The following is a 128708-nucleotide window of genomic DNA, read 5'->3' on the forward strand; positions in this document are numbered from 1 at the left end:
GAAACCTTGCTAGTATAAATTGGAGACTCTTGTAAACTTCAGAAGGAGCCAAATTCTTTATGTCGTGAAGGTCCACATTTCTGGTGCATGACAGAGGTCCGTATTAGTCACATGCCACATTGAAATGAAACCTGCCCTGATCCTGGCCCAGAAGCTTTTGTCAGTCACAATGTCACATACTGAGGATGAAGCATTAACAGTTAAAAGAATATATCTTATAAATTTGCACAATGCATTTTTTTCTTTTCCTTTTGCCATTTTCAAAAACAAACAAACAAAAACCTTTTCAATCTATTCCCACTCAGCATCCCTTGGAATATTTTAGTCATGCACATCAGGGACTCCGTTTTCTCTCCATCTCTGACCTAACCGCAAGGGAAATGAAAGGCCAGATTCATTTTCTGATCCCTCTGCCTCAGTTGTAGGCATGGTGAATCCCCCAGCCCAGAGAGGTTAAATGAGGACTATACTAAACCAGGCAGTAGTCTAATTTAGGGGGTTAATTTTCACCCAGCCCTCCGAAGGCATGAGGAGCTCCCCTCAGGTAATTCCCTGCTGTAACATTAGCTCTTCTAAGCCCTCTCTCCCTCCAGGGCTTACTGCTAGGAGTTCAGGCAGGGTGACAGGAGGGATGAATGTCTCCACAGCTATTAGACTGTGAGGTGCATTTGAACCAGATTCAGCAGAGAGTAAATGTCTGCTAATAGCAAAATCCTAAACCGGCAAAAGAAGAACTCCCCAGAAAAGGCCATAGTGAAGGCTGGCATCTTTTTGTTTTTGTTTTGTCATGGTGGTTTTTTGGGGGGTTGCTTTGGTTGGTTGGTTTTCGGGGGAGGGTGTTGTTTGTTTTGGATTCCATTTAGCTTTTGATCTGTTCTTCACTGTTTAAATTGAAGTGCGTTTTGCTGGTGCCATGGAGCATGAGGCACTGTAAACAGGATGACTTTGTTCTCAATACAGAGATTTAATGTTTTTAGCAATACTCTTGCAGTGGGCCAAATGCAGCATCTTTTTATCTCCTTTCTCATTTGAGGAAAGGGAATACTGGCAGCTGACAGGGTGAGCTTTAAAGGGAGCAGAAATCAGTAGCTGCCTACCAGATGCTCAAGGAGTTAGGATTGATTAGCAAGACAGAAAATGTGAAATACTTATAATCCACTATCAGTACATATTTCCTGTTTCCATTGGCAAAGTCCCAAAACACAGGCCTGCTGATGGGGGACCCCAGGTAGCCTCAACCCCACACCTTTTCCCGTGCACAGCACACATTCCCAGTTGCCCCATACAATGTGGTTATCCAGCTGCAGAGACTGGCAGGGGCCTCTTTCCAGAGCAAGGAATCTTGTTGTCTTGCGATTCCAGTGAGGAGCTCATAAATTTAGGAGAAAGTACTGTGTGAGATTTCACCACCTGTCAGTAAAACATGCTAAAGCTTGTTAGCTGACAGCCATGAGGTTTGCTGTGAACATTTCTTAAGTGTAGTGGACAAAGTACCAACCACAAAGTACTGAGTGCAACTTCAGAGATTTTTTTTTTTCCTGGAAATTATGGTTCAGTAGAATTCACTAAGAGCTACCCTCTGGTGTTTGATGTAGTTACAGGCATTAAAGCCAACCTTGTAAAACACTTATTATAGAGAATAACATACAGCGAAGATATAATTTTCTTAAGCAATAAGAATAAACAGCATTTTTCCTCAATTATTTCCAATGTAAAGAACAGAAACTCCACAGCCATTTCAAAATGTCCAGGAGGTCAAATAAAATGTCAGAAATGCACAGACTTCACTTCAGATTGAGGTGAGCTTTCTGACAGCTCTGTAGCTATAGCTTAGTCTTGTTCTGTACGTTAGGTTTGAACTGTAGAGGTCACATTACAGTACTCCACTGCAAGCATAGATACAGTGGGAAAGTTTTAATTACAGGAAGCGTGCAACCTCTGAGTGCACGCAACTGAAGTGAAGTCATGCAGGTTTGCTGCTATAATAGCATTACCGCAGGAAGGATCCATATACTGATACGGGTCATTCTCCTCACCTTTCTGACCCACATCATTATACTAGTAGAGGCCATCACAGTTGTGCCGAGAGAACAAAATCTTGTTAGCTCGAGGCACAACTTACTCCTAATAATGAATTTTTAGAGGCTGAGAAGTCTTATCCAATTAACACATTCTTGATTTTGCAGAATGCTGTGCTAATTACATGCAACCAGTCATTGCTGGGTTAATTAAACATTCATCCAAAAAAACCTACAGCACTAATCTAATTAGCAATTACTACAGCTGTCATTACCTCTTTTCACCTCCTTTTAAGCTGTGCAAATTCACACTAAGAATTTACTCCTTCAGACTCTTTACATGAATAGCTTTCTTTGACTACAGTAATCTTCAGTACACAGAAGGAGCTTTAAAAATCAGGCTGAATTCTTTACAGTCTAAAATATAACTTCAGTTCTGCCATTCATGTATGCAAAAGTCACAGTTTAGCAGTCAATCATGTCAAAATTAAAAGACTGGATGACTTTTCTTTTTAATTACCTTCTTATTGGAAGCATAGGTCCTATCTTCAAAGTGGTTCTCTGCAAGTATCAAGTCTGAGACATACTTGCGTTAAAAAAAGAAAAAGAGAAAATGCAGACAAAGATTCCTGTATATTCATGCAGCTTTAAATGTCAGTAATAAGAAGCCTCAGAAAATATAGCTTTTTCAGGTTAAATAGTCAAGTTGGTCATAATCTCAGCCCATTTATGCTCCATGCAGCCCAGCATGTGATGGCAGATTTCTGAATCCTTTCACCAGCTGGCATCCTAAGAATATCGATCAGTATTATAAAGCTAGAATATATACTAAAATAAGTTAAAAATAAGTATTTATTGTGTGTAATGCATTCAATACAAGGATGGTAAAAACATAACAGATTGTTATTTGAAATAACATTATATATCACACTGTAACCTACAAACAGCTATATACAGTTTACATATTAGTCTTTAGTGCAAAAGGACAGACAGAAGGCTTTGCTTAGTTTTAATGGGCAATTTTTATTATTTAGAATCAGGTTTATATACAGTGAAATATAACTATATAGTAGTCTTCAGTTCTGTCACTGCATGTAACATGCAAACTGCTACTACAGCCATTCAGACTCAGTACCAGAATATCATTCAGATGCAATTTTCAGTAAAATTAAAAATGGGCATATCACTCTAAATCCACAATGAACTTGGACAAAATATTAAGATACTTCTGGTCACAGCACTATTCATACACAAGGGAATCATTTACCAAACCCTTGAATTTACCAGTTAAACAAATACTGATTTCCAATACCCAAAGAAAGAGCTGTGGATAGTTTAATAAGAGGGGCCCAGTCTGACAGTATGGCAGTAGCACTAGAGCAGATTCCCAGAGGATTACAGGAGCTGGTTAGAAGTAGTATGGTCCAGTTTTTGGAATCTGGGATGCCAGACAAGTCCAGGGAGAAGCAACTGGAGAAAGCAGCAAAGACAGCAATTCATGCTGTCTGTACTGGCTAGGACTGGAATCAGACCTTTTCTAACAGAAGGCCTTCTCTGGTGTTCCTATAAACCTAGACAGGTATCGGCATGCTGATAAGATCCTTTTGCAGATTTTTGATCACACAAATGTGTTTTCTGCTTTAGCTTAGCTGTTGAGAATGCTACTTAAACTTTATCTGGCTGTCACCACCAACACTGAAATTCATCTAACAGGAAAATGTGCATTGCCTTTCCACAGTGAACTTAAATAATAACAACAGTGGAAATACATTAATTTCTGGTGCTTTCTGTGGAAGTCTGTATTTTTCTTTTTTTTTTTCCTCCTTCTACTGTATGAAAGTTTCAAGAAAAATACATGCAGAGGAACTGCAGGTGTGTAAAAAGAGAGCAAGCGGTTTCTATGGCAAACCACTTGCAAACCATTTGCAACTACTAAGCATGTAAGTTGTGAGGTGTGTTAGTTTTTGCTGGAAACTGAACTCCAGCTGGGAGCAATCAGAATGACCCTAACTCATCACAGCTCTCTTTATGCCTTATATCCATTTATATTTTACACTCTCCAGTCACTATCTTAATATAAAAATGGACCTGTTTTTGCAATGAAGAGACTAAAGCCTCCTATGTGTTGTCAGTAGAACAATACTGGCAGTCTCTGCAAGCAAAGGCAATGCAGAACAGCCATTACATTAGGTTTTTGTAGATATAAATCATCATGCTAGTTCTTCAGCTGTTGTTTGCTAGCATCCTAGGATGCTAGTTACAGGAAGGTTGGAAAACTTTAGACGGTTTCCCTTGTTAAAGTAAAAAAATTATGCACAAACCCTGTAATTCCATCTCAATTTCTTCAACAACCGCAAGGAAACATCTGTTAAATTTTAGGTAAAGTTATTGTTGAAGCAAAGAGGCAGTTTATGTAGAAATTTACATCTTTATATTTTGGTGTAACAGTGTGATGAAAGCCTTTGAAGTTCTTTGATTTTTTTTTTTTTTTCCCATTGGCAAATTCTTATGATCAGGGACTTGAGAGGTACCTTAAACAGGTTAGTTGTGCTCATGTGCATTTTCATGCAAATCTGACTGTCGAGATTCAAGCACAGGATCTTTAATCTTTTGAATCTCGCATTTACACTCTTCCACAATCATGACTTCTTTGACCACCGGGACAGAATTGGTGCAGTTGAGATCCAAGCGCTTCATAGAAAACTTGGTGGGCATGCACTGAGAACAGAAGGTATAAAGACGATCTTCTGGACCAGGAACATGAAAGGAACTACACTTTCCAAAGCACAGATTATTCTGTACCATCACCTTCTCACAGCTCTCATGAGCAATACCCTGAAACAGAAAACAGTTTGAAGATCACAGTATTAGCAGTGATACATGAATATAATTTAGTACTAAGTCTATATTTCTGGTACATGAGTGACCAGTGGGATTTACTAGAAAGCATGAAGGCAAAAATAACAAAACAAATCAAAAAGCATAACTCCAAACTACTATGCTATAAGAACCATTTTTTTTTCTCTGAACATTTACTTTAAAAATATTTATTTTCAATGGCAATCAAGCAGTAAAATACAAGACTGGTTTGTGTTTTACAGAACAAAAACAACAAAGACCAAACTTTGGAACTCCTACGGGCACTTTTTAGATTGAACACACAGGAAAAAATTCTGCTCAACTCAGAGCCTTTGTGAGCTGGTGGGAGAAATCCAATAGGTGGATTTACCTTTGGTCTCTGAGTTCTGCATTTCCAACATGGTTAAGCAGTCTTTCCCACTTGCAGGACTTAAAACATCATTTTGTACCAACATTATTGCAGATAAACCACAAGCTAAATTCAGCTGTAATCTTGATGATTTATTTCAATGTGGGAGATGAATATAATGTTATTTAGCAGTTAAAAAATAAATAAATAAAATATTTAAAGTGTAATTCAAGTTCTGTAATTTTCTTGATTTGCAAGAGTAATAATTGCTTGTATCAGGAGAGACTATGTCACATTCCCAAACCAGGAAAAGCTAGACTGAAGTTAGCTCTTTGATATTGGCATAACTGCAGCCATCATGGAGAAAGCTTGCCATATTACACTGACACAAAAAGTAAAACAGTACATGTGCCTAGGCTACATATGTCTGCCAAGGAAATAAATTCAGGGATGTAAAAAAAGAAAAAAAAAAAAAAAAAAAGTGGTCCTTAACTTATAGTCACAGTATTGGTAGAATGCTCAGAATACATACGGCCTTATGAGGAAAACAGCACTGTTGTCTACACTGCTTACTTGCCTTGGTATTACAGCATGACTGAATGGCTTCATCTGGGAATGGGACAATTTACCTGTTCTCCAACATTCTTAGTATGGAATTAGATATATGCATCAGTCTTTCAATTAATACAATAGACAGGAAAATTTGCTTAGCTGTAGGAAATCAACCAGCTTCTCCTGTAAATTGTTGTCCTGGGACACATTTTTTATATATATGTACATATATAGAGAGATGTATAGCAACTCATGTATAGAAACATTATAGATGTATATTTGTTGTATAGACAATTGCTCACCACCTCCCTGCTTGCTCAGGCTAGGTCAGAACATCATTGCAAAAAGAGAATAAATAACTCTGAAAACAATGTGTGGCTTTCCAGCGCTGCGGTTTCACAGTCTGCCTCATCAAAATAAAGCTTCGAGTCTTTCTCAGAGCATATGGAGTGTGTGGCCCTTTGTCTTAGCAAATGAACTAACCCATGCATCTTTACTTGCTGATTATAAGAGGCAGGAAAAAGGACACATTTATTGACCTTGGACACCTGTTCTTACCTGAGAAAAAGGCAGGGTTCTGCAGGTTTCTTGGTGCATTTCATTAGTCTTGATTGGCAGGACAACCTCTTCTGAAGCTGAATTTTTTCTTAACATGAAGTGGTCCCAGAATTTCTTGGCATCTTTTCTATAGGTATGTTCAACCTCCCTCTTGCTGGAATAGTGGGATGGAGAGACGTTTTCCATGGGAGAGACCTCTCTGGGTGCTGTCCAGGTTCTAACATCTTGGTCTGCATAGAGTTCTGCATTAGGAAGGATGAATCTGGACATTTTTTTCTCCCCTTGCTTCTGACTCTCTCCTGCTGTCTGTGGAATTGCTACAAAAAAACTTGGTTGTCCCTGAGTTTCCTCAACAGCTACTGGGTTTTCCCCCACCAGCTCACGAAAACTTTGACTCTCAAGCAGCTTTTTGTCCAGGTAGAAAAGCCGCTGAAATGGCCTTCTGCTTTTCCTTTGCTGTGAGTCTACCTGTGGCTCTGTGGCTCCAAGATGTGAGAGCACTAGCAGCTGAAGGAGAAGCAGTGACATGGTCCTGCTGAGTGTAGCCCTGTAGACCTGCTGCTATTGCAGTGAACAGCGTGCTAGTTTTATACAGGAGCCTGGTGTCAGCTTAAGTTTGTGTGCCAAGAGGAGGGGGGAGCTCAGAGGAGACCCTAGTGTGCTTAATTGTATTCATTTGCTGTAGATTACAATTATGATAGTGGAGTTTGTGCTAATGAAATTCCACTTTCAATCTGTATAATGTGTATTACAAGTTCCTATCTAAAAACTAGTAACTTAGGATGGTGTGGGAGACAGGGGGAGTCAACAGGAGGAAATGTTTGGATAAGCTGTCTAGCTGAGGCCTAGGAATTAAGGAAACATTTGAGGTTGTGTATTAGCATGTTCAATGTGGTCTTCATTGTTTATTTTGACTTTCCATTCCACAAAGCTAGAGACTGTCAAAACAGGGAATGTTATTTCATCACAACAGGAACAGGCAAGCTGATTAATGTTTTCTAAAACATGAAGCTGGATCTGGAGATGTAAAATCAGTCTGTGTTTTCAAAAGTTGCTACTAATTTTGGTCTTTCAGATTTTGAATATGATCCAAGGCCTGCATCAGCACTGCTGCAAACTGGCAGACTTGTGCTCACACACCCAGAGGAACCTGGCAGAGAGCACTAGTTCTAGTTTCATCTCTTTCACAGGAGTTTTGCAGATGTGAGAGTGCAGAAGTTTTACTAGTCCAGAATAAGTTCACAAGGTCAATAAAATCTGCACCCTCAATTCTCAAAGATCCGTACTGAAATTTCCTGTACAGACAGCAAAGACACTACAAATAACCAATAAAACTGGTAAACAAAATGAGGACTTAAGCAAAACACATTTTGTGATGCATTTTGTGATTCTAGAGTTGAATGTCTCAACAGAAGTATCTAAAGACTACCAGAGCTAAGCTGGAGGCTTAGTTTCACAAAGTTATGCTATGCAGCATGTGAGAAGAAACTTCTGGTAGTACAGCATACTTAGGAAAGCACTGAGAAAAGGAAAAAACATATTTTCAATAAATATCTCAAACATTGATTCTAATCCAAAAATATTAAAAGGAAAATCTGCTTCAGATAACTTGCGATGTTAGTACTCTGTCCTCTACACGTACCTGTTTCTACTGGGAAGATTATATCAATAGACTCTTAAGTTTGTAGCTAATTTCTTCATTAATTTTGAAAACCAAGCAGGTCTGTACCAGATGTATAGAATAATATATCTTTCATTTCAGGGGAATTAGTTTACAGAATCACAGAATCACAGAATTTCTAGGTTGGAAGAGACCTCAAGATCATCGAGTCCAACCTCTGACCTAACGCTAACAGTCCCCACTAAACCATATCACATAAACCTTATGTGCACAAGTCGATGGGGCCGGATGGGATCCGCCCAAGGGTACTGAGAGAACTGGCAGAGGAGCTGGCCAAGCCCCTATCCATCATTTATCAGCAGTCCTGGCTATCGGGGGAGGTCCCAGCTGACTGGCGGCTAGCAAACGTGACGCCCATCTACAAGAAGGGCCGGAGGGCAGAACCGGGAAACTACAGGCCTGTCAGTTTGACCTCAGTGCCAGGGAAGCTCATGGAGCAGATCCTCTTGAGAGTCACCATGCGGCACTTGCAGGGCAAGCAGGTGATCAGGCCCAGTCAGCATGGGTTTATGGAAGGCAGGTCCTGCTTGACAAACCTGATCTCCTTCTATGACAAAGTGACACGCTGGGTGGATGAGGGAAAGGCTGTGGATGTGGTCTACCTTGACTTCAGCAAGGCTTTTGACACCGTCTCCCACAGCATTCTCCTCAAGAAACTGGCTGCTCTTGGCTTGGACTGGCGCATGCTTCGTTGGGTTAGAAACTGGCTGGATAGCCGGGCCCAAAGAGTCGTGGTAAATGGAGTCAAGTCCAGTTGGAGGCCGGTCACTAGTGGTGTCCCCCAGGGCTCGGTGCTGGGGCCGGTCCTCTTTAATATCTTCATCAGTGATCTGGACAAGGGCATTGAGTGCACCCTCAGTAAGTTCGCAGATGACACCAAGCTATGCGCATGTGTCGATCTGCTCGAGGGTAGGAAAGCTCTGCAGGAGGATCTGGATAGGCTGCACCGATGGGCTGAGGTCAACTGCATGAAGTTCAACAAGGCCAAGTGCTGGGTCCTGCACCTGGGGCGCAATAACCCCAAGCAGAGCTACAGGCTGGGAGATGAGTGGTTGGAGAGCTGCCAGGCAGAGAAGGACCTGGGAGTGATGGTTGACAGTCAGCTGAATATGAGCCAGCAGTGTGCTCAGGTGGCCAAGAAGGCCAACAGCATCCTGGCTTGCATGAGAAACAGTGTGGCCAGCAGGGCTAGGGAGGTGATCGTCCCCCTGTACTCGGCTCTGGTGAGGCCGCACCTTGAGTACTGTGTTCAGTTTTGGGCCTCTTGCTACAAGAAGGACATCGAGGTGCTTGAGCGGGTCCAGAGAAGGGCGACGAAGCTGGTGAGGGGCCTGGAGAACAAGTCCTACGAGGAGCGGCTGAAGGAGCTGGGCTTGTTCAGCCTGGAGAAGAGGAGGCTCAGGGGTGACCTTATTGCTCTGGACCCGCTCTCCAACCACTCATCTCCCAGCCTGTAGCTCTGCTTGGCGTTATTGCACCCCAGGTGCAGGACCCGGCACTTGGCCTTGTTGAATTTCATGCAGTTGACCTCAGCCCATCGGTGCAGCCTATCCAGATCCTTCTGCAGAGCCTTCCTACCCTCAAGCAGATCGACACACGCGCATAGCTTGGTGTCATCTGCAAACTTACTGAGGGTGCACTCAATGCCCTTGTCCAGATCATCGATGAAGATGAAGTTTAGTTTACTTCGATTAGCAGGCAGTAAGTTCTTGGCAATTTCCTTGCATGGCACTGATGCAACACACAGTGGAGATTTAGAGCTTGTCCTTATTCCATAATTTACTTGAGTTAAAATTTGTTCTTGTCTTGATTTGAACCTTGAGACAGAAGTGCATGGAGCTCCAGCAAGAATGGTATTCACACACCACTATTTGAGTATGTGTGCTTTGACCTCAGTGGGATGAGGATCTTGTTAAGGGAAGCAAAACTGTCAGGCACAAACTTTATTACTCTGTATCTTCAGTCCAGAGAAATTTAATTCTGCTACTGATTTGGTACCTTCCTGAAGTCTCAGAATTGCCAGGGACAGCGACCTCAGTTGTCAGGAATGAAATCACTGGAAATCTTGGCATTTGCATCAAGATCAGCTATGACACATATCCCCCAGAAGTCCTTGCCTCAGATTTACATAAGCATGTGCAGTAATAAGGTGGAGTAGGAAAGAATCAAGAGGAATAATTTGATTGTCAATAGCAAATTAAGTAGTCTAAAAGTACAGTTTGGATCCTGACACCCTGTCTTCATTGGCCACCATGTGTAGCTGAAGTGACTGAGGTTTGGATCTAAAATTCCTTATATCTGGTGCATATTGGTGGTAGCTGTCCAGAATTACTCAAGGAGGATAAGTACATTATATTTGTGTAGAGGTGGTGATTAGGGGCACCGTAAACTTGGTATTGCTAGGTTAATGGTTGGACCTAAAAGATCCTGTCATTTCATGGTTTTATGACTCTTTCTCCTTTTTCCTCATTATTTTAGTTGCTTGGAATGTTACAAGACAAGGATGATACTCAGACCTGTGTATTATGTTGTATTACATTGACATAGAAGGGTCTGACATGTTTGGTAATGACTTTCGAATACTAGATTTGATTGTTTGAAGTAATATATATTTTTGTAGCTCTTTGCTTCAGAATTTACAATTATAAAGCTCATTAAAACAATTTAAAGTCCATTTCTTCTGGATTATAGAAATAAAACAGAAACATTCCTTCTGTTTGCTTTGAAGCTGTTTTTCACTTCCTTTGGGAGAAGTGCCTTTTCACCAAGGTGAAGAACCTAGCAATGTACCAGCATTTTTTATTTAAAAGGTCCAGCTATAGTCTTGATCCTTTAATGCTTGTTTCAACTTTATCCATATAAGCAAAATTATACGGATAAATTAACTCACATGTATGTTTACAGAAATGAAAACTAAGTGCCTGAAGGGCCCAATTTACCCCTTTTCAAAGCCTTCTGAAGAAAAAACAATAATAAATTAAAAAAAATCCCACCACCTTCAAGGTAAAAATGAACAGACTTTTAGTCTTGATTAAATGTTACCCTAATCTGCCCTGAAAGAAGAAGCATACATGCAAGGCCTTTCTTATCTGATGTGTCTGATGTGGTTGAGGCACGGTCTAGTACCCAGACAGCCTTAACTTCTGTTGGAAGCTTCTCCTGTTCATAATATGAATATGAGCAAAATAATTTTATGACTGCCTTCTCCCCCCCTCCCCCTCTTCCTTCCCCCTCCCCCCTTTTTTTTTTCCCAGAGGGGGTTCTTCCTGCATCTTTTCACAAAGAACCAATCAGGCTGCAAGCAGGAAACATTGTGCAAAAAATTTAAGAATATCACACAATAATAAAGAAAATGTTAGTACTGGAATTCTTGTCCTAGACACTTGTATGTAAAGTAAAATGGTGTGGATTATTTGTGCAGTGCAAATGTTAACAAGGAATGCATAAAGATTTATTCTGACATATAGATATAGATGTTAAACTGCTAGTGTGTAATGGCACTGAAAAAAAAACCAACACACTGTTTAAGATCAGGATGGTATTTTCTGTTCTATCCTGTACCACACAGCAAGAAAGAAGGCTGAAGCAAAGCAATACCAACAAATCTCTCTACAACCTAAAGGCAGAAAACTGAGCTCTTATCTCCTCTAGGCTAAGCAAACTCTGGTTCTTGGATTTTCTTGGATAGTTTTACCTAAAGATCTGCTGAGAGCCAAAAGCTGCATGCCAGCTCTGGTTCTGCCAGGCCAGTCTCATCCTGCTTCTTCATGCCTACAATAGTAAGCTGTGGCTGGTTTCCAAGAGACAAATTTGGTAAGAAACGGGGCCTGGTACATCTGGGCACAGTTTGTTCTATATTTATACACAGTCTAAATCTGCTTTGGAGTCAGCTGCATGCATAACTGCACACAGGTAGCAGGACATGTCCTCAGCCTCTCGTTTCAGCCAGGACCCAGCCTGCATTATGGGAAGGCATCCCAGCTTGGACAGTGAATTTGGAGAACCACTACGAAGTTAAAAATAGTAAGTATTTGTACGTCTTTTTGTGGTGACATCAACCGCATAGTCTAATAATTGACAACAGATATTGGACTGAGCACATTATCATTATGTTCCAAATGCAGCTAATCTCAGACTTCTACAAAAAGCAATGATGTATCTTTTATAAAAACTTGTTTTCCTGCCTGATTATCCTTTCATGTAAGCATAGCACATGTTTTCACTGTATTTTGGTTGTTAAATTTTGTGGCTAAATGCAGCAGCGTCTTTCAGGCAGGCTTTGATTTGCCTTCATAGTAGCATTTTTTCAGGACATTCAGCTTTCAGAAATAGTCACCGTGAATGTTTGCCCATCTTTTAAAAACACTATCAGGTCTATAGATGACAAGTGACATGCAAATGCGAAGTGGTATTATTCATTCGTTTCAGAGCTGGAGTTTATTCAGTCATTATGGACATAAACTGAGTAATTAGTTACACTGCCAGTTGATGCCTAAAAATAATTCTTAGGCAGTGCTTGAATTACTTGCCTTCTGTTGAGCTAAATAATTTCATTATAGCATGATTAATGATTAAATCATTAAAATGGATTTTATATTTTACAGTCCACTTCAATATCCTATCATTTTAGAAACACATTCTATGTAGACAAACTTGTATCCACATATATCTTTTACAGAACCCACATGAAGACCTCAGAACTAATGAATTAGCACTATGCAGTTTATTCTCCAATTATTGTACTTATCAAAGAAAGCCATCTGTGGTCTTTGTTTTACTGAGTTTCGGGGAAACAGATCGCATACAGGCCTCACGGGGAAGTTATAATTATGAAACCAAAAGGCTTTTGTGAAGTATGATAGGAAAGAATAGCCAGTAAATAATTTTGTATTTTCAACCCTATGTACTGTACAGCATGAATTTCACCCTTTGTCTATTCAGCTTCTAGTCTTTTGTTGTGTTATTTCTTGCATTGACTCATTAATATACCTTTCCATTCACATTTTTCTCTTTCTTTTCTCTGTTCTGGAGAAACAGAGCTAGAATATAACTTTCAATTACTGCCAAAATGTAGATTCTTGCACTTGAAAACGTTCACTTTTGTGTCTAGCAGAGCTAGGATAAGTTTCTTTTCATATGCGTTGATTCATTGCTCTCACAACACTTGACAGTAAAATGGAATAATCTGCATGGCATTAAGGACATATGATGAAATGGATTGTTTTCTCTCTATTGCAGTTCTCAGGATGGAAGATTTTGGACTGGTAGCCACCTCTGAAGCATTTCCTCCATCATACTGGTACATATGTACCACCTAACTGAGAACATACTCAATTCCAAAGCCATGCTGAGGACCCATGCTGAATATGTTCCTGATTGCTGCAGCTTATTAAACCTTGAGACACTGGAGGAGGAGGAGTCTGCGCAATGGGAAATTTCAGTCTTGAGGAAAACACAACTTTCTCAGAATAATTTGTGTGAATAATAATTGGTTAGCAGTGGTAATTCACCAAGGAGTTCAACAATACCAAGAAAATGTTTCTAACATAATTCAAGAAAGAAGATGCAGATAAGTTTTATTTAATTACAGTAAAAATGTATTAAGACTTGTCTGAAAAATTTGTCTGTATGCATAAAATAGTATCCTTTTACATACTGTGCTTATATCCAATTGTTTAGGTATCATGTTCCTATTCATTAGGACTTTCACTACTTAAAAAATACATTATCTCAGCTCTGTGAAAATAAACTAACAAATCTCTGTTCTTGTCTTCTACCCTTATACTGGTTATATACTGCTAAACAGAATAGTAGTTAAGCAGTGGAGATAGAGTAGCAGCATTGTCCAAATTACAAGTAGCATAGCTTCTTGTAATAAAAAAGTTGAAATCTCAATGAAGCTGACTGAAGATCACTGAGAAACAATGCCTTTTTTTTCTGTTAATTTTAATGATCCTTTAAATGATGAATCTTTTTAAAAATCAATTTTATGGACTGACAATCTTTCTTGAAGTCATTCATTCTCTTATATATCTGCTTGTAGACTTGTAACTTTCTTTAAATTTACTTCTCAAAATAAACATTCCAGCATTTTCTATTAAACATATAGTTTGCTTATGATATATATGTTCTTATAGTACTAATTCAGAAAGGCTCATGCAGAAGCAGAAACAGATTTCAGAAACTGCAAAGAATAAACAGCAGCTATATTACACTTAACTATAAGTACATTACTACTATGCCCAACACTTAGGTTTTTACCACTAGCTAAAAAATAAAAATAAAACTGCCAAAAATAAAACACACACACATAAAAAATGAAAACAACAACAACAAAAAGTACCTTTTGTTCAATTATGGAAGGAAACTGAAGAAACACAGATTCACCAAAATGATATGTTTCAGTTTTGTATTGACACAAAGCTATGCATAACAATATATATAGTGTTCTGAATACAGTAAATAGGTTAGCACCAGTCTTGTGATGTAAATAAAGTAGAATCACAGTATTCGCTGAGTTATATATATATAATTTCCTCAAGCCTATTTTTGTAGTTTTAGAATGAGTGAAAAAAGAATGCCTTCATTACATTTCTGTGTGTACAGAAGAGATCTCGAAAACTTTAGTGATTTTTTCCAAATTAAAACTTGATCTCTAGGACATTAGTAACAACACACTTGCTCACACAAATACAATTTGTTCTTAAGTTATTGAAGCTTGTTTTCCCTGTATTTGGCTGAATCTGGGGAGCGACAAGAGGTAATATTACTAGCATCAGTTACTGGGTTACTTCAAAGGTCTCCACCCATGGCAAGATCTCAACGGTGTAATATCAAAAGAATTCATGTCAGAATTTTCTGCTTTGGAAGAAGTGTTCCTGTGGCAAGTTGCCTACCATTTTTTTACACAGCTGTCATCTGTAAGTCATCTCCTTGGTCAACAAATTAAAAAGATAGCTGACAGGGAGAGGAGGTGGTTAAAAGAAGCAGGCACACAAGCAGCTCACCATTCCCTTTTTAGAAAGCTGGGCTAACAACATGTGTGGTTTTTGTTTGTTTGTTTGTTTTCACTGAGCTGTCACCTGTTGATTCTGTTGCTGTTAAAAGATACATGGGTAGTTCTGGTAAAATAAAACTTGTGCTCATCCAGAACATCCACAGGTAAACATCAGTATTTATATGACTTTCAGCCTCCCAAAATTCCGTGTTGACACTGATCCTTGAATGCTTCTCAGTTTCCCAAGTTTATTCAGAGTCTAAATCAAGCTGTATTGAAGACTGAAAAAGTTCCCAGTAACTTCTGAGGATTTTAGGCTTTTTCTTTACTAAAACTCTTAGAGACAACAACTTCCTATGGCAACAGAAAAAGTGACATATTTTTGCTTTCCCTGTTTTGAATATGTAATATTTTTTGAACATATCCTAATAAAGAGTGCAAAGATCACTGAAAAAAAAATTCATTTTAAAATCATGTAAGAATTTTGGCTTCATTAGTATATTGTATCAGATCTCATGAAAGCAGAAAATGCATATAGTTTGCACAACTAACTATCCATGGTGTACTGAAAATTTCAAACACCTCAATTGCTTTAAGGTACTTCAAGTAAAGTACAGAAAAGGGGTATTTTCCACTCTTCACACACAAGCAAACTTCCGAGATCAGTGCTGTCTCAGTATAGTCACTAGTCATATTTTAGTTATTGGTCCAGTAACAAACTCCATGGCCAAAATTCCCTCTCTGTTAAGGTCATTCATTATGTAAGTAGGAGGGGTACTTAATAATCTTGATAGGTTTTGTAAAGATAGTACCAATAAGCTCAGTAGTTTTTATAACAAGAAGGCCCTAAATAAATAAAATTTTATGTTTATGTTTAACAGCCTCTCTTAATCATTTTTCCCTGCAATTACAGAACATGATATCTGTAGCTATCAAGTGTGCTTTGTTGCACCATGGGTTTTGTTTTTTGTTTGTTTGTTTTTGTTTGTTTTCAGTGAAAAGAAATATATATATATATATATAATTACAAAGAAATAAAAACAGGTCTGGACAGGTACACAGAGGCTACTTGTTTTGGGGGTATTCTTGAAACAATTAGCATATATATCATTTTGGTTTAGGTAACTTCTTAAGCAAAAGTGTTAGTGTCTATAAAAGTGTCTAGAAGCTTGGCATAAAGGTCAAAAAGACAAAAACGAATTATGGAAGTGTGTTTGGTTGTATCTGTTGATACCAACAATATGATATGGTTCTGTCCACAGTATTTTACCTCTAATCTTGTAAGGCACTTGTGCTTATCTGCAAGAGTGCAAGAGTCCCTTCAGAAAGGTACTCTCTTACATGGAAGGACTGCCCTGCTACTCACATGCCTGTTCTAACTCATCATACGCAACAAGGAAGGATAAATAATCCCTGGAACAGTTCCTCCAGCACAGAGAGGAGAGGTGATTCTGCTGCATCTGTTCCTTCACAGGACTGAGAAATTACTTTGAGGAGCCCTAGAAAGAGCAGAGGTGCAAATGGTGCACAAATGTAATTGATCAAGAGTCTGGCCGAATTGATGAGCTTGTAAGGGACGTGGACAGAAACAACTGCTGGCGGCAGGCAGGCAGATGGGAGGGCTGAGAGTTCATATGGTACATGGTAAATTCTTTATACTCGATGCCACACCACCTGTCATACACTCATGTCAGGCGGAGGGAGGGTTTGAAAAAAGCTTTAATTTTTTAGCAAGCTTATGACTTGTTTCTTTTTTTAATTTTAAGGCTGGCAGTAAGGAGGTCCTAAAACAAGATTTTTGTCATGTCAGGAATAACTTTACTATAATGTTACCAAGTGGTAACATGACAATGGCATGTATGTATAATAAGTTAAAATTAAGTTATGGGCAGCTGTTTGGGTTTTGTTGTTTTGTTGTTTTGTTTTGTTGTGTGTTTTTTGTTTGTTTGTTTGTTTTTGTTTTTGCTTTTGGTCTTGTTTTGTTTTGTTTTTTTCCTATTAAATGCTGTTTTTAAGCTATTCTCAGGACTAAATCTGGATTTTTTATAATTATTTTTTAAAACCTCAAATCCCTAATAAGGACTTAGATTAATACTTTTCAAAAGCCATAGCTGCTTTAGTACAAAGTATGTCTCACGATTACATTGGCTTATATACACATATAAATCCTATTCATGTTCATGTATCACTGAATCCCATGATACTATTCTGGAATTAAGCTTCAGAATTAATTTTTTTGTGTGTGTAAATCATCCTTCGAAATAGCATTAGATTTGCAGAGGTCCTGTTAGTTAATTACACTGTAAAAATTATAGCAACATCATGCAATTCTAAAAAACAGTGAATAATTTTAGTCAGAAGTGACAAACAATGTGCAGTTCTATGTGAGCAGATCCATTAGGATCTGAAGCTGTTCTTGGATACTAGAAAAAGAAATACAAGGCTTTTGCTCATGTTGGTACTCTGTCACTAAACCATATCACTGCTATTCTTTTGTAGAACATTGTACTAGGGCATCCACACAAAAAGTACAAAGTACAAAAAGTATCCTGACAAAATGTCTCACCCTTCCTCACACAAGATAACCTGCTTTCAGCCAGCAGAGTCTGCCCTCACTTCCACCCCAAACAGTATTTCTTTCACTGTGACTGCAGGGTAAAACTGCTGTTTTTTTTGCAAATGTATTAAAGCAATAGCCAATCCATAATCACTCCTTAAGACTGAAGCAAATCAACTGATGTGCTACTTTCTTTCTTTTTTCCTTCTTTCTGTGTAAACAAAGGTATGTTTACACAGAAATTTGATGAAAGCGGTTAGGCCTAGCTCTTTGGTGTGAAAATACAAATGAATAAGCGACAGATCAAAGTTTCTGGGGAGAGTTCAAAGCCTTGACCTGGACTTACTGTTTGCAACTGACCTCTATTTCTTGTTTGGAATCCAATGCATCTGCATCTCTGGCAACACAAAATAAAACCTCGGTGATAATTAAGACAGTTTTCTGTCTGAATACCATCACATGCCTGCAGATAAATAGACTGAAACAAAAGGAATATCCACATGCTTTCACAGGGATCCTCCATTCTTTACAGCTTTCTAGAACATACATAGCTGTTCCGTTTGACCTTCCTGCAGTCAGTTGCTTGCCATTTTCCTCTCTTCTGCACTAATACACAATTATTGCCTCTCTTTGGAAAGTGATAGAAGCCTCTTCTCCAGTTAACGTATGTGACAGGTTCTCCTCCATTCCACTCCCAATGTCCAGGATTGACTTGGTCGTTCAAGCCTGCGTGAAATCAGTAAGACCAAATGAGTGATATTGTTCATCCCCAGAGCCTGATGTCAACAGAAGCATGTTGTCCTATCCCTCTTAAAAATATATGCAAATTGTGCAGGCCAAAAATAAATAAATAAATGAACAAATCTGGAGAAATACAAGCAATAATACACTTCAATATTTTGTACAGCATCTACACTTAACTTTTTTCCCCATTACTGGCCTAAAATATTTTCTTTCTCTCCATGTCTATCATACCCCAAGTTTCTCTTTTGATACTTAGGATGCCAAATAGAGTGTCATATTCAAGCCTGGGCAGCTTCAGACTTCATGGATTCCTCCTGAAAATAAAATCCTGCAGATCTCCATAGATCTTGTTTATACTGTTGAAAGGATGATAGTTAGCACAACTTAAAGTATGCATTTTCACTTAGCCTCTGAGTTCCTAAGACCAAAATGGGTCAGATATGACCTTTCATCTTAGCTAGAAGAGATGACAATTAGAAAATCAACACAATGGGCTTCTAGTTTTTATTCTTATCAAAGGACTTTATTTCTCTCAGGGTAATAGAATCATTACACCATTGAACATGAGTACAAACTGAATGTAGTTTTTAAAGCTGATTTAGTTGATTTATTTTACCAGCTAGGTTTAAAACGGGAAAGGTTGCTAGGCAACACAGGTCATGATAAACTCTTCTTTTTGATAAAGACATAAAATTATCCAGGTGCATGACAGCTTTCAGTTTATGCATTAATCTGAAATACCAAACACTGCAGAAAGTTTAGGGCAATGCAGCATTTGGAAACGGTGCTGAAAACTTGTAGCAGTTTAAGGCTTTATCATCAGTCACTTTATTGTCAGCTGATATACTTGCCTATCCAAAAAGGCTTTCTCCCGCTGAAGTCCCACAGCCACTGCATGTGTTGTTCATTAGCCACACTTGCTAGACTCCCCTGGTATCTAGGCTCAACAAGAGAGAAGAGAGTAATTAGAATTCCACAGAGCGACAGACATCTCCCATAGACTTACCAACAAGAAGCATGAAGGATTCTAACATACACCTTATAGCTCACATTTCACAGGAAAATCAGTACGGGCATGAAAGAATAACTACATAAAGATTTAGTCTTACATTTACAATTACTTGTAGAACTTAAGTCCTAGATTGATTTTTCTAATTTTCTAATAGAAAAATTAAAATGTCTGTGCAAATAAAATATGTGTATACTGGACATGTGTAACAAACTCAAAAACTATGTTTTAAATCATGGACATAATTGTTTATCAATACTGCCTTTTTCTCTAAAATAAAAATCCACCACACTAAAAATCCAAGTCACCAAAAGATACAGCTTCACCTATTTGGTAGTGCAGCAGACTGTATGCTTTTTAAACTGTTTTCTGACAAAGCTAAAGCTCTGAGTAACACAGTTTAAAACTTGGGCATATTTCAAAATAGAATGAAGTCTGTGTGTAATTCAGGGGGTTGATTTAGAATGGCAGCATGGTTCTGAGAGGTAATGTTGTGTTGTTCACAATGACTGTTCATTTAGTTCAGATCTGAAAGGAGTTTTGGCTTGTATTAACTAGATTTAGAATGAAACCAATGCACCAGCTCAAATCTGTCTGTGTACTTAAATCACAGTGGAGGGCTTGCAAAACTTAAAATACTGAATGGCCTTGCACTGCAAAGTCCCCCAACTAGTACCAAGCATGCAAACATCAGTAGGCTGCTCTTAAGCCATTTAGAGGTCAGGCCAAATTCAGGCCATTTAGAGGTCAGGCCAAAATCAGGCCATTGAATATCTTCAGCACTGAGCACTGAACACTTGTATCTTTCATATTTGCCAGGAATTGTCAGCTGTCAGCAGCTGACTTTCATGGTTATCCATCTTTTTGCCTGCCCTGATTTAATGATGCCTTTTTTATGTGGCATGCCTACTCTCACCCTTCCTCTCCTACTGAGTCTCTCCCATTTCTCTTTTCCCATACTTATGACTGCTGTTTAGTGTAACAGTGATGTCAACCCCTTCGAACATCCTAGGTGATACTTGATAGGCCCCAAGGAAACAACACTGCTCTTCAAAACATTTTAAGACAGCAAAAAACTTTTCTAGCAGAAGAATAAGTCAATAGTATCATTAGAAGTTATTGAATTTTGTGACTGTTGCCAGATGCACTGGAGATAGAAAACCAGTATTTTTCTGAAGAGAGTAAGGTTGTTCTTAAGAGCTGGGACAAGGGAGGCATGGCAGACAATACTGAGACAGAGAAAAGATCCTGGGGTGGAATTCCACCACCAAGTCTGCCACCCACTTAGAGACCCATGCCTGGAGCTCCATTCCTGTTTGCTGACATACATCTTTTTTAACAGTAATTAATATTAACAGTAATGATCCTGTGGATGCTATATCATAACCCCATGGAAAATAGGGCCGCAGGTAAATTTTTCATCAGGAGGAATTCCTATCAATCCACAGTGTTCTGCGCAGTCCTGTTCACACAAAACTTGGGCCATTCCTTTTTCTGGGCATACAGGAGTATAGTACAGAGCAATGTTGATGGTATGCTTCTGCTGCAAAGGCCTATCCCATTACTCCTATAGTCAACTGAAACAGCACAGGATTCACCCCCTTACTCCTCTTTGCACAGTGGATCCCCCAACACCTACAGGACAGCTGTGTGTTAGCCCTTATGCTGTGTACCTGACGTGCCCTGATGCAAGGCTACCCTAGACCAAGGACCATATAGTAACACAGGCCCCATCAAGGTCCCCTAAGATCTGAGACCACCAAAGAACAAAGTGTAAAGGATCTTACTGACATCTTCCATGTACAATCCACAGATAGAGGTGTGGCAGGGTAGCCTCAGAAGCATTGATCATGACTTTACAAATGGTAGCCTGATCCAGCAGAAAGTGGTTAGAAGCACCCAGACAGGGGCCAGGATTGCACACCTCCTTATGGTACAGAATCCCCAAACTTCACCCACTGATTGCAAAGCTGTGTTACCAGCTCTTGTGTATGTACTCTTTGTCCCCTTATGTCACAAGGGTGACATGCTTCTTCTCTGTGCTCAACCACCAGGCCCATCTACCAAGTCTCCAGTGAACAAATCGGTTACTCTGGCTAATGCTCTTGGAAAGTTTTGGATTCTTCTTCTTCAAACAAAAGGTCCAGGAAAGCAGGGCAGCTCATTCAGGGTGTCCGCCCCAGGTAACTGATTCAACAGCAGAATGCCATTCCCCCTCACAGTGACTGTGGCTGGCCAGTCACCAGACTTGAGTCTGAGAAGAGTTTTGGGCAGTGGTCTCTGTGGTATCACCATTAGTAAGCAAGAACAAAAATAGCCATTTTATCTGGCTGCTGCTTAAAGACAATCAAAGCACCAGAACTTAGTCAGTTACTTTAGAGAGCTGTAATAGTTTTAGGAAAATTAAAAACAAACAAAAGCATCAATTTGTATCAGTAACTGCTATACCATTTACATACAAGGGTGGTCTGAGCAGTAACAGATTCAGACTTTCTTCAACACAAGCACCAGTGAGAGCCTTCAGCATTGTGAAGGGAAAGCAGTGCAATAATTATGTTATCTAATCTTTCCTGCATAAGAGTGCTTTCTAAATACAGCCTGACCAACAAACATGACTGGAGAGAGAACAACTATTCTAATCATTAAACCTGGTCAAGGGTTTTGCGGTATTGTAGGGAAATGAAAACAGTACTGAAATACCACTGCTGTTAATATTTCTAACCTGTATCTCCAGGCAGAGCTCCTGACACAAGAATTGATGAAATAATGTTCATTATGGAGTTATGTAAATCTACCACTTCCTAATTTAAATTACTCCATACAAGAGGTCATACTGCCTTATTTAAACACAAACAACAACAAAACCACAACACTGATTCCTCTGGTAAGTCCATTTGCAAATCATTCCTTTGTGATTTAAAATTTTTGCTTTCAAGTCAAGAGCATTCTTCTAAGAGCAGTTTCCCAAGCTAAGGAAATATTTCAGGTAGCCATTAACCTTGAAGTATTACATGCTATTATTACATTTACATGAAATTAACCAGTACATTTAAAGGAGGTCTGTACCATTCTGATAAACTGAACTTCTGCGAAAGCAGACTTGACTGGCAGTGAAGATCTCTGTAGCACAGGAGGACATGTGATATGAATTACTGCAGTAAATTCATGTCCCATACTGACAGTGAAGGGACAGTGACTGAGAGGCTCTGCTGTAATTATCCCAGGCTTTTGTTTGCTCGCCTAGGAAGTAATCCTGGTGCCTTGAAATAGCTGTCTAGCGTTGCTTATGACACCTCCTGATATTCAAAACAATCAGATGAGATTGACAGACATGATGCTGAGTTTACAGGAGCCCTATATATCCAGAGTGGCTGTTGAAAGTCAAACACCTTGGGCCTTCAAAACTACTCCAGGTAATTACTCTCCTATGCTGGAGTCGCCTGTAACAATAAGTTAAATCAGTCTCTTACAGAACTAGTGCAGCATTAGGAGTGGAGAGCAGTTGGGTCCACCCTGCTTTGCACAAGGCAGTACAGAGCCATCACAAAGGATCTAACCATTGTTTTGGATATGGCTTTGCCTGTGATTCCCAAGGACTGAGGCCACATGTTGCTAAAATACAAACATAGAACAGAAGAACAGCCTGTCTTAAAAAGCTGGCAGCAAATGATCTGCAATCTGATCATATTTAGACTCTCATTAAATATTTAACTTTGGGATGGTGAAGGCATCATTTGACTAACAGCAAATCAAGCAACAGTGGATTCTGTCTTTGCAGGAGCAGCAGTGAAACCATCTTACATGTGAGTGAGCCCTGCTGCATTGACCCTAGGGGAACATGTGTTTCTATGGGATAAACAAAAACTGCAACATAAATGACCAAAATTGCTGCTAAATCAGGCTGCTGTGTGGTCACTGAGCCATAATATCCCTCAGATGCCTCTCTTCATGCTGCCAAGAGTCTCCTCATGCATAAGAAACAAACACAGATAAATGAGTTTTAAAACACCTTTCTCTCCATTGTATTGGAGGAGGTTTAGAAATGGTACAAGATTTTATATGCAATTAGCTGAGATTTTTTTTAACCACACTATCACTATTCAGCAACTTCTGTCAAGACAAGCCCATTTTTATGTTGTCTTCTATCTCTGCATATGGAAACCAAAGAGTGGTATGCCCCTTGTAACAAATGGATGCAACACATATCAAAGCTCACTGCTGCAACATGCAGCGATAGAACCCAAATGGGTTTGCATAAGCCCAAGTACATAGTTATGTCCAGACAGCAGTTGCTTCCATGATAAATTGTTTGTGCTTTTTGTCCTGATCTACATACTAGAAAATGTCAAGCAAGAAAATAGAACAGAAAATAGAAAATAATGCCACTTTTTTGGTAATAAAAAATATTCTTTTTTTGTATTTTTTTTTGTTTAGTAATATATATATATATATATTTTTTTTTTCAGTGAAATTGGCTGGTATCACGAAAGTCAACTCTAATCTTTTTATTCAATATCTGATGTTTCTATGATCTATTAAGTGGCATCCGTGTTGATTTCATTTGCTTATTGGAAAACTTCAGCCAATTAAATGCCAACAGTAGAAGTACTAGAAGTATTAATTACAGAAATACCAGAACCAGCAGTGGTGGATGATGGGGGCACGGGAGGAGGAGGACAAAAGCACAAAATAAGATGTATTAAGTTATCTTATAGTAACACTTTAAAGTGTGTGCCTGGGGTCCTACTTTTGTAAATCAATTCCAGGTGGAGGTCAGGAGTACTCCATTTACCATGATAAAGCTTCATCAGTCTGTGGTAATCTGACATTAATTAAATTGTCACTGCCCTAGGATTCACTTGCTTGTGGATTGTGATATGCCTTGACTCTTTGTGTAGCTGTTTCACGCTGTCACTAACTTACTGTTACTCAGTTTAAATTCTGTATTACACACTATAGCCTTCAGCAGGAAGTTATCTTCCACAGACAGTATGGGTCCCTGGGAACACACTCTTCTAGGAAATGGGAACACCTCCCAGCATACAGACATGTGATTAATTCAGTGAGAATTCCTCAGAAATCAACTGAATGCTGAGTCCTTTGGGAAGAAATACTAGAATATTCACAACTGACGGCTTTGCTGGGATAACCCAACACTTTAGGAAAAACTATCAACAATGTGAGATTTGTGGTGAGTTTTCATAAAGAGTATTGTCCATTATCTGGATGGAACATATTTGGAACTAAGACTTTCCTTTCGCCTGTTACCAAGACAAAATAAACCGCTATAACTGACTGGAATAAATCAAGGTTTGTCATGCACGCTTGTACATGTTTCATGTTGCCTATATATTCTTCAACCACTTCCTGAATATATTCTGTTTCTTTCATCTCCAACCCATCTGTGTGTTTCAATTTTCATTTCATGGAGCAATAGAAAGAGGCAATTAAAGCCCATCCTTTTGTTCAGCCTGGTGCTCAGGATTCAACACAAGGTACTGAACATTCATGATCCCAGGCAAGCTCAATGTTACCAAGGCTAGCATTTCTTCCAGTCCTAAACTGTTGCTCCTAAAACAAAAATCACAAAGCAGGCCTCAAAAGTTCAAGGCTGGCTTGTATGGTGGATTTTGTATTTGCCTCCTACTCTGTTACAATTATTATTATAATTTACTAACTTTCATTTTTCCTTAGAAGTCAAAATCTTATCGTAAAATTGGATGACAAAGTTTTTGAGTAGTTACAGATCCTGAATCAGCTTCTTCATAAGAATACCATGTAGCACAAAGGAGCTGGTATCATTGTGCTGTTGCTAATATTAACTGAAGACAGAGTCAAAGAAGCGGTGGATCAGAGAAGGCTGAAGAAAGGCATTCATATAACGAATATAGTATGATAACTATGGCACTAATGATATGTGAATTTTCCACTGGGTCAGAATCCCAGGGCTTGTTCAATCATGTTGTAGCTGTGCAGCACAACAAAAGCAGGGCTTATCCAAGTGAGCTTATTCTCAGGATCAACATTCAGTTCAGGGCAACAGTCAGTGCACATCAAATACATTTGTTTTGAGAAGTGGCTTACTGTTCTCTGCAAGCCCGAGCAGCAGTATTCCAGGTGACCTTGTGATTTACTACCAGTAAATAGCAGTTCCCATCATGATGACTCCATCCGGAGGTACATTTTTTTGGGCTCACCTCCTGAAATAAAAGATGAAAAGGCAGAACAGACTCTTACTCACAGTAGTCTAGCTCTGCCCTAATAATCAGGCTTGAAGCTGAAGGTGCTGCTGATCGCCTCTCCAGAATTCGACTGAACATGAAAATTGGTGTATGTCAATAAAGCTAAAGCATCACTTAGAAGATGTAAAGAATTACATGCCTGCCAGAGGACTCCATGGTTTATAACCAGTAGCATAAAGCTGACACAAAGTCTTGGATCCAGAAATCCTCTTAAGAGAGGACATTGCTTTGGATAACATTTCCTGGCTCCTACAGTTTGCGTAGGGAATGAGGTATAACAAAAATTCAGTATGAGATCATGAGTGGCAAGGGAGGATGTTTGCTTACAGAATACCTAAGTCAGTTGATTTTACTAAATCCTGTCAACAAGCATCAAGACAACTGTGTCCATGCAGTTTGTCTAGAAGCACCTGTGGGTGGCAGAAACAAAAGGTAGCCACAGCAATCAAGCTCTCATCTTGCCTCTGGGAATTTTCACTTCTGTTGACAGTAAACCTGACTCTGGACAACTTTTTTATCCCCTGCAAGCACAACTCAGTAGTTGTTACAAGCTGAACCTTTGCTTCAGAGTCTTAAGCTTTGCAGACTCCATGCTCTGCTTCAGATGCATAGTAATGGTGACATTTTTACCTTGCTTTGGGAACTCCAGAATGTCCATATTATCCCATCACACTGAAATAACTTCTGAGTGCTTTCTTCATAATGCAAAAGCCCCTTCAAATCTGGTGTACAAGCCTTTGGAAAGGAATTGAAGTCCTGGAAAAGGGAATGGCAGTTGAACATTTGAAGGGAAATAATTACAAAAAACAAACAAGCTACATGAAACAGATGCAACAGCTCTTATATTAAACTTCATGACATAAAAACTGCAAGGATTAAGTTGTTAATTTATCTGCGTATTGTTCAAACTCAGTTTTGGAACAGGGGGAGTTATGCTTCTGATCTCAGAGGCATTAACTAATTTTGGAAAAGAGCACGACTGAAAGCAGATGGTAAAAATTCCTATGAAAGAAAAGGTTTCATACTTCATGGCTTGAGCGTGGTTCAGATGCCAGTTCTGCCTTATCAGCTTGTGGGATTTCTGTCTTCCTAGAGGAGACGACATTTATCTGCGTTTGTGCTTGATTAATTACTGACACTTCAGCCTTCTTGTTTGCTTTAGCTGATGAGGTATCATCCTCCATTTTGAGTGATACCATCCCATGATACTTGGATTTACAGTACCACAAACAAGCAAAACAGGAGAGGAAAAACTGTGAGTTAGCTCTTACAAGCAGCTTTAAAATACTGCCTCCCCTCCCCTACCTCCTCACCCCCACCCCCAGCACAGTACAAACTGTTGGAAATTAAAGGGGAATTATACCAATGAAAAAGGAAGATACACAGAAAAATAAAGCATTGGTCACAATGAACAATGAACTTGGTTAGCAAGTTGTTCTGCATAAAGTCCGGAAAGAGCAGAATCAGAAAAAAATCACAGAAATGTATGAGCAATATTCACAAGATTCTTACTTTGAAAAATACATCCGTTCCATTTCTAAATACAGATGAAGGATGAACCTGAAAAAAAAAAAAAAAAAAAAACAAAGTACAATAGCAGAATGAGATGGACATATTCATACATTAAAGAAACAAAAATTTTAGTAAGATGTGCTACATGGTCTAAATTACAAATTATGCAGAACAATTTTTAGCTCTTTCTCTCTGAAAATGCAGACTAATGACTTTTGAAAACAGCCGTCAAAAATCACATGTTAAAAGTGTTTTTATAGACAGATTGCATTAACTTTTAAGCAGAACATGACAAAACCAACATAGCTTAAATAGGAAAACTCAATGGGCAGGCGCTGTTCACTGTTTAAACTAACAGTATTTTTACCCTTACGGCTTCAGGACCAGTTTTACAGTTTCCATGCATTGGCATGACTCGAGTGTCTTTAGTGAAACCTTGCATCTTTCTTCAAGCTGACCCATAACTTAGACAAGATTAAAAGCTTCATGATTACTGTTGTTGCTTGTTGAACTTTTCCTTGTCCCAGCTGCTTTCATTCCTCTCCCTCATACATGGATCTTCAAAATCAGGAAATGTTCCTGTGCCTCCTCACTCCCCAGCCTCCTTCACAGTATTTTTAGTCCTGTAACACTTAGGTCTGACTCAGGACAAATGCAAATAGGTAGTACCTATTGCACAGTCAGGTAGAATCACTTCAGAAATAGGACAATTAAATGAAGATATCAAACCCCAATGAATATATAAATCAGTCCATCACCACACAACAGAAGTGTCTTACTATTCTGCGATTTCCTATCACTCTCAGCCTGGTCCTTGACTGATTCACCAAGCTGTGCTCCTGGAGTGTGTCCCCTCTGTGCTCTCTCATCCCTTTGGAAGGAGGTGGTGGGATCCCTTCCAAGTGAACACTGCCAGGCCTGGAAGGTGATGAGGAGCCTGAGGAAACTGCAAACAGCGTGCCTCTCCTCCAGAAGTCATGCTTGCTTTGGCCAGAAGAATGAAAAGAGCTGCACTGACCTGAAAGCATTAAAAATGGCAGATGGTCAGTTCTAGCTGCACGATCAGATAACTGGTCATGTTGACATGGCCACATAAACAGCTTGTCCTTAAAAGTTGGATGATTCTTTCACTTGATGTGGCTGATTTGCTGTTTGTTCAATCATCCCTGTTTGTGGGGTTTTCATAATTATAACTGTCTATGACTGCAGCTATCTGTATATACACATTTTTTTGCATAATGCATCTACATAATCATAGATCAGAATTCCTACCAAGTGTCTGCAGAAGATACCTGTTTTCATGCATAGATTAGGGTTTGGAGAGCTGGATTTTTGGGCAGGGATAGGTATCTTTAACTAGTATTGGTGATACGTCCAGCATGACCAGTCAATTTCCTCTTCAGAAACCCAGGACACTATTGTTCCTTCAAATTAGTTGTGACAATTAACTCCTGACGTATGTTATGAATGTTAAAGAGAAACTAGATCTCAAATTTTAAATGGAATTTTGGTAAAATTAAGCCTCATTCATTACAACACATGTATTTAAAATACTGTTTCACTAAGTACCAGACGGGAGAATATTATTCACCTTTTACAGGCCTCAGCTGCTTTGCTAATCATTTGTATTTTTCTTCAGTTGTTACTTTTTGGTGTGCTTTTAGGCACACCACATTTGGCTACTGAAAAACACAATAATAATAAAGAAATAAAGGCCTAAAGTCTGTAATAATCACTGCTGTGCACTGTAATGTTGTGGCCTGTGTTTGCTATGCATTAGAAAATGTATTTCTAAGAGCTGTGTCTCGTTATGGTTCTTTTTAGAGAAGAAAATCAATCTTTTTCAGAGGTGTGTAACCACTGTTGTACAATCACTGAAAAACAATTCTAATGGACTCAACAATCTTTTTTTTTTCCACTTTAATAAATAAGAACTGAACTCATGTTGTTATGAAAAGTGGTTTGTTTCCCCCCACTCTTCTCATTTTGTACTTGTTGCTTTCTCCATGCTGTGTTTCCTAAGAGGATGAATATGATTGTGTGAGAGAATAAATGGTCTGCAACTGCCAAGCCTGTTTTCTCTGAAAAGAAAGTAAGCATTTTGATGTGAAGGTAAGTGTTAGGAACAACTTGTGGTTGGCAATAAGTAGCTACCTAGCCAAGATTGTCCCACAGTTTAAAGATGAAGATCAAAAGAGAATACCTCCTTTTGAGTCCAAAATTTTCACTACAGCTTTTGTCCTGGTGCCAAGAACAGCATTCACAGGGGAGTTCAGAACTACTTCAAAGACTTCATCATCTTCCTCTAATCCATCATGGGTAATTGCAATATTCCACATCTTGGTTGACATTCCTAACAGAAATAAACATTTTAATTACTCTTTAATTGCTATTTCAATCAATTGGAGCGTCAAAGAAATATATTAATTAACATGTCTGTAGCTAGAATGGAGTAGCTTATGTATGTTATTGTACTCCCACCAACTGACTGGACTCCTGCTGTTCTCCCAGATAACTTTAGGTTTGAATTTGCTCTTGAACAAAGATGATTCATTTCAAGTGCATACACTGTAACAAAAAGCTGCTTTAGACACTGCAAATGGCAATACAATACATAAATTTAGGACTTCCATTGGGATTTTCAGGAGGAAATGTAGCATATGATTTTTATGCTGAAAACTTGGAGATGGAACAGCTATTCAAAATACCTGCAAATGGATCAAAGAGTACATCCAAAGAGGACATTGAGTACAACCTTTCAGAAGGCACAACGTACACCTGGTTACAAAATTTGGCTTAGTTGCTTAAATTAAATTCTAAATTAATATTAGGCTTGCATTAGTGAAAATGAGAAAAGATTATTCCAAGATAAAGGACTAGACTAGTTATTAGCCAAAAATCTTCAGAATTTGTCTGTGAAAGGTCAGAGGTATTATGGCAGAAGCCAATCTGTGTACACATTGTTGTAACATACATTTTTCAGGAACTGTTTCTGCATTACAAATTCAATGCTAAGGTCCAGAATTAGTATCAAAGACACAAGGTCAGCATGGAAAAATAGAATCTCTACAACCTTATGACACCTTCTGTTGCTTCCAAGTTGCTTCTTTCCAGTTTGTATTCTTTGGCCGAGAGCAGCTCAGTTAGTACCTACAGATCCATAAGCTTCAATAGGGCTGCCTTTGTTCTAACTTTCATTTAGAATTTATTGATATAAGTCTAATGTGTCAAGTGGTTCCATCAACTGGCATGGTTGAAGTTTGCTTTTAAAACAAACCTGTCAGACTTACGATTAATAAATACAACTAATGAAAAAATATCAAACCTCTTGAATTGAGAACTGAGAAATTGATGCCCTTGATGTACCATTCTAGAAGGTCCTTCCAGGTAAACATAAGCAAAAGACTTTGAGAGACAGCCACCCAAAAAGACCGTGTGAGGGAGCTCATCTGTTTGAAAGAGAAGCTGGCCAGAAAAGGGGAACAGTGTGCACCTCTCCTGTCCATGCTCACAGTCAACTTTCATGTGGCTCACCATCATAATCAGGAAGCCCCATGCTTGGAGAATCTGCTGCTACCAACAGAAAAGGAAAATTCAGTAAGGGGACTTACACAGAAAATCTCTTTGCAATGATTTCTAGCCATTTTCATCCAAAGTTGGGTAAGTTTGATTGCACAATACATTACAGGAAGGAGAGCTGGAGTGATGTGTAAGCACAGTGTGAAAGATTTTTTCACACTGATCTCTAATCTTTCTTCCATCTTCTAATTTAACGTGAAAAAAAAAACAAAATCTAATACTAAATATAGGGCATTAAGAAGTGGCTCACTGGTTTCAGAGATTTCATGTGTGCTTCAGAGTATTGAAAATTAGGGCAGAGTTCCACCTTCCCCCCTCCCAACCCCTTTTTTTTTAAATTGTTGTCTGCTGAGGTACATTTATGATTTCATCCATGGAATACAGTGCTACATAATCTCCAAAGGATGTGATGCTCTTTTTTAATTAACATAAAAGCTGAGGTGATAAAGTAAAAATCTCCAGGCTGGAACTGACTTGCTGTATTCCCAGTATCTGTTTTCCAAATGAAGATCAGCACTTGGACTAATTTTTACCACCAAATATGTGCTATTTATTTCAGCCTTTTACCCATTCTATATTTTTTCTCCTCTGTAGCCACAGTGACTTTCTGCCATTGAAATCTTACTCCTGTCAGCAGTGGCATAACCTCCACTATCATTGCAGGGCACACCCAAGGGGCCCTTTGTGGACTCCGTTTTCTAAACCCTAATAAATCTTAGTCTATGCCTACAGAATGCATTCCAACAATCTCCAAAAGGCTAGCATATGCAAAGGGACTGATTGTGATAGCATATGGGTTTTCATACCTAGATAATCTATTTATATGGGCAAAAACTTTCTTTTTTCTTTTATTTCCTTTGCTTTGTTTTGCTTTGCTTTGCTTTGCTTTGTTTTTTTTTTTTTTCCTTTCTTTTCTTTTTGGGGTGAAGCTGAATCTCTGAATGGTAAATTGTGAAACTCAGTCCCAGAGTATTTTTTCCCCAGAGACACCCAAAGCATGACAATAATGAAGCCCACAGCACTGCTGGAAAATGAACCCAAATATCTTTAATCATATGTTGCTCCTCTAGCTATGAAAACATAACACATTGCACTCACCAAAATGAGACTTTACACCTTCAAAATCAGTGAATTTGTTTTAAAATTAGTCAGTGCACTTGTTTGTACCTGGATCAAACTGAACAAGTTTGGAGGGTGTCACTGTGAAGTCCTTTCCCAGCACTGCAGATATTTCATTGACCTGCAAAGAAACCAAGCAGTACGTAGCATGCTGCAACCTGTTTCACCAAACCAGTGTGCTGTGCTGTGTGCTGAAGGTACAGCATTTCCCCACAGGGTCCCAACAAGACATGCTTAGCTGAATGTGTGCATAGGCTGAAAAACAAGATGAAGGCCTAAAGAATAAATGTTGTGATATGGAGCTGTCATTCAATGCCAGTCCAAGGAAGAAATTAACAGACTCCAGTGCTTATTATTAGTTTCCAGTTAAAACTTTTGGTTTTAGCTTTACCTTCACCGCGATGAAGGCAGAGTCGGCAGAGTGTCCTGCCCTGGTGATTTTCAGGGACAGCATCCCCACATTCTCGCACACCTCATACTCTGTCTGCTGCATTTCAATCCGAGACCACTGCAGCTCCAGCCTGTAGGTAGAGGAAGGAAAGCCTGCATAGAACAAAGCCACCTTTCCCTGATGCCCCCACCCCCTGCTGTCCGCAGGGTCAGTAAGGTGGCGCTTCTCTCTCTCGACTGTCAGTCTAGCCAATACACATACTCAGTCTTTCCTTCCAAGTCAAAACATTTGTGTGTGATTTGGCTGATTACAAAGTGAGAAGCGGTTAATAAATCTTCCAGTTGAGCCCTTGTCTGACTCAAGCCAAGCTTAAACTTTTTTTTTTTTCTTTTCTTTTTTTTTTTTTTTTTCAGAACCAGAGAGGTTCTGCAGTGGGTTTGGAAAGAGCATGGTTTGTCCATACCATCAGACAGGCCAAGCAATACAGGCTATTGTGGTTCCCACCATCCCTGTAAGTTGTTTTTATTGTCACTCCACAGTATTTACTCTGCAACACCCTCCTTTCCTCCCACTTCATTTCTCCTCCAACTCACCTCCTAGTGTATGGGCACATTCCAGGACTTCACTGCTTCTACATGTGTGTTCACCCCACAACCCTTCATTTCATACTCTGTGTGCTTTTCTCCTCAGCCATAGAAGTAGCTGAATCCAAACTTCTCATATAATCAATTTTAGAATGGCCTATAGGGAATGTGACTGAACCTTAGAGAATCCCATGCTGCACAGGGTAACCAATAAAGATCTCACCTTTTGAAAAGCTGTAATAAAAATTAGTGAGAGTCAGAGATGAATGAGACAGAGCAGAATGAAGGAAAATGAGCTGCACTACTTACAAATCAACCTCAACTTTTCCAAAACAAACTTCTAGAACTTTTGGGGTTGAATAGCTCTAACACTAGTGGAATTTTCTTCCTGTCCTCCTAATATCTGCTGATACCCAAAAGTAGACAACCTACTTAGAAACTGATTTTCTTAAGAATACTAATGACCTGATGTGGTGCAGCAGTCAGACAAAAGGTGGGATTCAATTTTGATAGTATCAACATACACATCAACTTTTCTTTTGACCCATTGACAATTAAGTGATGAACTATTAAAAAAAAAAAAAAAAAAGTCACAAGCTTATAAATAACATAATGAAAACATTATTTTTCCTTAAAAGACAAATTCCTCTTTGTTTTGGGGTCCAGTGCAGCTATCAAGTATTTTCTACTTCTCTGAAATTCCTTTTTCCCATAAGAATAGTGTTTACTGTTTTCGCTTTTCCTAAAAACTATATTATGCATTGCTATTTATATGCAAGAACCCATGCCTTCCCATGAAGAGTGACTGCATATTAATATTGTGTTTAATATCAGAACATCTCTGAGCAAGCACAGGGCAGCTGGGAAGCGCTCAGGTTAACTTCGTTCAGATGTGTTTGGATATAGGGACATCTTTTGGCTTAGTGTGTAACTGCGGAAACACTGGCTCCAGCTCTGCTCAGCCTCAATCCTCTCTGTCGTTCAAGTGCTTTGCAGAGGGGCCTGGAGCCTGAAGCCATCTGTCTGCTCCTTCCCCTTTTTCCTCTCCAGGGAAGTTTCCTTCACTGTGATTCCTGGTTTGTGGGAACCAGTTCATCACAGGGAAATAGTGTCAGTTATTTTTCTCAGTTACTTCAGATTAAATAAATTGGACATTCAGTCCTATTTGCAGAAATAAGAAAAACATTGTCCCCTTTGGAAGAGTTACTCCCACTTTCAGTCTTTATCTTCAAAGTACAGTTCAGATGATAACCCAGTGTGCAATTTTTGTACAAAAGGTTTATCATATGTCAAAAGGAAGATTGGATAATATGCCTAGTTGAAACTGTAGAATTACATGACAAAGAGAATGATGTGTGCCCTCCACCTTCTTTCATTGCTCTTTTGAAAAATTATGACTCCCTTAGCTTTTACAGCTAAAGAGCATCTCCACCATCGTGATCTTAGGCCTGTGGCACAAAGTGTGCCCCAGTCTGACTTGAAACTAACCCTTTGTATTTTGCTACCCCGAGGGGAAGAAAACTTCTCTATTTTTTAGCAAAAGAAATGGTGGTTTGAGTCTTTGAAACCATAGCTACATTCAGTCCTGCTCAGCATCCAGGCCAGCACTGATTCATTTGACCTTAGCCACCCCAGAGCCCTGAGAGATGATGTGCACAGTGCATTGCAGCGCTCAAAACCGACAATCAAACTTACATTTGGGGAACTGCTGAATTTCCACTGGGATCTGTGACCTGAAACTCCAAGTTGTCTGAATTCATCTCCCACAGTGGATTGATGACATAAAGTATAATCTTGCTATTTACATCCTTTTGGCTAAACCCTTCATGGATAAATCCACCTGGGAAAGAAAGGAAAAGTCAAAGTAAGTTAAAAGTCTTTTAAGTCTATATGAACCATGTAGCTCATACAGACTGTTTTCAATATTTCTCTTTGTTAAACACTTAGAAAACTTTGAAATTCCAGAAAGCCGTTTTTATAACTACACAGCAACAGTTTATTATCCCAGTTTATTGTAAGCCCCAGTCAATTAGCTCCTGTGTAACATGTTGATCAAGTGACATAGTTTGATATTCATTATTACTCTCCTTGTCATAAAGTTCAGAGTACATATGCTTTATTCTAGTTTGCTACCTCCTATACCAATCTTTCAAGCTTCCTTTCCTAAAAGTAGTTTCTGAACTGCAACTACTAACAATCTTCTCAAACTTTGTAAGGATTAATGATGAACATGACACTCAGGTCTTGGTGCAAAAGCTTTGCTACTACAATCAAACCTTACCCAAAGTTTGCTAAAAATTTTTGCTTTCCTCTGCCAAGCAACTATTAAGAGGATAGGTTTTGAAATCTGGTCTGATTATGTCCCAAAAGACAGAGATAGAGATTACAGAATACAGTACCCGATGTTACATTTTCCAGGTAGCCATAACGAGGACCTCGTAAAATCTTAAAAATTATTTTGTCATCTTCTGTATTGGGATCGGATGCCTTCAGGGACCTGGCAGTAATATAGATCCCATAATTACCATTCTTCAGCAGTTCCACATCAGTACAGCAGTGGAGGTGAATAATTTTTGGCGCCATTTTGTCTGTATGATCCACCTAAATCAAAGTTAGATAAATGTATATTTATTTTACAGTATCAGGATATTCTTTATCCATTCTTCTTTTGCTACAAGCACAATAACCTGCTTAGGAGAGCAACTATCATTTTGATTAGCTGTCTGCTCCAGAAGAAATCTGACTTCCAGTTAAGTGCTATTTTCCATGTGAGGTTTCCAGGCTCTGTTTGCACAATTGCTTTCTTCATGCAGTGAGATACAGCACATACTTGAGAGAGCAACACAGGTTCTGTGTATCTCTTTCCTATATCTATCTATCTATATATAGAGATATATATAAATATTTCTCTGAGTAATGTATTGTGGTAATTACTTAGAACATGGAAAGCAAGCCTTTTAGCTTATAAATATCTCTGTTAAATAATAGGCTGCAGCAAGTAGCAATTCTAAGCTTAGTCAAAATCAGTGCATTTCCCATCTTATCATGCTATATATCTCTTTTAAGTAGGCCTGTGTTCACACTTGCCTGAATGGTGAATGCCACTGGCTCGATCTGCACCCTCCCATTCACGATGAAGCCTTGATTAGTCCTATCTGTTGCAACAAATGTAAATCTGTCAATCTGGGAATTCCCACCTCGGTGCTTGTATGCAACATCCATGTTGTCCACATCTCTCTGAGTGAAATTGTACTGTAGCAGCACAACCCCTCGATAATAGAGATGACCATATTGGGGGAGCTGAGCCAAGAGGAAGGTAAGGTCTTCATTAGCTGTGTCTGGATCTGAAAGCTGCAGGACATCAGGAGAAAGGAGTACCATAGCACCTTCCACTAATCTTAACCCTGTGTTCCTAGATAGTGTCGGCAAAGCTTGGTCGACTGTCTCCAAGGAGATCATGAATGTCCCATGCTTAGTCCTCAATCCATTGCTGATGATGAATCTGGCAAAAAGAGGCAAGGTAGTCTTCAACATGTGTCTTGATTCACCATCTATTGAAATGAAATGATAATACACACCTTTACTACAGGACTTGCCTGTGGTGATACTGCAAAACACATGAAGACTAGAGCTGATTTGAGATCAAACCCAGACTGTGGGGCAGATGTATAACTTAAAAACATGAAATAATATAGCCAGGTATATTGTCTCTGCAGGACTATGACAAAATGCCAAAGGAGTGGCTTTGAGAATACACCTGTCAGTCTCAGCAGCCCTAACAGAGTTGATCTGATCTTCTAGCTCAGGTAGAGATGGAGCATGTCTAAAATGAAGGGATGGTACAGATACAGATGTTTTCTTTAACTATATCTTCATCTGGTTACCTGCCAGTGGTAAAGTGAATATGCTGGCTTTGCCTACAAATTGCAGAAAGAGGTGTGTAAAGTACATAGTCTGCCTGGACAATGGTTTTGTTCTGTTCACTGCTGCAAACCTGTTATACCTAGTAGTCCCCAAACTGCCTAAAGAAGACAAAGTGGGAAAAGAAATGTAGAGATCCCTCCTCATCTTGCTTTATAGCCTAGATTGGGCACTAGCTGTAACTATACATTTCTGTATATTCAGAGGAACTGAATTATATTTCTTTACAAAACACCAGTGCAATTTCACTGAAATATTAAGAATATGATGAATATATTGGGCAGAACTGTACAAGTTGCTAGGGTAATTTAAAAAAATATAGATGTCCATACCAGATTTTTATCAAAGAGTCACATCTGCAGGATTATTACTCTATGTTGGGAATTTCTATTAATAGCAGCATAGTTTCTTATACTTCTCTCCCAAGCTCTTCAGATATACTAAAGACATGATTATGCTTTATAGTTATTTTTCCTTTCCTGAACTTGAAAAAGATAAAGATACCCATGTATGGAGAGAAAATCTGTTGGAAGTCTACCAGCTGGATATGGGCTTTTCAGTATAAGTGACAGCATGCTCTGCAGACATTTATTATCAATTTTTTTTGGCAGATAAAAATAAAGAGACAATCAGTCTTTTAACCTTCAATATTCATTCTAGGTTTCACTGCCAATATTACTACTTAAATATTTTTGTCTGAAAGCAGTAACATTGCACATTGTCATGCCTGTAACAAACCCCATTGATAGTATAGAAAAAATAAAAATTGTCTTGGAAGCATCTCATCAATCTTAATGTCACATCATCATAAAATAAATGAGACTTACCTTTCTCTCTACAGAGCTTTCTCTGGTTGTGGCACATAGTACTTACTAAAGCTTCTTGGAGATTGGTTTTCATGCAAGTTTGTTCTGTCTGAGTGAGAACAGAGTACCAAAAGGCCTTGTTTGGACCAAGGCTGCCTTGCAAAGAAATGCTGTTCACATTACCTGTTTTTTTTTTTTTAGTTAGTTAGTTTGGTTTGGTTTGGTTTGGTTTGGTTTGTTTTTTTTGCACAATCCTTTGAGTACACATACAGCACCATTTAGACTGTTGATCTTGTGAGGGACATCACTGCATGCCAAAGAAAATATGTGGGCCAACCTAGCTGTCTGCTTTCCATCTATACCATATATATATATACCATCTATCTTCTACCATATATAAGTGGAATGAGGACTAGTTGAGGTTTAGATTTTTCCCCTATTCTTGCTTTCTTGCCTACAGATTTCAGAGGAGTATTAAAAGAATCACAGTGTCAGAACCTGGTCTGCTGTTGTGCGCTTGGAATATTTGACCTTCAGTAGGTCATGATGTACCTTACTGTGTCACACAGGCTGTCCATCTAAAACTCCTCACTGACTTCACCAATGCTGGATGATTAGGGCTTGATCAACTTGTAAGCAGGCAAAATGCCATGAAGCAGATGGGAATGAGCATAGGCAGAGCAGGGACAATATAGCAGTTAGAAATATGTTTACTGAGGATGGTTTTCCCAGCTGGGAACCTAGAGACATCTGTCTGCACTGACCTAATGCTATTGTGCCAATGGTAAAAGCGTTGTGCTATTAGTAATCTAGCTAAAATCAAATACAGAATTAGAATAATGATGATTAATAGTATGCTAAAGGGGAAGAAAAAAAAAAAAGAAAAAAGAAAAAAAAAAGGGGGCAAAATATATTCAGTGAAGACCTTATCTATATCTCAAAAAATCTGGGAGATTGCAGCTGAAGTGAGTTTTGTCTGGTTTCTTTGAAGGCTGTACAATCATTTGGATAATATCTGAAACCATATGCAAGTGAAAGACTTAAAGAGGGTAATTCAGTTTGTCAAAGTGAAGATTCATCCGGAATCTTCTACAGAATACCAGACAGGAGCATACCTCTTGATTATACATCAGATTAAACGTTGCAATGTAAATGTTGTATGCCAATTGATTTTACAGGTGATGAAGCTATCTGTGTCCAAGTCCTTTTTTTTTCTGTACTTGGGGAGACTTTGTTTTTTATTTCTGGTTTATGGCTGCTTCATCTTTCCCCGGGGAATGGAGAACAGCCAATATTCTCCTCACTCTGATGAAATTTAGGGTAAAACTCCCAGGCACAGTTAGGAGGACATGTTGCATGGTTTGATTTCACCATTACCAACATTTCATGCTTTCTGCAGTTCGATGGCAATAGAGTTGGCTGTAGGACCTACCATCTGTCATGGCATTTAAAAGATAAAAATGGAATCATAAATAGTGCCAGCTCATTACAAAATTGAGCCAGCGTGTCAAAATGGAGGACATTAGCATGTTCTTTTAGCATCCTGCTGCCAGCATCTGATGTCAGGTTGCTAATCACTTGAAGTCATCTGTCCAAACAAGCACTGCCAAATCTTTCTTCCAGGCCAGCAGCACCAAACAATACAGGCAAATTTATGACCAAAGAAAGTATTTCAGTGGAAGGTAAAAATCTGATCTGTTCATTTCCCAAACCCCTACCCACCCACCCTCCATAATTACCCATATAATTAACATAACCATTCCTAGTTTAAATAATAATAATATTCTGCCACAAAAATTATATGCCTATACAAAACCAAATTCTTTGCCAAAAGCTAACTTCAAGGAACATCAATTATTGTGATTAAAATATTTATCAAATATCAATATTTATTAAAACATCATAACCTTACTTTTATTAAAGCTGATTTTCTAATTTGTTTTCAGCTGTTGTCCTAAACAGAGGACATTGACCATATATATGCATATTTGCCCTAGAATTATTTCATCTGTTGTCATTAGTCTGGTAAAAGTCATACTGATGCAAGCCACTTGTACACTACCTATTCCACTACCTATTTTAGAGTTGGCACAACTGCAGGTTTTCTTGCCTGAGATAATTTTAGTTTTGGTCATAGTGTTTTACAACTGTATCACTAAGCTTCCATGTAGCCAAAAAATATTCATTCACTTTTCCTGTTATGACAAGTGGATCAGACAAATCTCATAACTATAGGCATCTGAAAATCTGAATTTCTGTTGCACTGAATTCAGTGGAAGGGATAGTTTTAAGTGTTTCTACTGAGGAATGTCTCAAAATTACATTTGGCTTAACTATAGATAATGTCACTGGAGCTGCCCCACTGGAGCAGTGTCATAGGGAGGTTTATTTGGTGTTTCCACACCCCACTTCCTTGGCTTCCCTCCAAAAAAGCTCTTAAAATGGTTGATGAAACATGTCCTTGTAGCTTCATCATGTATCATGGAAAATGCAGTAAGGATTCTATTCTTGTGAGTGTGAATACCTCTGAATTGCAACCATTAGGAGTGACACACTCCATTTCTCATAGTCACAAATGAAAAATAATTGACTTTTCCTGTGGAAAATCTGAATTTTAAAGGAACTTCTTTTTCCATCAAAGTCTCTTTGATGGAAAAAAAAAAATGTTAACAAGAAGTTATCATTCTTTCCTTAGAAACATTTTATTTACTTCTGAACTATTTCTTTCTGAATTTTCTCTCTTTTACAAAAATTCCCTTGAGACAATACATACCCCCTGTTTTTACCTGAGGATAATTCATTGCATCATTCCATTCACTAAACAAGTGAAGTTTATTTAATAAAATAAGGAAATATTCACTTTAGGATTGAGCCTAGTCTAAGCTGGTATAAGAGAAAGGTTCAGAATAATGTGAAGCAAATTTAAATATCACTAGACTTCTGAATTGCACCTATAAGTAGCCAGGTTTGCTCAAAAAAAAAAAAAATCCAGTTGTCTACATGATTTTATGAGCCATTCGAAGCTAGTCAGAATTGATTAATTGTTTCCAGTGTGTTGAAGAACAACTTATGCATTCAAAAAGCCTACAAGAGAATAGACGTAATAAATACGAATGGAAAAGCAAGCAGTTGGCTAATAGCTGGATGAAGCTGTTTTATCACATCCATCCACAGCAAGAAACCAAAGGAAATTTACACAGAGGATACTCTTGGTCCATCTCCCCCACTTAAATCTTAACATCTGTGTATGCTTGGGTGCTATGATAATATTTAAGCCAGTATCATTAATTGCATGTGCCTCTGGCTACTATTTAAGCATCAATTAGAAAATACAGTTATTACTAAGGCAGTCACAACAAGCTATATAAATATTGAATATTCCCATAGAGCTTCCTCTTTCTTTTATTTTTTTTTTCTTTTCTTAGTGGATATGCAAGAAATACAAGGGGAAAATTGTTCAGATGAGGTTTTGCATGCCTTACCTCAGTGTATCTTCTGGAACAGCTGCCTTAGTATTGTGAACATAGCAGACTATTTGTCTTGCTACGTCCATTTGACTGAAGCTTGTTATGGGGATTCCAGGGTGGCTGACATACTCTATTTGTCCATACTGTGGAGGAGAAGTTATCACATACAGCAGCTCCTCTGGCTTGTCAGTACCATCCAGTGCAAGCAGGACATCGGTTGTAATGTAACCCCGATCCCCTTTAGGTACTTTGAGAGGTTTTATGAAAACAGCAATGTCTCCTGCAGGATAGGCAAAACAACACAAATATAGTCATACTGAAGTGAAAATTGATCTCTCGTGCATCATTTAGCTATAGGGAAATTCACGTAGGAAGGGACTTCAGGACCCTTCTGCTCAAAGTAGGGTCAGCCATGGTACTAACAATATCCAGTGTTCTCAGAGCTTGATCCCATCAGGGCCTGAAAACCACCAACTGTGGAAAGAACAGAACCTCTCTTGATGTTTGTCTCAATACCCATTCCTAAACTAACATGGTGTTAGGATAGCCTGATCTAATTTAGGGCTTTAATAGCTGTCCAGTGAAGGAAGAGAGACTGTAAGACAACAGCACAAACCTGGGAGGAAGGGCTGTCTTTGAGCTACATTTTTCTTTTCTTATTACATTCTTGTCAGTTTTTTGTTTTGTTTTGTTTTGTTTTTTTCCTATGCTGTGATTTACTCACATAAGGATAGTTTCAAAAAGATACTGTCAATTATGTTTGAAAAGTAGCTGGGATTCCTTGGAGGCAAGGTGGAGTGCACTGCCTTAGGCAGAGGCTTTTCAAATCTCAGGATGCCTTCTCCAGCACCAGGAGCATTAGGGCTCTGATCATAGTGAAATTTGAGCAGAGAGACTTTGGGGGCTGCAGGGAGACTTGCCAAGGGCCTACATAGTGCTCAGGAAAGTATCAGGACATGCCCTCAGATCATCTTTGTTTCAGAAACAAGCACTGTAAAACATCATCAGGCAGATCTTTACCCTTTTCCATGTCCTTGATATTTATGTAGAAGTCTATTGTTGGGGATCTGTTGTACCCATCCCACAGATAAAATGTGAACCAGTCTTGGTTCTTGGACCCTAGAGTTCCTGTATGGACGTATCTTACAAGGTTCATATCCAGTTCTTCCTGAGTACACTTCATGCTGGTTTGGAGAGTCACCCAGTCTTTGCCTACCTAGAAAGAAGAAACATCCCGCAGTAAATAGATGCAATCTCCTGTGTATCCTCCACAGTTAAGTCTGTGTATTTGTGGTTGTGAGAACTGATAGTGGCAGCTACCTGGCTTCCTTTCTAAGCTTTAGACTCTTTCTTCATATATGTTTTGTATGTTTTGAAGGGTGGGATTTAGATGCAGTTTTTCCCAGGCATCTGTAAGCCTGGAGAAAATAGAGCTATCATAAATAAATGCAGGTAAATGGAATTTAGTGACTTTTACTCTGGGAAACATGTTTCTGTACACTTCTCAGTGAGACACCAATAAGATGAAAATTAAAGAGTTCCTGACCCAGCTTGTGTTTTCTATTTCTTAATCTGACAAAGCTGCTCATAATTCTGTCCCAAACCATACCTGAAAGGATAACACAAATGAATCTATGGAGAACTCTAGAGAAGCATAGAAACTTAGAAAGTCCCAGCCATCTAATGGAAAAATGCAGTGTCCAATACAATTTCCTGCTTTTCAGAAGATGATAAGGTAGCCTAAGCTAGACTCTCTGTGTATTTGAAATTTAGCATGTAGTTACAGTAGCACTGGCTTCAGAGCAAAAGATACCAAGCACAGAAGGTTCAAGTACACTCCAGTACCCTCTATATTCTAAACTGTTAGACTCGTCAGTAGCTCTCTCTTGTCCCATTGTGTAGATCCCTTTGAATTCACAAGTCTCACATGGTTCCAGATTCTTTCAGAAAGCCACGATAAAATACTTTGGGGCTCACAAGTTTTTAAAATTTATTTTTTCTTTCTATTATATGTGTGTGCAATAAAAAAGAGTCATTTTTTTTCTCTTTTTTTTTTTTTTTTTTTTTTTTTTCTAATATCTTACCTTTGGTTAGTAGATAATCATCTTTCATTCAATTTCTAATCTTATTTTCTAACTCCCCTTTTGCTATATTCTTTCCTTTTTTTTTTTTTTTTTTGTCTTCTCCCCATGCTTTTCTTCTAACTCAGTAATTACTCTTTCAGAAACATCTCCCACTATTCCTTCTAAACCCTAAAGTAACTAAAGTAATGGCTTACTAGCCACCTTTGTTGGTCTAGAACTTTTTTCCTTCCTTTTTTCACTTAGTTTCACCCCACTGATTGTCCATCCCAGCATTTCTCTCCATTGTCACCTCAGATGATCTGTCCTGCTTTTCACCTTCCCTCCCATCCTGTTGAGGATATGGCTTTTAGTGTCAAAGCCTCTGGGACAGCATCATTGTTTTGTTCAAATACTCTCTACAATTGAACTAGCCACATCAGTCTACTTCAAAACATGAAAGAGATTTGGGAGAAAAGGAAAAGAAGCTACATTCTATCCTAAGAAGAGATAGTTGTTTGCATACCTGCTTCTTGTCAAAATATAAAATCTAACCTTGAGCTGAAGCTGGCCATTTTCTGGAAGTCTTTCAAATAAGTAGTAAATTCTGTCCCTGGGGGTATCTTTATCTTCAGCTGACAGAACAGCACTAGAAATTATTCGAGTTTCGCCCATGTTCACCTCTATATCATCCTTCCTGCAAAAGTTAAAGGTTATGCATTTATTTAATGCAAGAAAACTAATATTTGCAATACATAAATTCCCTTCCAGGAATATGGATTACCCAGATGCTGACAGAAATAAAATCTGCAGAACGGAACGAGGTGCCTATTTCAGCTCAAAACAGGAGAAGGATAGACCAGCTTCTCCTAACAGTGGTGAAAAAAAACAAAGCAGCTCAATATGACAATTTCAGATTTACAAAGTCTGTCTTTTTCCCCCAGAAGAGTACACCATAAACAAATAAGCTGCATTATATGTTACTGCCACTGCAGACCATAACAATGTTGGCTCTGATGTTTATTAGAGAAAAGACTCTTTTTCAGTTAACTAGCTATCACTGCTCATCTTTATCTTCAAGAGACACCCATCTACAAAGAACTAAGTGTCTTATTCTCTGAGCTCCCTGTTGCATATTTCTTTCTGGGTATTTGAAGCAGGTAAATAGGTTAAAGCCACCTGTTCCTTGACAGTCATTAGCCACATGAGCTTTTTTCCTAGTTTTCTTATTCAAACTGAAATGGGTATGATTTCATCCTTGGCAAAATGAGAAGCAAACACAATGACATCATATAGCAAGGCATGTCAAGTCATGTGAGTGATAGGTCAAGCAACCTTGATAATTCACTAATATCACTAATCATGCTGGGGCTATCCAAACATAAAGACCAGTTGTTTGACCTAAAGACTGTATGACCAGGGAAAAGAAAATTCAAACAAAGAGTGTGTGAAGATAAACACATTTAGGTATGCTCCCCAAATGCTTTCTAATCTCAAAACATTTATCTGCATAGCAGTTAGTTGGTTAAGTCTTTATAGCACCCATGTATCTGATCCTGGGAAGAAGCTTTCAAGGGGAATGTGTGGGGGCCTTATATTCCCCAAGGGCACTCCTTGCTACAGCATGCAATCCAAGTAGTGACAGATTGAGTTTTTGGCAAATACTGCAGATTAGAGCCACTGTTTGCCAGCCGTTCTTCAGTCTGTTGACCATAGCTAATGGAGATGAGAACTGAAACTCCTTGGGGTGAAAAGATGCTCTTAGATCAAAAGGTGAGAAAAAGCTTACAGGTATTGTCATATGTTCACTTGCAAAACATCTCAGTGGCATAAGGGAGTTCATACCCCACAGCAAAGATGTGGCAGCTGCATATGGTGGCTAAACCACTTTGTGCCAAATTGGACATGTTAGAGCACTACTGCTTAACTGCTGGCAGCAAACTGCATCTCAGTGGAAGAGTTAACAGGTAAGAAGCATTAAGTTCATAGAATGATAGAGCTGTTTTGCAAGGAAATGGCTCAGTATATGGTACTGTTCACTACAGGAATTGTGATTTGTAAAATGTAGTACTGCCAGAAAAAGAAATAACCTTTTCTGGATCCAGCTGGGCAAAAGTGCTCTCCATCACCTTCCTTCAGAGAGAAAAGATGGAAAATGACATAGAAGCATGGAACGGCTTGAGCTGGAAGGGACCTTAAAGATCATCTAGTTCCAACTAGACATACCAACATTCAATAAGCAAAGAACAAAAAGGCCATGGCCTTTAATCTGTGCTTATCAGTAGCTGATGTAAATATATAAACTATATCCTTTATTCTAACTTGAAATGGACTTTGTCCCTTGTTAGTGTTGGGTGGCTTTTGATAATCCTCACTAGAAAACTAACATTTGTATTGCAGGAGGCTCTACATGGTAAACAAAACAATTCAAAACTCTCTGCAATGGGAAATATAGGTCTGGTTTGAAGATAGGCCAAATACATACTGTTCTGTAGCTAAATATCCTGAGGGATCAGAAATTCCTGCATTAGTGGCAGCCTGCTTAGCATGCTGCAAGTCATTTCCGAAACACAGACTTTGGAGGTTTGGAGCCATATCCCCAAAGCCTTCAGGCCTCTAGCTCCCCATCTGCCTGCCTGGGTCTGGAAGACAGCCAGGAGGATGTAGGCCATGACAATATTCTGGGGCAGGTCATCAGTTGAAAAATGGGGATCCCAAGGGACAAGTTCCCTACTAAAATGTCCAGGAGGTTCAGCTCAGTCACAGTCAGCTGCCTATCTGAAAAAGGTCTGCCAGGCAATTTCTGACCAGGGCTAATTCATTTATGAATTCTAGTATTGGAAAGTAAAGGAGATTAGTGTATACCTCATAAAAAGTTGAATTAGGGCTGAGCAATAGAGTACTTTTAATTGAAAAGAAGAGAATCATCAAACTGAAAGACTATCCCTGGTGAGTCAAGGAGGTGTCAACCTTGTGGACTCTTGTGAAAGAGCTGATTTCAGAGGGGCTGCAGCAGGGAAGGGTAAAGCAAAGCATCTGGGGTGGATACCAGTACAGTGGCCAGCAGAGATGTGTAAATATCAGGGCTCCCTGACGAACATCTTGAAGTAGGTTATGAAAAACAAAACAGGCATGTTCTCCCTCTTTCTTTTCCAGTATTCTCCCTATACGCAACTAACAACCCGGTTTTATGTATTTTGAATACTGAACAGCATTCAACACGTCTTTCACTAAAAATACTTTTATTAAACATTCTGATAGTGACCCACATAGAAACATCTGTGTTGACATTAATCTCTGACTAATTATGGAATCTTCTCCTTATCAGTCACAGATTAGCTCTTTTGATCACTTCTGGATCATTTTGTCTGATCTCAGCCCTGTGCCAGAGACAGAAACATGTGGCTTACTTGCTCAGCACTGGTTTCTCATCATTAACTGGGATGACCTTTACAAAAATGGTTCTGAGGACTTTATGTTTCCCATCTGAGAGCTGGATTTTAAAGCTGTCAGTGAGGTTTTCAGAATTGTCATGCATGTACATCAGCTTCATTCCTATAGAGGGGGGGGGGGAGGAAAGGGGAGGAGGGAAGGGGAGGGAAGTGAGACAGAGAGTAAGAGAGAAAGGAAAAGAACAAATAAATCCAAAGTGACCTTGGTGAGCTGCTGCCATTCATTAATTTAACAATGTAGTAGTGACTCAAAGACACTAGTCTGACCAGCCTGAAGGAGCTACCCACTTCACAAATGGCTCTCTGTCAGTCTGGAAGAAGACACATTTCTTTTTCTCTCCACCTTTCAATTCATTTTAACAGAGACCACAGAAAGTGTGAGACCATTAGGTAATACTCTCTGTACCTTGAATAATCCTCAGGGAGCTTTAAAGTCTCAGAGAGAAAAGCTGGACTTGTAGTTATGGCTATGGCCATGGGCAATCAGAAGATCTGTGCTGGAGATGGCTAATAACAGATAATGGTAAGCTATAGAGCCTGATTTCATACCCTTATCATTTATGGCTATGTTGAACCCCATAATAAATATATATGACTAAATATGACTTCTCATAATCAGACAGCATGTTTTTAAATGAATCTCTCTCTCTTCTAGATGCTGTCAAACATTTTGAAATGTGTTTATTGATATGTTTCAATACTCCCTTTACTCTATTCAGGGCAGATGGCCTCTCTAGTCAGATTACTACCTCTTCTGACAGGTAGGCCTCTCAGGGTGAGTTTATTGGCAGTTCCTCAAATCATTAGATAACATTAGTATTAAATAGGTTGGTTTATATTTAAAATTATCTTGAAATTATACATAAGGCAAATGAATAAATAAGTGATGAAGGTTTCTTATGGTGCCACTTTGTCTGCTATGAATTATTAAAGGAATGAAAGACCAATGTCAGAAGAACTTTGCACCTACCATTCTTCAGTAGGTCCATAGAAAATTCATGAACAAGCAAGCCATGCCTGTGGTGGTGAATTAACTGTTTGTAATGTAGAGTATCATGGCCATGAACTCCATTAATGAGGAAACCATGCAAGGGCTTCTGCACAACCCCAAATACCAAGTAGTCTTGAGGCACATCCAGATCAACTGCATTGATAACAGAGAGATCCAGCTCTTTCATCTCACCCTCTTGAACCTGACAATAAAAGAAAAAAAATCTTTTACATAAAAAAAAAGCTGTAGCATTTTAGCGCACTTTTCTAAGCAGACCTTTTTAATCTAGGAGTCTGTGTTTCCTCAACTCCTTTCCCAGTAGTTCTTGGGCAAAGCTACTGATTTCAACCAAGTGTAAGAGGCATAGAGTAGTAAGTGGTTACAGTGATGAAAAGGTGAGATAAGGAATTCATATCTGCCTCTATTAATAGAAAAGCTTTGGTAAGTAAAGATCATTTTAAGACATTTGCTTAGGTAAGTAAAGATCACGTTAAGCATTAGTGAATGCAGAGAGGAGAAAGCCTTTAAACACATAAATGTGTATGTATGTATGTATGTATGATATACATACGTATATGTTTATGATATAAAACTACACACAATATAAAAACGTGTATATGAATACACATTTATACATATGTCTATGCATGTATATGTATAGATCTATAAACATGCATACACTTTTTTCTTTACAGTAAGATAAACTCATGTTTCCCTGGCATGGTAGTCACAGATGTATTATTTATATTAAAAACAGTCTTCAGAGAAGGGAGAGGCTTTGCCAGGAGCAAATACTACTCTGCAAAAAAATTCTGAAAGACTCATGTGTAACTAGAAGAAGCATAAAGATCCTTCTGCTGTCTGAATGACTTATTTCTTTGAGACCTCATTTACTTTATTAAAGTTACCAAACAGAGCTGTGCACAGCTTCAGGCTCATTGAAGCTGTGTCTTACAGGTTTACATGGGATTTAACTAAGGTGTTTCCTGAACTAGGCTAAATTGCACAGAAGAAGGGAAAGATAGAGAGGAATATATGTCAGAACAATGTTCTGATTTATATTAAAGGGTGTTTTCCATAAAAAGTAGTACTATGGCAGGCATTTTTCTTCTGTCCTTACAGTGATGTTTCTTGCTATGAATTCTGGGACTTCATCATTGGTTGGGCTAATCAACACAAAAAATGGGGTCTCTGCTGAGCGATGTAGCCCATCGGTGACATAAAGTACAAAGTGGTCTGTCGTTGGCTCCATTCGCATGTGCCTGGCTTGTACATAGTTTATGTTCTGGGCTTTCAGGTGCTTCAGCTGAAATGAAGCTAGAAATGTTAAAGAAATGAGTTAGTGCAATCAGTCTTCTGTCCACTGGTGTGACATACCATAAACAAATCTGAAACTATGCCCTTCTTCAAAGACCAAATCGTTTGGATTTTGTAAGCTCTCAGACATTTTCTTGGCTGCCTTACTGGGTACTGAGGAAAAAGAGAGAAAAAGGCCCTCCCCTCTAACACCGTGCAAATCCCAGTTTCAGACCTCAAGGCAGGGAGGGAAGGCAATTTCTTGTTCCCATGATGCTCAAGTGAGAGGACTGATGAGAGAAGAGGAGCTGTTAATCCTTCTCTTCCACTACTCACAAGCCAGCTTGGTGACTGGAAAAAAGTCAGTCGCTGGGAAGAGAAAGCCACCATGCACATTTCCAGAGGAGTATGCTGGACATATGCCCTTCTCTCTGTGGCACACCACTCTGTCCATCTCAGTGTAGACTGCAGAATGGCCCCAGATAACAAGACCCAGAAAACATCTGGGGCCTAAGCAATTACATTGATTGTTTTTGACTGGCAGATCAAGAAACTGGGGACCAAAAGGCTCAGCAATGCTGGGTGTCCAGCTGAAGACACAAGTAAGCATTAACAGTGCATGCGTGGTACAGTTTATTCTGCAGCAATTGAAACTGCCTTGTGGTATTCGAAGGCAGACCAGGGAAAAGACTGAAGTCAACTACTATCTCTATCACTTTTGCAACTTGGCCTTGGAGAATAACACAGGATCCAGATTTTTCACATTCTCTGCTAGTTATTTTTGATAGAAGTGAAGAGAGGCTGGGGGAAGGTTGCATGGGAGAGTGAAGGCACAGAAAGCAGATTAATATTTCTTATCGCCACTTCTACTGGATTGCAGCTGGAATGCATAACACAAGAGCTGGCTTGTGCACTCCAAGTGCCAATTGTTCACATTTGCATAGTTGCAGTCTCTTTTTGAACTCCCCCTACACAATCCTACAATTCTTAATTTGCCAGCCACTGCTTTCCCCAATAAGCCCATACACACCTGCAGCTACCTCTCCACAGCCCACCACATGGTTCTCTCTGTGTTTCATCTGCTCTATTACTTCATGTTTTGTAGACTTACCTATGCTTATACCAATGTTGCTCTTCTCAAACCCAGGAGAAGGCAGTATATTTTCAATGTAACCAAACTGGGGAGGAGAAACCAAGACAAACTCTAAGTCATCGGCAGTGGTGTCAGGGTCAGTGGCAAACAAATGGTTAATGGTAAGGGCTGCTGAGGAGCCCTCCTCCACCACAAACCTTGCACCTGCACACAAACAATATGATAACCATTACTGCTTATTAAGTTCAGCTTACTATTGTTTTTGTTAACAAGAATGGAAATAATAACTATGGAGGAAATGACAATAAATTCAGAGTTACTGAGGGCATTGGTTTGCCTTGGGGATTTTTGCTTACACCATCAACTTTCCCCATCGTATAAGTAAAGGGGAAGGGTATCACACAATCATTTTACTGGTAAGTTATTAAGCATGGTTTATGTGCTGCTCAGAATCACTTGTTACCTCTGTTTGTCAGAGCATTAATTACATGATAGCTGTTACGAGTTGCTCATAATGAACAATTTTTCATGCATCACTGCTTAATTTCCCTGCTGGGACAATGCTTCATTTCCAGAACATTGCTTGGGTGATAGCCTGTAAATTACAAAACTACTCATACATATGCTTAAATATTCTCTGGAATACATACATATACATGATGCGTACAAACAAATGACATTGAAAAAGAAAAAGACAAGCATATGGAAAGCACACCTTTAATACATATGCTACAAGCCTCGTCCAAAGCCCTGCGATTCAATGCAAATTTCACATAGTAGCTAGTTGTTGCATTAAATGTTTGTTATCAGTGCAATTTCCTTTTCAGCTGAGAATTTTTGATCCTGAAAAGTACTAGAGAAAAAGTGGCTTCTGATCTATTAATTTCATTAGTTACATATATGGACTAGATTTGTTTCTATTCATTAACAGAATTAAATATAGATAATAAAATATTCCCTTCCTTGATACCTACATACTCATATAAACTAAATTTCGGTTGCATACTTAATACACAAAGGTATATACATGTAGATACTTATGGGTATGTTTTTGCATTGTATAAACATGAAAATTGTTTGGACCTAAGTTCTGGGATGAGATGTTGCTCAGTTTTACCCAGACATAGTGTACATGTACAATACACACGTGTAGATGGATGGGAGCAGATCTGCGCACCCTAATTTCTAGCCACATGAATATGCAGCTGAACTCATACTTGCACCTGCAACTGAATTTAGTGGTTGCACTGCATTAGTAAAATAAATAAATAAATAAATAAATAGAAATTCAATCTAAAACTTCTGCATGTTGATCTGTTGACTCTTCCTGGTGCTTAAAGAAAAAAAAAAAAAAAAAAAAAGCCTGAGTCTTTAGCTGTTACATTAATTACTGCATAGCCCACATTATAATAATATGCTATAGTGAGAGGAAGCTTTCACCAGTTGCAATGGATGGTGGCTGGTTATCCACTGGGAGTATAGTGATGTTAAGGTCATACACTGGGAATGGATCATGGAGTGGAACTGGAGGAGGAAGAGGTCTATCATAACAGCAGTCTTTCACATCTGGGCCAGCTTCACCATCAGAAATAATAAAGGTTAAGATCTCAAAGGAAGGAGTCAGGCCAATCTCCCCACCTGGAAAAAACATTGCAGGTAAGAAGAAATGTTTTACTATAACGAACCAAAACTTCAAAAACTTCACAAAGAAGAATCCTGCAAGGAGAGACTCCAGTATTTGAAATCAAAAGATGGAGACAGACCAAAAGAACAACAAAAAAAAAAAAAACAACAAACCAAAACAAACAAACAAACAAACAGTAAAATAACAAGAATTCTTAATTTGGGCTGTTTGGTCCACAGTTTGGTTTGGTATTTTTAAATAATTTTAATCAGATTACTTCTCTTCTAGAATAAAAAGCTGTAGACAAGTGTACAACTAAGTTAATATTACTGCTTTAATGTTGTAATTTAATATTATAATATTATAATTATAATTTAATATTATAATTGTAATATTATTGCAATAATATAATATTCAATTGTAATAAAATTGCTAATAGACGTCATGATTCTGTTCTGCTTATACTGAAGCATGTTCAAAATATTCTGTTGTGCAGAAAGGATATTTTTTCTGGATTCCTCATCCAAGAAAGTTGGCAAAGATCTTTCTTGTATAAAATACTGTCACTCTGTGACATGAGGCAACATTCATGCTCTTCGGGAAGAAAACATTTTTGCATACCAAGAAATGCATGTATTCCTGTATGCCTCTTAACCCTATAAAATGGACTGTAACAAGGACTGTGCTTTGTTACTGTGCTATATATGGTGCCTATATGCAATCACTTTCAAGCTGTGGGCTGATGTTGAATGTCACACAACAGGCCACAACTGCCACCCCTCACCAGAAGCATCTGAGGGTGAGTGCATTCCATTTCTCAGCAGCCCTGGCAGCTTGCATCCAGTGCTGCTGCAAGTTGCTCCTGATACACTGCCTAAGAAGGAAAGGGAGTGACTCTCTGCCTCCTGTGTAACAGCTACTGGAAGCACATCTAGCATGCAGAAAATTGGGAATGGCAAATACAAGTGACTTTACTCTTGAAAGTCAGCTTCTGGCCTTTAGTGCCCCTGCAAAACACTACTATTAAAATAGCATTCACAATATCTTTACGATAGTGCAGAAAAGTTTGTTATGGGTGGCCATAACCAAGTACTTCTTTCTCTTCTTAAATGCCAGCTGTTCATTTTAGACAGCGCCAAGCCTGAAAATATCACATAAATTCCCCACGCTAGCACAAAATTACAGACTAATTACACATAAAACTGGAGCCTTTGGAAAAAAAAAATTAAAGCTGTCATCAGAGATGCAGAAAAGAGAACCTCTTTCATGCTAATAAAAGGACCAAATTAAGTAGGAAAGGGAGCTAACCAGCCGTTGATTTCTATGAGTAATTAAAAAAAATGTATTTGGGGATTTTAAAGATAAAACCACAAAATGATATCTTTCTCCACATTCTCTTGAAGGAAATCTGAACACATTTTACCTTGTGGTACAGATAGACTGTAAACTTTCCAAAAGTAGGTACCTATCTAAATTGGAGAGGCAAGTGGCTAGTACCTTATGTTGTAAGCAGTTCTCTATTATAACTCAGCATCGATATTTACAGCATTACATTACTTTATCTGCGCAACTAAGAAAAAAGTCAAAGATATTTTAGTGTCATAAAACAAACAAAAAGAGTCTATTTAGCTTCTATTTTAATATTAATATTGATAAAAATAATTTAAAAAACAATATTGCATCTGCAGCAGTGAAAGATATTGTCCAGGATTATGTTGCTTTCACATAGTTGCTCTACTATAATTTTAATTTCAAACAGTGATTTGGAGAACACATTAAAACATTTGATAGTAGTACATCATCAACCCTGTTTCAAAGACACCTCAGTTTTCTCACCAATCACAACATGTGTTTTCTCAGCAGCTCCTGCTGAGCTCCTGGGAAGATTTTATGGATTAGGTTAAGATTTTCTGCCAAAACTACCTGACCACCTCCCAGTCTCACTTACCAGTATGTTTATATGTGACTAAACCAGAGATGACATCAGCCTGGGAGAAACGCTCCACAGCGATGCCAGCTTTCCTCACCACCCCATGGTAGGGCTGGCGAACCAGCATAAACATCAGTCTCATGTCATCACTGTCTGCATCTGTGGCATAAATGTACTTGGAGGAGAGGACCACTTCTTCACCTTCTTGGCAGTGTACCACAGGGATGAGGCCTGTTTGCAAAACGGGTGGCTCATCATTCACAGGCAACACCTAATCAGAAAGAGAATTTAAGATCTTTTATTCTTCATTTCAGTGAAAGCCTTTTGTTTTAAATGCATTGCTTTCCAGACCAAACCATCAGCACAGTGTCACAGTAAGAGTACATTGAGCTCTCTGTGAACAAGATTGAAACAGCTGAATTAGGTCCACTGTTAAAATACAGATGTAAAAGTAAACGAAACTAAGTAGACTGTGTAAAGGAAATGGAACACATATATTGCTTCTGTCTTTACTTGCTCAATGATAAGGATGATTTGCAAATTAACCCAAAAGCTAGGGTGAAAATGAAACCTAACAAGTCCATTATCTCCCAGTTTCCAAGGGAATATGAAGATTTTCAGAAGTTAAGCTTTGCAGTCTTCTGCATGGGCAAATGCTCTCAGAAGTATGCAACACACTGACCTTGACATGTAGGATGAACTCTACAGAGTGGATGCCATCTGTGGCTACAAAGAGGATTTCATCAGTAAATGTCTCAGAGCCATCATGCCAATACCTGTGAGAAAAAGAAGCTACACTAATTTCACACAGAAAAAGAAGTTGTGGTTTTTGATCCTGCCAGACATTGTGTATGCCCAGATAGAAAGCCAATCCCTGTGCAAGGGTTCCTATCAAAGACTTACAGTTCTAAATCACAGTATGTTCAGAAGGCTTGTGGGGTCTCCTATGTGAAGAACAACCCTAAGATATGGCAGATATCAACTAGGAAAGAGTTTTCACTGAATCTTTGTTATTTCTGCTCTGGCTGCTTGTGAGCTGTCTATTAAACTTGCTTTCTCTCTGCAGTAGGTACCCTCTTTGACTAACAGACGGTAACAAAGTCAGGGATCTCTAATTCTGCATGCATGCAGAAAGTCAGCATCCTGTTCTCACCCCAGATACAGTAGCAAAATTTGCGTCTTCAAGTTAATCAGTTTCAATAATAACCAGACTTTCTTGTAAGTTTCATTAAATAAAAAAGCTGATAACTGTTGCATTCTTCACGGGAACTACACAGCTGCATGGCTTCCTCCTCACATGCGTGAGACGATGCTTCCTATTTACATCAGACGTGGTCTCTAGCTCCGTTTACTGGCCACACTTCTAGTTAGTTTCCACAGTGACCTTTGTGGTCCTCTGAGGCTAAGGTGGTAGTTTTGGCCAGGAGCAATATTGCCAGAGCCTGCTGCAGTGAGAACTTCTTGTTGTAGCCTCTGCACCTCACACTTCTTCACTGCAAGCGTCTCACTCATCCAGCTGAGACAGCCACCACGAGAAGAAAAGCAAACACTCTTCTAACCTGACTGCCAGGGTACGCAGGTCCCCACAGGAAAACCTGTCACCTTCACTCATGGGAACACTATCCAGCTCCACCACCCCGTGCTGAGGCTGTCGCTGCAGGAGGAGGAAGAGATGTTCTTGTTTTGTGTCCACATCAGAGATGAGAATGTGTCCCTCTGTGACAGGGCTCAGGCCACCCTCTTCCACTATCAAGTGGCTTGTAAAAACCTATATGGAGGAGAAATGCTTAACTGATATTTCCTACTTCATGTCCAAACATACATTGAACACAGCAATTTCAATTTGCTCTAGTATTAAGACATGTGACATCTTAAAAATCAAAACACCAAAGGCTTTAATCTTTTCTAATGCATCTAGAAAACCTGAAGAGTATACTAACAGTATGCCTTAATATGTAAACCCCAGTCCTGATCCCATTCAGGGAGGCTCTTGACCTTCAAAGGCAAATAGACAACAATGCAGAATAGAGATTTAGGAGTTGTGGTTGAAGCCCTCAGTTTATTCACTACAAAAATTTTTAAATTAATAATAATAATAAAATAAATAAATAAACATGAACAAACAAACAAAAACAAACAAACAAACAAACCAGGCAGAGATCAGGACATCTCCCTATATTTCTTTTTTCTACGCAAAGCCATTTCCAAGTCCTTCAACCTCCACCTCCCCATCACCCTACCTCTGGGGCTTGGTTGTCCACGGGAAGAATTGTAATATTGAAGCAGATCCCATATAAAGTGCCACCATGCTGATTGCTGACAGAAAAAACAAACTGCACTTGTTGAGGTTCAGGACCAATGTCCTGAAGTGGAGGCATATAAGCAACTTTCATGTAGTTGACAGCATGCTGCAAAAAGTGAAGAGAGGTGCATGTAAGAAGATAATATAGGAGTAGTAAAAATCAGAACTTCAGGGACCCTTCTCATCCCCTCATTAGATGTTATCTGAACTTGCAAAATTAATTTCAGGAACATTGCTCACAGTCTTTAGCTACTGACAATACTGTGAGCAAGTGTATCTTTGCAGAACCACAGAATGGCCAAGGCTGGAAGGGATCTCTAAGATCATCTGGTCCAACCCCCCTGCTGAGCAGGATCACCCAGAGCACAGTGCACAGGATGGCATCCAGGCTGGTTTTGAATATCTCCAGAGAAAGAGACTCTACAACCTCTCTGGGGAACTTGTTCCAGTGCTCTGTCAGCTGAGTACAAGTTCAAATACTGAAAACTCTTGTGGCAAATAATACAGTCATACACAGCAAGTGATTACAGAGGCAATGGCTTTACCTTCTTGATGGAAAATGAGCTCTTTAAAAATGCTGGTTCCAGAGCATATTCCACACTGTGACTTTAAAAAAATTATCTAAACATAACTTTTATTACAATATCTTCCAAAGCAGCTGAATTTGCCCTCACCCATATGAATAAACTGCACATCCTGCTTCCACAGGTAAGTGCAGACTGGTGAAAGAGCCTAGAACAATCAACAAAATTTTTCATTCGAACACGTATGTTGGGTTAGGGATTAAGGACCTCTAGGCTCGCGGTTCTCATCATGGTATTACAATGGTCACCACTGTGCAGCCTTAAGCATACGGCAGGGTACAAAACAGGGCACTTTAATATGCTTAACAAAGACATCTGTCAAACTACAGAACAAAATCTTGAAAAAGAGCACATAGGCCTGTTCCAGCTTGGTACACAGCTATCAGTGGAGACACTGAGAAGAAACAGGGAACAGTCAGGGCCCCGTTTCCACATTTTGTGCACTTTTTCTTCATATCAGCATTATGCTGCAACCAAATACAGCCTACCTGTCAGCAACTGCAGCCCTTGTGGTTTCAGAGAGAGAGTTATGTTTGCATACTCCAGAAATGAAGCATGACAGAAATTAGTTTTAAAAAACTGAGTTGAATTAACAAGCAATTGAATTATCTCTTCTAAAGCAGTATTCATGTGATAAAACTGAACCTCAATTTTCACTGCTTGTTTTCCTGTCAGGAATAAGCTATATGCTTGTGACTGTTCTTAAAATTGCTCGGTACTGATTATAGTACCACCTAACATAACAAACCTGAGTAAATGACCTCAGTGCAAGAACAGCAGGATCCTTGACCAGTTTGGGGATGGTGTCCACCATAAACAGCTTCCCAGCATCGGAGTGCCTGTACAAAAATATGCATGTTACACCCAAGTTAGTGATACTAAAGAACAGGTTAAAAAAAATAAAAATAAAAAAAGGCACATAGATAAGTCTTGCCTTTCAAATTAGCTTTGCACTCCCAACTGCACTGAAAGGAAAAACATTTTTCTTTCTTCTGTCCCTATTATTAATTCAAATTTTATCATAGAAGACTGACCGAAAGAAACATCTTTTGGGATAGTCAAAAAAATCATTGCATACCTCATAAGCAAGCTCTGGGTTTCCTACTAGCATGTCTCTGCACATCGCAGATACCAGTTTCAGGGCAACTGTGCCTATTTACACCATCTGCAATGCTAGCCCATCATATTCCTTTTATTTACACAACTGCATCTATCTGTATATAAAAATTAAATTATTTCTTCCTGTAGACTGCCAAAGTCAACTAGTTTTCACCCAGCCATCTTTCCAATGGAGACAACGGCAGTAACTAGCAAACTGAATAATTATGTACCTCATCAGCTGAACCGGGGAAGTGCCTAAACATCCTGCTCCCTCTGCTACATACTGATTCTCTGTGTTTTCAGGTTAGAGTTGAAAATGTTGATTTTCAGCTTAAACTATATGGCGTCTGGAGTTTGAAATTTTCTGTTTAGTAGGTTGTTGCCAATGCTATCATGAATTTACCAAACAGTGAAGCAGCATCAGGCATGTAAATTGCTATTACACCTGCGTGTCACATGTCCATGTTGTCCCCTGTGTCCTGTCTTGACTGCAATTCTGCTCCACAAGTTCCTGATCCAGGAGCTCACAATGCCATACATCACCTGAAAAAAGCTGTAGCACCTCATCTTCTCTGGCAGGGACAGTGCAGGTCAGCACCAGTCTATCCATTAGGAGAGTTTCTGTGACTGGTAATACAGTATCCCAGGGGTGAGTGTAAAGTGCAAACCCAACCAAAGGAAAGAAAAGATTTCAGGTGCATTTCTTCTACTTTCTTGCTAAATTTTGCAACTTTCTTGTATTATTCTGTGTATTACTCTGTTACCTTCAGCTCTAGCTCTGACTTAATTACTAACAGGAGAGCTGCACCTAGCTATTGTCACCTGTACTTTAAGCGAACAGATGAATAACCTGAGATACAAGAATGCTATTGCCACTGAGTTTGCTCTCATTCCACCAGACTTTGCCCTGACCCACCTGGAAGTTACACCTACCCATGGGTGCAAGAGAAAAATGGGGAAGTGGTTATGGTGTATGTGAGTTCCCTGTCTTGCTCTTCCATGTCTATGAAGTGAAGATGTTTCTTAGTGAGGTGAGCAATCTCAGTCTCCTTAACAACAAGGTGACGGGTCACTCCCGGGGCTTCTCTCGGTAGCTGATCATCCACAGGGATAATTTGCACCATCATCACCTAGAATCAGAAGTTGGTAAAATCAGAAGTCTTGATGAGAGACTGTCCAAGCAATTTTTTTTGCACACAAGCACATACAGAAATAACTGGATCACTGGAATATGAGATAAATAACAGTTAATTGCAGAGCCCATTAATGTCAGCAGCATCCCTTTAAATCAAAATCAAAGTTAAATTCAGTATGTTTGGCCTCTGAATGGAATAGTCTGTTCTCTGTTGATTTCAGGAGTACTGTTTTTGTTGTTGTTGTTGTTGTTTTACCATCCCCAAATCCAATATTTTCAGCATTTAATTTTATGGTATGGGAAAAAGGTCACTGAGAATGGATGTTATTTTTCAGACAGAGAGAATTACCCCATGGAAAGCAAGAACAGGAACTAGCCCTGAAGGATATTACTTGTGGTGATGACTATGGTGACAGCAAACAGAAGAGACGAATCCCAATTTGGCTTGAAAGTCTTGCAGAAGTTGTAAAATCATCAGCTGTTTGAAGGAGAAATAGAGGGCCCTGCCAAAGATGCGTCAGTGTCGTACCTGTGGCTCCGAGAGATTGGGAGGGTCATGGCTATCACACAGCACAAACTCAAGGGAGTCTTCAAATACTTCTCCTCCCAAATGATGATAATAAATTATTCCATTAAACAGATCCCTCTGAAGAAAACTGCTGACAGGATATCCTGTTGAATTAAAGAATATTCAATAGTGTAAGACTTTAATCATTCATAAATACTGTCCATTAGCTATTCAAGTAACTAGTGAAGCGTAATGACCCCTTTCTCACCCTAGGTAGAGCAAAGTCTTTAAAATGTTCTCTGATTGTCTTCCATGTTTCCTGAAGATCATCAACTTCTTTTCTTTGTCAGTAAGCAATCATTTAAATAATGAAGCAATGTGGAAAATGGACCTGGAGCTCTAAGCAGAGGATAACAGAATTCACGTGGCTGGCAGCCTCTGCATCTAACACAGGGGTTTCTGAGTTCAGCTCATCTAATAGCTTTGAACTTTTCAGGTATCCTTGTAGATAAAGTTACTCCTGACTAGCCCAACACCTCTGAAGGAGAAAAATAGAGTAGAGAAATAGATGGAAGACTCAGGGCTAAATTGTGTTCATATTTAAAATTTTGCTTTAAAAGTGCAGAGACCACCATTAATTAATGATTAGGATTTACACTATAATAACAGCCCAGTTTTTCCTGAGCCAAAGTAAGTCTAATTGTTTCACATAAAGCAGTCTAAAAAGCAGAGGGAAAAGAAAATTGTGCTATTGTGGATGTGTTTCATTACCTATTAAGTTTGGCCCTGGTTTCTTCATGATTTCTCCAGCCTGGGGTGGCTTGGTAATGTTGAACACTATGTAGTCATCACTGGAATCCATGTCAGAAGCTTGAAGCATGGAGCCCTGGATCAGGATCGTCTGTCCCTCGTGAACCTCAATTATTACATTGCTGATCAGAAATGGAGGGCTGTCATCTTTAGGAAGGATATTGATTGGAAATTTATGGCGAATACTGTGGGAGCCATCAAAAATCCTAAACACTACAAAATCCTTAGTAGAATCACTGTCATCATGATGGTAGTAAACAACTCCAGCCTGAATGTCAGAGACTGTGAACATGAATCCTTTCCCTCCTGTCAAAGCAGTATAAGAAAATGTATCAAAAATGTGTAATTCAGCCCAGAGGAGAATACTTCCACCAATATAAATGTTACAATGGTAAAGACAAGGAGAATGCATTTCTAAACTTTCTAGTACAAAATTAAAAAATAAAAATAAAAAATCATCTACTGGAATAGTTAAGAATGCAGAATTTACAACTGTGCTATCAGGCAAAATCCTGCAAATGTCTATTGCATTAAGATAATTGGAGGCATCAGGGATTTTTAACTGTGACAGTTTGGATTTTAATTTCAACCAATCCTTTCTTATCAGAACATTTTGCTTTTATATTATGAATCAAGGAGACTATGCTTTGTAATTACAGCTCAGCGTTTCACTGCAGATAAAAATAACATATATAGTTCTTAGGCTTTTTGTGCATATTCAGGTTACTGTCCATAAAGAGACTATTTTGTACCTCTGCTTCACTGGATGTGTTATACACACACAAGTATTTCAGGCAGGTTAAAAGTTCTGTGAATTCCAGGCTGGTGCAGGACAAAATGGTCTACCCAGGGCCTCCAAGGAAAATATTTTTGGCCCTCCATTCTTTGTGACCTCCACAGAGCCACCCACAGCTGCAGGTACAGGTGCTTTCACACTTCCTTTGTGCCTTACTTGAAGAGAATTATAGGCAGACTTTAGGATGCAGTCATAACTGCATCCCCATCAAACAAAAGCCTTTTAAAGGTGACAGGAGGCAGGGAGCAACACCATATATTCCTTTTCCTTTCAGGGCTTTCCTTTAGCCCTAGGACTTGGATTACCAGACCTATCACACAAGCACTCAAAACATTGGGTTGATTTATTGCTCTTGCAGCCGGTGGGGTTCAGTGGGCACTGGCTCAGACCATCTTCCAGCAGCATTAAAGGAGTGACAGTGCAGCTGGAAGGCTAAACCTGGGGCCTTCCTTTAGTATGTGAGCACCAGCTGGTGTTTGCCAGACCAGAAAGGCAACCACTAAAAATTGCAGTTACAGCTTCCTCTGCACGTGCCTACGCATAAATGACACAAAAACGAGAACCAGGCATGGTCACTGGACAAGAAGCATCTGTCACAGGGTGGCCTGGGGGAGGCAGAGCAAGCCCAGGGTGCTGCAGGCAGGGACACCACTGCCACCACCATAGAGGCCTGGGCTCAGGTTCTGCTTTCTGCCAAGGCTTGGCCAGCCTGGCTGCTTGGCCAGCCTGGTTGCGTGGCCACCCCAGGCCACCTCCTGCCACAGTCTGTCAGGCAGAGCTGGCCCTGGGGGCTCTGCCCATAGGGTGGCAGGAGGTCAATCCCTTGAGGCCCACAACTGCACAGCAAGGGTTTCCTGAGGGGAAACATACTTCTCAACAACTTCGGTTTCCAGCAAATTCCAAAAGTACCACCTTCCCCTTTTCTTTGAATGTTTGCTTTGTGTTTCTACGCTGTGCATTTTACTAAAAATATTTAACTATCAAAAATCCAGCATTAAGACTGGCAGCATCTTTCCACCGTGCCAACAGCAGAGTGATTTCTTTTACCTGTATTATTTCCCAAAGAGAGTAGCACTGAGATGACTCTTGAGATTTCAAACAAAAAATAGTAATATGGAAAATGCAGCAGGCTAATGAATTAGAAGTGTAAATTGATTTCCACCTTTTAAATTAAGCTAGTTAAGATGCTGGTAAACAACAACCCTATCCTGGATTGTCTGTTGTTTGTATTTATCAACAAATAAAGATCATTCAGCAAACCTTAAGCAACCTCAGCACTTAAGAAGAAAATGTAGTAACTGAATTTGACCTAGGCCATGCCTGCTCTATGACAGCATAGCTGATTTCTTTAAAGTTTCAGCTTTGGGATTTAAATGAATGTTAAGAAAGTAAAAAATTAAACACTGTGGATTTTTTTTTAATTTTTTTTTTTTACAGTGGTATTTATTGCATGGTTGCAATAGAGGAGGCCAGTCAGCAGAGGGAGATCAAGCCTGCCATCAAGCCTTCCCAGCGGTGCAGCGCTGAGATGCCCAGAGCCGCGGGGCAGGGATAGCCCAGCACAGGGCTACCTTGCTCCTCGGTTCATTGCAGAGCCAGCTCCCCTCTGGCTCTGCTTTTGCTGTTCTCTCTGGAGGTGAACGCTGCAGAAGCAGCACTCCCATATCCCTGGCTTTCTTGCTGTCTTTGAGCAGCACGGGGAAATGTCAGGCTATGCTGGTATTTCTCTGGTTCTGTGGAGGGACATCAGGGACTTCACCCATCCCTGGTGAGAACTGGCAGTAACAGGGCTGCTGCCCATGGTTACTCGCATGAATTCACTTGGGCTGAATTCACCTACAGTGAAGAAAATAAGAACCAATTTCATTTTCAAATGAAAGTGGCATGTAGGCAAAATGTCAGACTTACAAGTCTTTCCCACTTAATGATGGAGACAATATAAATATACTATTTGCAAAAGTGTGTGAGCTATGCAACTGACTTTCGTTATGCACTTTTGAAATTCTTTTTGTACATCCTGCTGTTCCCTTCTGCATCTTCATTCCTTTATAAATCTGTCTCTCAAGCTGGCTGTCCTCAGCAGGGAATGACATACAACAGACTCTGTCAGCATCGTCTTTACCACCACGTTAGCATAGCCAGTTGTCTCTAGAGAAGGTGTTTCCCGGCCCTCAAGTCTAAACAATGATTTACCTCTCACTGTGAGCCGCCCATGCTGTAAGCCGTCAACTGTCACCAAGCGAACATTTTGGATGTCATCATTGTCTACAATTTGGAAGTGTTGCCATGTGATTGGTCGGGATTGTCCTTCCAGGAGGTTGAGGCCTACAAAGAGCAGAGTGTTATTTTACAAAAGTATCAGCAACATTCGAGGCTCTCAGTATCCCCTTCTGAATGTTTCTGCAGTCAGGGAAAAAAAAAAAAAAAAAAAAAAAAAATTTAGTCCCATCCATGTATCTGCCTGATACAGACATTTCAAGAGCAGCTTAAAAAAATAAAATAAAAAATTAACATTTCTTTAAGTTTCTATAACATTTCCTCCCCAAAAGGGATAAAGAAAAAAAAATAAAGTCACACTCCTTCAGTTTCATCCTTAAACTCCAGGTGTAGGTTTGAATTTTAGACCTCTGTCAAATGCCATGTCCAGACTGTGAGTAATTCTGTAGAATAAACTAAGTAAAAGAAATCTCACCTGTATTCCATGAAACCCGGGGAGCATTTGTATCTGCTGTTCTGATAGAAAGATGCACTGTGATTGGTAAACTCCTTTCAAAGTAGAAGTCATGAACCTCAACCTCTAGCTGTTGAAAAAACAAAGAGTTTATTGGACAAAAAAAAAAAAAAAAAAGCTGTACACCAAAACACATACAGTGTGTTATTATCTCAGTGATAAATCCTAGGAGATTTTAACATCTTCTGATAAAAAAGTAAAAAACAAAACTCAGTTTAGCTTGTAAAGAGTCTTTGAGATTCTGTACTAGATTAAGTATCTGTCTTCTGCGTTCTTGACAGCAAATGGAGGTAATCTGCAATGTGTAGAAATTAATGGGAAAGATGAGTGTTTTCATTGTTGGTTGGGGTATAATTAATACTGCAGTTAACACAAGATTTTTTTATAGCAATAACAAAGGGGGGAAGGGATACTTCCCTCTTTTTGATACCTATAGGAGGGAAAAAAATATTTTGAAAAAAAAAAAAAGATGTACCCAAAGTGGGAGACATTCATCTTCTGCACTCTCTGGCATGTCTGGTGGGTGAAAAATTGCGAGCAGCAAACATGGCAAAGGTAGAAGGAAATGTATTCCTGCAGCCTTGGTCTCATAGCTTTATACTGCTTAGTTGTTTACTTACTACAGACCTGCAGACACCAGAAGAAGTAGAAGAAGAAGAAGAAGTAGAAGAAGAAGAAGAAGAAGAAGAAGAAGAAGAAGAAGAAGAAGAAGAAGAAGAAGAAGAAGAAGAAGAAGAAGGAGGAGGAGGAGGAGGAGGAGGAGGAGGAGGAGGAGGAGGAGGAGGAGGAATAAAAAGAAAATTGTTTTTAGATATTTTGAGACAAAGGATAGAACTCTTCAAGTTCAAAGAAATTACTAGAGTAGCAAGCAATAAATACATGTTTTTTGTTAAACTGGTAAGCTGATGAGACATAGGTGAAAGCAGTAATATTTATAATCTCAGTTCCTGTATTGCATATAGTTAGAGTAACAGTATGTTTTGTTCTGAAAAATATCCATTACAAATGGATGCATTTGTTTATAGATTAACAAATTGCAAGATGAAAAACAGCAAATATTCATGTTTTACACCGTTACCTCATAACTCCTCCTCTCTGTGTGGCTGTTATTTGGAGGCTGATAAGCAATGAGCATTTCACTGAGATCTTTCCAAGTGAAGGAGCCAACAGGTTTTGTGTGGTCTGATAAATGAGTGATGAAGCCCTGCAGAGGTGGCTTGGTAATGTTGAACACAAGCAGGGACTTTGGAGTTTCACTGTCTTCAGCATCAACTGTTGTGGTTGTAATGAAGGTTAAAATAAACTGGTCTACTTCCAGGAAGAACTTTGCCCCCAGAGAAGGTTTGGGAATTTGATTGGGAATAGCACCTTTAATCTGAACATGGAGCCATGCATATTCAGTCTACAACAGGGAGAAAAAGGAGAACTGAAAGGACAAAGTGAAGCAAACAACATGAATTTAATTTCCATTACCATCACATAGCTAATTGGGGCACTTGTTAAAGCAATAAATTATTCTGAAAAGAATTTAAACATTTTCATGAGAAAATGCCTAAAGTAAAATATTTATACCTCAGGAAAGGTCTTCCAGGTTCACTTGTCTTCTTTGTGGTTTTAATATTGGGCTGAAACAACTTGCCTAATTTGATGTGAGTTTCATGAATAATTTTACCTGACAGAAACATGCACATGAGTCATTAATTATTATTAACTGAAAATGCTCACACAGCTCTTAGCTTATTAATTACTATATATGTTGAAAGCAGTGCAGTTCATGCTCTGTAAAGGAGTGGAATTTTGCCAGGATTAATTTTGCTTTCAGGCTAAACTACTCAAGACTGCCAGTAAACAGCCAGAGGTGTTTCTCTCTAGCATAGGGGCATAAATATAACGCATGCAATTCGCCCAGCTGGCAACACTGTAAGAATAATTTAAAAATAAAAATATTTTTTTTTGGAAACCAAGAAGACAGACATTGTAAGTTGCATAGAAGTCTACCTTGTGCAGAGTTTTGCTTCTGCTGTCTGTGAGATCCAGCCTCACAGGAATATAATCAGTGTCTGGTGAGGGAGGGTCAAGGTGCTGATACCGAATCCCCATCCTCAGAAACTCTTCACAGCTCATTTTTGTGTTGTAGATGACTCCCACTCCCAGTGTACAGCTCCCATTTCTGCACTGCTGGCCTGGACTGTGCTCTGTAACACAACAGAAGCCATAGTGAAACAGTTAACTGAGCAGAAACCAATTCTGAAAACAATTCACAGGCTGAGCAGAAGCCTGTTCACTAGGTTAAACTAACTCAGATTTCCTGACCCAATTTCTCCTACAGGATTTTGCTTTCAGCTGAGGTTTTCCAGCTCCAGACTCCCGTGGTCCTTTGCAAGATGCTTCCTCCAACTACTCCCTCTGCTGTTTCTACTGTGTTTTGGCACTCGCAAAGCCATCACATTGGTCTACAGGTCTCAGAGCCAAAACCAGATTCCTGCTAGGGGATTACTGACCATTTGTGAGCTGCATTTTGCTCCACACAAACTTCATGACCCTTTCTGTTTCCAAGATAGCTCAAGCTGTTTGTTAAACTTTGCATGACCCACTCCTACCCAGCATGTCTGGAGAAAACAGCAAATGCAATCTGCCAGGTCCCTTTGAACCTGCTAACACAAACAACTAAAGCACATCATACTAGGGCCAGGGAAGAAGCTCTGTGGCTGATCCCCACGAAGCTGTTCCTGCTGCACGTCCCCCACGATGAGCTGGCCATGGGCAGGTAGGTGGGTTTCCGAAGAGGCTATGGAAATGGTACATTCCAGATTTATCTTCCTGTCGTAGTCAAAAGTGAGGACATTCTTGTCAATTGCCCTGGACAGACCGTAGTACTCAGGCACCTCCAAGGCTTGGGAGCGCATTTTGATGATGTTACAGTCTGGCTCAAGTAACTGCACGTGGAGAGTGAATGTTTCTACAAACGTTTCGGTTTCTGTAAACCTGCAGGTGATAGGAGGAAATGAATTATGCTTCATCCCATCTGTCACTCTCAGTGAATTTGGTGTTAGCCTCACTTTCTAAACTGATTTACTTGAACTCCTTTCACTCATGTGTTCTCAAATCCCAGATCTTCAGAGAACATGAGGTGTCCAACACAGCTGCCAACCTCTTCATGCTTGTAAAAAGGGTGTCAGTGAATGAATAGGCTATTTGCTGTTTATACCCAGGGGTCTGTGTCCCTGTCAGCAGTAAAGGATGGGACATGCCGTGCTTTTAAAGTACTCATGCCACTTTCAATAACAAGAAGAAGAATCACTGGTTTTCTGTAATGAACAAGCAGTATATAATATTTAGGAATACTAATAAACACATTTTCACAGTGTACCTGAAATAAATCATGAAAAATGTTCCTGTAAACAGATGGTCAGCTGTTCATTAACAATGCTGCTGCTGAATCTAAGTAGTTACCACGTGTACAGCAGAACCTGCTTTTACCCTGAAAAATGAACTGCTTGCTCTTCCTTACAAAATTGCATTCATTGTAGCAATGAAATGTGATGATCCAGTGTGATCCAATGCTGCTTACCTGTACAGCCTGAGCATGACCATGTCTTCATCTAAAATTGGACAACCATTGTGGGTGTATTTAACTTCATTAGGAAGGAAGTGGCAATCAAAAACCTATGGAAGAAGAACAGACAAGTGCAACACTGTCGAGGAAGCTAACTTCAAAACTTCTGTTGTTGTTCTCTTTGGCTATCAGGAATGCATCAGCCTAAGCAAATTTCTAATCTACAGTTTATTTCTGTAAATAGGTATTTACCCATCCTTTGTTCTCCCAGAGAGATCCAGAGCACCAACAGCAACGTGCTGCTCTGCAGTTAGAACGACATATAAAAGTGATTTTCTCATGCCACCAAGTCCCTTCTCTCCCCTGTAGCTCAACAGCCAGCTTTGCACACACTCGCCCCCGCAGCCTGTGCATGTATGGATACTGTTGTGCTCAGAGGAAGGACTGCAACTGATCTGAACTGATCTGAACTGCAGTTCTGATCAACAGTTTCTGAAGGATAACATTGCATTTAATAGTTTTACAAGTTGCTTATGCTGTAGCTACTTTAAACATTAAATCCTTTATATATATAATATATATATATATTGCTCTGGAGAGTTCTGATATGCCCATTCTTCAGAAGAGAGATTTAGATTTTGGGGCATATGATTGGCATGTCCTCACATATGCCAATTTGATATGATATGTCCTCACATATGCCAGTTTGAGAGTATGGTAAGTTACATGCAGTTATAATTTTTAACATAGTTTAATGACTGAAAGCTCCTGGCATTGATTTAGCATAGACCATTTCCAAATTATCCTTGTGATAAGAGGGAACCCTTACACATCCCATGCATGGGCAGAGGATAATCAATGTCTCATATCTACAGAAAGAACATATTAGTGTCAGCAACAGGGCAGAAGCTAATCATTTCTTGTGTGTTTCACTGCAGAGTTAAATGAGTTTTTGATTCAGTTTCTATGGGCAGTATTCACACATGATTTCTTCCTCTGTGTACTAAAATAAAATCTGTTTAGCGTTCACCAATAGTTCTGATGAGGTCATAACCTATCAGAATTAACACACGTGCCATTGACTGGCAGGAAGGGCTTTTTGCAGAAAGTAGTTATTTCATACTACCAGTCATTTCTTAAAATACAGTAAAAGAGCAATGAAAATGAAGTGGATTGCCTTAATTAGCTACATCTCCCAGCCGCTCTGGAGGATGGTAAAATGGAAAGGGCTTTTTGGTGAGATTCTGAAATGCTGACTGTAACTGTTGTAAACAAAGAAATTCTTTAGATGCTCTGAATTTCAATGTAAAAATAAAGTAATACTCTCATTATTAGTAGTAGCAGTATAGTAGTAGTAGTGGTAGTAGTACTAGTAGTAGTACAGCAAGATGGAAATTCTAATGCTGTGTAATGGCTACATAGAAACAAACGCCAGTAGTTCTTACATCTTTCAATGTAAATCAGTGAAATGGTCAGGATGCACTTCTGTTAATTGCACATTAGCAATCAGAAATTTAGAAATTAGAGTTCATCTATTGTCCCTTCATCACTTCATTTTTATTGGCAGTGTCCATTTTCACTGAAGTTACTGTCAGAGGCTCAAGCTACGTGGTAATTGTTCCATATTTCTAGTGATTTTAAAATGTATTCCCTGCTTTTAACTTTTACAAAGAAGCAGGTTGTACAAAATCACATTTTTTCAGTAAGTAATGAATTAGTTGTTTATCAGACACATATACATGGATTTACTACTCTATTCCAATTGGCTAAAATAACCTTGGAACAATCTACAATATATGGTGTTACAGACAGTATGACTGACTTTTGTTTGTTGAGGCTGCTTAGGAAAAAAAGGACAATAAGAGTTGATGAAAAAATGCTTCATATATAGTCAATTTTTGAACTATGTTGTGTTTGTTCTGCTGTATGTTGTTTTCACATGTTTTAGAAATATATTTTGCTATTTTTCAGTATTCAGCAAATAACATGCCCTTTTCTTACTTAATATCTTCTCTTTTTTATGGAAGCTAACAGCAAGGAAGGTGATAAGTAATAAATTAGAGAGTCTTCAGTGATATTCTAGAGAAAGAAAAAAAAAAAGTTGAAAAAAAAGTTGTTAATGTTGTGTCAAGCTAAACAAAAATATGTACTTCATATAGGAAAGTCACTCATACTATAGCTTCCTGTAGTTTAGTAACATACACTTATGATAAGATTCTTCACTGATATAAACCAGTGAAGAGCCGTCAAGGTCTGTGGGGTTTTTGGTAACATGTAGACCTGACCTGCACCTAACAATTGGCTGATGCATCCCTGTTTGTACAAGAATAGACTTCCTGCAACTGAGGAGGTGATTATTCATATCAAAGAATTTATTTCTTTCTTTATAAGACAAAATTAGTTCCACCTCTTAATTGATAACAAGGGGATAGAAGATGAAGGACCTTTCCACAAAGGTCTGTTACCACTGACTGGTTATTTTATATGTGTATAAGACTCAATCTGCTTTGCAAAAAGAAACATCTGTTTTATGTTTCCTAATATGTTTTCCTTTTATATGAGCAGGCAACTCTAATTGTCTATAAATTCACTGGGTAAAACAAAGGAGATCTAAATCTTTTCCTAATTACTGTCGAGCTTTGTTTTTTTCCACTTCAACTGCTTTTCAATTACAAATTATAATTAAATTGTCACACATTCCTAGTACATTACTCACTTTAATGGCAGTAAAATAGATCAGATCAGAGAAATTTTCAGGCAGTAGAATTTCCTAGTAGAAAGAGCATGAGTGGCACCAGGATGGCCAGACTCTGGCATGTTGTTACAGGAATGGTTAAAGATCAGGGAACACATTTGAGTGTATCATTGAAAATAGAAGGTCTTATCCTACAAATGGCATATTGCCAGCTGGGCAATATGACTTGACAAGCAGACTGGCTAATTCTCTGGCAGTGTCCATGGAGAAACCCACTTGGAAGCATGTTTGCAGCGGTCCCACCTCCATGTGGCTACAGAGCGAAGGAGAAGGCACCTCTCCTGTTGGGATGTCACTCTGGCCAGCACCCATCCAGGGGAGGTATCCCACACCACAAGCAGCCATAGCCCTTTGCCATCTTGTGTTCACCTGCCCATGAGAGCTCCTTCTTCCAGGTGAGGTGCACCTACAGCCTCCAAGAGGTGCTCTTGTGCCTGGGATAGAATTGGGACCATGAAAGGATGGGCCCTTCACTTAACAGAGGTAGGGTTGGGAGCAAAGAAAGGCAAGGACCCTAGGTATTTCAGAAAAATTGAAAGCAAAGAGTAAGGTCAATTCCTCAGTCAGCCGCTTTGCATACAGAAGCAGTCTACTGGCAAAGTGGTGTGTAAGACTTTCTTTTTCTCCTAGTGGGCCAGGCAAGGCTGGGGAAGTGGAGAGAAAAAAATGCTGCATGCACCCTTGAGCTCAGAGAAGAGGGTTCTCTGCAAAGCCTTCCAGCAGAGGTACTGAACTTCCAGGGACCAGTCTCTGGAGAAGCTAACATGTTGCCATGTTCATCACCTACCGTTTTCCCTGGCGTGAATGTGCAGGTTTGGCAAAAGTAATTGTGGTGCAAAATGGTGTAAAAAATAATGTTAATGACCAAGCCAGAAGCTCTGAAAAATTTTCTGGGGCTAGTGTTTCTGCAGAGACCACCACAAACCTCAGGGAGAGTGTTTAAAAATCCAGACACATGCACAAATATAGTCAAGTACGTTATATGGTACAATTAACAAAACTTTACAGAAACAGAAAAAAGCTGTTTGGTTATGGTTCATTTTAAAGCCATTAATCTACCTCTACCATTATGTTTTCATGCCAGTTACTTCCAACTCCCTCCTGCTATGACTTAAATGGGTAGATTTGTGAGGCAAATGAGTGAATGGTGGTATGTGAAATATATTTCATCATTCCTACAAGCTTGAGATTTTAAAAGAAAACAATTTTTTTTTAATGTATTTACCATCTGTTAGCAATTTGGCTGTTGCAGAGTTCAGCAAACAATACTGTACACAATATGCTTATTGTATGTGATGATTTTTTTTTCTTAATTGCTCCCAAGGTAGTGGCTGCGTGACTAAAATGCAAAATGTTTTAGCTGGCTCTGCATTACCCAAGGGACAGTGGATATCCTTATGGCAGAAAAACAGGCAGCTGAGATTAGAAGAGGTCCCCTAACCAAAAGTTTTGAAATACCCATTCTCCCTTTGTGAAAGGAGACTGACCACTTTTATGTATGCATGTTACTGGGCTCAGCTTTTCCATTTCAGGGGTGCAATCCTCTGTCAGCTGACTAACAAAAAGTTGAATCTCATTCACACAAAACAGTCAGTTCAATGCAATTTAACCACTACCACAAAAAATCTTACATAAAGCAACACTTCCTACTTTCTCCCATACTTGTACACAGGCGGACATGCAGAGCAGCACAACAGGGCCCAAATACCTGTGGAGTTAGCTTCCCAACCCTCTGTGTTATTGGCTCATTTATCACAACTTCAACTTTGCACAAATCCTTCTCTCTGGGGATGGAGAACTTGAGGTCATCTTCTGAAAGAAAGACAGACTGTCCCTTCATCACTTTCATGCCGAGGTTGACGCTAATAAAGGAGGAGCAGACAGCTCTTAGGAGAACAGCCAACAGTGGCAACAACCAGGTTTTCTCAAATGACTTCATGTTATGAGGGTGGATCAGCTCTTTCCCACTAGTGAAAATGTTCTTGATGAAAGTGGTCTTCTCTTCCTCCACCAGAAGATTTACACCATATAATGACGGACCAAAACGTTAGTCACAGGATAAAATGTACCACATTTTCTATTAAGATGCATCCCTTGACTGAAATTTCAACAGAGACCTTTCAAATCATCCTTGGGTTTTTCTAAAATTCATTGGTCAAGCCAGACAAAATGATAAATTTGTTCTCAGAGTACTTCTCAGGTTTATTAATCCTTTAGAAAAGAGAAAAAAGAAAAAAAAAGAAAAAAAAAGAAAAAAAAAAGTATAAGGCATTGATCATCTCTTAAAAGCAAACAAGCAAGCAAGAAAACAAACACATTTCCCTATAATTCATTGTAATTTCAATTTAATTTCAATCAAAAAAAAGAACCTTACCTTTGAACACCATTAAGAACACATATGCTCAGAAAATTAGCTATGTACCAATGAGACTTCTTCCTCAACAGATAAGCTCTCACTGTGCACTCCAGGCATTTTCACAAATAAACATTTGGTATGTAGGATCCTCTGCTACCAGCCATTTTTATCACTGAATCATGTTAGTTTTACTGAATAGCATATTAATCAAAGGGTAGAGTATCCAGATAATTTCAAAGTGCATAAAAGTAGGCCTTTGTCCAGACTCAATGTAAGTAGTAGAATAAAGTAGAATAAAGGAAATGTGGCTTTTTGTTAAATACTTTTTTTCTGTATCATTGAATATGGATGAAAAAACTCAACTTTTAGTTCCAAACATGATCCTAGTGCTCTCTACTCTTCCTACTACAGTGACAGACTATCCCGCAATGTTAACAGAGATATATATGATATTGCACTGCAAAGCTGAATTTTTTATTAAAAAAAAAAAAAATGTAATCAGTAAAAAAAAAAAAAAAACAAAAAACAAACAAAAAAAAAACAGTGGCAATAAGAAACAATAGACAACGATAAAAATAAAATTACACAAAGTCTCTCATGCCCCTAGTTACAGCTAATCTCTGTTTTCATGTTTATAACTTCATAAGAAAACCATAGTGCTGTCATTAACCAAGCAGTTTTGAAATCCTTACAAGACTCTTATACAGCCCTCCAAAGTAACTGGAACTGTGGCCCAAAGAATAGGCAACAGTATTGATTTAATTAAATCTAATGAGATCCTAGGCAATTACAACCTATTAAAGTATCAGAATTCCTTCAGTTTCTTATGTATCTCTCTATATTTCCTTCATTACTATTCACAGATATATGTTCACTCTACATTTTTCTGCAGAGTGACCTTCTGAACAGTCTACACTTTTACATAGCCATCAGCTCAGTTCTACAGTTCAGTGAACAACAAATGGCAGTTAGAATTTGTTAAAGATTATCCCCTGCCTAAAGTAACACAAGACAGATCCACTCACTTCAGCCCAAATTTAAAACTGAAGACACTGGGACTAACATATGTTTAAAGTTAGATGTATGTTGATTATAGACCCTAGATCTTAACTCTAGTTTTCTGGCTTTTTATCTAAAAATCTTTCCATTTTGGTCTAAAATTATGCAGCTTACTCAGTCTGAAAAAATCTAGGAGAAAATGTAGAGTTCTAGGTAGAGAAAAGAGAATGAAATTCACGATTTCATCACATTTTTTAATGTGCTACAGAAAAAAAAAAAAAAGGAATAAATAAAATTAAAATAAAAAGATCAACTTATTTAAAAACATTTACTTACACATACAGATTTTACTAAAATCCTAACATATAAATGTATCCAAAATATATGCTAATTTTTGTTTTGTTTTGTTTTGTTTTTTTCTAGTGGGATGCATGTGCATGACACATCATCAAAATGAGCACATCCAAGACAGTACTCTTCTTCCTATAATTCAGTTTTGAAACACAGTTGGCAATTCCATAAAGGAAGGCATGGAAAGAGGAGGAAGAAAACAAATTAGACCTCAGGCTTTTTCCAAGTGAAAAAGTACAGTACCCTTTTAGCCTGAATATATCTGACTGGTATTTATCACCTAGTGCACGGAATGTTAACATTTTTCAGATATACACCATGTTTCCTAAAAATATCAGCTACAAAGCATGGTCAGACGTTCTGAGTGAAGACCTGCCTCACTTGCCCTGCCCTCATCCTAATTCCTGAATCTAGCATGGCAAGGACCAGGCTAAAACAAACTCCTTGGCATATGGCTCAAGAAGATACTGTGTTTAATGTCTCCTCAGGCATGCCAGAATCCTTAGCCAGCAGGAAACTCCTGGCAGAGGAATGCAGTGGCTTTTAAATTGTTGGAGGAGGAGAAGGTGGAGGAGGAGGAGTAAGAGAAGGAGTAGTAAGAGGAGGAGAAGAAGAAGACCAAGAAAAGAAAAAAGAAAAAAGAAAAAAGAAAAAAAGAAAAGAAAAAAAAAAAAAAAAGGAAGGAAACAAAAAGAAAAAGGAAAAGGAAAAGAAAAAAAAAAATACAGCCTGCACAGTCTTTATTCCCACCTGAATGGCTACCACAAAAGCACTTTGTAGCTTAATACAACCTGACCTCCAATTCAGCAGTGACAGTGTTCAGCGAATGTATTGTTTTCTTTACACTTTCCATACATGCTTACAAAAGAGAAAGCCAGCTGTATCTCTCAAACAAGCACTGTCAGAACATTGCTCATGTAGAGACATCCACAGCTCACTGTGGTTAAGCTCAGGTCAATCTACATTCTGGTCCCTGCCCCATAAACCCCAAGACTGAGTGCAGGTATAAACCTCAGGCATGGGCAGTGGTTTCTTCACTGCCTTTTCTTACTCTGCATCAAGAACACTAAGAGCAGAAAACCAGAGGCCCAGAGGAGCCAGGAGCATTTCGTCCAATTTCATGGTGGATATATGAGCTATTCTCTGCCACAAAATTTGTCCCATGCTGTTACTGTGTCTTACAGGCTTTCTTTAACTGCTTTTACCTGCAGGCATTGCTCCCGTATCACTGTACACGTGTTTGCCCAGAATGTTCCTGCAATTGTTCCCTACTTGTCTGCTGCAGGGCTGTCTCCCTGCGTGGCTGAGTGAAGTTCTTGAGAAGTGTAACCTCACTTCCTCAGTCCAGTGACAGCAAAACAAAATGACAGGGGATCCTTTCCAAACGTAATGACAATAAAATGAGAAATAAAATGTCCAAGTGAGAGCTATGATATTAACATTCTCACTTTTGTATGAAGAAGGACATTGCTTCAGCAAAGTCATGCATGCCCTACAAGGCACTTAATGCTGATGCAGAGTGTCCATGTGTTGGTGCTCTACGGCAGATGTACCACTGCTGGTGATGCCACTGTTGCTTTTTGTGGCTGCTTCCAAGTTGCTTACAGCTTCCCTACTGCTCTACCCTTCATATTACTGCTAAGCCTGATTCATCCCTGCTGTTTCTTCATGTGCTACCTATGTATCCAGAATGAAGGATACTGAGGCATTACTTCAAAATACGCTGCAATATTTCGTATAAATGTAGATGCTTAATGAAATAATGAAGTTCATTAACAATACATTAGGAAGATCAGTGCAGAGTTTTTAGACTAAGCTGTTTTCTCATTGATTTTCTAAAGGTTTGGCTATGGAGTAAAATAGCTGAACTCCAGGTGAGTTCTGAGTTTTGTGAGAACCTAGTCCAAGATTCAAAACAGACATGCCAATTCAGCACTGTATTATATAGTAGTTGCTATGTCTTGGCAAGGTTACAAATAGTCAGGGGTCTGGAGCACATGATTTATGAGGAGAGGTCAAGAGAGCTGAAGAAGCGAGGGCTATGAGACAATCTTGTATCTGCTTTCAGATGTCTAACAAAGGAGTGCAGAGAACCGGGGGCAAACAGCAAAGAGGTAAGATGCAACAAAAAATTCACAACAAGGGAAATTCCCATTAGATATTGGGGAAGAGAAATTCACAGTGAGTACTGCCAGTGGAACAGGTCACTGTGGAGTTTCTATGGTGGAATTTACGTGCAGGGGTGTTTTACACCCTAAACCATGCTATGATTCTCAGCTGAAATGATAAAGCTTTCTGGATTCCAGCATCCAAGTGAATTACCTGCTGTGTTTTTTCTGAACCACTGTGTTGTACCCTGCAGACTGTCCAGTAATTCCTGTGAGATCCAGTATAAAACCATACTAGCATAACAACTGTGTTGATAAAGAAAGAAACTTGATAAAGAAACTTTGACACGATTAGATGTGGATTTGCCAATCTGATACTGCCAGAGGAAAACTGCTTGAAATGAACTGCGATCCTGGAAAAGGAGTCTACCTCTGGCAATTTGTACAATGGATATTGTTCTTGGTGCAAAACATAACCCCAAGCATGTGTACAAGGCACTGTGCATGGGACACTCAGCAAGGGGAACTCCAAGGAGCTCCTTGTCTGCCAGCAGACCTCTGCCCTGCTCTGCAGATGATCCCAGGGGAGCAAGAAGGGAGAGGGAGAAACAGCCTCTGAGGAGGTATTGGTGTGACTCTGATGAGCTAACAGAGGAATAGAGCATATTGGGTACAGCTTAGAGGAGAGTAACTGAGAATGTCTGATGTGGTTTGTTAAACATTTCCTCCAAATGCTAGAAGAACTAGTTTTCCCTCACGGTTGCTGGTACACATGTGAAAAATTATGCAATGGTTAATTACAAGCATAAGTGTTCTCACCAAATACAACTGACTTTCAAGAGGGAAGGGAAGGGAAGGGAAGGGAAGGGAAGGGAAGGGAAGGGAAGGGAAGGGAAGGGAAGGGAAGGGAAGGGAAGGGAAGGGAAGGGAAGGGAAGGGAAGGGAAGGGAAGGGAAGGGAAGGGAAGGGAAGGGAAGGGAAGGGAAGGGAAGGGAAGGGAAGGGAAGGGAAGGGAAGGGAAGGGAAGGGAAGGGAAGGGAAGGGAAGGGAAGGGAAGGGAAGGGAAGGGAAGGGAAGGGAAGGGAAGGGAAGGGAAGGGAAGGGAAGGGAAGGGAAGGGAAGGGAAGGGAAGGGAAGGGAAGGGAAGGGAAGGGAAGGGAAGGGAAGGGAAGGGAAGGGAAGGGAAGGGAAGGGAAGGGAAGGGAAGGGAAGGGAAGGGAAGGGAAGGGAAGGGAAGGGAAGGGAAGGGAAGGGAAGGGAAGGGAAGGGAAGGGAAGGGAAGGGAAGGGAAGGGAAGGGAAGGGAAGGGAAGGGAAGGGAAGGGAAACACTTTTTTTAGAGTTATCACTATCACAAAATTTCTGACAAAACTTCTCAATTTAGCATTATCTAGTATAAATTTTTCAAGTGCTAACTGTCTTCAGAATCTAGAGAACTATATATGTCCCTAAAAGTATCCATGAGTTATGGAAAGCTAGACATCTGTGCAGAACCCCTTCAGAGGTACATACAGAAATTCTCAGTTGTGTACCTCCAGAACCATGTCAAAGTACAGCTGGTCTTTTATATAATCTTTGCAAACAAAATTAATCATTGCAACTCCTGCATGAATGGAATTTACTTTCAAGAATGTAAATATTAATAAGCTGGTGAAAAGGTTTCCAGCACTTCTTCTTTATTTACCATTATAAAGGCAAGTATCCCTGAGTCTGAATCTGAGGGGAGCTAATGTTACATAAATAAAGACTAATCCCAAAGATTTAGATATACTTCTATTATACAAAATGACTGAAAATAAGATCCCAGGGGAAAAAAATAGCTCTCATTTGTAATACTTAAAACCTTACTAAAAGAGCTGTAAACACAAGCAACCATGGACCAAGTTTCAATGACATCCAAAGTCTTCAGTGAGATTTGGATGAGACTTTAGTAGCTGTGACTTTACGATGAGAGTAGGCTGTGTGACAAAATCTCTGGTTGCCTGGGAGATTTCACAGAACAATAGCATTCATAATTGCCCTCTTCTTTCACAAAGCTTAAAAGGGATTATAGAGCATGATTGGTTTGGGCTGGGAGTTGGCCTGATTTGTTTTAATGAACACCAGAAAAAGTTTTTGTTTTTTTTTTTAAAAAAAAAAGACCATGGGATTTTTTTAGAAGGCAGGATTAAAGAGAACAAATTGTCATTCCTTGCACGATTTCTAGGAAGCGAGATAAATATTATTACAGCAATTAAAACTTCCCCCAGGGCAATGAGAGGATCCTAAAATATTCAATTAGGGGATTGTCACTTCAGAATGTGCAATTAACCCATGCACCATTGGACTGTTTGCTATTTATCATTTTAGCTCCACACACCACAAACAACGATTATAGGCCACAGTGAAACTAAGTATTCAACAAGGTATTTGCTGAATTAAGGAATGCTAGGTAGCAGTTTTCCTCTCTTCTTCCCTTCTCAGTTTTGGTCTGTAAACAGAGTCCTATATACTTTTTCACAAATCCTGTGCCTTTTTATGCAAAGCAAATAGACTTTTTTTTTCATCAAGGAAAACAAATGAAGGATGTAAAGCACATCAGATATATGCAGGTCATTAAAGTTTCTCTGTTGGACTCTCATAGCAGTGGCATAATACTTAGAGTATACAAACAAGAAAGCAAAGAAACACAAACTGTTATTTATTCTACATTCTTCCACATTACAGATATTGATTATAAGATTAAAACCTGATATAGTTTCAGTTTACAGAGGTTAGTTTTTACTTCAGTGTGCATTCTCAGTGTGCTGTTGTTACTCCCATAAACTAAATTATGATTCCTCCAAGTTTATGGTATTAGGTGGTGGAAACTGAATATAGCAGTATCCCCCATTTGCTGAAGGGCCACCATAAGACTGAAAGCATATTTGGTGTTATACAAAGACAGACAAGAAGCTGAGAAGAAAAACCTGAATGAGATGTCATAAACATTAATGCAGTGTAATGTGAGGTATTGGACCTTAAGGCAAGGTGGAAGGAGCAGGGTGCTAGTTTCACTGTGGAGACAGGATCCCTTCCATAATCAAATACCTGGGGCTCAGCGCCAGGATTGAGAACTGAGAGGTAATGGAAAACCAAATTGAAAACTTCCAGAGAGGTTCCTCCACAGATGCGTTTAGTATGATATTTTCCTGCATATCACCCTCATGCTCCTGGGACTGAACACTCACTGATTTCCCATTTTCCCCTTGGTAGTATCAACCTACAGGAAACATCTGTTTGCAGGGAACGTCAAACCAGCCGAGGAGAAGCCAATGAGCTTCTCATTGAGCCAGAATGAGCTGACCACTTTGCCACTTCCAGGACTAACTAACTTTTCAGAAGATTTGGATATTTCCGCTTTTAATTTTCTTTAAACCATTCAGATACAGCAATAGGTTGTTCTGTCAGCATTTAAAGGGAGTAGACTACTCAGAGTAAATAGTATCACAATCCACTGTGGTTTTCACTGGTTTTGTTTATTTGTTTGCTTTTATTTTAGTTTAGTGTCTTGGTAGTACTTTCATGACAGTATGACACAACTGTGAAGTTCAGAAAGGTGTTTAATCTCTCTCCCTCTCCTCTTCCTGTACAAGAATGGAGAGAAATACTGGAGGCTTTCTGTTATGAGAGACAAGATAAAAACTAGGGGAAAACTGGTGAAAATAGTAAAATGAAAGGACTAGAACAACTGTTAGATAAGCCCTTCTTCAGGCTTTGTGCATAATAATATGCACTGCAGAGACAGAATAAGAACTAGTCTTCCTAAGAATAGAGAAGTGTATAACAAGTGGGTAAAGCGGTTTCCCCTCGTCCACACAGAAATGACTCAAAAGTAAAAATGAAAACTACCTCTAATAATGGAAACTGTGGATGGGTGAAAGAAGGCAAGTGTAATGGGTAGAGGAAATTTCCCAAGAAACTTTAACATCAAGTAGCTGTTGCATGTTAGCAATTAACTCGCTATAGATAGAGATGAGTTAAACATAAGCAGGCTACCTAGAACTAGTCAATGATTATCATGTCGGTGTTACAAGGATAAAAGTGTTTGCCTCACCTCAAGCCATGAGTTTGACAAGCAAAACGCAAAAATTAGGGCACTGTATCCAATACTTAACGTGACAACACAAAGCTGGCTTTGCAGCCCCATACTTTTCCATGACCGTTGCTAGCTATGGCCTCATCTCAAGCATGAGGTGCTAGATGAGCTTGACCCATGGCAAAGCAACTACACCAGTGAATGAACACATCCCTGATCCAAAGGCCTGGGGGTGCAAAAACCCATGAAATAGGAACAGAAAAAGCCTTCTGTGAAAGGAAGAGAAAAGTGAGGAGACAGGGAGCCCATGACCTTGTTTCAGTACACCATGAACTACATGGTGTGATACCTCTATGAAACAATCATCAGGCTGTGGTGATGAAATGCAACACCACCGACACACTGCACCTCTTCGCAGTGACGTGCATTGATTGGTTCATGTACTGAGGAAGCTGTGTGATCCCACCCATCCTTGTCCTGCATGGACAGCTGTGGGCTTCCACCTCTGGCTGACACCCTTATATGGATAAAAACTTACTAGGAGCACAGCGTGTGGTTTTGATGTTTTTAGAATAATTTCTTTATGCACTGTTATTGGTTGGCTGGTTTTCTGAGTGTGGGGGAGAAAGCTGGTGAGCCTGGAAGATAGTGGCAGAGGTTTTAAATTTCTGCAAGGGAAGATTTTGCAGGCAGCTCTGCAGAAAGATGAGCTCACTGAAGGGTGTACTGCGTCTCACAGAATTAAACAAGCATTGCAGTCTTCTGCACATGCTACACACAGGACTTTCTTGAATGCTTAAATTTTAACAGCTGGTAGATGGTATAGTTTACATTTTCCCACAATCACGGTGTCTTGGTTCATCTCTCTGAGCCTTAGACATGTGAAACTTAGAGGCCCATTTGAGCTTTTCACCAAGATTACTGCTATACTCTGGTTGAAAAAGATGAGTCTCTAAAGAGCAATTCATTCCTGTTTATAAAGATACATAAAGGCAAGAGGATGGATTTAGAACACATACAAATTTAGGTTTACAAAGTTGTGTGAGGGGGCTTGATGTTTCCTCACAATCAAAAGAGATTTTGAAATTGTGTGAAATCCATAATGTAACATAGAAGTGGTATTATTGCATGCAAATTATATTTGACAAACAGAGAGTATGCACTAAATCAAATAGTAGCACACCTCATTGAAATTATTCTAGATCCAAAACCACACAGTCCTTCTTTTATTAACGGATTTTTATTGACAAAGTTATATCCTTCTGCATTCAGGATGCCTGCACACTGCAGCTACAGCTTGTCTGCTCATGTGGTCAATGGTATAATGGTTTTAGACAACTGGAGGCTACATCTGGCAGAAAATCACACATGGTCCAGCTACAGTTTATTGTCACAGCCAGCTACTAGAGTTCTTTGAAATGTTGTTGCAGGCGATGATAGCAGCTAGAGACAGAAAGAGCACATTAGGGAGTGTTTAACAACTTCCCAAACGTAGTCTATTCAAGTCTTTTGTCCAACTGCACAAAAGGCAGCTGAACCACACCAAGAATCACACACACATTGCAAGTTGTAAAATAAGAAAGTTGTGATGGACACCCTCACTACAATAATTGCAGACCACACATCCAATGGCAGGAGAGAAGTAAATCAAGGTCCACAAGCAGTGGACGCAGAATCTCAGAGAGAGAGACAGAGAGAAACACAAAGTCAAAGTATTCATCCAGAATGATGTGTTTATTGTCTCTTTCTGCTCAACAGGTGTAATCTGCATGCAGTCATGTTTTTATTAAAATAAACCACACAGAGAATTGGAATGAAAATGCTGGCAGGCTCACAACAGTAATGCCCGAGTAAGAGAAATAAGATGGGACAACTTCTACAGATGCATGTGCTCTTCCATTGTGCAAACTGGTGATTTCTAGTATCAGTGCATCATGCATTTTGCCTAAAGTAACAAGTAGCTCTGAGTTAACTGAGATGAAGAACTACTAGAATTCTCTAAGCAGCAAACATGTAACTTGCAAAATACCCTTTTAATAAATACTTCAAGAAGCTATGTATTATTGTCTACAGGACTTTTTGAAGTATCTCAGAACAACACAGAGTGAGAGAAACTAATCTCTAAAAACTGTTCTAGAGTTCAATTATACATAAGTGAATAAAAATGAGCAAGAAATTAAAAGGCTGTGCAAGCTGTGTTCTCGTGTGTTCAGAAACAAACATAAACATTTACACACATATATGACCAATGAGCAGCCATCTAAATCAGATGAGTAAAGTCAGCTGTCTAAACACACACAAAAATGTGAAAAGCCTTGCAGATATCTCCTGCAAAATAAAAGTCTACAATTTTAAAGCATTCATTTAAAAATGAATTCTTCCAGTTAAATAATCTATCCTTTGGGCAGTCTTACTAATATCAGAAGTTTTCATGATGTTTTCCAGTGCTTCATAATACATTTCTCTCTCTCAGTGTGTTTTTATTAAAAAGACAATTTTAAGAAAAGAATTCTTACTAAGTGTTTCCAAGCTCTTATAAAATATAAAAGCATAAAGTTTTATTAGTGCTGGTGGAAGAAAGCCAGCACAGTTAAGAAATCTGTACCAACTTGAACCTTAAGTTAAACTAAGTTACTTGGAACCTTTAACTTCCAAGGGTCTACTAAACAACCAGCAAAATACAGTGCCTGTTTCCCTCCTAAGTCAGAATTGAGCTTTCAACCACCTTAAGTTCAAAAAATTGCTGTCTGATTGCCTTGGTGCAACATTTGTTAAGCATTTAAATATTACAAGCACAAACACAATAGCATTCAGCATATACAACAAACCTGAAACAGATACTTACGGGAAGCAATATTAGTCCAGGAGGCTGAACACAAGATCATACTAAAATGAAAGGAATAATGAATGTCACTGACCTGGTAGTCTGGTTTAAAAAGGCTGGCAGAGAAAGAAATCCAATGAGTGGGCGACAGAGGGAGGGAGGGAGAGAGAGAGAGAGAGAGAGGGAGAGAGATGAAATTCCAGTCTTTTTGGTCAGCTTGTCTGTAGTTTCCTTTGTACTAAAATTTGACAATAAACACTCTCTACTGGCAAGACTGTTCCTGGCTGCAGAGCCCCAGAGTACAAATGCTTTTGGGCTCCCTATGATAAGGGCATTCTGAGATGCCTTGCAGTGTTTACACTCAGCAATGCCTCTCTGGCAGCCAGCCCCGGATCTTCCCTTCCCCTTCTGCTAGTTAAATCTGTTGGGACTAGAAACTGAGCTCCTGTGAATAATGCTTGCTCATTTTTTCTCCCCACTTCTGCTGGCTTACTCCCTGCTACACACACACACAGACACACACGCCAACTTATGCATGTATTAAAGACTCAGAGAAAGTTGCGAGTTAAAATATTTTCAGATCATCCAGTTTTTCCTCACAAAAAAGGAGAAACTCTTTAATGAAATACAGATGTGATTAATTTCCTTCCTAATATAGTAGCATAGTTTAGTTTGATCTTATTTGAGGTTGGGTGATGAAATTAAAATAAGTAAATTATCTATTTAATTGTGAAGTGTATTGCATGTGTGATACTTCTTAGAAGCTCAACTGTTCAGTTGACTGTGGTTCAAAATCCTTTTGCATAAGAAAGTATAAAGTATTCAAATTAACACAGTACAGGCCAAATCCCAGCAATGATTTAATACCTCAAGATACCCCTCCAGCTTTCTGAAACCAGCTTTGCATCAGATTTGTAGATTTGACTGGCTTGTTCCTGGAAGTCTGTAAAATGTGCTACCACATTCTGGCTTGTTCCTGAGAAGTATGCTCAACTGTGCACATTTTGAGTGCAGAGGCTACATTGCAAAGTCACCTTTCTCAGCATTGCCAGGGACAGACCACCTTATTACCATTGCAACACTTGAGCCAAAACCATTTTTTAGCATAGGAGTCACAATTGTTTTTAGCCCTGTGATGGGAGCATTGCTACAAGTCAAAGGGGCATGTGGGGAAGGATTGCTGACTCCCCTGTGTAAGCAGGGGCCAAATCCAGCACGAATGTAACAGGCCTAAAATCACCTCCTCTTGCAGGCTGACTTTAACCTTCATATGGAAACAAAACTGCAGTATAGAAACACAAAACAGCAGCAGTATAGAAGAAAAGAACCAGCAGATGTTCCTGTGCCATGATGTAAAGGCAAATGAAGAAAACAGACAACTGTTAAAAGTTAAGACTCAAAGTTACGCCATGCGTTATGTGCTACAACATGGGCTATAGTCACTTAAGAAAAAACACTAGACAAAAAAGCCTCCTTCAGGAACAACAGTAGTATCAGAGTGGTATAATGTCCAGGTTTTCAGACCTTGTAGAAATCCTTGGATTTCATAAAGTTTCAGAACGTTCACTTGGAACGAGTATTTAGCTTCTGCTAGCCATGTAGCTGACTATAATTTGTATGTTTGTGTTTGTGTTTACTGAAGTGTGGCTTCTAACTCACTGTGATGAATGGATGGTTTGTTTGTTCCATACACTGGTCTGGTTGGGTTCAACAACATAACTATACTTACAGGCTGGTAGAAAAAAGTGGTGGCTTGTTTTGAATTGTAACTTCTTTAACCCATTAATCCACAGCATAATTGCAGAAGCTCGTTTCAAAACAGATTGATTACTCCAGCAATGAACATGGCCTTCTATTTCTTATTGTCATCCTTAACTATGATTGATTTTTGCAGTCTATCAATGTCACATTATCTAAAGAACAGATTAAAATTACCAAAGTTTTTCTTGAGAAATGCCTCAGCACTGAAAAGAATACACGTCTTCTATATATACACTTTCACTTCTTATTTCAACATTTGTCCACACGGGAAAAGGAATAGGTCAGTTTCCTGTGAATTAAACTTAAGCACAGTGTATATCCCTCCTTAATTTACAGATAAAATCTTACAGCCCAAACTGTTGATATGAAGGTAATCATTCAGCTGTTGTCTGTAAACTGTCTGTAACAGGGTATATTCATAATCAGTACCATTCTTTTCTGGCTTTTATCTGGAAAGTAGCATGTGTACTTGAGGCACAAAACAGGCAAGAATGCATAGACAGAGAGAGCAAACTCTTCTCTTTCCTTTCACCTCACATTACTAAGCAACAGCCTAAACTATTAACAATGTCTAGAACTGTAAAGAACATGCTGATCTGCACAGTCAACACTCCTGCCAGGAGGATGAGGTTCTCAAAACAACGAAAGTCTCATGCTTATCTGAAACCTGAAGGTTGCACACAGGAAGATCTGCTGAACTGCGGGGGAAAAACAGAAATGACTATTTCCTGGGTATTTATAACATGGCAGAAATTCTATTCTGTGAGCAGCACCACCAGGCTGCAGCAGTATCTTCTGTCCCACTCTTCACTCTGTTGAGGGATGCAGAGAACAGAATGAAAGATCATGTTTAAAAGGGCAAACATTAAATCTACCTTATTCTCCCTCTCCTGATTGTATATCCTCTGTCTATAAAGATTCACCGTACTCCTGGTTACCACAAACGTGGAAAGATTCAATCAAAGTACACTGAATTATTTTCTTTCTAAACATGAAAGTACAAGATCAACAATGCAAAGTGAGACAATGAACAGGAAATTAAGATACACTAACAGACAGCTGATTCTGACAGGAGCCTATCAGGTAGCCTTGAATGGGGACTTGCCTACTTGCTCCCAGGACCAAGCTGAACTTATTTGTAAGAACATTATAAATGAAAATTATTAATTAATAAAAATAAATAAATAATAATAATAATAAAAAGACAAACAACAAAAAAACCAGCTTCTACAGAACAAACGAGTATAATTTGGGGCTGACACCAGACTGTGGCTGGATCCCCTGTCAGGGGCTTCTTTACAACAGCAGGCACTATCACCACAACAAGGAAGGAACATTTGTCTTCATCCACAGTAACCCAGCATTCAGACAAGAAGTTAATAATGAAATTCGTAATGCAACTGTCTGCTGGATATTTTCCCTCTTTATTTAAAGCATTTAGTAGATCACTACTAAGTAAATACTATACAAGATACTCCTTTGAGTTTTCTCATAGAAGACTAAGTGTCTATTGGTTATCAGGTATGGCCAAGCAAGAAATATGCCCATTTTTCATGGTACAAAAGAATTAACATGTGTATCACAACAGAGGAGATGGTCCTTGCTGCAGGGAGTGCAACCAATTCCTCCTCCACTTCTGAGACACAGAAATACATCATCCAAGACCAGAAAAAGCCTCTCTGCTTGTCACTCACAGTCTCTGAGTGGCAGTGATGGAGAGGTTGCTGTAGTAGCAAATTGAATAGAACGCTGCCTAGTCAGATTAATGACAGTCTGCAGACACCCCATACACACAGCCAGCATATCCTCAGAATTTGGAACATAGTCCTGGACAGTTCTGGTGACTTTCTTAAAGAGCCTGGCAGGAAGAAGATCTGGGTGACACCAACCCCCTTACATAAGCATGGGCATGCCACAAGGCAGCTCTTGAGATTCAGTAGCACAGCTACATGAACATTGTTTCTGGCTCTATGCCACAAAACCATTCTTAAGTATTTCGAATTTAGAATAGTTTAGTTGGAAGGGACCTACAAAGACCATCAAGTCCAACTGCCTGACCACTTCAGGGCTAACAGACAGTTAAAGCATGTTAATGAGAGCATTATCCAAATGTCTCTTGAACACTGACAAGCACAGAGCATCAGCCACCTGGCTAGGAAGCCTGCCCCATTGTCTGACCACCCTCAAGGGTGTTTCCTAATGTTTCCTAATGCCAGCCTGACCCTCCCCTGGTGCAAATTCGTGCAGTTCCCTTGTATCATTGGTTATCATAGGTTATCACAGAGAAGAGACCAACATCTCCATGTCCATTTCGCCTCCTTGGGAAGTTCTTAATAAACAAAAAGACTGGAAATTACTTTTCATCAGCATTACTGAGTCTGATGTGGCATAGAAGGGTTTAACTCTCTCTATAATCAATAATACGAGTGTCAAGTAACACAGACTTCTATACAAACAGCGTGACAAAGGTTTCTCAGCTAATGAGTCTAAAAGGATAAGACATCATGCTGTTGACATTTCTTCACTGATAAGTATCAGAAAATACTCCTTTCAAAAAGACGATTGTAATAGAAACTTGGCAGTATTTTAAAGAATCTCTCAGGTGCCTAAGATGATATTTTCATTTCTGGTGACAAACAATTGACCTCTTAATTTATGAACCATGATATTGCTGTGTTGTCTGGGAAAAAAAAAAAAGAGAGAGAGACCATTTAGCTGTGATCCAAAGTCAGATTTAACCCACATACACTTCCAATAAACTGCTAGAAAGGCAAGCTGTTAACCTTCAGGGAATGAAGGAAATTACTATAGACCCAAACCACTGACAACAGTCACTTACTGAATATGAGGAAGCTTGTATATACCCTACTGCAAAGCTTCAAACCAGAATATACTGTTAGTTCATTCAGATTACATTTACAGTTCTAGTTTTGTTTGAGGAAAGAGCTGGGAGGATCTCTCTGCTAGCACAACTGCCCTGACTTTCAACTTATTTTTAACAGGTAATGAGCATGGACATACCAGCATGTCAAAATGCTTGCCAGATTGAGTGTGACAACTACAGTTAGATATTCTTGATACTGATTTCAACTCAGAAGTTTTAGTCCAGCCGCATGGAAAGCATTTTTTAACTCAGTTATCCTATCTAATGAAAACTCTGCTTACTTCAGTCATCTTAAATGATTTGATTTGTTGAAGCCTAAGTCATATCAAGGCCATTTGAAGCCATTATTGGTCTTAAAGAGTCAAGGTGTGTGCTTGTACAACATTGAGATTCTCAGCTGGAATATACTAGACACAATTAAAATGCTATTTATTTCATGTATCATGGCAAATGGTTCATTTATGTTTACTAAGGTAGCTCCCTAAGTTAATGTTGTATTTTGGTTAAAGAACAAAGGAAAAAAAGAGAGACAAGATGCTATTTTTGCCTACTATTACATCAAATAAAAGGTGGTGGTTTTGTTTGTTTGTTTGTTTATCAAGCTGGTGATCTACATGAATCCTTCTTTGAATAAGGTCAATTTTTCTGCAAAATCTGACATACCTGCAAAGCCTTCCTCTCCTAAACTGTCTATATCTATGTCCTTAGCATCTGAGATCATTACAGGAACTACATGTTTTACAGTTTTTCATTATGCTGTCAGTCAGTAAGTCTGACAACAATCCACTTCAGGTCTGAATACAACTCCAGGGAGTAAAACGAAGTATTGCAACGCAATGTTAGTATTACGCTCTTTATTAATCTCACACAAAAGAAAATAATCTAATGCATTAATATCTTAAATAGTACACAGCTGTCAGGAGATCAAATGCCAGCTGTTTCACTGGACAGTACATGCAGCAAATGTGTAATAGCACAGCCCCTGAACTCGAACTGTTCAAGTGAATAACCACAGAAGAAGAACAAAACTTAAGGTTAGGAACAGCATTCTCAAAAATCAAACCAGTGAAAAACCTTAAAAGACACCATAATGCATTTGCTGTGTGGCCAGCAGATTCAAAAATCAGAGTGGTGTCTGAAATAGAAGTCTGAGTTGAGAGTGAGTGAGCAGCACTTTCAGGAAGACTTGTAGCTTCACTGAAAAATCCACACTTGATGCTATTCTCTCCATTTTCAAACAGTTTTGGTTTTCCCAGAATTATTTGTATCTTGACTCATAGCAGTGGTGAATGGATCTATAAAGACTACAGCATTTTGGTGGTGCCTGAAGTCCTTTGGCCTGAGCATGCACCACTGCTCCTAAGGTTTCTTTAAGTTATACCAGCCATAAGGGGCTGTGTCTATATGTCCATACTGCAAATGATCAAAACATTTCCTTGTAGCCGTGGCTTTCCCTTTGTGGCTGCATGAGAGGGACTACATGCAGCTGGCCATATAACAGCAGCAGATTGCCCTCTCTCTGTGCACTCAGTAGTGGGATGTGTGGCTGTCGGGGTCATGGAACTATGTGACCATCAGAGATGCCTGACCCTTGCTGGGCTGGGACAGTAGAGGCATGCTATAGGATGAGAAACGGGCTAACACTGTAAGCTGCATATCTAGGAGAAGGAAAAAAAAAAAAAAGATTGGATAGTATGAAATGGTTGGCAGCATCTAATATGACCACAAGCATCTCTAACTTCTGAGAGTAGGAATGGACTGATAATGCCACACAGATGTCACAGAGGAGGCCCAGGATGAACCTATTTCCATCCCTTTCTCAAACAACCAGTGTGCTCAAAGAGGGTAAAGACAGGTCTTGAGCACCACAAAATTAATGAATTTGGCACAGTTGGAGACAGGAACTCACTGAAAGCACTGGAGAAGCAGAAATGTTGGCATAATAGAAGAAATAATTAGATTACAGCTTGTGAAAAGCTGGCCTATTCTTTAATGTACATAGCAAGGGATAGAAAAAGAAAACTTTTTTTATTTTTTTTTTTAAGATCAAGAAGTGTAGGAGGCCTGGAGTAAAGACTACATGTTCAAACTGTAGTTAGTCACCCCCACAGACTAAAAAAAACATGTGTAGGATTGTTGCATGTTGGCAGTCTGCCCACATCCTGTAACAATGCTCGCAGCTAGGTTTCAAAATACATGTTCAAAATGCCCATGTTTTCTCTCGCTTCCCTTAAATTGTCTTGTTCCTGCTCCAGTCCTTCCCCCAAAAACCCCAGACCATATGGCCCCAGTCATGCTGATGGAGGATTATTGTCCGTATTAGAAAACTACCCAATTTAAAACAAATGGGCTTTTAGAAATACTGCTTTATTGTCATTAAATTAATATCAATACACTCAGAAAATGTTCCTTAGTTATTTTAATTGAAATCAATCAAAGTGAACTTAATGGGGTCTGAACGTTTTTACCATGTGCCTGGACTCTTTGAAAAAGGAGCCTTTGGAGGGGCAGGCCATTAATTTTGGCTTACATGGATTTAGACCACAACTGGCACAACTGGATTTTTAATCCATTTAATGCCTCTGAAGTTTCACTAGCTTTCCTTGTTTGGGTCACACTGCCGCTGATGATGAAAGATCTGCAAAATAAAGTTTCCAGACAACACGGAGCATTTTACACCATTTTTTGCAGAAAGTTGCAAGTTCTGCAGTCAGAGCATGTCTCAGAAGCACTAGCAGGCAAGACTAATGTGTAACCAGTACAAATCCTGATCTCAACCAGTAGCTCCAGTAAAGTAATACATTTAGTACAGTGAAATCACCTGTCATCTATGCTTGCGTGTGCTATGCATGGGATCCAGACTGAAAACCAAGAATGCTAATTGTCACAAAGACCTTCCATTTCCTCTGGTCTAAATTTTTACTTACAGCAATGTTTTAATAAATAAGCATATTCTAAAACTGTTGCAATCCCTAACTGTTTGGAAGGTATGCTGAAGTCGTTAAGCACAGGATGGAGCTATGATCTGCTGTAATCCTCTAAAAAGATTAGTTTCTGAAGAATTTTCATATCTTGGCATTCAGCCAAGATATTATTAAGGTGACAGTTTAATTAGACAAAATTGAAGGAGCTTTCTGAGATACAGGAAGAAAGGAAACCTCACTTGTATGCACCTAGAGGGGGCTTGGGGAAATCTAGGAAGATGTGTTATTTTAATTATGACAGTGTCAAATCTGATCTTCCCTAGCCATGAATGAAAATATCAACTGGAAAAGTGACGTTCAGACTTCTCCATACCTGCACTTGCAGGTATTCCTGTGTTTTTTCTACTTAAACACTGAATTCCAGCTGTGGCCTAACCAGTGTTGTCTGGGCAGGTACAGGCGTGAGAATGAGAAATACACTGGAAGGTAAGAGACAACAGTCAACCTGGGAGGTGCCAGGTTGGAAGATAAAGCCAAAGAGAAAAGGAGAAGAGTGCAGAACAAAGGCAACATCAGAAAATGAGAACCTGAAACCCAGGCACCAAATATGGCCTGCAGCTCCATCTCACACAGTCTCAAGGCATGCCTTTGTTCTGCTATTCTTATTGAATAACATGCTAGCGTTAACCAATGATCTGCAATGATCAGCCAAAGAAGCAGTTCCTCAGCCTGACACAGATGTACAGATAGATAAAACACAACATGAATTAGGTAAGAAATTACTACAAAAACTGCAAATAATGCAGCTAAGTCAGGTTTGTGGGAGAAATTTTTTTTTTTTAAAGAAGCTCTGAAGATGGCAGTAGGTAATATGAGAAGAAAGTTCCTGTGAAAAACTAAGTTGTGTTTTTGTAGTCAAACATGTTTTCAAAGTAGAGTGTGTTTTTGCAGTAGAAAACTAACTTTCTGTATTCAAAGGTAGTTGTGTAGTCATAACAAAGAGAAATGCTAAGTAAGTGGACAGTAGAAGGCCTCACAGTTCCAAAATAAGATAGAAGACTGAGAAAAACAGGGTGATCGGTGTGAGAACAGTTATCTAAACAGAAGAAAGCAGAAGAAAGGAGGAAAAAAAAAGAAAGGGGAGGGGGGGGGGAAGGAGAAATTAAAGTGTTGATCAAAAAAAATTTTACATATATCATATAGAGGAGCATCGAGTAGCTTGTGAACCTGTAGTATTCAGCCAATGAGGAAACAGGGGAGGTGATCAGGTGTTGGGTAGTAGGGAATAAAAGGTTATGATTTGTTTACTATAATGTGCTCCTAATTGGCAGGACACACACCATTGCAATTACGAATAAAATAGCTTCACAGAAGATCCTGTCTAAAGAAAATTATTGAGATTTTTCTCACAGTTCCCAAATGAGAACTTCTGAGAACCTGACACATGCTCCTGAATAAATGTTTTGTGTTAACATCATGATCTCCCATTAACAGAAAAGGAAATTATAAAATACACATCATGAAATACCTGGAAAAGTTACAAAGAGCAGAGACTTTTCCCAAAATCTAGCATGTTGACCTCATAGCCACATTTACAGCTGGTAGCATTTGTTTTGTTTTGCTTTGTTTAAAAAAAAAAAAAAAAAGAAAGAAAACACTAATCCTTCCCTTTTTCACTACCAGCTAGTGGTTTTTTTTTTGTTTGTTTGTTTTTTTCTTGAAGTCTTTTTCCAAGTTTTTTAATGACCAGAAGACATAGCTCTATTTAAGTTTCTCTTAGATCTGTTTATTTTTATCCTCAGGATTTGTTTCTTGCAATGTATTTTGGTTCCTGAGCCATATCTGAATTTTTTGCCTTGTAATCTGGTTAGCTAATATCTTGGTTTCCTAGACCTCTGTGCTAAAGTATGGTCTCTCAAATGTTCTGCCAACCTAAACTTTTTGTTTGACTCGAATCAGCATCTTCTGCTGGTCCTGTCTTCTTTTTTAGCTCTTCTATTTAAAACTTCCAGCTACATAACTAGTCAGAAGTCATTCATCCCCCTCCCTGCACAAGTCCAGTTAAAAAAAAAAAAAAAAATCAATGTAATTTAAAACCTATTTCCAGACTGAGACTCTTTACAGAGTACCAGTGGATGATACTGAGAAGTCCATTCCCCTGAAAGTTTGTACTGTTAAAAAGCACAAAGGAAGTCAATTGACAATTGCACTGTGTTGACCAGAAATACTGGTGTTCCGTGAGGGAGGGAGGTATTGTGGAGGCACAGGAATATGAAAAAATTAACTGTGAAAATTCTCCCATTTTCTGATATTCCCCTTCTAAAGATTAATGTTAGATTCAAATACCAACATCACAGAAATTGGGCTCCCCCAGAGACTGGAGCCAGCTGGGAAATTTCAAAGCCACCAGCAAACTTTGTCTATGTTCACAGGGAGACTTGGGGGCACATCTTAAATGCCAGTGTTGGATTAAAAGAATCCAATTACTTTATTCAGTCATGTAAACAGAGGGAAGGGGAAGCATCTCCCCCAGAGTCTGTGTTAGGTGATTAGATGAATGTATTCAGCCTTAACAACAGTACAATGTGCAGGGATGCCATTATGAAAGTAAAGGGTGTGTGCATGTAAATTTGTGCCTGTGTCAGTCCTTCATGCTGTTGAAAGCACTTTCGAGACTGAATTCAGAGTAAAACTGATCAAACAAACAAACAAACAAAACAACAACCTGAAGGTCAAAGCTGCTCAATTATGTTTGTTTCTGTGTCCACAAGTCCAGAGGAAGCTTCACCTGCAGGGCACCACTGTGCTGAGCAAATACTGAATGTATTCAGCTTGGCGTTTGCTGTTGCAAGGCCAAGTCAGCACAGGGCTTTGCCTTGAAGAATACATCCTGCTTCTGGCAGAAATAATGAGCTAAGGAACCATGCTTCCAGTCACTGAGAGCTGCAGTGGCATCTGTTTATCTCCACCAGTAAGGAGTTTGTGATCACCCTTGTCCTGAGGTCACTGTTCCTGAAGCAGAGTGAGCAGAGGAGATGGGCTGGGTGCTCCTCAGCTACTTCATCACAAGTACTGAAATAGCCACCAGGCTTTTTCCCAAATCTCAGCAACTGTTTTTATTCAGGACATGCCCAAAACATCTGAGGGTTTAGAACTGAAGATCAGCATAAAACAAGCTTTTATTCAAAGCAGGCAACTCTAATCCACACAAAAAAAAGGGGGGGGGGGGGGGGGGGGGTCTGATTTGACAAGATAAAATCCTTTACAACCCATAAAAATGTTTTGTGAGCATATACAGAGATTTCCAATGGTGGAATGTTGGTTCATTTTCAGAGAGATTTGCTATTTACTCATCTAAGCTGAAGATAGAGCCCAATGAGATGGAAGTGCTGTAAAACTGAATTTTTTATAGCTTTTGACAAGAAAGAGTCTTTTCCTGTGCAGAAGTCAGAATATGGAACTTTTACTTCCTAGCAGTTTAATCCATCATCACTTGTAGCGACATCATTGGATATTTAAGTAGACTTCCAAAATTGAAAATGACATTTTGTCAAATAACTTTTTTTTTCTTTTTAAGAGAGAGAAAGAGAGTTTTAATTTCATAAAGGTTTAGGTATGTCATGTTAAGGGGCGTAGCTGATTAATCGTTATGGGCCCAGTTGGATTCAGGGTACTGAACCAGTCGGACATTCACCAACAACAGGTTAACCGTCTGGGGTCTGGTTGGATTCAGAACACTGAACTATCACGGATAACCACCCTCACCCTAGTTGCATTAATGAGAGCTATCACAATGCAATCAAGTATGGTTTATTACAGCAACAGATAATCAGGTTCTTTTGGATTGCCGGCGATAGTGACTGTCTGCAAAAGCAAGCTAGCATGCATGAAATATTCAGGTGTTGCAGGTGTTACAGGTGTTATAGGTGCGCAGCCTAGAAATAAATGTGTTAAAAAGATCAAAGACTCTAGAGAGATTTATAAGCAAGTATTCAGATCTCACCCAAAGGCGTCCCAATGGGGGGAGAAAGAGAGGCTCAGCCCGTCGACTGATCCCAGGAGTCAGGAGGTCCTAAGGATGTTGTATTTCCTCAGGATGGTATCTCCCTTGATGGTGGTATCTTCCCTGACATCCCCTCTCTCTTGGGCCAATTTATATTATTTTCTATCTTTTAGGTGGAGCTTGAGTGGCTCTAGTCAAGCATATCTTAGTTATGATTGGTGTAAAGTTTTCCCGTCTCCGTTTAAAGTAATAGGCTCCGAGAAATTCAGAGCGCATGCTCGGTGAGGGGTGGTCGCACCTTGGAGGCGGGTAGCTTTTGGGATGAAGGTGTGTTTTGGTATTATAATGATATTATAATGAGCAAAAAGTACACTAGGGTACAGCATTTGTCAAAACATGACAGGTCCTTGGCTCAGGGTGGCAAAAGTGCAGCTTACCGGTCTCAGTGTGCACAAGAACAATAGAGTCCCTACCTGGTTACAGAGCCTGGCTGTGGTGTTTCCACTCCACTCTATGCTCCGTACTGTACCTTAGGGCGAGCACACCAAGTTTCCCCAGCGCAATAGCATCTAAGGTTGGGAGCCCAGGGAACGCTCAGGTAATGCAGCTATGCCCTACCCTGAAAGCCTCTTCAATGCTGTACATTTTCTTTAAAAATGTGAATGTTAGTTTTATTTTCCTAGTTACTTCAGGCAATTACACCACAAGGTAGCACTTGAGGTTGTTTGGGAAGAGCATGAATTTAAATGCCACCATGTAAAGCACATCAAACTCATCTTCACTGATGCTCAAACCTTGAACAAGGCAAGCCAACAGCCTCACCAGTGGAATTTACTGAATTATTTTGTCTTCCAGCCAGTGCCTTTATTAAAGCAAACAATGCAAACAACAAAAACCCTAGTAAGCATCTAGCAAAAAGTTGTCGTTTGATCCTTTTCAATCACAGACTTATGTCACATATGTAATTACATGGAAGGGAATTACACAGACAGCATCAAGGGTCTCTTACCTGTGGTGATGGATATGATCTTGGCTCGCAGTCTTTATAACATACTGAGTTTCACTGCTTCAAGGCTCTTGTATTCTGCTAACTGCTCTTTTATCCCAATAGAAGGTAGAAAGACTAGTTTCTAAAAAAGTAATTAAGTAATTAAAGTAAATGAGAATGAAAGCATGACCTGAGAGGTTTGCTTTTTTTTTTTTTTTTTTTTTTTTTTAATGTTCTCTGTGCTCTGTATTTCTGTGCTTGCAGTATGAGAGATTGGAAGATTGGAGCCTGGCTGCTGTGTTGGGGTGGGGGTGGGGAAGGGGTAGGAGGTGATATGTCCGTAAATGAGATTTCCCCAGTTGCAGCCATTTAGATGGGGAGAAAGCTCACAGGCAAAGCTGCTATCCAAACGCAGCCTGAGCATCCTAGTCTTAGTGACTGCTTGAACCAAATGCATGCATCTGTAGCTCACTTGCCCCCAGCACCAACTTCAGAAGAAAGCGCCACCATTGTGTGCCACTGCTGGAAGACACTTCATGCCCTGGACATACCCTGTTGAAGGGCAGATCGCTGCTGCTAGCACAGCACTCATCTCCAGTGCCAGTAACAGGCTGTCCCCATGGACGCCGTGCTGGCCATACCATGCTACAGCAGGAGGATCCTGCCCGGAACTTGGCAGCACCGGCCTGGCTGCGTTACACCCATAGTTGTGATTGGGGTGGGGGCATGGATGAGAAAGCAGCTGGAAGCACATTCTTCTTTTCTTCTGCCAGGCTCTTCTGCCCTCATCACTCACAACACTGCCTCAGTGCTTTTACAGGGAGTTACAGTGGCAGTTTACAGGGCCAGCACTTGGGCACTTGCAGCCCATGCACAGCCGAGCCTCATCTAAAGTTTAAGGGCAAGTTTTTAAGCATGCCTTAGTGTTCAACGTAAACTAAATGGCAACTCCAGTGCTTGACATAAAATGGAGCTGGCCAGAAATTCCCCATCACTTCCCACACCTGCTGCCCCTTTTGCTCTCCAGCACTATGTGGACCACTGACAAGGCCAGACAAGAGACATTGTCCATCTGAGTGAAAATGTTAATTTTAATGTTTCTAATATTGTGCCTTTATTTCCAAGGCTGATCTGGGTTATGTGCAGGACTGCTTACATGCTTAACAGGATATGTTATAGATAGGGATATAGGCAAGCTACGAAAATGCAGACCTTCTGTCTGCAGACCTGAGGTTTTGGGTGAGAGCCCCTCTCCACTAAATCCAGTCAGAGCTGTGACAACAGCATTAGAGATTTTATCCTTGAGGATCAGGTTTTACCCCTTTAGGATTCCTAAATTTTGACTGAAACCCGCTATAAATATAGAGAAGAGTAATATCAAATGGATCAAAGACACTATAGTGTTTTTTTAATCCATGTATAAACCAAAGGCTTCAGCCAAAACACATTTTAGATGCTTTTTTCAGAGTTTTAGTTTGAGTGGGCCAAACAGGTAGCACCAGTAACAGAAAGTCACTGTGTTTTTAGAAAAAAAAAAAAAAAAAAAAAAAAAAAAAAGTGGAAAGGTCTCATTGAAGTGTTTTTGTTTGTTTGTTTGTTTTAAATAATATCTTAACTCAAAATGATGTTCTGTCTCTTCCATATTACCACATTCAGCTCAAGTTTTCTCATTCCTGATTTCCTTATGCATCACCAATATAATCCTCTGGAGTCTCATTCCTGTTAATTCTGACCCCATCTCTTGCTAACTTTTAGCACCTTCCTCTTTCCAGCAGCTTCACACAGTGAATCCTCAGTCTTGTTGGCACCAGGCAGGGCTATGGAACTCCCATGAGTATGAAGATTCAGTCCTGCACTTGGATGCCATCACAAGACACTCTGATTTGTGGAGGTGCAGAGAACCTGGCATCTCCAGTCTTCCAGTGTCAGATGTTTATGGGTTTAGGTGACAATATCATACCAACAGAGAGTTGCCACCAGGACCACAGCCACCAGGACCTAGTCTTCTGTGCTTTTCAAGCCATTTCCTGTTGATATGCATTAAAATATTTTTGTTTAGAAATCTTCAATTGCCTTCATTCTAAACAGTAGCCAAACAGTTGCTTCTCCTGGACAGTCCACGCCAAGTGTCAGACCTGTAGTCTGAATTGACACTGCCTAAGAGGATCTATGCATGGAGCCCCACTGAGGTAAATACGGCTCTCCATGTTCAAAGTTTGTCAGGGGATCCAAGCCTCATTGTTTATTGAAAGCTCAACATAAATATTATTAACAATATCTAGTTTTGAAAACAAAGCAGAAATCCTACCAGTGCCACAAAACCTGCCAAATGAATTGCTAATTGCATTAGAAAATGAGGTGCAACCATGTTGTCCTGTCAAACAGAAACATCTACTCCTCTTTTATACTGTGTGTTGAGGACCCCCCACACACAATACTCAGCATTCAGCTTGGGACCCGACAACACTACAGTGTTTGCACTACTCACTCATTCTGCTAGGCTGAGCTCAGGCAGACAGGAGCTGCAGCTCAGCTCTTTCCGAGCCTGTTTCACAACAGATGGTTACAATCAGCTTTTACCAGTAAGCAGAAATGAACAGTGATGTTTAAATTCTTAGCATCCTCTAGATAACATCTCATGTAAACAGGAGTAAATTACATATAAGAAATGTCTTTAAATACCATTAGAGGGAGCACATTTATTTCAGTACTCCTCTGCAACTGAGAGCATGACTTCTTGAATATATACAGTTCAAGGGGCCCCAAATTCGCATCCTGCTGGATTAACCAAACAAGTTCTTGCTAAGAGCATTGCCAAATATTGGAGATGACAGGATGTGGAGCATGTATATCACCCTCCATAAACAAAGCAACTGCCAGAGTAACTATTCATGCTGGCTTTGCAAAATGTATTTTAATTCTAAAATGAGAACAATCTTTCACTCCCTGTAGCAAACATAAGATTAGAGGCCTGTGTTACCATCCGTATGACTAATAAGCATGCCAGTCTCAATCTTGCCAAAACAGATGTTATAATACTGAAAAGTATATTTCTGAAAGTTGGGGAAGGGAGGAGGGAGGTGCTAGGAAGGGCAGAGCAGGAAATTTCTTTAAAGGAAACAGACTGCTAATCTCTGCAAGTGTCAGCAGTGTTGATACCTGTAGACTCATAATCTAACAGCAATTTTTAGGAAATTAAATTTACTTCTGCTTACTGCAAAGAAACACATTTCTTTCCTAATACAGCTTCATAATTTTGTGATGTTTACACTGTTAAAGCACTTGCTTACTTTGGAAAAAAAATAGTTCATCCCCACATGAAAAGTGATTTCCATAATTTCTGCCATAAGCAGAAGGAGCTCTGGTCAAGAGCCAGCCCAGAATTTTTATAGAAATGCCAGAGTAATGTTTCATATGTAAATTTGCAGTCTTATTTTCTCTGCTTCTTTGTTCTCATCCTTTCTTATCCTTCCACCTCTATTTGCTTTAGGGGGATGTGGAAAAAAAAAAAAAAAGAAAAAAAAAAAAAAAAAAAAAAAAAAAAAAAAAAAAAGAACAGGAAGCTCAACTTTTTGGTTTTCCTTTAAAGTGATCTTCACAGATGCAAACATATAAGAGAAGCAAAAACTGGGGTTAAAAGGGGGGGTTGTTGCAGCAGAAACTTCTCTTTGGACAGAACATCAAGTCTTGGTTGCTACAAATTAAGATGTATAGGGAACTGGTAAAGCGATTTTCTCATTAAAGTCAAGAAACAGAGAACAAGGATGTTAAAATCCTTAGGGAAAAGGATGGAAAAATTAGACTTTTGAGAATTTTTCAACTTCTTAAAGTTTTTGTTTGTTTGTTTGTTTGTTTTTGTTTTTGTTTTAAGCAGCTTTTTATTATGATTTATAATAAGTGTTTGGAAAACACTTTAAAACATCTTCCTGTCAGTCAAAGAATATGAGCTGACTACATGTGTGGGTTTCCTCCTAGGCTAGGAGGTCCATCAACAAATGAAACACAGAGCAAATACTCTTGATGCTTCTTTAGAAATGAAATGAAAGACACCTTTCTTAAAAACAGAGGGGTGGGTTGAGAAGGAGTAGTCAACTCTTGAAAGCTCAGGAAGTTGGAAAGCAGAGAAAAACATGATTTTAGGATGCCTTTATTATATTTTATTATTACTATTTACTATTTATTATTACTATTTATTATGAACATTTCAGTCCACCTTGAAATAACATAATAGTGATGTTATCAAAGCTTTTGTTTCATACTATTAAATGTTTACTACTCAAATTTCACTGCATCATTTTTCTGCTCATGAATACACAACCCCTTTTATTAGAAGATAATTGTTTTGGAGAAAGAAGAAGTAAATTGATAAAGTGACATCTTGTTTATGTGGCATAATAAAGTCTATGTTTATAGTTCTCCTTTGTTTTCCTGAATAGGGGATGGATCACTCCTCCCACAAAATAGGGTTGATATGTCTGTTAATTTCATGCAGATGCACAGTTTCCATAAGAAGAAAAAGCTCTTGTTAATACAACATGCAATTTAAGTTTCACACAACCAAGTGTCCCAACCACCCTTTATCTTTAAATATTCAACAGATTATCATCATGGATTTGTCTCCTTTTTTTTCAAAATTGGCAATAGATTACATTCAGTATTGAAGAGTCACCAGATTTAGTATATTATTTCTACAGTACCCCTGGAGATTACAGCAAAGTAAGCAGGGGGACAAACCTAATTGTAGGCAGAGAAGCGTATACATTTCACTTGCAGCAATGTTATTAATCCCTGCATTTTTTCAATTGGTTTTCTGTGACCAGAACATTAGATTGCTGTTGTATTAAAGGCTCTTTCCATTAATCAAATCACACCCAGATGTTGTAATGGCCATAGGTGGTACTCTACAGGATCTCCACACATTGTATTGGTTGTAATATCCAGCTCCTCTCTTCTAAGAAATGGAGTCTAAACATGCTATATGCCTTATGCTGCCAGAAGTCTAAACCATGAAAAAACACATTATCTTGTCTGAGCTAAAACACAGATCTTGGATAAGTGTAGCCAGAGACAGCTAGATTTATATGAACTGCACTAAGATATTCTCTCATCACAGACAGCTGGTAGATCGTAATCATGGTCAGTCCCTGACTATTTCAAAGTCACAGATAACCATAAAATATCAGGTATGTCTCCCTTAGATTATATCTTAATGTACTTTAGTTGTTTTAGTAAAAGCTAACTGCTTTCTCAGGGTAGCCAAAAGTCAGGGTAGCCAGAACTGCAGGTTTCCCACATAAACTACTTCCCTCAGTCGTTTCTATCATGCTGCTCCTTTACCATGTTCTCCAGAGGTACGTTCAAAGGCCTGCATCAAGTAGCAGTGACAAAGAAACAGTGTTAGTCCTTCTGGTATGAATCTTAGTGTACAGAGGCTTAGGAGAGGGGGAAAAAAAAGAAAAAGGAAAAAAAAAATCCTGTGTTTCCCACAGCAGATGCTTAAGCTCTCAAAATAGCCAGAAAAACATTAAGAGTAAAGGCCCCATTAATCATTTCCAGTGCATTGCACTTTTAATTAAAGTTCTGCCCTGGACAAGCACTTAAGTGCTTTGAAAAGTCCCATGTCCTGCAGGGCCTAATGGTATTTATTCTGAGCTTTGCACACAGAATGAAGGTAAAATAGGCCTGACAGGTATTAAAGTAACTCACACTCCATGCTCTTAGCAAGCCATTAAGGAGGCATCTTTAACACCATATTAATGAATTGCCAAAAGGAAAGACTACTAACACCAATGAAAACAAATATGAGAAAATATCTTACAGATTACAGAATACACTTGGGGACACATATACATTAACACAGAACACACACCTGTGTAAACAGATCATAGAATCATAGACTGGCTTTGGTTGGAAGGGACCCTAAAGGTCATTTCCCAATTTCCAACACCCCCCTGCCATGGGCAGGGACACCTCCCACCAGACCAGGTTGCCCAAAGCCCCATCCAGCCTGGCCTTGAGCACTTCCAGGGATGGGGCATCCACAGCTTCTCTGGGCAACTTGTGCTAGTGCCTCACCACCCTCATAGGAAACAATTTCTTCCTTATATCTAATCTAAATCTCCCACCTTTTAATTTTAAACCATTCCTCCTTGTCCTGTCAGTACAATCCCTGACAATGAGTCCCTCCCCAGCTTTCCTGTAGGAACCGGAAGGCTGTTATGGGATGGGGCCCTGGGCAATCTGATCTAGTGGGTAGCACCCCTCCCCATGGCAGGGGGTTGGAACTAGATGATCTTTAAGCTCCCTTCCAAACAAAGCCATTCTGTGATACTGTGACCTTATAGCAGCCTTCCATTACTTAAATGGGGCCTGCAAGGAAGCTGGAGAGGGACTTTTTGCAAGGACATGCAGAACAAGAGGTAATGGCTTAAAACCAAAATAGGGGAGATATATATTATGTATAAGGAAGAAATTCTTCACTCAGAGGGTGGTGAGGCACTGGCACAGGTTGCCCAGAGAAGCTGTGAATGCCCCATCCCTGGAAGTGTTCAAGGTCAGGTTGGACGGGGCTTTGAGCAACCTGGTCTGGTGGGAGGTGTCCCTGCCTGTGGCAGGAAGTTTGGAACTAGATAGTCTTTAAGGTCCCTTCCTACCCAAACCTCTGTGATTCTGTGATTCTATGATTCTGAAACATTAACATTTTGAGCATACAGACATATTCTGATTCTTAGGACTTTGTTTTTGTGGAAATTGCAGGCACACAGTGACAGGCCCATGTCATAGGGTCCAGATTCTGAGTCAGAACTCCTGGAGAACTTGCTTTCCTCAGCAGTCTCTACATTTCAGGGCACGGCTCCAGAAAGATCACACATAAGAAAATGAATTGGGGGCTCTTCTCTCCTTCAGAGCTTCCTGTTGATTCCAGAGGCTACATCTGCTTTCCAATGGAGAAGTCCATTCACATGTAAAATATTTGCACTGTACCTCCACACATTGGATTTTTAGTTCACTAAAGCTTAAAAGACCTTCAAGATACCACCTGAAGATAACACCATTCAAGATCAAGCATAGGTGCTGTGTTGCTCCAGCAAAAGCTGCTAAAGTAATCCATTCACATGGGGTCTCATTGTCTTCAGTAGAGATCCTGTCCATGGGTTTTATGTAGTACTACAGGTAGTTTTTGTCAAATGGTTAGGGAAGGTGAGAATAACTGGCCCGTACAGAAATGTAATTCTTCTTGAACCAAACCAGTTAAATGTTGTCAGGGAGTTTTTGTAATCCAGTTAACTCTGACCCAGACTTCTTCTAAAATGGACAATAACAAATGCAACTTATTTTAATGCTGAAACCCATCACCCTTAGAAAGTTTTGACACGGGCTTCTCAGTAACAACAACAAAAAACAAAAACAGGGAAACACCTACCACCCTGTTACATATTCTGAAGATCATGAAGATCATTAAATGAATTTGCATTTTATTTCTCCTTTTCCCAAACCTAGAAGAAATGAATTCTTAACAAAACCACAGCATGCATCTGATCTAGTGGTGGTAAAATACCTTAAAGTGTTATGTTTTCTTCCCCATTCAGACAAACCTATATACATACTCAAGAGATTTCATGAACTATACAAGGGCATATCAGGTTCCCATTGCTGCCCACTGCTTGTGTAGTGCAATCACAAGATAATTTGTTCTGTGTCAGTAACAGCATTCATGAGGCTGTGCTGATAAGGTGGCCCTGGATGTGATTTATTCCCAGAGCAGCTGAAGATGAAATTCCAGCTGCATTATGTCCTCTTTGTGGAAACAGCTGTAAGTTATAGCCAGGTCCCTGCAAAAGGCAGGGAGATACAGAAAAGATTAAAAAGGAAAATATCTCCAGGGACACAGCGCCTCAAAAGCTCCAGGACATTTGGCAATCAGCTTGGCTTGGCTAACAGTCCTCTGTGTGACAGAGAACATATGGCTTTCACAATTCAAAAAGTTCTTGGAAAAACATATCATACAGGGAACATTAAACCTCAGGTAAATTCATCTGGTGAAGGGCAAAGGGCAGAATCTTAACTGGAAAGCACTAAAACAATCCCAGACATTCTTACTGGATCTGGGATCTGAAAAATACGGCTAATGAAAAAGATGGTCTAGTAATGAGCCATATACACCCTTCCATGGAGAAATTTTTCCAGATTCATAATTGTTCACAGAAAAAAACAACAGCAACAACAAAACCAACAAGTCCTCCTTCAGGTTTCTCTTTATGCCTTTCTCTTTCAGAATATTTTGTAGCATCACAGGGAAGCAAGACACGAGCATCACCTCCGAGCCAAAGAGATATGGAGTGCAACTACACGAAGTCTGGAGCAATAGTGTTTTGTCATCCAAGGGACCAATCATCCTAACAATCTTTCCAAAATGCTCAAAAGCTGCCAAGCTGGGGTTAAACCTTCTTGCTCCTTTTTATACCTCCTAAGGGCATAGTGGAATAAATATTCCATTGTTAGTATGTATGTTAGCAAATATTATACTGTTAGTATGAGAAAGGGATGGGAAAGCTGCACCATGCAGGATGTGTTACCATCAAGCACCCTGTCCCGTCCCCATGTCCAATGCCAGGACCAGGTATGGCCACGGCCCCTTTTCCATGGGGTCACCAAGGTGGCCCAGAGTGGAACTGGGTGAAGAGGAGGGTGGGACAGAGGCAGCTCACTACCTAAATGAAGGTCATTGTACAGGTGGAGAGGGGGAAGGAAGCAGCTCCAGAGATGTCTGTGATTTACCAGAGTATTTGTTTGACCAAGCAGAAAGCTCTACTGCCAGCACCACCCCAGCCTTTCAGTGTGCCAAGGGAAAGTGTCAGCCCTGAGGAGCTTGCAACCTGAAGATGAAGGATGGGACAAAAGAAGGCTGAAGTCCATATTTACAAGCACACACTTACTACCTACCATGAGATTTGAGTGAAACTGTGTAAAATGCAGACTGCAGTCCAGAAGTTCCTGCCTAGCCTTCTGAGGTTTATAAACCTTCATCAGCTTCTCCATGTTGGTAGATCTGGTAGCACACACACACAGCCTGGTTTATCCTGGTTTTCTCTTCTTCTTCCCTTCCCCTCACCACATGCAAACTCCATTGCAGAACCAGAGTCAGCTGGCTTCTCACCATCTGCTTATGCACCTCTCTCCACAGCCCTTCAGCACATCTGCACACTTCCCCAGCCTTCTGAATCTGGGAAAATTGCTGGGCATACACTAGTTGTCTGTTTAGGAAACAGCATGTAGCCACAATGTGTTTGGAACTTGAATTCACAGTTTTCAATTGCCCACTTATAGCCTGCAAACAGACTCAGGTGGGAACCAGTCTCCACCTCTTCTCTGGTCTTAGAGAGAAACAGTATAGGTAATAAGGATCTTTTGTTTGAAACACAAGCATCAATCCCAAGAAAACCCACTACTGTAAAGTTACTCCATAACCAGAGATTGCACACACTAACAATTCCCCTCTTCTGTGTTTTTTGCTCAAAGGACAGAGCAACCAGACCTTTGCAAAGCAAGAAGCATTGTTAAAACAATTCACAGTGAACTAAACTCAGACCTATTACATTTTTGCAGTCTTTTGCAAACTATTGTTTTAAGGTGAAAATGAGAAGAAAAGGTAGCTCAATATAAAACCATGAATAAAAGGTTTTAGTTTGTTTTTATATTGGTGCCAGTGTTCTCTTTAGAATAGGAAAAAACAGCTTTCCCTGTCTTTCTGTTTGTTTGTTTTTTTGAATAAATCTTTTCATTTTTACATAGACATTTTATATATGGAGATGATATTAAAAAAAAATAGGTATATATCATTGTCCAGTTGCAGGAAGGCTCCGCCACAGCAATCAGGAGACTCCTCTAATCTCTGGAATTAAATGATTTTTAAAAAGTAAATATAACTCAAATAAACTGCATTTTGGATTGGAACAGAAAAAAAAAAAAAAAAAAAAGAAAAAAAAATCTGTCCTTGGCAATGTTCACCTGGTTGCCCCCATTTTCAAATTACATTTGGAGAAAAACGTTTTCTTTCCCCAGTTTTTCTTAATCTGCTTGCCTTCATACTCCAGCTCCTACTTAGCATCAAAAGATAGATATCAAGGATAGTCATAAGCAAAATCAAACTGGCAGTCAAATATTACAGATAAAATAATTACGAAAAGCATGATTTTGCATACCACCCAGACAATCATATATTTTCTCTTTCCATCACATGACATTTCTGAGGACATGTGCATCTGGCAGAGCCATGGACATTGTACCAACACTAGCCTAAAACATGAAGGGTGCGGATGGCAAGTGCTAGAGAAGATTCCTGAAACATTAACTCCACAACACTGCTGTCTTTTGTTTTGTGGGCAGGTCCAAGGTTGGCTTTAAAAAGAACTCAGTACTAGCAAAGGATGATATTTTTCCCAGAATAGATCCAAACTACACCAATTTTTGAAATAAGAAGAAACGGCAATGCCTTTAATATTTTGGAGCTTTTCCAGACGGTCATCATAGTCCAGACTGTGAGTAAAGGTAGTGCTAAAATACCTCCAAGAGTCCAAACTCGTATTTGTTCAGAGACAAGTACGAAATTATCACTGGAAATGCTTTTCTCCTGGAAGTTTCTGTGTACAAACTCCCTTAGTCATATTTTTTTCTTAAGTCATTAATGTGCAATATTTGTCATGGAACATGTACCTATTTGTGACAGACTTTGAAACTGATGCATTTCACTTTGTTTACAGAAAGTATGAACTTTGTTAGGCCCACAAACAATTTCTGTAAATATGTCTGTGTTGGATGGCTAGGCTGCACTGCACAGAGTCCATCAGTTGAAGAATGAATCCAAAGGAGATTACAGTGCAGCTGCAGTGAATTGTAGAGACATGCAATGAACAAAGTGAGAAATCCTGCAGAGGGTGTAGCAATTTCCTTCTAACACTGGAATTGGGAAAATGTGAGAGGAGATGTTAAATCAACATGCTCTAATGAAAGAACAACACTGATGTGACCTCCTCCTCCACTCTGCACACCAAAAGGTATTTTATTAGCTAACCAGTAACTGACCATCAAGCAGTGGGAGCAGAGGGAGTGAATGCTGCAAGATGATGTTTCCAATCTTCCTGAAAGACTGAGCTACCACCACTCGATAGAAAACACAATTCTGACAAGAAGAAACTGAAGACTGTACCAGACAAATCTTGACTAAATACAGGCCTTGTCGCCTGTAAACTCTAGCTTTCATATCAGATCCCAGGAAGTGTCAAAACAGTACAATGGATGGAGGTCACAAAACTATACGCAATCAAAAATTACAGTCTTAATCCTGCATTTACTTTGTGATAACTGGGTGCATGTTTTTTCTCCATGGCAAGCACACAGTAAAATATTCTGGCCAAAATCAAGATGACAGCTAGTATGAAACGTTTTACCTCATTAAAATATGGTGGTTAAGAGCTTCAGCACAGACCTCATCTGACAAACAGTTATCTGTGAAACTGCAATTGTGATATTGTTTTCTGCAATACCTTTCTGGAGTTGAAAGTGAAGCTGGTTCAACAAATCAATACTTTTTAATGCAGGTACCAACAACAAGTTTTGCAATTTCTTTCAGTAAAAGAACATGTACAGGTCTGATTTTTAAGTAGAGCCACCCTAATGGCTTAGTTCCTCAGGTATTTCCCTGAATAAGCATATATCATATATCTTTTGTAAAACCACTAATTATAATAATACTAAGGATGGATATAGAAATGGTAAACAGAAGTCCTGAAAAGGAAAACACCGAAGAATGCAACCCAGCAGTGAAAATTTGAGTTTCTTCATATAATCTATGCTGAGCAAAGACAGTCCAGAGAAGCTGAAGTCAACAGTTAAAACATGTCTTGTCACTGGAGAAACTACTGACATTTTATGCAAATATGTAGTCTTCTAAATCTCTGTAGGATTCCTGACCCAGCAATCCTTCTAGATCTCTGTAGCATTCTTGATTCCACTACAGGTTTTCCAGAAAGTAATTTTGCCTAGTCTTTGGAGGAAACAATTCAGTAAGTGAGTCCCTCAGGCAGTTAAAATGTTGTTCTCCAGCCTTCTAGCTTATAAATGACTGGCCTTGCATATAGTTTCATTTTCTGGTAAGGAAAAATGGATCACAAATGGATGCAGAACAGCCAGTTGAGCTGTGCATACTAGCTATAAAGTGCAGAGAAATTTCAGCCAAACAATAGGTTGCTTGCAGTTGTTTTTTCATGTTTTACATTCTAGTGATGTGACCAGATCAGCTATCCAACTGAGAGGAAACAGATTCATGAAGTCCTTAAAATGCCAAAGAAAAAGACAGAAAGCACACTAAATTTTCACAAGGAAAATTGACTATCTGCCAATTGGTACTCTGAATTTGTGGAGATTCCTCCATTAATCCATAAATTATGAGGATTATCCATTTAAAAAACACAAGAAGCAAAACACAACATATCAGAACCTGCTCAAGACATCTAAAATAAGAACGATACTTTGATAGATATTCACAACTAGATCCTGGTCCAACAGCACAGTTAGTAAAAAAAGAGTTACAGATGAACCCTAATGAGAACATTAACTTCAGCTAGTCTGCTCAGACAGTAATAAATATTGCAGAAGAGTCCAATACTTGGAATACCACTACAACATACGTGAAAAAAAGCATGCAGTCTCAGTATTTGCAGGCATGCATCACAGACAATATTCAGATACCAAATGGGGGCACACCAGAACAGGTCACTGCAGCCACCATGCACATGCTCTGTGTGGGTTTCTCATCCCACTGCTGCTCAATTCCTATCCTCCGTGTCATGATGCATTTGGGTTGCTGTTACAAAAAGATCACAGCACAGCAGCAAGTTTTGCTCAGACAGTTTCAGATTTCACATCCGAAGAGGATGGGGAATGTAGGCCAGAGCTGAACTCTCTGGCAATTAAGGGGTCTCCAGACCTTCCTCCATCCAGCACTCATTCTGAGGTCACATTAGCTTTTAGGGGGCCCCGATCATGGAGGGCTTGCCCTTTAAATTGCAGTGCACAGCTCTTTGTGTGGTCCTCTGCTAGATTCTTGATTAAAAAAATATGTCCAGATTTAGTTTTTAAAGAACATGTATTTATGGAGCAGTTTTTGGCTCACAAATACTGTGGAACATATAGAAGAACACACAAAGTGGCACTTCCCAACATTTTTGTGTAAAATTTGAAGTGTTAAAGGCCAGACTTTTTCATATTTTTTAATGAATTTGCACTTACATGATGCTGAAACAAAGCAACTTTCAGGCAGTGAGGATTCGCTAAGGATTTTAACGAAGTATGTGTAATTGCTCTCTAGTTTAAGATAAGTGCTCCATTCCCCTCTCCATGGCTGAGAGAAATTATAAAAATGGTTGAGCTCTGAAGCTGGCAAGTTGTTTCTTGGGCATGAATCTGAAGGGCTACAGAGTGTGTAAATAGTACATTGCAAGAAGCCAAAAATCCAGAGACAACTTAGGTTTGCTCAGCTAGTAATGTCCAGCCCAGGCCCCTGAACCTTCTGTCTTTCCACTGTGACTGCCCTCAACTCCTCTGGGTGGTGCAGACACGACAATAAAGTAGTCCTGTGAAGCTGGCTGGTCAGTCTTAGCCTGCTTACCTCAGTCCTTTTGCTACCTCAGTTTCTCCACCTGTGAAATGAGAAGACTAATATTTTTAACTGTAATGTTTTGCCATCTAAAAAAAGAAAGAGGAAAGCACATGCCATTCTTCGAAATCTTGGGCACTATATTTGCCATTGGTTGTCTATTTTCATTCTAAACTAACTGGAAGGTATTTATTGAAACTGAGGACGTGGGTGAAAGGACACAAAATCACTCAACACTACATTCTTACTTTGTAAGTAATACAAACTAAAGCTATTGTTTGGCAATCTGTCAGTTTAGGAGTGACTGACCAGGTGCCTTGCAAACAGTTTCTGCTATCAGTGAGACACAGTAAATAAAAGCAAGGCTGTTAAGAGGTTGCTTTTTGGAAAACAAGATTGTATCTCATTGCATGAATCCTTTCAAGTGGCACATTCCTATCCCTATTGCCTTACTGTCTTCCTTTTTGGTTTAAACTACTTACAAGTGAAAAAAAGAAAAAAAGAAAAGAACAAAAAAAAAAAAAAAAAAAGAAAAAAAAAAAAAAGTAAAGATAGCCCTGTTCTTTGGGCTCCCATGCCAAGCTTTGAAAGAAGTAAGCTGAAATCACAGCTATGTTAATCACATTTTGAGACTCCAAAGAAGACAATGTTTCCAGATTTTTAGCATTCAGGAATGGCAGCAGAATCTGTGAAAGAAGTAAACTAGAATATGTTTCAAGATGGCAGCATTTGAGTTTATTTTTGCATGCCCTTAGCTACATCCTTGAAAGGTTTGGGGAAGAGTGGATGTTAAAGTGATTTCCTAGATGAAAGGAAAATATCCAGGTCTGAGAGTGCATGGTGCACATCTAGGATAACCATGCAGGAGCAAATGTCAACATCACAACAGTGGAAATGGGAATTAAAAAATCATGAAATAGGTACTGAGTACCCCAAAGTTAGGTTAAAATGAGTGGTCTTCTCAGATCCAAGCCTTAAACACACTCTGAGCTCGTTAGAGCTTTTAGTCAACATGGTTCATTCTACTGAATCTGTGCAAGGCTTTGATGAACACAAGGTAACTGCAAAAGTTCCCTTTTTTTTTTTTCCTTTTGAACTAGCATCAAGAATTTAAGATATATTAAAAGGCAGAAAATATGATATTGTATATAAAATCACATATTACAAAAATTAGGGAAAATAATCTGCTTCTATTAATTGAAAACTGTTATTTCCACATACATACCAAAAGCATATTTAAAGGAAATCGAACCACTATGTAGTGCTGTAGCTCATTAACAATAAAAAGACAAAGCTCTACTCAAGCAGCAAGAGCATTTTAAAGAGGAGTCAGAGTAACTGGTATTTCATAGGACTGAAGTGCTAGGCAGTCTAGAAGGAAAAAAAATATAGTGATGAACCAAAGAGTATAGGAAAGGTTTTAAAAATATCGGGAGCATGGGAGTTTTGCTCAGGCATTCCTGATGAAGCATTCCACAAAAAGGCATCAGACATTTTATGAACTCTGCAAAGAGGGTATCTGAGCCTTTTTCTTCTCTGGGGAAGAGAGTCCTCTTACAAAGCAGACACATAGCCTTTGTTATCAGTTACTTTAAAGCCCACAAAAGCTGAAACAGAACGGTCAGGGGTCAAGGATGAGAAGAGGGTCAAGCAAAAGCTGAAAAACTACACAGCAATTCAGTAGTGAGCTGTCAAAGCAGAGGAAAACCTCTGGGATTCCCTTAATGTGTTCACTCCATTTTAATTCCTTTGTTAACTAATGAAGACAATGACGTGTAATGGTATTTATCAATGAGCTTTTGGAGGATGAAACGATAACTAACAATTAAAATAAGGAGGCTTTGTCTGCGTAAGACTGGCTTTTCTAAACATGCAGACACAACTGTATATAAAAAAAAAAAAAAAAGGCATATGAAAGAGGTACCCAGGGAAGTCAGTAGGCTCTGCTCAGGAGATGATGGCATTGAGAGAAAGCAGATAGCACTGCTGGAGAGCATTAAAATTGAGGGACAATTATATTTGATGCAGTGGAGAGGAAAACTAGTGAAGAAAGGAGATTAAAAGTACAGCAATGTGATTAGGGTGACATTTGCAACTCTCACTTCACTGACCAAGAAGCAACAGGCACGCCAAGGGACATGGCATTGCAAAGGACAAAATAGGTGTCCAATCCTCCCTCCTTTGAGCCACCATCTCCTTTTCATACCTATCAGCTTCAGGGGGAGCAGGGAAGAACTGTGATTTCTGCATATTAGCTCAGTTTTTGGTTCAAAAACAGACACAAGGTCAAACAGCAGACAGTGGCTTCAGTGTAAGTTCTGAAAGGGAGTGATCAGATGGGAAGAATGGGCAGTTTTTGTGAAGTACACAAAAACTCAGGGTTTTCAGTACACGAAAATTCGGGGTTTAGAGAGGAGTTCTCAGCAACAAGTGAGTGTGCGCTTTCTGCTTCACTGATGCCAGGAATCTGTTGTCATAAGAACAGGTAAGATATCTGCTCATTACTGCAAGCATGGAATATTTATATGAGGGAAAGTCCAATACAACCAGAAGTAATTTCAGGAATTTGAGGAGGCAGACAAACACCTAGACAATTCAGGTCATTTTCCCATAGACTCCTTTTCTAGTGCATTGAAGCTGGAGAAAAGTCACTAGAAAAAGATTAATTCTGGAGCTACAACAGGGGAAAAGGTGTTAAGTGGGTGAAACTGGGTTCCTAGGATGATATACTGAATTAAGACTTTCTTAAGGAACTCATTCTTATTACTCTATTACTACAAAGTAAACTGGAAACTGGGTCATCCTAAATTAATTATTTCACAGTAGGAGGACTCATCTGCATTCTGTATGGTGAAATTATCCCCATTTGACACACAGAGGAATAAAAATGCAAGCACTGACTTGCCCAAGTTCAAACACTAAGTAGAGAGAGGTGGAAGACTTCCAGATTCTTTTGTATTTAGGGTTTTTATTCCAGTCCCTTGAGTCCCTCTGCACTTTACTAAACCTTAACCTTTGCTCCTACAAAACAGCAAGAAGGAAAAATTCAGTAGGCAAGGCCTATACATTGGACAGACAGTGTCTAAAAATATCAGTAGGAGTCTCTTGATCTCCAGAAAAAAGAAAAAAAAAAGAAAAAAAAAAAAAAAGAGAGAGAGAGAGAGAGAAAAAAAAAAAGTTTCTGTGGCTTATGCCAGAAGCTGCTTTTTTGTTGTGGGAATGAGATTGTATATTCCAGTCTTCTCTTCCTCATTTCTGAGAACTGAAATACATGTAAAACTATGCAGATTATCCAGGGAAAGAACTACCACAGCTGCTGTTCTGCTGATGCACCAGAATGACCAAGGGAAATAATCCAACAGTTGTCATGATGGTCTGAATCAGCCCATGGAATAACTCAATGGGGGACACCAAAGATGCAGTTATGAAAACAGACTTGACGGGAAAGCTTTCATGATGGAGTTATCCAGCCTGATCTCTGTGTGTTCTCACTTTAATTTTCTCTGCATTTCATACAAATTGGAACAATGCTCAATGCTTTTTTTTAATTTTTTTATTTTTGTCTTTTCACTTCTTTTCACATGACTTGCTGTTCCTTCAATGCTTGCATGTAATGATGAGAGGAACTAATGAGCTATCACAAGTTTGCCTTCATCTCACAGAAAGGCACTCATTAGCAATAATATTCCCTGCATACCACTGGGATTTCAGAGTCTTTAAGAAAAAAACTTTTTGCAACTTCCACTGCATTTTGCATAGCAGAGTGAGAGGCTCCTCCCTTGTGGGCACTGAAAACTCAGAAGTTGTCTGGAGTCTTCAAATGCCTTCCTCAGATCCATCTTGTGGACAATTCATCATTCTGCACAGAAAAGAAACAGAATTGGCTTCAGCTAAGTTTCAATCTCAGCTGTGCTGTGCAGAAGAACTGCAGGGATCTGATCCATCTACCTACCAGGGCAGGCTGTTTTTGTCAAAAAAAAGCCTTAGCCAGACTGTCTTCAGCAGTCTGATTTTTCTCCCTCATTTCTTTGTAAAACTGCAGGATGAATTAATGTTTTTCCTTGTATTTTCATCTTTTCCATTTCTTTCACCTCAAGTTGCACATCAAGAAGAAGGCAACTGGATAGCTGGAATACCAACTGCCTCCAGAGCAATGCGGTTTAAAAAGTCAACAGCTGTATGCTTTCCTGACAGAAAACTAGAAGCACAAAATGCATTGTCCCTGGATAAGTAACCATCATTATTTCTAGTCACAGCTTGACTCTATTCTTACTTATTCTGTAGTTCCCTGATGTAGTGACAGCTTAATTGCTCCAAAATAACAGTTGGTATTAAACCTTAATGTTTGTTTTTGAAGTTGACATAGTTGACAATGAATAATCCTGGTATGATAAATGCTACATCTTTCCCGCCAGCACTGAACCTGAAATCACTGATGATGTTCTCCACAGCACAGCAGCTGCACCATGCAGGCAATCACAAGAGAAGGTGATAGCTGAAACTCAGGGTGAGGGGCCAGGGAAATTTCACACATACAATCAGAAGAGATCCTAGTCAACCTTGCTTAAATATTATATCCAAAAGGATATTTTGCAGAATGCTTAGACATTTTAGGATATATTCAAAAAGATTTTGTGTAAGAGAAACAATCCCGTAAAATCACTATTTTACTGAATTATCTCCGCCATTATGTAGAAGGACCAAGGAAGGGTTTTCAAGAACTTTCCAAGTTTTTAATTTCTCTGCAAAGACCCGAGTAAATGGGAGACTTTGTATAGCCATTCTTGCAGTGAAGTAGGGTCTTGCTCCAGATCACTGATCCCCAGGAGGAACTGCAAATCCAAGACATTTCTGAACAAGCCAAAGCCCAAGTGAGTTGATAAGTAAATAAGCAACTGGAAGAAATGGCAGTTAAAAAACAGACAAAGCCTGGTTTCATATTGCATCCACTTAATGTCCATATTCTTCTGCTAAGCTCTGTTGATAAAACAAAGTAGCAGATGCAAGCACGAGGCCATGAAGACAGTGAAACAACAGAAGTATTAATAGTTTTACAAAAAATAATAATAATAATAATAATAATCCCCTTTTGTGACGAAATGTAAATTTGTAAATTCATAAAGCATCGGTTCTTCATACTTCCACTGAAGTCCTTGGCTTTAATAGGCTCAATTTCTAATGATTTCAAGTGTACAGTCTTGCAACAGGACTGTAAAGGAAATTTCTGGAAGAAAAAAAATCTGACCACCTCTTCTGAAAAAAAAAAACAAAAGTGCATGTGACATTGTGTCAAAACCTGTACAGATCATGCTGCCTTAGCGGAGATCACAGTGTATTTCTACTGCATTGCATTACATGCTGCAAACTCCATGGTCACAAAGAGTCAGAGAAAGTCTCTACCACACTGCTACCTCTAGTTTTTGCCCTTAACCTCTGCAGAGCCCTGGCTCAGCTTTTTCTTTCTCAGCACAGAGGCAGGTAGCCTGCCAGGCTGTGCAGAACACAGTCAAACACCTCTCTGCACATCTGAAACCATGCGTCTGGTAAACAACCCGGCTTAGCTGGGCCAGGCTACAAAGGAAGGGCCAAGGGGGGCAGAGCAGAGTGCTTCAGCTTCTTCCACTGCAGGGCAGAAGCTGGGGAGGTGGCAGAACTGCACTATCAACATCAGGGTTAAAAGTACACTCGGAGCCTGTGCCACACGGGATGGAAGGCCCTCAGCTCAGCCAAGTCAGTCTGTGTACTACTGTCTGTCTTGGCCAGCACAGCAGGTCAAGCCTTTATGGTCCTCTTTTCCTTGTCATTGGTACCACATATCCCTTACTGTTATCTACCTACATTGATTATTTTTTATCACTTTTTTAAAATCTTTTTTTTTTTTTTTTTTGCTAGATGTAATGGGGAAAAGTAATTCTTTCCCTCATTAGATGTTTTTGACACCATGTTGCCCTGTTCTAAAGCCCTGCTCCGGAAGAGTCACTCAGTTGGGTATTTCCTAAAAGCACAAGGTGTATGCCTGCTGATGTCTGAGCTGGTCTCAGACAAGCCATTTTCCTTCGGGTAACAGAGAAAAATTCACCTTCTGTATAGCAAAGGAGTGAAAAAACAACACCAGTTTTACTGACAATAATCTTCCAAGAGGTTTTTTACTCTCTTTCCCCTTCCTTAGACCTTTATGGTCCCTTTAAGCAGCTGTGACATGACAGGAGGCAAGCCAAGCCCTTGGAGTCCCAGAGGGCAGGTAGCATGCCATGGCCGAGGTGTCTGCGCTGTGCACAGCACCTCCTCATACTCACTGTTCAGCTTCACAAGGGACACATTTCTCCTCAGCATGTGCCCCGCAATAGATGCATTTCCTGGCAGCTCTCTGCACTCACTTGGGCACATGCACCTCACTCTTCTTCCACCCTTCCCTGTATGTCAGCCAAACCAACATTTTGTTCAGCTCTCTGGCTTTGATGGCCGTCTTCCTCATGCCTTTAGGTAGCTTTATCATTTCCCCTCACAACCTGGCTGTATTTGCCATGTCAGTGGGGGATGGTTCCGTTCCCCTTCTTCAATCTTCTTCCACTGCAGGCTGCGAGGGGTCACCCTAAAGGACACACTTTCTTGTCTGGTTTAGTGTCCCAGATATTTGCAGACATGACAAAACGTGACATGGAATCTTTGCTTTCTGCTTTTCCCTCAGCTGGTCAGTTATAAGTTCAAGCTTTTCCCGTCTTCTTACCAGGATAGTCAGAGGCAGAACTGGAGGACCACCCTTTCAAGACCTTTTTCCACTCTTACTAAGAACCTCTTATTGTGAGCCTCTTGTTGATTAGGAGGAATATTTTCCTCCCAGTGCTACCCTGGACTTTTCTTCCCACACTCAGTAATGTTTCTCTAGTCAAGGTTATGCCTTTTTCCTTGCTGAAAGTCTCAGCCTTAGCCTGCCATTTTACCCTGGGGGTCATTATGATTGTGCCCACTCAGAAAGGCTACAAGCTCATCCTTTTTTTCACTGCTTTGTAAGGAGCAGGTTTGCCCCCAAGAAAGATGTCTGTCACATCGTAAATGGGAGATGTAAGTAAAAAATCGAGAGGGTGGATGCATGTAGAAAACACCAGGAGAAAAAGATAAGGAAGCAACAAGGTCAGCATATGGAGAGGTAATTCCATCTTAAACCCTGGAGACTAACACATTTAAGACAAACACAAATTTGGACTGGCTGAACAGGTTCTATGGGGAGCACACAGAGCAAGGTGATATGGACAGCAGAGGTGAGAAGATAAGAAACAGGGTATTGTATTATGAAAATGATTGAACCAAGTGACTGTATTAACAGATTTACAGGGGATGCATATGGGAAGGTGAATAATCTGAGGAGGTGGGTGCAAAGGAGAGTAAAGACCTAGTCCAAGGATGAGGAAAGGATTAGCAGAGTTCTCCCTCAGCAAGCCCATATGTTTTCAGCAGTTTATATGAGTCCTGCAGGATTGGACCCTCCAGCTCAGAAAAACAGATGTCAGGTATTAAAACAACTCCTATTATTGTTTACAGATCTCGTGGCTGGCAGTCCAAATAGAGAAACACAGAGTAATGAAACGACCTGTGCCTGGATGCACAGCTTGCCATCACAACCACTCAGGAGCAAATTCCAGTTAAACCACAGGACTTTACCAGTGCAACTGGTTTCAATCTTCCCCACCAGCACACTTCATTCCTGTTAACGAGCATGCAATCTCTCCTTCACATACCCAGAAACATTCCCCCACAGGACTTGCTAGCTGTTCAATAGAGGGGCTTTGTTCTTTGTCTAAGTTCAGTATCTTTAAAAATAAACCAAACAGCTGCAGCAACTGTTACAGCTGAATTGTCATCCCAACTACTGAAGTTCCCAAGTTCTTTTCAGATCCTCTTTTAAAACTCCCTGGTGTTCCTCATGTTTGTTTCTCCACTTTTCTTCTCTTTGTCTTTTTACTGCGAGAAGCACTACAGACCAAGCATCCATATGAAATACTATGAAAATTAAGCACACGATATCTTATACTGTAAATGTAATAACAGATCTTTCTACGGATTCTGATCAGTGTCAGACCAACCTCCCACAGCTCTTTATGTTTCAAACTCTTTTCTTAATGCTTTGGTCTATCAGACATCCAGTTTGTTTCCTTCCAAATGCCTCCTGAAATGTGAGTTCTCCTGCAAAGCCGATCAACATTTAGTAGAAATGCCACTGGCCCAAGGAAGAAAAGAAATATGTGTTGGGATCCCAAGGCCAGTCCTGCTCTCTGTACCACTCAGCTACTTTTTTTTCTACTTGAAATTAAATTACATGGTTGCTAAAACACAGGAATCATTTTAGTTATATACTGGAGGGGCCTCTTAGGTTTCTAGAAGGTCACTCTTTTCTCAATAATATACAAAGAGTTATGCCCAGACTTAATAAGTATAATAAACAAATGGCAGCAGCAAAGCATATTAATTATAAAGAAAGAAATTGCAGTGTTTTTTTATTATTTAAGCCAATGATTATGCTGGAATATCAACAAACCAGGCCTGTGTTTTATGGATGGAGTTTATATTTGTTTTTGTTGTTGTTTTATTTTGTTTCAATGGCAAAGGGGGAAAAAAGGGGGGGGGGGGGGAGGGGGAGCATTTTCCCTGTTGTTTACTCAACAATCTCAAAGAGCACTACACATAGAAAGTAAATACTCCACTGCAGTGGCTATAGCCTTTTCACAGATCAGGCCAGAAAGGAAAATGATTGAATTAGGAGCAATAATGGTTCCTTTTTGCAAGTGAAAGAAAGCAAATTTTATTTGGATGAGGTCCAAGAAAAGCTTTCCCAGCGTACGCTATTTTAATTGCATTATGTAGGAGTGCAAAAAATATCCAGCCAAGTATAGCTTGTGAAGTTTGCCACCTACTGAGGAAAGCACAGCACAGCAATGCCAAGGAAAAAGAGAAAGAAAAAGGGGGAAAAAAGAAAAAACACTGGATTTGTATGATATTGTCATATTCACTCTTGGAAACAATGCTCATAAAGACTTTTGAACAGCTCTAGGCAGCTGCTGCCAATGGATCGATAAACAACAGAAATGCTTCTCTCTGCATTTACACAAAAGAAAAAATCTTTCCAGAGCAATCCATGCCTTACCGTCTGTGTTTTAACCCAAACCAGTCCTAAATTTGAGATCTGATATATAATTCTCTTAGAGATTTAAGGTGTTGAGATGTCCAAAGTCACAAACTACTAAATAAGAGAAAGTCTTACTGTAGATATTTCTAAAATCGTACTGGTAATTTTTATTTACCTCCAAAGCCTATAAGAAATACTATTAAGAAACTAAGAGTCTGTCTCTATGAGCAGCATACAAGAAAATACTACCTGTTAAAGTTTAGAAATACTTGTTAAGGTTTAGGAAAATCTCTCTTTAGTATGCTTTTCTGTGAGATGCATGGCGTATGTATAGCCTCAGAGAAGGGTAGAGAGTCCTACACAGGTCATGGAGACTTTGCTGACTGTGACAGAGTTGCTTTCATTTCAAATTTACTTAGGTAAAATATGTGTAAAACTGAAAATGTTGTTAATAACTTTAATGAAGCCACAAAAAATAATAATAATAATAGTAATAGTAATAGTAATAGTAATAATAGGAATAATTATAACATATCAGAAAGTAAACACTTCAGAAGACTTAGAGTCCAATGAAATGTTCCTCTGCACCCGGTCACTGAGTTTTACAAAGTACCACAACAAAAATACTCCCCTTCTTCAGAAGAGATTGCTTCCTACCACAGCAGAGAGCAACATCTTTGCAGCAGAACTCATCACCTTCCCTTTGGTGCAGAAATAGTCTGCCCTGGCGACCCCAGCTGGACATCTAATTGAGTTTCAGAAGGCCCATGAACCCTCAGAGCTACATTTGACATGGAAGCAAATTGCACTACACCAGTAGCAGATGAGTACCTCCACTGGAGCATGCAGCCATGACTCTGCAGCCACCCAGTCAGTGAGTCCCCAGGTCAGCTGTAGACCCCTCCTGCAGTAACAACTCACTCTCTGCTTTAGCATGGGTGCTGCAACCTCAGCACAAGCATGAGCATCTGTTTTATGTTCTTTTCTCATTTGGTGCACCTACCTCAGATCCCCCACTAACAGATTTTCGAAAGAGTTTTGCTGCAGTTGCTTTCTCTTCTGTGTGTGGAGTGGGACATCACTGTAGCGGTCTCTTCACCACAGAACTGGCATCAGGCTTGGCACCTGCAGTCTCACTCACCCCCTTCTGATGTTATTCAGATATCTTGTTGCCCTTCATACCTCAAATGATTTAAAGAGGTTCAGCCAGCCCCACGTGGCAGCTCTGCACTTTGGATGTGCCAGGTCCCATGTCTACAGGGCTGCAGACCTACAGATGAACCTCTCCCACCAAGCTGATTTTTCAAACCTGGAAATCTGCCACTGGTATTCCCTAAATTAATGAGCATTCCCTAAAGTAATAAGGATTTGTGTGTGTGTGTGTGTGTATGAAGGATATACTAGTACAAAAGCATCTAAAAGCTGCATTCAGTGCCTGTGTTTTTTCACAACATCCATGGCTTTTTGTCCCCCAGTACAAATGCAGCTGCTCCCCAGCTTCTCTCTGTGTGAACATCAGGCTGGTTTTCAGCTGTCCTAACACCCCTTGCCCCTGGTCCCCACTCAATGACCCTGCATGCTCTTGCATACCTGCAGCCAACAAGACAAAGACCAGTACCCCTAAACCCACGACACAAGTATTTAAAGATGCTTCATCTTGGTGATGGTGATAGGATTTTCATTACATCTTAAGTCTCCAGATCTTAACTTCTAATTCAGCTTTTGAGAATGCTGTTTTCTCTGTGAATAACATTTCTCTGTAACCTGCAGTCTTCTGGATTCAGTCCTCCAGCTGCCTCTCCAATTATCAGAACATGTTCCTCAATAACACTGCACACATTTCTCAACCTCTGTTAATCATGCAATGGCTGTGGGCATTTCGTTCATATCCTGAGAAATTACTCCCACAGTCTTTTGTACTCCTAATTCCAGTTGTCTCCTGTAAAGAGCAGCCTCCTTCTTCTCTGCAGTTTCAAAATCCTTCTTTGATATTTGTGATGATAAGGGCAGAAAGAGCTTTTTGCAGCTACTGCTCTCCCTGGGGAGCAGAGCTTTTACCATCTGGGAAGTGCTGACCCAGTCTATCTGAGTCCATATTTTTTCCTTACTTACTTAACCTTATTTATTAGCAACTTAATATTTAAACATATTTATTTTTCTTTTTCAGGAGCTGTGTCCTATAAATCACTCACCTGTCGGGTCTTTCAGAAAACCATAGATAGAATTTACAAATGCTTCCATATTTTGTTCAAATGGGGTTCAGCTAAAACACCTCTGAAAATTGATTTGTAGTAAATTGTACCTCAACAATGCAGGGAGGGAAACCTGAAAAAGTGCTGTGGTCGTCCTTGCACAAGAGGACTTCTTAATCCTTGACAGTCAAAGGTACTGGGAATTAGGGACACCCCACAAAACCTGCCATAACACCTCCAGGTGAAAGCCACTGTAGTCTCCATTGTCACACTTGGACCTTTCCTCTCCCTCAGCCTAAAGAGAGCAAATAAAACCAGTTCACTGTGACAAACCACCACAAGAAGGATTTTGTTTGCATTTAATTAAAATTAAGTAAACACAATTGTATCAACGTGTGTAATCCAAGCCAATATATTTCACATGCATTTTCCATCTGATGCCCCTCTGTAGTTATCCATGTTATCTTTACATTTGTAGTTGCTTCCAAATATACCATGTCTATTACACATGCTTCCAAAGCTTACACTTTGTCACAGCAAAAGGACATCTTTTTCCAAGTTATAGGTATTTGAAGAGAGGTTTAAACCCTGCAAATTTGGAAATATTTTGGGGTTTATTATTGTTTGTGACAAATAGCAGGCCTAGATCAGTACGCACGTATGACTTCTCTCACACTTAAAAAGTTATTATTTCCCTACACTCATTTGTTTAACATGAGAGAAATTTTGGAACTTGAAGGTTTGTTTAGTTATTGAATATCAATGTTTTGAAATGAACAAGGGCTTCCATAAGGGATTACAGAATTTTCACCTGGATTTATATGTATAGTTCAAAAATTTGAAAACATACATAAAAGCAGTAGTGGTGAGACCAATCATTACGAGTTGGGAAAATTTCTTTAAAAGGTAATCCAATTATTTACATATGTGTTCCATTCATTCTTTCCTTTCTCCTCTGTATGTGCCTTTCTGGAAAGATGAAGCTTCCAGTTATCATGGTTCCTACCAAGAAAAATCACAAAAGCTTCCAGTTTTCAGTCAATACTGCAAAGTAGACATGAAAAGTGCAAGCTGAATGTGCAGATGTCAATATTTGCCCCAGGCATTTGACCACAATTTACGTTCCACTCCATGCAGAAATATATCATGCCAAATCAAAAGAGCTCAGAGCTGGAATTTAAGGCAATGGACATTTACCAAGAGAAGTTTTAGTGATTCAGGGACCAAGAGTCAATTCCAGAATTTATTAATTACATTCTTAAATTGATGCTTAAATTGTAACAATTATTTGGTGAATTAACCAAAAATTCGCACATGTAAGTATAGAAAAAATAAAAGCACAAACAGAATCTCTGCTACTTTGAAGTGATTTCTACAGACATCTATGTTATTACTGTTCAAAAACAAGAACATTACAGAATGAAATGTAAATAATACATACTGAAGTCCATTTTTAGCTGAAATGTTAACAATGAAAAATGAGTACGTGAGAAATAACAAAGCACCTGTTATTGCATTTTGCTCCTATACACGGCCTGAAAGAAAAGTTATGCTGTCCTGAAATGAAAGCATTGATTGGTGTGGCTAGGAAATAAATCAAGGCCTTTACTTTTATGAAAGAATTCAGCTGCCAAATGGACTGAGTGGTCTGAGCTTCTGACACTTCACAGGTACAATATATTGTAAGAAGACTTGTAAAAATTGTTGAAGGTTTTAAGACAACTGGCAGCTTGCACACTGTAAAGCCATAGAAAATAAAATAAACAACTGCTTCTGCACCCAGCAGGGAGTGTCCTCCACCCAATTTAAATGGCAGCCCTGCACACAGCATGTGAACTCATGTTATTGTTTGCTACCAGCAAAACATGTGGCTCTTGCACCAGTCCGTGAGTCTATTCACCCATGTAAACTTGGACTTTAGCTTCCTTAACACCCAACTTTTTTACCCAAACAAAAAAAAAAAAAAAACAATTCCCAATTTAAAAGAATGAAAAATAATCTACACTCATTCTTCAAGATGTGCTTAATGCCTTTGCTTCAACAGCAAACCTGGGCAAGAATGATGGAGGAAATACAAGTGGATTGTATATTTTCATCCTCTACAAACAGTCCCTGGTGCTTTCTGTATTTTGTCTGGAGGTAGGTCCATTCCTGAGACCATGACAGCCAATTTCATCAGTTTTTAAGGAACTGAAATATATGTATCTGAGGTGGAGATCCAGCCTTTTACAGGCCTCAGACACAATATGAAAGCTGTTCGTAAACAGCTGTTTTCATACCTGCCCTTCAATTGCAAAAAAAAAAAAAAAAAAAAGTGGAACTCTGAGATCCTAAGGCCCTGGACGATGACAAAGAGGTACCATCTTAAACAAAACAGATATTAAACATGAGCTAATAGAGTTGGAAATGGGGATAAAAAAAAAATAAAAGCCAAATGTGAGATGACAGGAAAAGCTGCACCATAAGGTACATTCAGGAGAAGACAGGATCAGTGAGATTGTTAACAAGAAATACTTTTTCTAGCAATGCTAGCTATCATTAGTCTCAAAATCATATGTGGGATTTCAAAGGTGCTTCATTTATAAACACATAACATTGACGAATGCATGAATGAGTATGTGAATGTATGAATGAATGAATGAATGAATGAATAAGAAAAAGGAAAATAAATGTATTAGAAGAAGGAATAGGATGCATTTTTCATAGTTCAGGAAAATATTCTCTAGTTCAAGCTGCATCTTGTATGACCTTTCTATGAATTTTGCAGTTACTGATACACTCCTACTGCATTGAACTAGTGAGATGGGAGAAACCAGCAATCAGCCTAGTGTAAGGCAAGCACATGGCAGCTTCTGTCACGGGGACAGGGCACAGCCTGCTCTCAGGCATCCAACCTTCAGATTTTGTAATTATGTTCCCTCATCTAATAGCATCACAATTCAATAAAATGCAACTTTTGCAAACAAACTACTAGCAACATGAACAGAAATGAAGTAATAGTGCTTTAATTGGCTGGATTGCCAGAATGTCAGCAGCAAAAAACACCCATGCTGTAATGAAACGGTCCATTTTCTTTCAAGCAAAATGAGGAGTTCAACACTGTTCCCTGTGGCTTTCTTCAAAAGCTTATCCTTTGACAAATCAGCCACTTGGAGTGTTAAGAGATGGAACATGCCTTTCAAAAAGCCTGCAGTATAAATTCAAGCTCAGATATCAAGAGTTTGTTTGTGTTGTGGTTTAGCCCTGCCGGGCAGCTCAGCCCCACACAGCCACTTGTTCACTGTCCCTGGGTGGGATGGAGGAGAGAATCGGAGAGGTGAAAGTGTGAGAACTCATGGGCTGAGGTAAGGACAGTTCACCAGGCAAAGCAAAAGGTGCGTGTATCAGCAAAACCAAACCATGAATCCATTTGTCACTTCCCACAACAGGGAAGCGTTCAGCCACTTCCACAAAAGCAGGGCTCAGCACATGGAACAGCTTATTGGGAAGACAAATGCCATCACTCTGAAATGCCATCACTTCACCCAGCTTCACCACAGCAGAAATGTCCACAGCCCCTTTGTGTCTTGCAGAAACATTAGAGGAAGCCAAGAATTGGGTGAGAAGATGCCCGCGTTTATTGAACCACTGGCAACTGGTTATGCCATAAAAACGTCAGCCTTCTCTGGATGAAACCACCTCCAAGGTCACAGGCTGCCAGTGTCCATGGCAGCACAGTTCTCCAGAAAATTCTCAGACATGGGTTGTGTGGGAAAAACTAACAACAAAACCCTACCTTTCCCAAGAAACCCTGCTAAATGGCATAGCCTCCAGCAAGAAAGACACTGTGTAATTCTTGACAGCCCCAGTGCAGCACTGGAAACTCCTGGCATCTTCACTAGGTGGTGCAAGATCCTTCCAAAGTCTTTTCAGCAATGGAAATCACACAAGTTTTTCACCCCTGCAGTAGTAGCTGGCCACAGAAAACAAATTAGCAAAATGAGAGTCCCATCTCTCCAAGTACACTGGAATTGATGTGGACATGTGGTATGCCAAATAATACATGTACATAATACAAATAATAAATGCCAAATAATGCAGTATTTGGCATTTCAAGTAGGATTTACAATGCAGGCTACTGTCAAACGGTTTGGGTAGCAGCTGCCAATATTTAGGTAGAACAGGACAAATTAAATGTCATTTAAATGTACTCCCAGAAATAGCTGAAATACAGAGCCTAAAGCTACATTTGCCCAAGTGGCTTATTCTTCTGAGACACAATGTTTTAAATTATAAATAAGAATACAATGGATACATGCTCACAAAACTCCTGTACATGCCTCCTGTAAATGGTCGGAGACATATCAGCCCAGTCCTTGCACTTTCCAGACAGGCAGTTACAACTTCTACCTAGCCTAGCTGTACAGCAGCAGTAAAAGGGATTAACAAAGCCTAATACTAATCCCATTGACTTCTCACTGAAAAGTGCACTGGAACATAGGAGCAACTTCTGCTTCTTGGTTGGGGTGTGTGTGTGTGTTTGTTTTTTGCTTTTTTGAAAACTGGCTGAACATACAAGCATAGCCAGATGCATTACTTGACCTGTCCGTAGACAAACACTGATTAGGTAACCTATTCAAACAAGATGCCTGAACTGGACACTTATAACAACCTCAAGCCAGGAAAAGTTACTGAGTGCAGAATGCGTGCATGACAGGGGAGCAAGAGGAGTATGCTGGAAACAGGCTTGCTTTACAGATGAACACACTTCTCTCCTCCGAGAGCTCTGCCTGCATCACGGCAAAGCTTGTAGCCCAGCAGAGGTAGCAGCCCTATATATAGAAATTATATAAAATTGTATATTAAAAAAAAAAAAAGAATGCTCCTTCAATGGTGTTGCAGCAACACTTGCCAGCCAAAATCTTGCTCCTACTCTGATGTTTCAGCAATACGATTTTAACTGCATGCTTTAAATTGATCAAAACAATGTTTTTCCATCTCAAAGGACAACCAACTTTGGACTTTGCTGAAGGTCTACTCCTCATTGCCAGCAGTAATCTTCTATTAATATAATGCTCTTATTCAGATCCTGTGATGGCAAGTTGAGAAGATATGAGAGTTTAAAATTGATCATGTAATCAAATCAAATAGTTCAAAATTTGCACCCATTGGCACGGCTGTCAGATTCAAGCTCCAAAAACAATCTTGTAATGTATGTTTGTGGTGAAAGACTATTTATGAAAACACCACAAACTACTATTAAAACCTAGAATAGGATGAGGTGAATTTGCATACAATATATTCTTCATGGAAACAAATTCACAAGGCAGTAAGTTACAGCAAGACATTCAGATTTCCTCTTGTGGCATTACTATTTAATACTGCTGCTCTCTCCAGGGGTACTTGTTCACAGGTACTTTTTTTTTACCACCATATTGTGTTTTAAAATATTTCTCAGGAGGGGGCATGGACATTCCAGCCACATCAAAGAGGATACCATGAAAAAAAATAATATGAGTATGAGCTTTTATGTCACCTATCAAGTGACAATTACTTCCATTACTGTTTTGAACTCTGCTCCTTAACAGCGTTTTCTTTATGGCTTTTAGAAATCTTGCAATGTAAGGCTGCCATATGGCCATTGCACTGACACATCGCATTTTTGTAGTGATTGATGTTTCATAAAGTGATCCATGGGGCTCTGTTCCTTGGAATTTGCATGTAGTTTATTAGTATATGATTGCTAGATTGGAAAATTTATTTCAGAAATTGAAATTCAGTTAAATTATTTCATGTTGAAGATTGACTAAAGATATACACGCTTTCTTTAAATGAGAAGCAGCAACAAAGTATTCTCAGTTATTTCTGAAACTGGGTAATATCTCTGCCCATTCTAGGGTTTCTGATGCAAAGTTACCACTGTTCATCTGTGGGTTTTATTTGTTTTATTTTGTTTGCTTGCTTTTAATGTACACAAAAGATAGGTAAAACAAATGATATATTTCCATCTGCTGTACCTGTATTTCCCCCCACTCAACAAATGCCTTTCCTTACTGAATAGAGGAAATCAGAATGGAAGACCCCCAACCAACTCCCACCTCCCCCACCACACACACACTGGTCCGAGTAGAAAATTAGTAGTCTGCTTTCCTCTCGATCCCCTAATACTTCATCTGGGGACACTACAAAGGTCTCCCTCATGCTGCCTCTGTGGGCATACTCATCCCTGCCAGGGCTGCCTGAGCACAGCAGCACAGGGTATGGGGGTAGTTTGAACACTGAAGACTGGTGATAGCTTTCTAGTTGGACATAGAGTCTGTCTGTAATACAATTTTTATGTCAGAAATGCTTACAGAAGTCTGTCCACCCCTCTCATGTTTCATTGATGGTTTACAATCAATAAACTTGGTTGGAAAATCATCCAAGACAGCAGTGTGTTAGCATGAGAGACTGCTGTCATGTCAGTCAACTGATAAAACATAAACAACTTTATAAAAGGAGTTTGAATTCATTCCAGACTAATGGAAGGCATCCCGGCCTCCCTAAACTTTGACCAAGTACCCAAGTCAGGATGCAACAAGGACTAGAATTCCTGCTCAGACTGCAAAATAGATCTCTTTGGTTGGACTGGATTAATATACCTTCCCCCCTCAAAGTCCCCAAAAATCACCTCCAAAGACCACACATTTTTTATAGAAATTATTTATTATGCACCAAAAAAAAAAAAAAAAAAAAACACCCACCCAAGCAAACAAACAAAAATGACCACAAGCCACAGAAGAACAGCTTCAAAATTAAGTTAAGCTTCAAAATAGTATAGATTTCACAGGGAATTCAACAGCAAGGGCTTACAGAAACATTGATAGAACTGTAACTAAAACTGACAATCAAAAATTAGGAAAATATTATTTAATTGGTGTTCTGAAAAATAATTGTACTCTAACATCAGCTCATTTCTGGCTTTTTCTACTATAATTTTAGGCTCTGTCCTCTACTCAGATTGTTGCTGCTATTAATTCACTATGATGAGTGGGTTTTTTGTTTTGTTGTGTTGTGTTTTTTTTTAATACCTGTATTTATTTTTGAGAGCCACAAAGATGATACGGGGCCTGGAGCATGTTCCCTATGAAGAAAGGCTGAGACCTGGGTCTATTCAGCCTGGAGATGAGAAGACAGAGGGGATCTCATCCTGCACCTGGGGCGCAATAACCCCAAGCAGAGCTACAGGCTGGGAGATGAGTGGTTGGAGAGCTGCCTGGCAGAGAAGGACCTGGGAGTGATGGTGGACAGTCGGCTGAATATGAGCCAGCAGTGTGCTCAGGTGGCCAAGAAGGCCAACAGCATCCTGGCTGGTATCAGAAACAGTGTGACCAGCAGGGCTAGGGAGGTGATTGTCCCCCTGTACTCGGCTCTGGTGAGGCCGCACCTCGAGTACTGTGTTCAGTTTTGGGCCCCTCGCTACAAGAAGCACATCGAGGTGCTTGAGCGAGTCCAGAGAAGGGCGACGAAGCTGGAGAGGGGCCTGGAGAACAAGTCCTACGAGGAGCGGCTGAGCGAGCTGGGCTTGTTGAGCCTGAAGAAAAGGAGGCTCAGGGGCGACCTTATTGCTCTCTACAGATACCTCAAAGGAGGCTGTAGCGAGGTGGGGGTTGGTCTGTTCTCCTACGTGCCTGGTGACAGGATGAGGGGGAATGGGCTTAAGTTCCGCCAGGGGAGTTTTAGGTTAGATGTTAGGAAGAACTTCTTTACTGAAAGGGTTGTTAGGCACTGGAACAGGCTGCCCAGGGAGGTGGTGGAGTCACCATCCCTGGAAGTCTTTAAAAGACGTTTAGATGTAGAGCTTAGGGATATGGTTTAGTGGGGACTGTTAGCGTTAGGTCAGAGGTTGGACTCGATGATCTTGGGGTCTCTTCCAACCTAGAAATTCTATGATTCTGTGAAATATCTGAGGGGTGGGGGACAGAGGGATGTAGCCAACCTCTTTTCAGGGGGTTGCGGGAACAGGACAAGGAGTAACGGCCACAGGATGGATCACAGGAAGTTCCGCACCAACATGCAAAAGAACTTCTTCATGGTGAGGGTGAAGAGCACTGGGACAGGCTGCCCAGGGAGGTAGTGGAGTCTCCTTCTCTGGAGATATTCAAGGCCTGTCTGGACGCCTACCTGGGCAGCCTGCTCTGAGGAACCTGCTTTGGCAGGGGGGTTGGACCCGATGATCTTTTGAGGTCCCTTCCAACCCCTACAGTTCTGTGATTATGTGATTCTGTGAATAAACTGCACAATAGTGGAGACAGTTGCCGTAAGTCTGCATACGCCCTGTTTTACAAACACTGCTCTTGGGAAAGCTGTTTTTTCTGGGAAAAGTGTACACTTGACCCTGGCTACAGATGGTATCCGTAACACAACTAGTGTCAGCCAAGCCATCTCTCAGACCACAAAGAGCATCTGTAGCTGCCAGCCAGTCATTTATACTAGGATCCGTACTACTGTTAAATGTTACTGAAGCTTCAGCATCTTAAAGAGCAGTGAACAGGTGATCCCCACATATGAATCTCTAATTTTACATGGAAGATAACACAAGCAACAACTTAACACCAACTGTTACCACATTAATCAATTCAATTTAATCTTATTTAGCCATTGTCTAACTAGTACTGATCCACATTTGAGACACCCGCCCTAAACTTTTCTCTCTGAAAGTCCACAGAGGAAACCTACAAACGATGCCCAAATTTCAGATGGATATATGAATCCCACTTCAAGATTGCACGTGGATAACTGTCTAGTCCTAACGCAGAATGAACACAATGAATTATAAACAAATTCTTGACAATTAAGT

At 39.5% G+C, this 128708-nt stretch overlaps 2 protein-coding genes and 1 long non-coding RNA gene across 17 annotated transcripts; 1 reads left to right on the forward strand and 2 right to left on the reverse strand.

Moving 5' to 3' along the window:
- Positions 1 to 2852: 2852 nt before the first annotated feature.
- Positions 2853 to 8465, reverse strand: CER1 (cerberus 1, DAN family BMP antagonist). The gene is made up of 2 exons (XM_068666158.1): positions 6337 to 8465; positions 2853 to 4853 (listed from the first exon to the last, which is right to left on the reverse strand). The coding sequence occupies exons 1-2, from the start codon at positions 6862 to 6864 to the stop codon at positions 4560 to 4562; spliced, it is 822 nt and encodes a 273-aa protein (XP_068522259.1). The 5' UTR covers positions 6865 to 8465; the 3' UTR covers positions 2853 to 4559.
- A 3433-nt stretch (positions 8466 to 11898) lies between these two features.
- Positions 11899 to 13778, forward strand: LOC137847737 (uncharacterized). Its single transcript, XR_011091053.1, has 2 exons — positions 11899 to 12040; positions 13263 to 13778. It is a non-coding gene; the product is annotated as an uncharacterized lncRNA (long non-coding RNA).
- A 3202-nt stretch (positions 13779 to 16980) lies between these two features.
- Positions 16981 to 82762, reverse strand: FREM1 (FRAS1 related extracellular matrix 1). Of its 15 annotated transcripts, none has more exons than XM_068666145.1 (37): positions 82385 to 82759; positions 71378 to 71880; positions 66930 to 67024; positions 66042 to 66343; positions 65357 to 65553; positions 64437 to 64760; positions 63320 to 63428; positions 62821 to 62952; positions 59793 to 60137; positions 59043 to 59185; positions 58312 to 58508; positions 57026 to 57116; positions 55632 to 55799; positions 54951 to 55159; positions 54074 to 54167; positions 53410 to 53662; positions 51278 to 51475; positions 49856 to 50041; positions 48569 to 48765; positions 47428 to 47650; positions 46416 to 46560; positions 43561 to 43702; positions 41966 to 42161; positions 40961 to 41225; positions 35839 to 36253; positions 35151 to 35352; positions 34447 to 34591; positions 32168 to 32297; positions 31825 to 31897; positions 29282 to 29431; positions 27858 to 28096; positions 27079 to 27126; positions 26592 to 26774; positions 26197 to 26322; positions 25409 to 25524; positions 19167 to 19252; positions 16981 to 18297 (listed from the first exon to the last, which is right to left on the reverse strand). In XM_068666145.1, the coding sequence occupies exons 2-37, from the start codon at positions 71606 to 71608 to the stop codon at positions 18098 to 18100; spliced, it is 6555 nt and encodes a 2184-aa protein (XP_068522246.1). In that variant the 5' UTR covers positions 71609 to 71880; positions 82385 to 82759; the 3' UTR covers positions 16981 to 18097. The 15 variants fall into 15 exon arrangements, 12 of the variants coding, with proteins under 12 accessions (XP_068522246.1, XP_068522247.1, XP_068522248.1 ...); XR_011091050.1 differs by having other exon boundaries at positions 18159 to 18297; positions 19167 to 19257; positions 82385 to 82760; XM_068666146.1 differs by lacking the exon at positions 26592 to 26774 and having other exon boundaries at positions 82385 to 82760.
- Between the last annotated feature and the right edge of the window lie 45946 nt (positions 82763 to 128708).

This window comes from Anas acuta, chromosome Z (assembly GCF_963932015.1).
Source record: "Anas acuta chromosome Z, bAnaAcu1.1, whole genome shotgun sequence".
Lineage (NCBI taxonomy): Eukaryota > Metazoa > Chordata > Aves > Anseriformes > Anatidae > Anas > Anas acuta.

What these genes read in the sequence shown, in the direction of transcription:
- CER1 (XM_068666158.1), bottom strand. Translation starts at nt 6,864, where the DNA reads ATGTCACTGCTTCTCCTTCAGCTGCTAGTGCTCTCACATCTTGGAGCC. An exon ending in GAACCCTGCCTTTTTCTCAG is followed by an intron (nt 4,854 to 6,336) that starts GTAAGAACAGGT and finishes TTTCTGTTTCAG; the next exon opens with GGTATTGCTCATGAGAGCTG.
- FREM1 (XM_068666145.1), bottom strand. Translation starts at nt 71,608, where the DNA reads ATGAAGTCATTTGAGAAAACCTGGTTGTTGCCACTGTTGGCTGTTCTC. An exon ending in TTGGGAAGCTAACTCCACAG is followed by an intron (nt 67,025 to 71,377) that starts GTATTTGGGCCC and finishes CTTCTTCCATAG; the next exon opens with GTTTTTGATTGCCACTTCCT. An exon ending in GCCACCATCCATTGCAACTG is followed by an intron (nt 50,042 to 51,277) that starts GTGAAAGCTTCC and finishes GTTTGTGTGCAG; the next exon opens with GTGCAAGGTTTGTGGTGGAG.